Raw genomic sequence first — 128,938 nt, 5'->3', positions numbered from 1 at the left:
CCCGTGTACCTCCCTTCTCTTCTGACTTTGGAACAATTTGTTTTCAGTGAGTTTCATCTCAGAGTGGCCAGGGAGCGCATACACAGGTTACTCCATCTGGTCATTAGCTTTGTTAAATTGGTCTGCACACCTTGGGTGCTTTGCTCACCTGGATATATCCAATGACTAGAGAATCTACAGCTAAACCCTTCAGCATCACTGTCTGCATCTTTAAGCATGTGCAGCAAAAATTCAACACTCTTTTCGGGCCACCAGCCCTGTGTCCTGCCCTGCTGTTTGATCTGGGAGCACGTACTGACTGCACCACCGTACTGCTATACACTACAATGTGTGCAACAACAGCGCACATTGCTTTTGTAGGGCGACTTCTAACACACTTCAGACTTTCGGCGGCTTTTCAAATATGCCTACCCTCAATGGCATGGGCAGTTTCACGGACGTTCTTAAAGTGAACACAAAGATTTGAATCTCTTGATTTGCATGATTTTGTAGGGTTGTCTGGGTCACTAGAGTAGCAAACCATCTTCACAGGTCACCTCAGGGGCTTATGGGAAGGGGACAAAGGTGATAGGGTCCTAAAAGAGAGTACAAAGCAACACGGAAGTGATGTTTGTATCTGGCAATACTTTTTCTTTTCAAGTAGTAAGTGTACAAATAGGGTTTTATTAAGACATTATCAGGCACTGTAATATTCACCCTTCACTGTTGGGAGCAGTGAACCCCTGATCCTGAATTTCTTGTAAACAACTTGTTTTCCCCTGATCTGAGTGCCTACAGCTGGTCTGAGCACGAGACCCTCAGGAGTTCCTGATGGCAGGGGAATGGTTTCTGGTGCGCTTGGCTTGGGCGTGGCTATCCCTATATAAGCTGCCCCTGAACACAATAAAGAGGGTATTCTTGGGGGCATTTCTGTTTCAAGGATGACTCGTGTCTCTCTCTGTCTTTGTGTGTTTCAGTCTCCAGCCCCTTTCCCTGTCCATGAACTGTATGGTGGCACATAGAGCGCAGATGGGCGTGGTGCACTGCACTTCACGATCCTCTCGATCCTCTTGTGCCCCTGGACCACTGGGGCTCGTCCCTGTCTCTTCACAGACACTCCCCTTCTGCTTTCATGTTTTCTCTTCATTTTTTCTAATGCACATTCCACATAGGAGAGAAAATGTGCTATTTATCTTTCTTAGTCTTTATCCTTTTGCTAGACAGGATGATGTCCAGTTCTATCCACTTTCCTGAAAAGGACATAATAGCATTACCCTTTATGTATATGTGCACTGTCTTTACCCATTCATCTGCTAGCGGTCGCTTGACTTGGTTACGTAATTTGGCTATTATAAATAGTGTCTCAATACGACTGCATGCTGACTTGGATTCCTTTGGGTGTACATCCAGGAATGTTAGGGTTGGGTCATTTGGTAGTCAGTACTTCCATTTTTGTTCTTTGAGCAACTTCTCTTCTGATGTCCTTAGTGGCTATTTTAATTTACATTCCCCGGGAGAGCATAAAAGAGTGATTCCCCCCTGTAACCTAACCAGATTTTGTTGTTTTCTTGACGCTAGCTGTTGGGGGAGGCTGCTCGTTCGTTCCCAGCCCCACACAGAAACTGTATTATTTAAATCACTGCTTAACCTAGACGTTAGCACGGGATGAGATATGGGGGTTTGGTTTAGTTTTCTACGTGTAAATACTTTTTAAAGACACATTTGTTGAAGAGATTGTATTTTCTCCAACATGTTTTTGCCACCCTTCAAAAATCAGAAGGCTTGTTTCTGTGCACTACAGCCTGTTCCATTCATCTACTTTTCTGTTTTTGTGCCAGGACCACATGAGTTCATTACTATAGCTATGAGGTACAATTTGAAATTGGCATTGTGATACGCCTAACACTGCTCTTTCTCTTAAAGATTGCTTTGGATGCTTTGGAAAATTGTGTTTCCATATAGATTTATAAGTGGATTTTTTTTTAGTTGTGTTAAAAATGCCATTGATATTTTGGTTAAGATTGTATTGAATCTATAGATCACTCTTTAAATTTCCTTTTGGATTTTTTTCAATGGCTAACCAATCATTTGAACATATATGTTATGTTGTTCAATTTCTGGGTTTGAATAGCTTTTTCTAGTTTCTCTTTTTATTGATCTATAATTTTATTCCATTATGATCTGATAAGATTCAAGAACTTATTGCCTTCTCCTTTTTGTATTTGCTAAAATTTGTTTTATGGATTAAAATGTGGTCTGTTTTAGAGGAAGTCAGAGAGTTGGTGGGAAGAATGTGTATTCCATAGCTACTGAACATGCTGCAAATGTCGACGTGTTTTCTTGTCCATTCAACCTACTGTGCAGGCTTTTATTTTATTTTATTGTTCTAAGTTTCTTGCAAGTATATATTCTGTTTTAAGCATATTCACTCTCAAAATGTCCTAACTACTGTTTAGTTTAACTCAGAAGCTCCTCTGTTGATTTTTTTTTTAATTTGGAAGATTCACTATTGATAACAATGGGTTATTGGATTCACTAGTACAGTATTTTGGATCTCTTTGTTTCTTCATGTCCTGTAGTTTGTGTTTCATAATAATTGTGGTGGTTTGGATGAGAATAGCCCCTGTTGGTTCATATGTTTGAATACATAGTCTCCAGTTAGTGGAACTGTTTAAGAAAGATTAGGAAAAATGACCTTATTAGAAGACGTGTGTCACTGGGGATTTGCTGTGAGGTTTCAGAAGTCCCTGCCTGGTCCAGTAGTCCCATCTTTACCCCCTGTCTGGGGATCAGAATGTAAAGTCCTCAGCTTCTGCTCCAGCACCATGCCTATCTACTTCCTGCCATGGTGATAATACGCTAATGTAGTTGTATATTATTTTATTTTAATAAATAAAGCTTGCCTGAAGGTCGATGCAAAGCAGTCACACCAGTCAGCCATACAGGCCAGACACTGGTGATACACACCTTTAATCCAGCAGCCGCACTAGTTAGCCATAGAGGCTGGCGGTGGTGCACACCTTTAATCCCGGCACTTGAGAGGAATATGAAATGGGAGGAGACAGGTTTCACACTCAGTCTCATTCTGAGGATTCTTGGAGAGAGGATCACCATTTCAATTTGAGGTAGAGGTAAGAGCCAGTGGCTGCTTGCTTTGCTTCTCTGATCTTCAGGTTGAACCCCAATATCTGTCTCTGGGTCTTTATTATTCATGCTACAGACTAATCCTCGGAAACTGTAAGCAAGTCAATTAAATGCTTTCTTTTGTAAGAGTTGCCTTGGTCATGGTGTCTCTTCACAGCAATTAAACGATAACTAAGACAGACGTGTATCTTACAATGATTAAAGAATAAGTTTAAGAAAAAGAAAGATCGACAATGATAATTTTGTATGTGTTCAATAATAGAATCTCAAAATACATGAAATAAAAATGGACAGAATCAAAGGGAATAATTTATAACTCCACAATCACAGTAGGAAATTTACCAATACAAAGAACTAGAATTTCTAAGTCACTTAATGTATAGATGACTTGTGTAACTATTAGATTCTTACTGACTTAAGCTCCATTAAACTATCCTAACTGATACTTACTATGGTATCATTATTGGCTGAGACATGTACATGATCCATGAAGACATCATACATTCCATACATGTTATTCTTGACATATGTAATGGTTGTTGCCTTTTAGGAAGACAGAAGATGAATCCTTATTTGCAGTCATCAGCTGAAGTTAGAATTTGGAGATGGAGTGAAGAGAAGGCTCAGTGGTTAAAACACTTGTTGCTCTTGCAAAGGACTTGGGGTCCATTCCCAGTACCCACATGGCCTTTACAATTCCAATTTCAGTGTTTTTGATGCCCCTTTGGTCTCTGTGGGTATTACATGCAGGTGGCATACATATAAACATGCAGGAAAAACATTCATACACATAGAATAAAAACAATAAATTTTGAGAAAAGAATTTAAAGCTACTAAAGCCTTCTCTAGAAAGAAAAAGAAAATTACTGAATTTTAATATAACTTCTAAGTTCTGATTTTATTTTTTCATCCTAACATTTGTAGGAAGAAGTTAAGGCCAAAAGAAACCAACCTAGAGTCTGTATGGTGATGTCAGAGATCCTGATCATGCCTAGCCAAAAAGGAATGACCAAGTGGTGTTTCCTGAGAGGTCCTGATCATGCCTAGTCAATGAGGGATGAGCATGAAATATCAACTGTCCATGGACCAGAAAGCCTGGGTGCTGGAGAGGGTATGTAAGTTTTCCCCACTGTTAAATAAATGAGTCTGCTGTAAGCCTTCTACCTGACTCCCAGTGTCTGTGTTCCTTGATGTTTCACCTTTTCACCCCCTCACTTGAGGAAGATGTTAGGGTCCAGCAACAAACACTATCTTTACCTCATTGTTCTTTGGCTCTTTTACTGTTAGGGCTTAAGTCAGAAAACAAAACGTTTCGAAACTTAAGAGTACAACAGGCAGGTAAAAATGCTAACTGTAAGGTGGCTGAAAGTATTTCTAGACTTTAAATCTTAAAAATCTTTAAATCTGAAATAGAAGTGGGGAATTTTCTTTGCTTTGGCTGACCCACAATGTAAATCAAATGAAAAAGCAGATAGGTCTCTGCACAACCCCTAGATGTTGAAGAAAACTGAACTCGATCCCATGTAAACAGACCAATTGCTGGACAGATAGTTGAGTAAGTCATTCACTTAACTCTAATGCATATGTATTCTGCCAAGTTTTATTACTTTCAGAATCAACTGCAAGTTCAGATTATTAGATGTAAATCAGAAGGCAACTTTCCAAGTTGAGAGTAGAGAACTGCCTTAGTCTATGAATAAAAACTTTGCACAGGGTTGACTAACAGAAGCTTCAAAGCCTGTGATTAATCAGGAAGGTGTGGATTAAAGAGCAGATGGGGTTGTGTGCTGGGATTGCTCTTGGATGGCTAATGTACAAGCTGTGTCTTAGTCCTTTTCTGCTGCTGTAACTTAAGTCCTTGAGACCATGTGACTTATAATGAATAGAGGTTTACTTAACTAGTAACAAAACAAAAAAATCTGTGGGCATGATGATTTTAGAACTTGATTTGACAGAGGGAATTGCATGGTGAGACTGTGAAATGGGTGTGCTGGGCTCTCCTTTCTTCTTAGTGAGGAACCAGTTCCAACATGGGATTGGAGCACATCCTCATGATCTTAAAACATCCTAAGTATCTACCAAAAGCTCAAGCTACAGACATCACCTTTGTATTAATCGGTGATTAAGTCTCCACTAGAGGAAAGTTGAGTAACACATTCAACTCAAATTACCCAACAAATTTAGACGTAAGAGCCAGAGTCTACGACAAATGGATGCCATTGCTGTGAACGCTGTCTTTATCCTCTGTGTCTTCAATCCCTTTCGGGTAATTTCTAACCATGTGGAGTAGAAGGCAGACAGCAGGGAAGGGCAGAAAGAAGACTACAATGGTGTAGTGAAGAACACATCTTGCCACTTCCAGAAGTAATGGCTAGTTTCTCTGTAAGCTGCCTCCACCGCAGACCACATCAACATCACAGCAAGTGCAGCAAGAATAAATACTGAGAAAGTCCGACTGTGACACTTCAGTCTCCCCCCAGGAATGTCTTATCTTTCATCCATTAACACGGCCTTAGGCCACGGATGTTCTCTATGAACTGCATGCAGATAAGAAATCAAATCTTTAACATTTTGAATGAGCTTTGGTTTTTATAAGTCTTTATAGCTGCTGGCTTCATTTACCTTTCAAAGAAAAACAAATGAGCTGCCTGCATGCATCATTGTAGCTAAGGAATTTAAATTCTTTCAGCACTAAAGGGATAGGGAGGGCAAAAATTGAGATCAACTTTTGGCATGATACTTAGGGCAAGTAAAACATGTACTAATGAAAAATGATTCATTCTGAAATGTTAGTCTACATCATGAATCAGTAGGAGAAAAAAAGCCCTTGAAGGTTAATGGTTTTAGAAATAAGATTCGAAATTGAAAAATAGACGTGATGTAAAATCCTCAATAGGCTATAAGAAATAATTCAATTTATTATTGTATTACTATGGCCATATCATGTCCAGAAAAGGAATTGAAACTGAGAAACCATGTTACTCAGTGTTTTTCCAACCAGATATAACTGAATTTTAACATTGTGTAGTTGTATGTGAATGGCACCTACATAGTGAGTTTTGACATGTTGCAGTCTCCATGTAAAGGACATCTTTATCAACAACTGGCTTAAAAATAAGTAATTTTTCTTATTGTGATGAAACTCTTCATCCTTTCCCCTTTCTTTTTATTATTAAATATAGTGAAACTCAGAGTTGAGCATGATTTGATTGAGATCAAAGATTATAATCCAGTTGATTGATATAATTTTATTAACTAAGCATAAGACTTTTTTATGTAAAGTCAGGATGTCATACATTTTTAGGTAAATAATTACCCCAAATATAGACTTTTTTGTTAGTGTGATAAAAAGATGTTGATAATATAGGTAAGTTGTATTTCTGAAGAATTTATATTAAGACCAATGTAACAGAACAAAGCCAGAAGCATGTTAAATTCAGTGTAAAACCCTTCAAAACGTTCCTTTTGCCAATAGGATAGTGTCTACAATAATACAGATTTAATAAAAATTCAATTTTAAAATTGATCATTTTCATTCTTTGTTTAAAAATAGCTCTTATTCTTAGCGCATAAAAAAGCAAAAAGTGTTTTTCACAAGTGAACTCATGAGGAAAATCTTGAATATCTTCTCTGTAGCCCCAGTTTCAAGTCAAAAGACTAGGTCGGTGTCCATGTGACTTAAGTCCCAGCTGTATAAGTGCTTCAGAGGTGTTTAGAAGATTGCTTATGGCAGGGATAGCACAGCCTGAAACATGGTTTTCTGGACTTGTGGAGATTTTCTAAGCCTCCTTATAGTGATGAAGGCAGCTGAAAGACAGTAGCTGAATCTCTCATTTTTCTCCAATAAAGTACTTTGGGAGGTTCTTCTATGATATCCAGTACAGCCAACAGCTGAGTCTGCATCTCAGACTACTTGCATATATGTATGCAGTTAGGTACCTTAAAATAAAACTTCATAGGTTTTATTTTAAAGGTGGTGCATGCCTTTAATCCCAGCACTTGGGAGGCAGAGGCAGGCAGGTCTCTGTGAGTTCGAGGCCAGCCTGGTCTACTAGAGCTAGTTCCAGGACAGCTAGGACCATTACACAGAGAAACCATGTCTTGAATAGATAGATAGATAGATAGATAGATAGATAAATGAAACTTCATTTGGTGGGCAACTTACAGTTAAACTACTAAAGCAATACACATGTGAATTATCAGCATATAAAAATAAATATGCAAATGACTGTAATATACTTTTCCAAAATAGCATCTTTAATAGGGCACCTTTCATAAGACTCTTTATGAAGTGACATACTTTAGGCTGTTTTATATTTCAGAAGTACTTAGAAGCAGCGGTTCTTATTTTTAAATAGAAAAGTGTCTTTCCAGCCACACCCAAATAAATGGGATGTGTGCACATGAAGAACCAGTGCTTATAAACAAGTTTATTGTAAATTAAAGCATCAATTAAACAAGTTTAATAAGCACTTTACACTCATAAGCAGCTTTTTAAAATACTGAATGCTCTAAGGTACAAAGTCTGATATTGGTTTTCCACTCCAGGAGCAGCAAGTCTACACAGAAACTCAAGTCAATACAATGGGTCCTATCAGGTGTAGTTTGCTTAACGAAGCCCCACTAAAATGTCATGTTCTGCAAATAGCATAAGAAGAGTGAAGAAAGTGTAAAAGTCAATTTTCTTTAATTGGGTAGAGAATTTAGATACTTCAGAAAAATTCTATCAAGGGCAAGCTTAAAGAACAGGACTATTTAAACATACAACGTAGACTATATCCTCATGACTGATTGTATCCACTGTCCTCCCTACCCTTAAAAAACCCAGCAATCTAAGAAACCATTTTGGTATGCTTGCTGCAGATGATGTGGTCTGGGAATTTGGACAGGACACAGGATTTGTTCGTCTCTAGTCTCCTGTTGGATGACTTAAACAACTCAGGGCTAGAACAGCTGAGAACAAAGTTGATTAATGACAGGGCTGGAACGATGGGAAGGCTTGGCTGAGCTATCACTATTGACCACATCTAGATATGGTCTCTGCTTGAGGTTCTGTGTTCTACAGAATTGTTTCTGGGTTCTAAGAGGTTCAAGCTAACAGAATGCGTTCTAAGAACTTATGGCAGCTTTTAACTGCCGCAGTTATTACATTTGTTCCGGGTCCTAGAGAAATCTAGTGGCCGTAGATTTGGATTTGGAAAGTCGAATGCTTTGCTGATGGCACAAATCCCTGAATATATACAGTGGGTACTACAACTGTCCGTCAAAATCTACCTGGCCTTCTTGAGGAAGAGTTATGGGTAGGCCCATGACATTGCCCAGAGACATTCTTCAGCCTCGTCTGAACTAGACACAATCAAGGCACTGCCTTTCCACGGCGAAATGTGAGTGGGAATGTCTATTTTTGAGCCATAGCCTTAAGACATAGGACGTTATCACCCTCCATGATCTCCTTTTCTTCTCAGAAAGTAGGTCATGGAGTTCCCTGACAAGCTTTCAGATATGCAACTGCAAAGATGCCATAATTACTAGTAGAGCAAGAAAGAGAAGGCAAAAGTCCTCTGACGGCCTCAGGCAGAAGAGCCAGCCTGATAGCTTGCTGTTCTGTGCAGTCCTGTACACAAATATTACTGTTTCATTACAATAACAAAAACTTTATGTAGGTTATTTATGAAAAGTGTTTTTTTTAATAATAAAAAAAATCAAAACTGAGCTCACAGTTCTTGAGGCTTTAAGTCTAAATGGCTTCACTTCTGCAAAGACTGTCTCGTGGTAGAGAGAGATGCCAGCAAAGAATGCCAAAGTGTGCAGTTGTGATGCCTGTTTGGGGCTGTCAGCTTGACCACATCTGGAACTGACTTAAACCCCAAGTGGCCAGATTCACCTGTAAGGGGTTTTTCTTAATTAAATCTTTTCAGTGGAAAGATGCACTTTAAATCCAGATCTTTTGAAGGGGCGTGGTCCTTGGAATAAGAATTGCTCCCATTGGCTTTTGGTGAGCTGCTTGGATTAGGAGGTGTGCCCTTGTTGGAGTAGGTGTGGTACTGGGTGTAGACTTTGAGGTTTCAAGTCTGCTCCAGGCCCAGTATCCCTTTCTGTGCCTCTGTAGACCAGGATGTAGCTCTCGGCTACTTCTCTGGCATCTTACCTGCTTGCTACCATGCTCTCTGCCATGATAGTGAACTAAGTAAGCCTCAGAAACTGTAAGCGAGTCTTGCCTCACTTAAATGCTTTCTTTTCTAAGATAAGAGTAGCTTTGCTCATGATGTCTCATCACTCAAAAGAACAGTGACTGAGACAGGTGGGAAGTGCCCCCTTCCATTTGGGAGTCACCTTCTGGTGCCAGGCTAAATAGAGGAAAAGGAAGAAAGGCCTGCTTTCTGCCTTCTTGCCCTTGCTCTCTCTGACATGTTCATTCATTCACTGGTGTAAGAGCCCACTTCTTTACACTTCTTTAGGATTCCAATGGACACTAAAGGACAGCTGAGATATATAGCCTCCAGATGGAACAGTTACTGGACTCTTTGACTTTCTATTGGTAGGCAGCCATTGTTGGGCTAACTGGGTCACAGACTGTAAGTAAACCATGCTAATAAATCCCTTTTACATATGTGTGTGTTGTGTGTATGCTTATAATTATATATGCATATATCATATATAACTTATTATATATGTATATTCCAACACACACACACACAGAGTTCTATTCCTCTAGAGTACCCTAACTCATACACATGTGAAGCCTAGAAGCAGAAAGCAGTGAGTGGGGCAGAAAATGATGAGCGGGATTAGACTTGCTTCTTTTAAAGCAGCCTCAAGAGAGAACAATCACAGGATTACATAGGAACTCTATTCTCAGGTTCTCCCTGCAAGAAGGCCAATCCCTGAAAGGTTTCCACAGCAACTCCCAGTACTGACACTTTAGTGAATGGGTTCCAAACGCAGGAAGCTTTGAGAGGACATAAGGCACCTCCAACCTGCATCAGAAGAGAAACATAACCAGTGTTCCAGAGTCTGTTACAAAGGGCAATTTACCATATACATTGTTACAGTAGCCTGATGCTGAGGAACTGATCGGTTCCGGAGTCTGTTACAAAGTGCAATTTACCAGATACATTGTTGCAGTTCCAGAGTCTGTTACAAAATGCTATTTACCAGATACATTGTTGCGTGTTCCGGAGTCTGTTACAAAGTGCAATTTACCAGATACATTGTTGCGGGTTCTGGAGTCTGTTACAAAGGGCAATTTACCAGATACATTGTTGCGGTTCCAGAGTCTGTTACAAAGGGCAATTTACCGTATACATTGTTACGGTTCCAGAGTCTGTTACAAAGGACAATTTACCATATATATTGTTACAGTAGCCTGATGCTGAGGAACTGAGCCGGGAAAGAAGGTTCCTGCCACACTCTTCCTCCTCAAACCCTCTCAGGCATTCTTCATGGTCAGCAGTTTTGGCATTTATTCATCTGTATTGCCATTGGACAGTTACAGTTTTGCTTTAAAGCAAGCACTAGTTAGTGGTCATAATTTTAATAAGCTGTCTCGTTTTCATGTTCCCTTTTCATTTTGACAAAGACAACTCAAATTTCTCATGTATTAACAACTTCTCACAGGAAAAGCCCATGATGCTTGATATGATTTGAATATGGTATGGACTCACTTTTAACACCTGTGTTGAAATTTGGTTTCCGCTATAGCAGTTTTGAGAGGTGGTGGGTCTTTTACAGGGTGCTGTGGATGTTAAGAGAACGGCTGCTGGGCGTAGTAACACATCCCTATAACTCCAGCTCCACTTGGGAGACTGAAACCAGAGGGTTGAGTTTGAAGTCAGAAAAGGCTGTGTAACAGGAGCCCTATCTCAACAGATTAACTCACAAATAAATAGTGAGTCCGAAGGAAGCAGTGTCTTTCTCATGGGACTGGGTTAATTCTCATGGGACTGGATTAGCTAGTCCCCCAGCAGGCTGTCATTAGTGAGGGTGTGCTGGAGAGGTTATGTCAACTGGAGGAGGGAACCTCAATTAAGATAATACCTTCAAAAGACTGGCCTGTAAGCAAGCCTATAGGGCATTCTCTTAATTAGAAATTGATGGCAGAGGGCTCAGCACATCGTGGGTGCTGCCATTCCTGGGCTGGTGGTCCTAATTTCTATAAGAAAGCAGTCTGAGCAAGCCAGTAAGCAGCACCCCTCCATGGCCTCTGCATCGGCTTCTGCCTGCAGATTCATACCTTGTTGGAGTTCTTGTCCTGATTTCCTTCAAGGATGGCCTGTCATGTGGAAGAATAAGGCAAATAAACCCCTTCCTCCCCAACTTGCATTTCGGTCATGGTGTTTCATCATAGCAATAGAAATCCTAACTCAGACAGAGGGTGTCACTTGTATGTGACACCTTTTCTATCTATGAATGTTTTCCACTCTCTTCTTTGCATGAGACCTTCATCAGGTTCAGCCACCTGGACTTCCCATACAACCTGTCTCTACTTCATATCTCACCTAGTCTCAGGTGTTTCTTTATAGCAACAGAAAATGAACAAAGGCCGTAGTAAGTCAGAAGTTCTGGAAGCACAGAGATCCTGCTTCATCATTGACACAGAGCATTGCTAATCCAGTCACCAGCCGCAGTCCTACACTTTAGCAGCTCTCCTTCGGGGCCTGCAGAAGACGTGTAAGGTCAAATCCATTTCTTTAGCAGTAGTAGGATGCCCGTTTTCTTTTTCACTCTGATGGCATTTTTCGGGGATTGTGTGGGAGAGGATAAGGCCATTACTTTTAAAGATTAATGAGCTGTAAGCCTGTATATTCTTGTGTTTTAAAACTTCTTTGGTTTTAACTTCTAAAGAGTAAACTTCAGAAGATGTAACTCATCAGGTCTTTGATAATGTTAATACAAGAGATCGTCAATGTTTATATTATTTCCAGGTGCTAAAACAAAACACAGAATAGATGGCTTACCAAAACAGAAATTTGTTTCTCACAGTTCGGGTGGCAGGAAGTCCCAGATGAGTGTGCCATGGCAGCTGTGTTTCAGTGAGGGCCATTTTCAAGTTGAAAAGTGCTGGATTCTCCCTGTGCACAGGAACACAGGAGTTCTCCTGAGCCTTTTCTACACGGACACACATCTTGTCCACAAAGGGGTCTGCTGTTGTTTGAATATGAAAAGTCTTCCACAGGCTGACAAGTTTGTCCTGTTTTGAGAAGTGGAACCTTATGGACATGGATAGCTGTTGAAAAAGCCAAGAGCCCAAACAAATCCTTGACTCCCTTGTTTCTTGTCAGGTATTTGGTCACATGTTGACAACAGTAATCTAGTCTCTAATCATGTGACCTAAGTACTATCCTAAGGCCCTCCCTCCTAACATCACAACTATTAGGCTTCCATGATTTTGGGGGGGGGGGGAGGGGGAAGGCATTCAGTTCCAGAGACTGAGGGTTCCTGAGTGTGCAGAATGAGTGGGTCTCTGCATTTATATCTGGGCTGTGTGTGTGTGTGTGTGTGTGTGTGTGTGTGTACCCGTGCGCGCATGCACGCGTTTGTATGCATCTTTTTTTTTTGGTCCTATTCCAGTGTGTTAGATTTTTGCCTTATTTCATTTTTTTACTTTATTATTCTTTAAAAGTTCGTCTTTTTTTTCTAATGAGAGACAGAAAGGGGTGAACCTGAATGGGAGGGGAGGTGGAGAGGAACTGGGAGGAGTAGAAGGAGGGAAAACCATAAACAGGATATATTATTGTAGGGGAATATTATTTTAAGGTGTGTTACTTCTGTTTATCCTTTGGAACATTTGTTTAATGTTTAATGATGTAAAGATGTGTTGCTTTTGTTTATGCTGTATTTCTTTAACTCTGTGAAGCTGTGTTACTTTGCCTGTCTAAAACACCTGATGGTCTAATAAGGAGTTGGACAGCCAATAGCAAGGCAGGAGAAAGGATAGGCAGGGCTGGCAGGCAGAGAGCATAAATAGAAGGAGAACAAGAGGTGCAACAGAGAACAAGAGGAGGAGGAGGTCAGGAGATAGCCATGGAGTAAGAGTGAAAGTAAGAAATACAGAAGTAAGGAGAGGACAAAGCTCAGAGACGAAAGGTAGTCTGGATAACTTAAGAAAAGCTGGCAAGAAACAAGCCAAGCTAAAGCCAGGCATTCATAACTAAGAATAAATATTTGTGTGTAATTTATCTGGGATCTAGGTTGTGAGACCCACAAAAAGCTAAAGAGTAAAAAGAGTTAAGAAATAAAAACAACATATTATATGGCTAAAAAATTTATTTTCAATAGAAAGAAAAAAACGTAAAGACAAAATAAAACTTTACTTTCCAATCGTGGTTTAAAACACCTTTTCAGGACTTCAGTGACTGTACCAAGGGAGAAGGTGGCATTTTCTGATATCTCTTTCAGGAGACCTTTTATACACTTGGAAGAAATTCCCAAATAATTTTATTTGGGATAACAACTGAAATATCAGAATCTGTGAATGATCAAACTATAACAGGAAAAGGAGCAAGGTTAACTTGTTTGTGGAGGGTAAGAAGAGGCATGGACTCAGCACTGACATGAAAGGTACCACAGCCTACTGTGTGGTCTTCTGTGCAAACTTAGTGAAGTCTTGAAACACTAGGGATAGTGGGTGACTATAAGGCTCACTGGTCATAGATTGCATTTCTGGCCCACAGCAATGGAGGCACTCAAGAAATACAAGCAGTGTGGATGCTGTGGAAATATATGTGGGGAAGAAAAGTAACAAGCATTTGAAAATAGCCTACCAGAGATTTCTGGATACTGGATCGGAAGAAAGAGGCCCTTAACTTTAGAGATTGTGCCACTGCGCATCCAGGGCAGAATAGTTCATTCTCTGGTTAGCGAGGCCCTGGCTAAGATTGTTATACCTTCAGAAATGTAGAACATAGTTATTTACTACTTGTGAAATACTATATTGCGCTGTGTAAAACGTGTGCCTTTCTAGTGATTGAAGTCTAATAGAAGAGCTACATTACATACACTGACTCTACAGAGAGGGAATTTAAGTGCCTATAAAATGCAAAAAACAAAGTACTGTGGCAAGATTCCATCAGGCCCAAGATGTAATTATTATTTATAATCTGCCCAGCTGCTGGTGCCGGGATCCTTAGGGAACAAGCACACCAGATATATGACTATATCTATATAGATATCTATCTATCTATATCTATATATATAGATGACTATATATATCTATAGTCATCTCTATCTAAAAATCTTTAAAATATATGTGAAAACATCATTTAAAAGGTGCTGAATAACTAGTGGTATAAACTAGGTATTTTAATGACTTTAATAGAAATTTAAATTTCTTTCCTCCTTTTTTAATATAAATTAAACAATAATAAAGTGAACTTGTGATTCTCTAAAATCATTTATAAGCATATATCTGAACATATCTGAACATACTTTGGAATCAAAATTGATAAACATTTCCATAAAACTTTTCCAAGCATGCATCAGTCTGATAAGCACGATTTCTTTTCTTTTAGCCCCCCCCCAAAAAAGCTGGGTGATAGTTTTTAAGCTTAATTTGCTTTGAAAACTATGATTCTGAAGTTTTTATGCCTGCCTCCACTTTGGGTTGTATTAAATTCCGGAGCAAAATTTATCTCAGAAGTAATTCCTACAATGTAGTGATATTTTATTTGTATTTTAATAAATAAAATTTGCCTGAAGATCAGAGTGCAAAGCTAAGCCACTAGAGGTCAGGGAGTGGTGGCACACACCATTAATCTCAGGACTCAGCAGACAGAGGCAGTTGGATCTCTGAGTTCAAGACTACCCTGGGCTACACAAGATTGATCCGGGAACAGATCAAGGTGGTGGCAGCAACTCACATCTTTAATCTCAGTGGTTGGGAGTCACATACCTTTAACCCCAGCACTAGGAAGGTGGTAGACAGGAGTGATATGGCTGGGCTGATAGAGGACTATAAGAAGGAAGAGACAGGAACTCACTGGAGTGTGGAGACATAGTGTAGTCTACGCAGTCTGAGGATCGCCCCGTCAGTCTGAGCATTGGTAGAGGTTAAAGGTCTCTCGTGGCTTACTGCTCTTTTTCTCTGATCGTTAGATTTAACCCCATATCTGTCTCTGGACTATCATACTTGTTTTCAACACTGGAACTATGAAACATTTGAAGTTTTTCCTGTGGTAACATTCTGAGGGTGCATAATGCTCTCTGAGTTTATATGAGGATTCTATTTTAAAGCACAGTGTAGACTACAACCAGTCAGAGTGGCAAATGGAACACAGGTTCTGAGACTTAGCTCTTTTTTTTTGTCTTGTTTAGTAATAACTTTTTCCTAATTAGTCAAACTAGGACTTATAATTTTCAACTTACTGTTAGATGTAGACTACATAAATTTAAGTGCCACCTAGATCTAAAATTCTGGGCTGCTGAAATGTGAACACTTTCTCTTTAGATCTAAATTTGTTTTTCTAACCATGCTCATTGTATGTGTTTCTATTTTTCTAAGATCTTGCACGAGTTTGTTTACCTATTGAGACATGGTCGCACTATGCAGCCTTTCTGATCTGAACTCATTATGTAGACCAGGTGGGCCACAACCTCAGCGTTCTGTCCACCTCTGCTTCTTAACTGCTGGATTAAAGGGGTGCACCACCACATCTGGGATCTTAGTTTGGGTTTTTATTACTGTAAAAAGACACCACGGCCACAGCAACTCTTATAAAGAAACAGTTCACTGGGGTGACTTGCTTTCAGAGGTTCAGCCCATTATCATCATGGCCGAGAGCAATGACTGTGCGCAGGCAGATGTGGTGCTCGGGCTAAGAGTCCTTCATCTTGACTCAGAGGCAACAAGATGTTGATTAAAAGTCACACTGAGGGAAGCTTGAGCAAAAGAGACCTCAAAGGCTGTCCCCACAGTGACACACTTCCTCCATTAAGGCCACATCTCCTAACAGTGCCACTCACTTTGGGGGCCATTTTCTTCAAACCACCACACCTGGCATTACATGAGTAATTCTTAATTTAACAGTTAAGCACTTACTATGTGTATACTAGATATCACATCTTTCCTGGAGTGAGGCATATATATGTGTGTGTGTGTGTGTGTGTGTGTGTGTATGTGTGCACGCTCACATATTTTAATAAACATCCAGTATCCCTGAATTGACACTTTAAATGTTAAATTTTGTTATGTATCTTTTACAATAAAAATCATACTACTCATATATTAACTCCCCCTAACACTTTGTACCTACCATTTAAAATCACATTATAGTTGTTTTGGACACAACACTGCTTCCCCAAAAGTATCCCCACCCTTCTTAATCCTATGTGTAACTCGAGTCTAACTCCCCCTGGCTGTAGTTTCTAGGGAAGGTAATTAATTATCTATTCTGGCTTTTCCAAGTGCTGTTAGTTCCTTGTTTCTTCCTTGATTAATTAGACTCCATATTACCAGCAAGTGGTAAAAACATTACAGACATTACAGCAAGTATGAAAACAAAGTAATGTATTTCAGATGTACAGATTTGCTTTTCTAGAAGCAAAGGTTATTAAAAGTCGATTCCAAACCTCGCAAACTATTTCAAATTCTACACTATGATTAAGAAAGAAACGATGTCAGGTGGTGGTGGCTTACACCTTTAATTCCAGCACTTCAGAGGCTGAGGCAGGTGGATCTCTGGGTTTGAGATCTTCAAACTGAGTTCCAAAATGGTCAGGGCTACACAGAGAAAGCCTGGCTCGAAAACCAAAACCAATACCAAAAGCAAACCAAACCAAACCAAAAAACCAAAAAAAGAGAGAAACTGGATGTATGTTTACAAATTAATATTTCATTAAAGTTATAATCAATGTTTAGAAGTGAAACAGTATTAGCCACTAAACACATTCTAATAATTATTACATAATTTAATATTTAAGTACTTATTACTTTTATCATTTTCAATCCAGGTAATTCATTAAATATAAATAGTAAAACTTTTGAAGAATGCACCAGACTTTGTCATATATTGTGAGTTGCAGTCACCGAACTCTAAATCATCAATGTTTGTTGTAACATACTTATCCGACTCGGCTCTACCTACCTAAAGCCTGCTTTTTAATTCCTAATCTTTACCTAAATATCCACGACCACCTTGTCCACACAGCTTTAACCAGCACTGTATACTTATGCTTCAGGATATGCCCAAGTGAAGCAAATGCAGAGGATGTCCATTCACTGATTAGACAAAACAAAAGCTACAGTTTTGAGACTCTGTGCATACTTGCGAAACATAGTGTTACTTTTAGAAGACTAAGCTAGTTACTAAGTAGACGATTGAGTTCTCCCTGATCCCTCCCTAAGCACAGTTGGCTTTTTTCCACTCCGGACCTTGATTCTGCCTATCTCTTTCCATTAAATTTAGTTTAAAAAAAAAAAAAGCAACAAATGAGCTAGTCCAACTTTGCGCTCGGTAGTTTCCCAGCCCAAACCACCGTTCAGAGTAGCGCTCGAGGAAAAGGCAGCTTGTAGGGATTGCACTCAAAATTGTGGGCGCTCTAATCCCTCCGACTTTTTTCGAAAAGTGCCTTTTCCAGGCCAGCCCGGCTCGCGGGGCACCTGACTGGTGGCGAAGGGGCACGAGCGAACGGCAGGAGTAGGACAGGTGGGGGAGGCAGCGCGGGGCAAGCCCGGTCTGGGCGCGGCTCCGGAGAAAGGCCGGGGGAGCGTAGGCCCGACCCGCCGCCAGCGCCCAGACCTAGCGTTCACGCAGGGCCGTTAAACGCGGCCGGAGGTGGGTGTGGCCTGCACGCTCTTCCCGCCTCCCGGCGACGCGAGCCCGGGCCTCACGCCCCAGTGTCACCCCGGCCGGCCCGGAGCCGGCCACGCCCAGCCCGTCCGCCCCGCGCCGCTGGCCCTGGGGTCCCCCGCCACCCCCCGCACCTTCCCTTACCCCGCCCAGCCGGGGGCGGGGCCGCGGCCGTCACGTGCGCCGGCGGCCGCCAAGCGAGGCGGCTTTTGCGACGCGGTGACAGCCAAATGGTGCGACAGGGGGAGCTGCCGCCGCGGCCGCTTCGCCCCGCTCCGAGAGCTCCGAGGCGGCTCCCGGCGTCGCCCTGAGGGAGCGGCTGAGGGGACAGAGTCCGGCGGGCGGCGGCGGGCGGCGAGGGGGAGCCGCGCCGAGGGCCCTCGCTCCCCGCCGCTCTCCATGAGCCGGGCCGCCTGAGCCGCGCCTGCAGTCGGGCCGCGCCTCCATGACTCCCTAGCTGCTGCTTTCTCTCCGGTCCTCACCCCCCGCACGGCTCCCGTCCCGCCTTCTCCCTCGGCCGCGCCGCTGGCCGCCTTCAGGTGCGGAGTCCCGAGCGGAGCGCCATGGCGTCCAACCCCGACCGTGGGGAGATCCTCCTCACCGAGCTGCAGGTAAGGGCCGCGGCCCTGCGGGAGCGCCGGCTGGGAAAGCGGGGCGGCGGAGGGGGGGGACCCCAGGGATGGCGGCCGCGGGCTCGGGGACGCTGCGCACCGCGCCCCTGGCCCGCTAAGTGTGGAAACTCGCGTGGAGTCAGTCCGGAGCGGCTGCCCCACGCCCGGGACCGGTCTCCCGCGCGCTCTCGGAGGCCACCGGGCTGAGGGACCCTCCGTCCCCGCGGGCGGGGCCGTGTGCTCGCGCGGGTCCCCCTCCCGGTGTCACCGCCCCCCCCCCCCCCCCCCCCAGTCCTGCTCGCGAACTCCTTTGAATGACTCCCTGGCTGTGGGCGGTTCCCTCCCTTTCCCCTCAGACTGCACAAAGAGCGCCCCCCAGAACTTCAGCCCCCCGGAGGGCTCGCTCGGAAGTGTTGGCCTCGCTCCGCCAGCCCTCTTCAGGTGACCAACGGCCTTTAGCGGACCGGGCCGGCCGTGTCTTTTTCCTGACTTTTCCTTTCTAACTCAGGGAGAGATAGGTGGTCCTCCCGGATGGCTCCCTCTGCTCAGATCCGGAAGTTCAGATGCTGATGGTTTTTTTTTTCCCCCAGACTTTTATTTTCCCTCCCGTTTGGACACAAGAGAAAGAGCTCCAGAAGTTGTTTATAAGCCAGAGAACAGTTCACTAAGTGAAAACGTTAGGCAGCACATGTCCGCAGAAGATAACAAAGTAGATGCCGTAATTAGTGTGGTTGGTGTCGGAACAATATTATTCTTTCCTATTTCCAGCTAAATATTTGATGATGTAAGCATGATTTTTGTTTTGAGATCTCGGTGGTGTCGGAGACTTGAGTTTATACACTGTTGATTGTGTGTCATTACTTTGGAGTATTCAAGAGATGTTTACATCTGGATTTAAATTTTGCCTCTAAACTGATTTTGGTTCATTTTTGGTTTGTTTTAATATACTCATATTTTGGCCACTTAAAGCTTAGAGAGAGGACTGAAGCACTTGCGTTAATTCTGGAAAAGTTGGACAGTTCATTTTTTTAACACGTGACTCTTAGAGGGTTGATTATAACAAAATTATTCATTGCTTCTTCCTGCAAATTTCTTCTTGAAATGCCTTTGTCTTAGGTCCCGGCATAAGCCTACTGTATTGGGCCATCAGGTGTAAGCGTAAGTGCATTGCCATGATGGTGCGTCTTTAAGTTAGAGACCTGAGCAGGGGACAACTGTACATTACTGTGCCTGTGGAATCCTTTGGAGTGCAAAGTGGAATTTCCTGTCATTTGAAAATGTCATTATATAACATTTTAATTACAATTAGCTCTTAGTAAGCAGCTCTACACAGCATACATTTGCTAAGTGAATAGATTCTGTTCTTAATTTGCATGCTTCTAAAAGGAAAATGCCCTGAAGTTTTGGGAAAGAGCATATATTGCCTACTTTGGAAACATGAAAAGCACACTTTGATTTTGATAACATGCCATTAAAATGACATTTTTCTATCAGTGCAGATAGAATTATAAATTTTATGGTGTCCTTGTATTTTCTGGAGGTTGGCATAAATGGCACCTATTTTGGCACTGTAGCAAAAAACATTTTTGTGTTTATTAAATTATATTTAGGGCCTTTTTTGTTAGTAAGGTCAGTTTTGGCAGTAATGAGCACGCTAAAGAGTGAAAAAGAACTTTAAATATGACAATTTAAATAATGGAAACAAAATAAGGAACACCAGATGCAGTTATGCTTTTCACTAAGAAAGTATAACTCAGCCGGGCAGTGGTGGCGCACGCCTGTAATCCCAGCACTCTGGAGGCAGAGGCAGGTGGATCTCTGTAAGTTCGAGACCAGCGTGGTCTACAAGACATAGTTACAGGACAGGCTCCAAAGTTTTAGAGAAACCCTGCCTCTAAACTCTCCCCCCCCCACAAAAAAAAGAAAAAAAGAAAGAAAAACCCCTTCTGAAAAAATAATAGTTCTTATTAAGTGTTACTTTAATCTTTACGTTGTCAATATATATCTAAGACATTTTTCTTGGTTTATTGTAGTCTCAGTTGTAATAAAAGTTACCACATATAAAGTTTATACTGATTATTAAAATATTTATCTACATCACTTAAGATACATGACCATAAAATTTACTTCATTCAAATATTTATTTCATTTGGTCATGAAACAAATGTAATTGATTCAATATCTGTCAAAAGTTTACTTAGTTATATTTTTAAAGCTTCTAAATTGTTTGAAGTTTTTTAGACTGAAAACTAGTTTAATATGAATTTCTCGATGTTTATCTGTCAAACACACTTTTAAGTATTTAAAGATTAAGTTATGTAACCAATTTTAAAACATGTTTAATGACCGAACACTGTTACTTTACCATATCTTGTCTTGGGAATACTGTTTCACTCTAGGCATTGGTTTAACTTTAATGAATTATTTGTGTGTAAACATAATCCAGTTTCTTTTTTAATCATACTGCAGAATTTGGAGTAGTTTGCAGGAGTTGGAATTGTCTTAATATAATGTTTGCTTCTAGACAGGCAAAACTATACATTTGAAACCATTACTTTGTCTTCATACTTACTGTAGTGTTTCTGTGAGTAACACTTTTAACTCTTGCTAGTAACACGGAGACTTAGTAAACAAGGAGGCATTAGTAGAGTGAACAGGAGCTTTGATGGCCAGAGACTGCAAGGTGTATAGAAGGATATTTGTTACAGAAACAACAAAAATAGGCTAGTAGAAAATTTAAACTCCATTGGCAGTTTCCAGCTTTTATATCATAATGTATATTATTTTTTTTTCATTAGAAGCATGGCAGGAAACTTATTTTAGTGAGGCCAAAAACCCTACATTTTATTTTTAAGAAAACTGGGATTAATGAAAAGTATTAAAAACCTCCAAATGGCTATTGCAGTAATTTTAGAGAATCCAGAACCAAATTTGAGTAGAACCAAACAGTTAAATAATCTTACTGATATTGGTGATTCATCACCTTCATCAAAGTTCCTAGTGAAGTGTTGCCTGAGTAAAGGAATTTGCTCAATTGAAAAGTTTTGGTACTTAGCCTTAAATTGCAGATGTTAATGTCAACTGAATATCTACCAAAACTGTAGTGAAGGATCTAAATATGACAAGGATTTTTTACTTTCTAGAATGCACAAATAGCTTTTGTACTAGTGGAGAGTTTTATGAAAGTACAGATAGCATTTATTATTTGCTACATATTGGCCATTGTTCTTAGGTACCTTGTGTACTTTATTTGATATTCACAATACACTAGTAAGGTAAGTTGTTTTACTTCCATTTTATGAATTAGCAAACTAGCCTCAGGAGTGTTAAGTTGGCTGGTATGACAGCACTCGTCATTAATTCCAGCACTCAGGAGGCAGAAGCAGGAGGATTGCTTTGAGTTCAAGGTCAGTCTAACTAGTGAGTTCTGGGCTAGCTAGGACTAAATAGTGAGACCCTGCCTCAAAAACAAAAACCAGAAACCAACCAACCAACAAGAATGTTAAGTAAATTTCCTATGGTTATGCTGTTAACTTTAAATTTGAACTGTGATCTGTGTGTTTTCAATTACATCATTAAGTTGTCTCAGTTCTTTGGATTCATAAATGTTTTGTATTCCAGTGTTGTATGAAAATTTCTAAAAATTGGTCTAAATGTTGTTAATCAGAGTTAGCTTTGTTGTAAATTCTAAGATCCTGCTAGAAACAGGAAAAGTGGTGTTCATATTTCATTTGGTAGTGTATAATTTAACTGTGCTTGATTAATTTCAAATAGGGTACACTATTCCACAAAGAGTAGTCATATAAACAACCTTCTCCAGACTTTCTTCTCTTAACAATGACTGTTTCTGATGAGAGACATTAAAAGCTTGTTGAAAATCTGCCAAAGATTGATTTCTCAAGTTCATAGGTTAAATTTTAAGTTTGTGTATAACCTAGTTCTGTGTTGGCACTTAGAAGGTGTTCGGTATATTGATAAGAGGCTCCATTTCTTACCTACAATGAAGACTGTCCTGATCATTTTATGAGAAGTTCATTATAATTACTGCCCTATGCAGTTACTGTTAACCCTTGTATCCTTGGATTCTTCATCCATGGATTTGACCAAATGCCTCTGTTCCCCAGTGCTTGGATCTCTGAGTTTGAGGTCAGCTTGATCTGCATAAAGTTCAAGGAAAGCCAAAGCTACATAAAGAGACTATCTCAAAACAAGGAGGTGGGGGGTAGACAGATGGCTCAGTGGTTAGGAGCTCTGGCTGCTCTTTCAAGAACACAGGTTCAATTTCCAGCACCCACATGACAGCTCACAACTGTCTGTGATGCAGCTCCAGGTGTTTTGACACCCTCAGACAAACATGTGGACAAAACACCAGTGCACATAAAGTAAAAATAAATAAATCGTTAAAACCAACTCCATCTGTATTGTGCACGCACAAACGTTTTTCATGTCATTCCCCAAACAATATAGCGTTTGCATTGTATTGAAGGATATGTCTAGATGATATTATTACAGTTATTCCTTGAAACCAGTAGGGAATTCATTTCATGACACCTCTAGGTCTCAGAATTCTTGTATGCTTAACTCTTGTGTGTGAAATGGCATGGTATCTGCATGTCTTCAATTACCTGTCAACTGTTTACAATACCCAATTCATATATGCTAAAGTGATACATTATAAAGATGAACTGATATACAAGAAGTATATAGTATTGAGTGTAGATTTGTACACTCAATTTGTAGATAAAAGATTTGCAATGTCTACTTTGCCTAATTAATGGTTTACTGTCTTAGCACATAGGCATTTTAATTTATTGGAAAGTAATTATGACAGACTTTGGAATTTACTTTCCTTGTAGAAGATATGCCACCTAGTATGCAGATATATGTTAAATAGCACGTACTTTATACCTTAGTCTTTCTGTTAGTTACAAAGGGATGGCTATTCTGGCTGTTTGAGAGCTTTCGTTGAACAAATTACACACAATTTTTTTCTTTTATTTAACCTTAGGCATACTGTACTGAATCATTAGTTGTCATAGTAAGTGCTCCTGGACCACCACTATTCCCTCCTCACAATATCTGCGCTGTAGACAGAAGTTTCTGTCCTGCCCGGCCCTGCAGCTGTTCAGTCCCAAAGAAACACACAGAGGCTTATATGAATTACAAACTGTTTGGCCTATTGTTCAGGCTTATTACCAATCACCTCTTACAACCTAAATTAATCCATAATTCTTATCTATGTTTAGCCATGTGGCTTGGTACCTTTTCTCAGTAAGGCATTCAATTGCATTGAATATAATCTTTTTAACTTGGGTTTCCACCTACTTTAGATAAACTTATTCATCTTATTGCTTGTTGATGTAGTGTAACAGCTTTAACTGTAGTTTCATTGAGTAGATATCTCCCATTGTTTGATATTTGAATATTTAACTCTTAATGGTGATTTATTTATTTTTTTTTTTGCTTTTCATAATAGTGAGCAAAGATACTATGGACAGCGTGTTTCCTGTGTTTATGAAGGCTGAAAGTGTATGTGGAGGTTCACTTGATGCTTTACAGAGCAGGCTAATGCTTTTAGCATTAAGATGTGATACTGAACTTCATTGGGGTTATATGAATTTATAGTCATGCCAACAAATATATGAAAATAAAGGTTCTTTTGTTACCTGTCCTTTCAACACCTTATATTATCATTTTTAACTTTACAAATCAAAGGGCCATAATACTTTGTCTGTTGATCTTGATGATGCTTCCTGATTATCATGATATAGAATATTTCTTTTTAAAAAATAGCTTTATTATTTTGAAGTATGTATAGGTGTGTATGTGTTCGATATGGATATTTGCATTTGAGTGCAGGAGCCCACAGAGGCTAGAAAGAAGCTGGAGTTACAGATGGTTGTGCGCTTCCTGACTTGGATGTCAGGAACCAAACTTGTGTCCTCTGGAAGAGAATCAAGTGCTCTTAACTACTGAGCCATCTCTCCAGGCGCCCTGGAAATTTTCTTTTGTTTTTTGACCTTTTATGTTTTTTTCTTCAGCTGAATCTCTTTTCTCTCTTGCCCACTTTTTCTTTTTTTCTGTTTTGATTTGTAAGAGTTTCTTATTTTTTTATTCTAACCCTGTTTATTGTGAATATCTTCTTTCAGTTTCTAAATAGTTACTTTCAGTTCAGGATGTTGTTTAGGAGGAACAGTTATAAATCTTTTACCATTTTGGAATATATTCAGAATCATAATCTACAAGCTTGCAGTTATTATTTGTTGCAGGTTTGGTGTAAAAATAATGAAAGTATAATTTATTTCTATGGATTTGTAAACTTTCCAAATAAAAAGCCCCAGGCAGTTGGTAAAACATGTAAATCTGACACATGCTAGGCATTTAAATGTTAGTTAACATAGTATAAATGTAGAAATAATGAGAAATATTTATGTGAATAGTTGATAAAACTGCTCATTTTTCCATTCCATTTGTCTTAAATTACTTAATACTTTGTTATTAAGTAATTAATATTTAATTCTTATGTTAGTAGACAGTATTGTATGATTTTGAATCAGTTATTTACATATTAGCACAGGTTGTCAGTTTATTTCTGGAGTTGGTTAGATTTAATCTGAGTATAAAACAAAAATAATGTTACTCCTTATCACAATTTACTAATATTTGCAAACCTAGAATCCTATGGGCAATTTTTCTTATTGCTGTGGTATCCTTTGATGATGAAAAATTCTTAATTTTTAACATATTTGTTCATTTTTTTCTTATAATTGTTTTACACTCTTAAGAAATTCCTTCTTAAACCCAGGAACTGTATTTTCTTACCTGTATTTTCTAGTAAGATTATTTTTGAGATAGTCTCCCTAGGAGAGCTGCCAGAGACTCTTAAGTGGCCCAAAAAAACTAGGCGCCAACTGTAGAAGTTAGCTCGATTCGGGAAATAACCAGGCTAGCTTAAAGATAAACAATTATATTTTTACTTATTATAAGGGGAAACTCATGCCACAGGAATGGAAAGTCCAAGTTCCTATGTGTCCTGCGTGAATCACCCAGAGAGAGCAAGCACCTGGTCCATCCCAGTTTTTCCTTCTGGGCTCCAGGAAGCCACGCCTTAACTAGGTTTCACTTCTTAAAGATGATTGGTTAACAAAGCTTCCCCCCCATCACTAGGCAGCCTAGACTGGTCTTAAATTTACAGTACTTCTTTCTACCTCAGCCACAACTGGCTCACACAGATTTGTGCCACTACCTTTGGCTTCTACTAAAATCTGTGATGTTTCATTTTATTTTTTAGGTCATTTGGTAGGCTATTTAAAGGAGCAGCTTTATGTTCACAGCAGACCTGAGGAAGACGCAGATTTCCTAACTACCATAAACACACGTAATGACAGCTTCCCATATCACCATGCTGATCAGAATGATATGTTTATTGACATTGATTAATGTGCATTAGTATAGCATTTTCTTCCAAAATCCATAGTCTGTATTCGGTTCACTTTTGGTATTGTTTATTGGATAGATTTGCTCAAATATATGATAACATATATTTACCGTTGTGTTAGGGTTTCTGTTGCTGCGATGAAACACCATGACCGAAAACAACTTCAGGAGGAAAGGATTTATTTTGCTTATACTTCCATATCACAGTTCATATTAAAAGGAAGTTCACATCAAAAGAAGTCAGGGCAGGAACTCAAACAGGATAGGTACCTGGAGGCAGGAGCTCAAACAGAGGCCGTGGAGGAGTACTTCTTACAGACTGGCATTTCATGGTTTGCTCAGTCTGCTTTCTTATAGCATCCAAGACCATCTTCTTAGGAGTGGCACCATCTCCAATGGGCTAGGCCCTCCCACATCAATCACTAATTAAGTAGGCATGGCTACTAGTCAATCTTATGGAAGCATTTTCTTGGTTGAGTTTCCTCCCTCTTAGATGACTCTGGCTTGTATCGTTGACATAAAATTAGCCAGCACAACCATTATACTATCATTCAGAGTAGTGGAGTGGACTAAGAATCCTCTGTGCTTCATCCCTTCTTTTCTACCTCTGCTCTGTTCCCTGAGAACAGCTGATCTTTTCTTTGTTTTTGTGGCTTTTCTTTTCCATAATGACATGTAGTTGAAGCCATTATGTAGCATTCTAACTTTCACTCTTTCACATAGTAATATGCACTTATGTTTCCTCTATATCCTTTCACGATTTGATAATTTTTTTTTCTGAGGTAGGAGGATCTTATATATCACAGACTGACTTCAGACTTGCTACGTAACCTAGGATGACCTCGAGCTTCTGAGACTTTTGCCTCCATTTCCCAAATGCTAAGATAATAGGCCTGTGTCATCCCACCCAGATTATGTGGTGCTGCGGATCAGTCTCATGGGTACTAGGCATGTAGTCTACCAATGGAACTACATCCCCAGCCCAATATTGTCTTACCTCCTTCTTTAATAATTTGCTGTTTGGATGTACTACGTTTTGTTCACTTGCTTACTAAAGAACACCTTGGTTGCTTCCGAGCTATAAAATAATAAACTATGAATAATGTACTGTTCAAATTTTCGTGGGGGGTACATGTTTTTAATTTCTTTGGGTAAGTACCAAGTAACGTAACTTGGATTGTGTGATAAGAATCTATCTAGTTTTGTTACCACCAAATCACTCTCCAAATTGACTTACTGTGTATACTCACCTACAAGGAATATGAGTTTGTTTCTTCACATCCTTTGCAACATGGAATAGTGTCTGTCTCAATTTTAGCTACTCTAATAAGTATTGGATCACATTTTAATAGTTGATTTTTGAATATTGAGTAAATATCGTGAACTATCAGTTTTAACGCTTAAAACATTTATAATGTATATCAAACAACCTTATAAATTTCAGATAGAGTACTTTTCATCTGTTAAGGTCATATCTGAATTAGCTTTATTTGATCTAGTTTTTCCTGTTAGAATTGAGGCTGTATCATACTAGGTATGTAAGAATCATGCCTGAAGTTATCCTTACTTAATTTGTAACAGACTTCTTCCTTCTAATATTAGTTTGTGTTTGGAATAATTCACTTATTCCCTAAAATCTGTGTCAGTAAAGATCATTCTTTAACCTCTCTATTGACTCCCACAATATTCACCATTTATAACTCGAGTTTGGCATTTTCTCTAAGTCCAACCTACTCCTGCTTCTTTGTAGTCAAGAAATCACTTACCTTGTCATTGCCTCTACTAAGTGGTATACACGGTATGCCAGTGTGAACCTACTTAACTTCCTTTCTCTTTAAACTTTAAGGTTTTAGTCCTTTTTTCCTTACCCCCCACCACATTTTAAGGAGATATTGTTTTGCTTTGCTGTGTCTATACTTTGCTGGTCTTTTCCATTCTATGTAATAGCTACATTTTATTCTTTGCAGTCTAAGGTTTTTATTCTCCCTTAACTGAAAATAAATTCATGTTTCATCTTTTTATTAGACTTTTTAGTATTGTGATCCTTCAGACTTCTTTTATAATCACATTCATTTAAAGAAATTTTTTAGCTACTTTTGTCTTTACTTTCCACTTCTTTAACTTATCTAAATATGACTTTCTATCACTTATACCATTAAAGTTATTCTCTTACTGACATCGGTAGTCTTCTGTTTCTAATCCTAGGGACAACTGATATTACTTCAACTTCCTGTAACTTTCATGTTTAAGCTTTGAAGACCCTGCACAAACCTGGTTTTATATATATGTACGCACACACATGCATGTGTGGGAGCCTGTGGCTAGCTAGCTGACGTGTGTGCACTACAGGAAGATTTCACTTAATACAAGGATAAGGTGGAGACCCTAGTCCCCATAGTACTAAACAGAAAACTGAATGCCTTCTTTCCCTGCCTCCCTTTTCTTCTCTATCATTGATTCTGTGTTCTCTTATCTCTTTAGCCTTACAGATCAAATGCTTGTAAGTCCATTGCTAGTTGAACAGTATACCCTGTGCCACAGTTTCAAATGCTTGTTTGAGAAAATCTGATTGGCCTTATTCACCTTAATCCATTCAACTATGTAACTCAAGGAATGGGATTGTGTTAGGGATGACAATTATTTTCTGAAAAGGGAGTGTAGGGTAGGAAAATGCACATGCGTTTAAACTCTTTCAATAATTTTCTTTTGATTATAGAATGAAGTAGACCTTCCATTTTCTGTCCCTTATAAGTTCTGCTAGACCTTTCTCTGTCTGTCTTAAGCTAGGGCATATTGAACTATTCGAAGATGTACAAACCACATTTCTTTTGTACTTCTGTGTCTAGTTGTAATAACACTAATAATTGTCTCTCTCCATGAATAGTATTTGGCAAATTGGACAATCCTTTAACTCTACGAAGGAACAGTTATATTTGTGTAGAATCCAAAAGTGGTTGCCCCATCCCCCATTTCTCTTTCTTTGAAAGCATCTCATTTTTAGTCTGGGTTGTTCTCAAGGTCACACTCTTACCTCAGCTTCCCCAGTAATGAGATCACAGGCATGTACTACCACATTATTTCTTTTTTAAAATAAGTAAATTTAGTGAATTAATCATTTCACATTTGTGACTATAGTGACATTTTATTTGTGTTTTAATAAATAAAGCTTGCCTGAAGAGCTAAGCCACTAGAGGCCAGGGAGTGGTGGCCACAACTTTTAATTCCAGGATTTAAGGCCACCCTGGGCTCAGATTGAATCTGTCTAAAAGGGCCCGGCACCTTTACATATGAGATCTATAAAGGAGTCACATGCCCCAGCACTAGGGAGGTGGGGATAGGAGTGATACAGCTGGGTGGAGAGAAGTATATTAGGATGGAGGAGACTAAGCGCTCATTGCAGTCTGAGGTTGGTGGAGAGCATTGTAGTCTATGGTCACGCTGAGAACAGGATCACCCCTTTGGGCCTTAGTAGAGCTAAGAATTCTCTAATGGCTTGGCTGCTTTACTTTTTTGATCTTCAACTTGAACCCCAGTATCTGTCTATGGGTTTTTATTATTTGTGCTACATGGACCATTTGCAAAATAGGCTATTTTCCATTTTATAGCTCCTGTCATTGAACGTATCCGTGCAGTGGTTAAATTATGTGTCACTACCATTTTACCCACTTTATGTCCCTAGCGCTTGGCATACTATTTATGCTCAATAAATGCACAAGTCGATAAGTAATGTCGAATTGTTTTAAATCTTCTGGCCAATCTAATACTTCTAAATTTCTGAAATCTCACTGACTATGCTAGAGATCTGGTCATTTTTATTAGTTGCTATCTTAGCCTTTTCAGTTGACTCTTACATTTTGATTATTAAGGAAATAGCTATGCTATTTTTTCCTTTTCTGGTGTATTTTTTTTTAAGATTGTTTCATTTTGCTGAGCATGGTGGCACATTCTATAATTCTAAAACTTGAAGTGTGGCAAGGGCATTAAGATCTAGAGTCAGCCCAGGTTATATAATGAGACCTTGTATTACAGGTTGGCCCAACGTCTAGGTAATTGGTCATGCTTCATAGATTCATTTTATTCCCCTCTTTTTCCTCTTTTGTTCAAATAAGAAGGGGTAGGAAGATAGCTATCTTAACCTACAGATATTTCCATAATCTTAATTTAAAATAACAGCAAGCTGAGTTTGTGTGCCTGCATAGTTGAAGTCTTACACTATGTGATGAATTTCTAGGATTGAGCATTCATTGAAGAATTTATTTGTGCATTGCAAATACTGACTGTAGTACCCATTTGCAGACTGTGGATATGCTTAAATAAATTTATAGCTGTCTTTGTCATTTTCCCAGAGACTTGACATAGTTATCAATTTGAACTAAGATTATATATAGCTACAAAATACAAAAGATCCTGCATATTTTTGTACTAGATAAAAAGGTTTGTGGCAAATATTACTAAATAATATGAACTCTCTAATTGAATACACTCAAGCTTTGATGTACAAATTATACTGAGTGCTCAGCTTACTTATTTATCATAATTGAATTTCTATTTTGTTTCTATATAAACCCTATCTTTATACTTTGAACATCAAGAGAATGTTCATTTTCTTATAAATTTTTGTTTTATTTCGAGTTTTCACTATGTTAAAACCTCATAGAAACTCTACACAAAATTTTATACTTAGTGTTGGACATCTGCATGCTCACACACATATACATAAATAAAAATAAATTTAAGACATTTAAATTACATATCTGAAGAGCAGTAGTTAGTTCAAGAAGGATGGGATGAGAGCCAAATACATGAAAGCAGGAAATTGATATACTTTTCATTCAGAAGGCTTCCCAGAGTCATGTTCTTATAGTTTTTTTTTCCTTTTCTGGCAGACAAATTATTTAATAACTGCGGATGGCCTTGATCTATTTGCTGTATCTAAACCTGGTCAGCAACATGAAAAGAGGGTTTTGTATTGTTTTCTTTCTTTTAGTCAGAGAAGCAACTACAAAGATATAAGGAATATACATTTTAAAAGAACAGCTGTGCTTTGCTTTATGCTCTTGCTTAGTCTTCTGCTTGGTAGACCACTGAGTTTTACCACCTGAAGGTCTTCAGCCAATTTTAATGCTCCTTCCTAGAATGACAGCTTAAGTTGAGCACCTATGTAGGAAGGCAATTGATAATTCAGCACCGTGACCACTGTAGCTCTTAAAAAGAACACATTTAATTGACTTTACAGTTTCTGTCCATTATCATCATGATGGGGAGCATGGCAGCCTGCAGACAGGTATGCTGGTTACATCTTGACCAGGGTGCAGCAGGAAGTCAACTGGACTGTCACACCAAGTGAAAATTGAGAAATGAAACCTCAAAGCCCACCCCCACAGTGACACACTTCTTCCACCAAGACCAGACCTAATCCAACAAGACCACATCTCCTAATAGTACCACTCCCTTGGGGGGGGGGCATTTTCTTTCAAACCACCATAACTGAGGGGAAAATATCTGTTCAGTAATTGTTCGCTTTGTTCTTTGAATTATGTTTAATTCTGTAGCATTGTTTTTGCCTTTGAAACATGTTGTCCTTTTCTTTGGTATAAAAGCTATACTCTTTTACGTACCCCCATCTTTTTAAAAAATCTTGAATAAGGGCTGGGCTATGGTGGCGCATGCCTTTAATCCCAGCACTCAGGAGGCAGAGGCAGGCGGATCTCTGTGAGTTCGAGACCAGCCTGGTCTACAGAGCTAGTTCCAGGACAGGCTCCAAAGCCACAGAGAAACCCTGTCTCGAAAAACCAAAAAAAAAAAAAAAAAAAAAACTTGAATAAGGCCAGGCATGGTAACAAATGTCCTTAAACCAGCACTCAGGAGGCAGAGACAGATCTCTGTGAGTTTGAGGTCAGCTTGGTCTACAAATCAAGTTCCAGGATAGCCAAGGACTGTTAGACATAGAAACCCTGTCTCCAAAAAACCAAAGTAAGGAAGTTAGACTAATGATCTAGTGCTACTCTGTGTAAAAATTGATTCATTAAAGATAACTATATTATTAAATTGTCTGTGGGAGAGCATTTATCTGATCATCTTATATAAAAATAAAATGAGTTACTTTCATGTATTACTACAAAATCTAAGGCATGTAAAAGCTTTGTTATTTAAACCACTACTTTCTTATTAATAGTTATTTTAATTACCACTTACTGAACACCTTTTATGTATCATCCGTATTTTGATTTTAATTTACAATAAAAGTAAGATATTTGTTAATTTCTGTTATTGTTTTTTGTATTGGCTGGAGAGATGGCTCAAGTATTAAAGACTAGGCTTATAAACAAAAATACAAAAATAATTATATAACATTCCTGCCCCCTTTGCTTTGTTGTTGGTTTACTGTGCAGATTAAATGAAATGTAGCATTATTTATCTTATGTAATAGTTCTTAATGAACAGCCTAAGCATTGTTGCTGTCTTAGTTTATTTTTTATTGCTGTGTTAAGACATCATTACCAGCTGGGCGGTAGTGGTGCAGACCTTTAATCCCAACATTCCAGAAGGACACCATGACCAAGGCAACTGATAGTTCTGAGTTTATTGGAGCTTATAGTTTCAGAGGGTGAGGCCATGACCATCATGGCAGGGAGCTGCAGGCAGCCATGGTACTGGAATAGTAGCTAAGAGATTACATCCTGACTCACAAGCACAAGGCAGAGACTAACTGGCAATTGTATGGACTTTTGAAACCACAGAGCTCAACCCCAAATAACATACCTCTTCCAATAAGGCATACCTCCTGATCCTTCCCAAATAGTTCCACTAACTGTGGACCAAGCATTCAAAAGTATGAGCCTATAACTATTTTCATTCAAACCACCACACTTGCCTAACCTTCCTCATCCATACTAGCAGCTGAATGTTTCTTTTTAATGTCAGTAGTTATGTTTTAATTGATGTTATGAGACTTTCATGTAATACTATAAATTCTAAGGCTGTAAAAGTTTCATGATTTAAGGCCTGGCAGTGGTGGTGCACACCTTTATTCAATCCTAGCACTCAAGAGGCAGAGGTAGGCGGATCTCTTTGAGTTTGAGGTCAACCTGGGTTGTTCTGCTCTACAGAGCAAGTTGCAGGACAGCCAAGACTATACTGGAAACCCTGTCCACTTTTATGCTCCTTCCTAGGATGACAGCTTAAGTTGAGCACCTACGGAGGAAGACAATGGATAATTCAGCACCATGACCACTGTAGCTCTTAAAAAGAAAACATTTAATTGACTTTTCAGTTTTGCATTCTGATCTTTAGGCAAACTTTATTTACTAAAACAAAAAACAAACAAAAACCCCAAAACCACAAATGTACTAAAAAAAAAACAACCCCACATTGTGTGTTTGTGTGTGTGTCTGTGTCTGAGTGTGAGTGTCTGTGCTCTGTGTGTGCTGGAGGTTGAACCCAGGGTCATGTTCATGCTAGGTAAACATTCTACCACTGATTTACATCCTTAGCCCTGTTTTTTGGCTCCCATCCCCACACATAATGTCTACTGATATTCTGTACATAGACAACGGTAGCCTTGCTATTATCCTCTGATTTGGTTTGTGTGGTTGAACCTGTTAAACCTGTAATTCTTGTATTATATGAATAAGAATAAGGAAACTAGTTGTGGGTATTAGCAGGTTCTTTATAGATTTTTGTTCAGCTCCACCTACAATGGAATGTGTCACATTAGAAACTTTATTCTGTTTAATGATACAATATACTATAGCTCATGTGAGAATTTTGAGTACTGCTTGTGGAAAAGTTGATGAGCTAGTATGATTTTTTTTCTCTTTCTTGTTACTTTTAAGTATACTAATTTACTGTTAACCATTCTTCCGTTCATTTAATGAACATCTGCTCTATTCAAAATATTATTTTGTGGTTGGCCATATAATAATTAGCAGCATATTTACTAATAGTATATTTTCTTTTCTCATGAAGATTACACATGGCAGAGATAGTTTTTAAGTAATTAAATAACTAGGCAAGGATAGTGGGACTTGAAGGAACCAGGAATCACCCTCTTGAGAACTGCTGAAGATAGAATAGTGAATAGGGATAAAAAGGAAGCATGCAGTCCAAGTTGCTTTTAAGGAAGAAACCATTGATTTATTGTTTCAAAAGCCTATATGTTTTTTTTTTTTTAAACAAAATGAGAATCAATATTGGGAACATATATACTGTTCTAAAAATGTCACTGATAGTAAAAATGATATAGATTTATGAAAACACTTAAGTGTCAACACATGTTGAGACTTAAATTTATGATTTATTAGACTGTGTTTTCCTTTCATGGACTAAAAAAAAAAAATTTAACTTTGTTCGTCAATTGACCAGCGGCAAATTTTAGAAAATATTTTCTCAGCACAATACACCTTTGACTATAATAGTGTATCAAGAATTTTTGCTAAGAGAATGAAAAGTGGTTAATGTAGCTATCTGCCCATCCATTGGCTATGATGAGTGAAGGAAAGACAGCTTGGAAGTTCTCTGTGGGACAGTGGTTTTACCCTGTGAAGATTTGTTTTTTGTACTTGTTTAATAAAATGCCGATTGGCCAGTAGCCAGGCAGGAAGTATAGGCAGAGCAATGAGAACAGAAGAATTCTGGGAAGAGCAAAGAGTCAGTGTGCAGTCGTCACCCACAGAGAGAAGCCAGACACAGAGCAAGCAGGTTGTGACTGCATCGCTGGAAAAGGTACCAAGCCACGTGTCTAACACAGACAAGAATTATAGGCTAATATAAATTATAAGAGTTAATAAGAAGCCTGAGCTTCTATGCCAACTAGTTTATAATTAATATAGACCTCTGTGTGATTTCTTTGGGACTTAACGACTATGAGAACCGGGCAGGACAGAAACCTCAGTCAACAGAAGTTGAAGACTTTGGCATCTGTAACAGAAATAGGGTGATTTGGAAAGACTAAAAAGTATTTATTTTGAGTCATACTGAGTTTAAAATCCATAAAACAGCATACGTAGTGAGGTGGTATGTAAGCAGCTAGAACTGAGAAACTGATTCTAGGAATTAGGGTGTGGGATGTACTCTAGGAAGCCATTGGGTAGTATTGAATCATGCTGTTAGCCTGAGTGGATGAATGTTAAATAACGAGAAACAGTTTGCCTAAGATGACTTCATGAAAGGAGGCTTTCTAGAAGTGGGCTGAGATTCTGCAATGATAGGAAGGAAAATTTTTCTAGGGCTCTCTCTCCATCCTCCACTTTGTTACTGTTTTTTTTGTTTGTTTGTTTTAGAGACAAAGTCTCTCTGTGTAGCCTTGATCTGGCTGTAGACTAGGCTGACCTTGAACTCTCAGAGGTCCCTCTGTCTTTACCTCCCAACTGGTGTGATTAAAGGCCTGTGCCACTAGGCCCAGCTGTGCACTGTGTTTTATACTAACTGTATCAAGGAGGAAATTTTTATAATATCACCTTGAATTCTATGACATTCTTTTCACTTCATCTTGTTCAAATTCTTTGTTTGAAATTGATGTAGCTGAACTTAGCACTGTTTTAGAAAAGAAACAATTGAAACATTTGAAAAAAAATCCTAGTATAAATCAGTGACAGAGCTATAATAGATTTTAGGTTTTCTTATTCAGAATTCTCCTTGTCTTAGTTACTGTTCTTTTGCTGTGAAGAGACAAAATGACCAACGCAACTTTTTGTAAAGGAAATCATTTAATTGGGGACTTGCTTACAATTTCAGAGGCTTAGTCTGCTATCATCATAGTGAGGATATGGAGACATTTATTGCACTGGAGCAGTAGCTGAGAGCTACATCCTGATCTGCAGAGAGGGATTGGGCCTGGCGTGGGCTTTTGAGACCTCAAAGGCTACCCCTACTGACACAACAGGGTCACACTGACTAATCCTTCTATTCCTACTATCAAAGAGATCTACTTTATGGTGACTAAACATTCTATATATGATGCTGTGGGGCTTTTCTTCTTCAAACCACCACACTCCTCCTTAAAATTAAAAAAAAAAAAAAAACAGTGCTGTGGGATAATGCTCTTGTACCCTGTAAAGATTTGTCACTTGTTCTGGTTTAATAAAACACTGATTGGGCAGTAGCCTGGCAGTAAGTATAGGCTAGGACAATTCTGGGAAGAGGAAAGGCTTAGTCTGCAGTTGCCACCCAGACAGAGGAAGCAAGGTGGGAATGTGGTGTAGGAGTTCCTTCTCTGTGTGTGTTGCTTTCTTTGGTTAATGAATAAAGAAACTGCCTTGGCCTAGTTGATAGGGTGGAACTTAGGTAGGCAGAAAAAACAGAACTGAATGCTGGGAGGGAGAAGGGCGGAGTGAGAGAAGCCATGGATCCGCTGCCTGAGATGGACGCTGGTTAGAATATTTCCCAGTAAGCCATTGCCATGTGGTGATATACAGATTTATAGAAATGGGTTAAATCAAGATGTGAGAGTTAGCCAATAAGAGGCTAGAGATAATGGGCCAAGCAGTGATTTAATTAATACAATTTCTGTGTGGTTATTTCTAGGCTAAGCAAGCCTGGGGGCCTGGACGAACAAGCAGGCCCTCCTCCTTGCAACAGGAATGCCTCACTGATGAAAGCTACTAAGCCACGTGGCTAACATAGACAAGAATTATGGGTTAATTTAAGTTATAAGAGCTAGTTAATAATAAGCCTGAGCTAATAGGCCAAACAGTTGATAATTAATATAAGCCTCTGTATGTTTTGTTGGGACTAAATGACTGTAGGGCTGGGCAGAACAGAAACACCATATACAAAACAACTTACATTTTCTGTATATGAATGTTCTGCATGCATGTATGTATACTCACAGTGTATGTGCCTGATGCTGCAGAGAATGACAGGAAATGGCTCTCCAGAAACTGGAGTTACAGATGGTTATAAGCCACAGTGTGAGTGCTGGGAACCAGACCCTGAGTCCTCTGCAAGAGCAACAGGTTTTCTTAACTACTCTCTAGCCAGTTTTCTTTATTACTCTCGTAGCCAGCTCTCTAGCCCTCTCTGACTCTCCAGAATATATTTTCCATTATGATTATGTAACTACTAATAATGTTGTCAAAAATAAAGTAAATCATAGTCTAAGTTATTCAAAATTAATAGTATATGATTTTAAATGACTATTAAATCAAGACGTGTTATAAAGTAATAATAACACAATGTATCATGAAATAGAAAGCTTAAGCTAAGCATTTTAAGTCAGAATCTACTTACAACGCTGACTAGTTATAATTTTCTTTGACTATTTCTGGTATATTTGCTCTTAATAAAGCTCATTTCTCACTTTTTTAATTTTTTTAATAGTGTAAAACTTAGTAACATCAAAGCTTTACAGTCTACTGGGCTATCTTCTCTTATGCATTTCTCTGGCCAAAGAACTGGGCCTTCTTGTTTGTTTGTTTGTTTGTTTGTCTCTTTTCTTTGTATCCATTTAATTTTTCTTCTTTTGGCTTTGGAGGGAGAAATCTACAATAAGGATAAAATGCAGAGAACTCCCTACTGTCTCCTCATGACTAGAATTCTCTTTTTAGTCTGCTTATTTCCGTCCATCTCTCATAGTCTCAGGACTAGTGTTTCACTGTATATACTAGATAAGAGCAAAGATAACTATTCCATCTTCTCAAGAACCAATGATATAATAATTCTGACTTATTTTAGTTCAAGCAGGGGCAACTCTTCTGTCTCTCCTTTTAGATAATTCTTAGTCATTGCTCAAGTCTTAAAATACATATTAGTGTCATGCAAGTCTTTCTTTAACATTTTAACCTAAATTTTGAATGTGTTTTTTATATTTTTCTTTGCCTTGGTCTTTTCCTCTATTGTATATACACAGTTTTTAGTTGTGACTGTCTTTCCATTGGATAACACTCCTTAAGTATAAAGGTTTCTAAAATAGATTTTTATTGGATAAATTTTCAGAAAAATGAACTGCCATGCAACCACTATGCTCTTGTTTAATTCAACAGTTTTTACTGCTATACATTAAAGGTGTGATGGACAGTAAGAGCCAGATTTCTCACTGGAGTAAGAATGTACAAATAAGCAAAGGGAGAAGATTGAAATGATCCATATTTTCATAGAAATGAAATGATTCATGTAGTTGTAGATTGTAACTGTGTCTTTTCACCTTTCTATGTCTAATGTCCAGGAATAGCATCGATTAATAAATATCTAGCCAATATTTCTATGAATTTTTATAAAAGTGTTAAGTATGTATCTTTTATTTGGGGGTAGGATTATATAGTCTATGTTCTCATAAATATGGTGTGTGGAAAGAATTTAAGAATACTAATATTACATTGTTTATTTTTTTTATTATAGTATTATTAATATTTCCTTCCTTAAATTAGATGGTGATGTTTCCATTGAGGGTCCACAAAGAGTAATTGGATGTTATTAAAGAAACTCCTGAGAGCCTGGATTAACCATGACTTTATTCTCTTAGGTCTTTTTCTGCATACAAACATCCTGTGCTTGGGGAAGAACATTAGGTGTTTTTTCTGCTGGTCTGAGCTGGGCTCGCGGATGCAGCTGCAGTCAGCTGGTGACAGTTTGGAATGTCCACTATAGACTCAGTGTCTGCCATCTCAGTAATAATAGCTGGAGCAACTGGAATACTTTATTCTTTTCTAAGTGAACTCTGTGTGGCACCTCCCTTTTTCCAGGGCTCCCTGCTCTTCTTGCTAGCAGAAGAGCCTTTATATAGCATTTGAAATTGCAAGAGTTTAAGCAGAAGCTTTAAGTCCACTTAAGGCCAACCTTGAAAATGTCCTGAACACCTCATTGTTGTTACTTCTACTACATACTGTTAGTAAGAGTAAGTCAAAGGACTACCTCAGAGACAGAATGAAAGAAGTGAGGAGTAATTCATTGCTGTTTGTGCCAGCAATACTATTCCCTTCATAATGGGCTTTTCTTGCCAAATCCTGCCCTGAATTTCCATTTACTCATAGTAAAAATAAAAAACTTAAATCAGTAATGAGGCCTTATATATTTTATTAATCCAAGTCAGCATTTGTGATGCTGAAGAAAAGGAACTATTATAAACTATTTGTGTGGAGGGATGTAAATTAGTATAGTTGCTATGCTAGTCAATATGAATATTGAAAACAGAATTACCAAACCAGGTGGTGGTGGCTCAAGCCTTTAATCCCAGCACTTAGGAGGCAGAGGCAGGCAGATCTCTGTGAATCCCAGGACAGCCAAAGCTACACAGAGAAACCCTGCCCTGAAGAAAGGAAGGAAGGAAGATAAAAAGAAAGTAGAATTAACTATATGATCCAGGTATGTCTCTGCATACATATAACTGAAGGACTCCAGACTGACATACAGCAGAGAACTTAGACATCATATTTATTGCAGCATGCATAACAGTTTGTGGAGTCAACCTAGATGTTTGTCCGTAGATAAATGAGTTAAGAAAATGCATATGCACTGTGGGGCTCTAGAGAAGCTGCACAAAATGAATTGTCATTTGCAAGAAAATGGATAGAAATGGAGATTATCATGTTATATGAAATAAGGCACACTCAGATGAATACTGTATTTTCTCTCATATTAGAATCTGTATAAAAGAGGGACTGGAAGAGGAAGGGGACCAGCAAGAGTAGGGAAAGGGGTGTCAGAATTTATAGGGGGTATAGATGAACAGAGCATATGATAAATGTATGAAAATGTCAAAATGAACCTTATTGTGTGCAATGATTATATGCTGATAATTGTTTTGGAGGCCAAGGGTAGGCAGTGTAGGAGTTGTGTACCAGGCAAATAAGGATATCTAGGAATCAGCCTTTTTTCTCTTCTGTCATTCATGGTGAATTGACTTTTGTCTCATGTGTACTTCATTGTCACAGATGGTTGCTACATTTTCAGGCCTTGGATCTGTATTCCAGCAAAAGAAAATAAGCTATGAATGCCACCCCAAAGAAGGAGCTAGTTCTCTTTAACAGGAGTTGTCTATATGTCTATTTGTAAGTACAAGAAAGGCTGATGAAGTGAGAATTTTATCTGTACACTTGGATGCATCTAACCAAAAGTATTGTCTTAGTGAAGATAATGGGAGGGTTGGTATTATGTAGGAACCCAGTACCCAGCATTGACAGCCTCAGGGCTGTGTGCCAGGAATGGCACTGTTGCTATGAAAACACATTTCTTATATTTTGGTTGTGAGCCTAGCCTTTAATGGCAGAGCCATCTCTCTAGCCCACTACATTTCTAAATTCTGAGCATAACCTCTATAAGACATAGAAATAGTATATTATGGTAGTGGTGATGATAAAAAACAATGAAGAAATTGAAGCTTTAGCGTGATTGGAATATTAGAATTTATAAATGACCATTCTGATTTTGAAGGCATCTCTCTTTATGTTACATTCTAACTTGGCCTTCTGCTAAATACCCATGTAGCCTACATTTGTGTAAATTGAGCTATATATTTTTTTTCCACTGTACTCCCTTCCTCTACCCTCTCCCAAGGTCTCCATGCTCCCAATTTACTCAGGAGATCTTGTCTTTTTCTACTTCCCATGTAAATTACATCCTCTTTGTTGTCTAGGTTCTCTGGGATTGAATTGTAGGCTGGTTTTTCTTTGCTTTATGTCTAAAAGCCACTTATGAGTAAGTACATTTGTGTTTCTGGGTCTGGGTTTCCTCACTCAATATGATGTTTTCTGGATCTATCCATTTGCAGCAAATTAAGATGCTATTTTTCCCTCCAGCTTTATAGTACTCCATTGTGTAAATTTACCACATTATTCTTAACCATCTTCGGTTGAGAGGCATTTAAGTTGTTTCCAGGTTTTGGCTATGACAAACAATGCTGCTATAAACATAGTTGAACACATGTCCTTGTGGTACAAATTGAGCATCCTTTGGGTATATACCCAAAAGTGGTATTGCTGGGTCTTGAAGAAGGTTGTTTCCTAATTTTCTGAGAAATTGCTATACTGATATCCAAAGGGATTCTACCAAGTTGCACTCCTACCAGCAATGGAGGAGTGTTCCTTTTGCCCCACATCCTCTCCAGCATAAGTTGTCATCGGTGTTTTTGATCTTGGCCATTCTTATAGGTGTAAGATAGGATCTCAGAGTTGTTTGATTTGCATTTCTCTGATGGCTAAGGATGTTGAACATTTCCTTAAGTGTCTTTCAGCCATTTTAGATTTGTCTGTTGAGAGTTCTCTGTTTAGGCCTGCATTTCATTTTTTTTGTTGGATTATTTGTTCTTTTGATGATCAATTTCTTAAGTCCTTTGTATATTTTGGAGATCAGTTCTCTTTTTGATGTGGGGTTGGTGAAGATCTTTTCCCATTCTATAGTCTGCCATTTTGTCTTGTTGATCGTGCCCTTTGCCTCACAGAAGCATTTCAGTTTCAGGAGGTCCCATTTATTAGTTGTTTCTCTTAGTGTCTGTGCTACTGGAGTTATATTTAGGAAGTGGTCTCTTGTGCCAATGTGTTCAAGTGTACTTCCCACATTCTCTTCTATGAGATTCAGTGTAGTTTGTTTTATCTTGAGGTATTTGATCCATTTGGACTTGAATTTTGTGCATGGCGATAGATATGAATCATCTGAATCATTAGTGGCTCAAAGAAGAAATAAAGAAAGTAAAGACTTCCTAAAATTCATTGAAAATATCCACACAACATACCCAAATTTAGGGGACACAATGAAAACAGTGTTAAGAGGAAAGTTCATAGTTCCAAATGCCTACACAAAGAAGCTGGCAAAATCCCACACCAGTGCATCAACAGAACACCTGAAAACTCCAGAACAAAAAGAAACAAACTCACTTAGGGGGACTAGACAAAATCAAATTGAGAGCTGAAATCAACAAAATAGAAACAAAGAAAAGAATATGAAATATCAATGAGACAAAGTGTTGGTTGAGAAAAATCAACAAAACAAACTTTTACCCAAACTAACCAAAAGGCAGAGAGAGAATAACAAATTAACAAAATCAGAAATGAAAAGGGGGAACATAACAACAGATACGGAGGAAATCCAGAGAATCATCAGGTTACATTTCAAAAACCTGTACTTCACAAAATTGGAAAACTTAAAGGAAATGAACAATTTTATGGATAAATATCACTTACCAGAATTAAATCAAGACAAGACAAATAAACCTATGACTGCCAAAGAAATAGAAATAGTCATCAGAAGTCTCCCAACTAAAAAAAAAAAAAAAAAGCCCATACAGGATGGTTTCAGCTGAGAATTCTGCAAGATTTTTAAAGAAGAACTAATACCAATACTTCTCAAATTCTTCCACACAATAGAAACATAAGGAATATTGCCAAACTCTTTTTATGAGGCTCCAATTACCCTGATACCCAAGCCACACAAAGACATTACTAAAAATAGAGAAGTACAGACCAATCTCAATTCATGAGCATTGATGCAAAAATACTCAATAAAATACTGACAAACCAAATCCAAGAACACATCAGAATCATCATCCACCATGATCAAGGGCTTCATCCCAGAGATGCCAGGGGTGGCTCAACATATGAAAACCTGTCAATGTAATCCACCATATAAACAAACTGGAAAAAAAAACCCAAACATATGATCTGAAAAAGCCTTTGACAAAGTAAAACATTCCTTCATGATAAAGGTCTTGAAGAGAGCAAGAATACAAGGATTATACCTAAACATAATAAAGGCAATATACAGCATGCCAACAGCCAACATCAAACTAAATGGAGAGAAACTCAAAGTGATCCCACTGAAATCAGGAGCAAGACAAGTTTGTCCACTCTTCATATCTATTCAATATAGTACTTGAGGTTCTAGCTAGAGCAATAACACAACAAAAGGAGATCAAGGGATACAAATCAGAAAAGAAGTCAAACTCTCAATATTTGCTGATAATATAGTTTACATAAATAACCACAAAAATTCTACCAAGGAACTTCTACAACTCAATAACGCCTTTAGTAATGTAGGAGGATACAAGATTAACTCAAGGAAATCAGTAACTCTCCTTTACACAGATGATAAATGGGCTGAGAAAAAAGTCACTTTTTATATTTTCACTACTGTGTATTGTTTCAAATAAGTAGTTAAATACTAAAACAACAGGAAAACCAAAGCCCTATTTTGTATATAAGCAAACTGGGAAGAGGGAAAGTGATGGTATGCCATGTATGTGTTGGAACACTCCTACTAGGGATTGCATTGAACTGCTGTTGGATTAGGCCTCTGAAGTATAAAGGATGGATTAGGGTGAAACAAGAGAGGAAAGACCTGTGTTTGCCAATGCCCCTGACTTGAGAAAGTTGCAATGCAAGTCATTTAGGTCAAGGCTTAGTTCAAATATAGGAAATGAGTATTCTGAAGGGTCCTCATTAAAGAAGGTATAGCAAAAAAGAGCACCAGACCAGGAGTCAGAAGGCTACTGTCCTGAACTAGCCAGGTTACTTTGTGATCTTAGATTATTTGCTTGACTACTTTCAACCTGATTGCCTCAAACTACAGTCAAGGGGGTTAGACCAAATGATTTTTTATTCCTTATAGTCAACAGCATGTGAATTGTGACACCCAAGGTTTTCATGGGTGTTCCAACATTTTTTGGCATCTGTCAAGTCAGACTTTTGTATTTCTGAAATGCAGTAGAAGTAACAGCCTTTGCTCTGGGGACCTTGCCAGTGAGGCATAAACGTCTTTTTTTCCTGTCTCCTCTAAAATGAAGTACTTGGTCACAAGTGGCAGGCTTTATTTTTCAAATCTGGTCCTATTCTTATTTCAATGTTTTCTTAACTATATTGTGAACTTATTGAAGTACAGTAGATTGAAAATGCCAATTTATGTTTTAAACTAAAACCAGAATTTTGTTTCATAAAGTATGCGTTTTGTAAACATAGCTTTACACATAATACATTTCTTCATTTGAAATTCCTGACTGTCAATGATTTGGTATACTTAAAGAAGAATTTGTAGTTCCATTTCTTACAATAGAAATATTGAATTAAAAAGCTTTAATAGCAAATACATGGTGTTAGATACCATTATAAATTTTTTAATTTGACAGAATTGAAATAAAGTGAATGCTGCTTTTGGTTTCTTCTAAAAACTGTCCTTATTATCGGCAAAATAAAAGAATAGAAAAAAATCTTATTTCCAAAGGCTAGAGAAAATATGTAAAATTTGGAAGAATAGAGTAAAATCCCTGTTAATATTTTGTCCTAGGGATAGCTATGACTAGTTTAGTATCTTTTTCCATTTTTATGTTAAGCATAACATTTGGAAAAATTGTGTAGATTAGCAGATATAACTGTTGTGAGTGAGTGGGTTAATTGAAGCTGTAAGAGAAATTTGATTCTGTAAATTTTTTGTTATGACACTTAAGTAGCATCCTGATTATTTATGTTTTCTTCTATTTTATTTTTACAATTATAATTACTAGATCAAAAGGCATCATTGTAAGTTTCTATTTATATTAATAACTATCTATTAAGGCCATTAGTCTTAGAACTACATATAGTCAGCATTATGACGTTTATAAATGTTTATCAAATGGACAAAGAATGGTGTAGTCTTTTTTGTCAAAGCAGCGATTTTCTTTAATGAAAATAATTCAGATGAATTTTTATTTCTTAATTGGGAATTTATTTTCCTCAGTTATCTGTCTGATGTACTAATTATTTTTAGTCTCTTACTCAGTCTATTTATTTAAAAATTTAAATTTATTTGTTTCCTCTGAAATTTCTTGTAATTTTTGTTTTGTCTATTATTAATTTGGTTGTTTTTATTGTCCTGCCAATTGAAGCCTTATTTAATCATTTTAGTTGTAAAGATGATTCTTAGGACATTAATTTCACAAATGGGTTCACATGTGTAAAATTTGAATGTTGCTTTAAAGATAGATGACAGAAAATTTATTATGTATTAAATATTAATAGATGCGATTGATAATGCAAACCTTGTTAAAACAGTTTAAGACGTTTCGGTCAGTCATTTGGTTAATGTTGGACTTAGATTAGTAGTTTTTAAAAAACACTAGAGCCTTTGCAAAGCAAAATAAAATTAGAATGTATGTAAACCGCAGATTTCAGATTATTTTGATCAGAATGTGGAGTAGCTAAGCATGCAGTTAGTTTCAGTGATAAAAGATAGGGGAAATGTGGGTTTTCTTCATGTATATTCAGTGGTTGTGGATAGTCTGTCCAGTTGATAGTTTAGCATTATGTCTAGAAATAGCTCATGTACTCATTTTCCTCTCTTGTTCTTATACTTTCTGATCATATTAATAAATATAACAGTGACTTTGTAACTAGAAGTTCGATCCAACTTTATTTTTGTTGCTGTTTTACAGTGTGGTGGTGGGGATCAAATTGAGGACCTGGGCCATGCTTGACAACTCTGTCAGTTTGTTTTTCCAGATACACTCTCACCATGTAGTTTAAACAGTTCTTGAACTGCTTGCTGATAGGCCAGTTAGTCTCAGCTTTCTTGTTTGCCTCCCAAGTGCTGTGGTAATAGGTGCATGTCTCCACACTACACTTTCTATAGAAAGATGTTCTGAACTAGTAGATAAAAGCATGAAGCTAGTAATTAAGGTAGGTATAGATGTCAGTTCTCACTCAACAGAAAATACTAAGGCAGAAGTTGCCACTAAGGATCTCCCACTGGTTATGAACTATTTTTCTGTAGTTAATTTAGTTTATTCAAGTTAAGAGTATTATTTATTTCATTGCCTAGTAATAGTTCCTGGTGTTATAGACATTTTGTTTCTGGGGATAGAAGCATTACAATTTAGGGGATTAAATGCGTTATTTCAGTTATTGTAAATATAAGAAAATTATGGTTGTTTTAAGTAAACCTTCAGTTTATTCTTACTAAAATTTAAAATTTTTAATTTTTTAAAATGTTTTAAAAGGATAGTGGTGGCTCATGCTGGAGGCAGAAGGAGGAGGATCTTGATGAGGCTAGGCTGGCCTACAAAAGAGTTCCAGGCCAACCATAGCTATGCTGTATGAGGCTACTCGTTCATTCCCGGCTGCTCAGACTCAAACTGTATTAATTAAATCACTGTTTGCCTTATTAGCTCTAGTTTCTTACTGGCTAGCTCTTACATCTAGAATTAACTCATTCCTATTATTTTATGTTTTACCACAAGGTTCCGGCTGACAATTTGCATCTTTCTCTGGAGGTTGCATGGCTTCCTCTGACTATGCCTTCTTTCTCCCAGCATTCAATGTAGTTTTCCCTGCCTAGCTCTACTCTACCCTATCACAAGCAGATTCTTTATTCATTAACCAATTAAAACAACACTTATACAAAAGGACTTCCCACACCATATCTACATACTGAGACTACTATGCCTAAGGAAAGGCTGAGGTAGGGGTGGAGAATATTCTAACCTTTTTGGGATCTGGATCTGGTATCTAGAACAATTGTTTATCCTAACTTAATGGCTATATGTACACCCCTTGTTCCTGTCCTAAAGGTAATTGATTCATGTCACAGAAAAAGGTGGGAGTAATAATATGGTTACTAAAAAGTCAGATTTGTGGAAAAGAAGAGGGAGCCAATCTGTTATCAGTCAAAGTTTGTATCTGACTTCTCAATGGTGGAATCCTAGTTTGCTTCTGAGCTTCAACAAGTATTCTTTTTATCAGAAAGAGGGAAGCATGAGTTTTTAAATTCATGTGTGTGTGTGAATGTTTTAAACATATCTTTTTCTTTTTTAAAAAAGTTTATGTGCCAACTATAATCCTGCCGTCGAACGCTCTTAGTCTTTGGAGTGATCACATAACAAGAGAAATAACCATTTAAACAAGGTCCATGGTACCAGCACACAGGAGAGTCATTTAACTCCTAAGGGAGAACATTGGCAGGAAATTCTTTCCAGGAAGGTTATCATGAACTTTGAAACAAAAAGTTACCCAGGCCAAGAAGGAACTTGGAACAAGTAATTGGAGACAGAGAGGTGGTATATCCCAAAGTTATAACATGCATGGTGATAGAGCCAAGAAACATGGTTTCTCAAAGTAATTTCACACAACTTGATATTGTTGGACTTTGGAGAACAATCTGAAAAGAACAAAGAGTGGAAGTAAGGAAAGGATGTCAAAGAATTCACATCAAATATGTGAGCTATTTTTATCTTTTTATTTTAACAGCCATTAAAAGCTGTTATGTAAATGTTATACTTTTGTTTCAATTTGTATTGTCACTGTATACCATGGCTAAATTGTTAAAAAAATATTAAGGTAGTTGGATCTTACTATTTACTTAACAGAACTGTTAGGTTTTTTTTGGCCTACAAAGAATAAGGAAAGAAGTTACTAAAGTGAAGGATATCATGAACCAAGAAATTTTAAGGACTAGTGACTTACTGCATAATATTAATCCAAGAACTTGTTCATTTCTGTGATATTTTCTGGTGAACTTAAAAGAATTGAAATACCTAGTAGAGTTGGATTAATTTAAAGTCTTATCTAAGCATTTTTTGCTTCAAGCTATTTTCCAAAAGGCTGTACAGTGGGAATTTTTTATTCTTTGGCGTTCATCATATGACTGGTGTTTCCAGTACCTAACCTAAGGTGACTTGGAAATTAAAATGATGAGACTCACTGAATTATAAATGTTGAAGGAACTGGGGATGTAGTTTAGGGTAGGGTGCTTGGCTAATATGTGAAACTTGAGTTTTATCACCAGCACTATGTGAATGAATGTATTTGTGAATGAATGCTGAAAATTTGCAGCAGTATTTTATCCCTGGAAGAATAACACACTTTGATAAAATTAAATTTAAAGTCAATAGGCACATTTCAGGAATTAGTTTAGATAAGATGCATAGAGTACAGTATAGAGATTATATAGAGATGCATTAACATTTTTTTATAGTGTGTTTTGTTTCGTCAGAATGTCAAGGAGATCTTAGCCTTAAGAATATTAGAAACCAGTTNTATGAGGCTACCCTCTGCTCACCTTTCCCCCTACTTTGCATGACATATTTTTATTAGAGATTAAGAATTAGATGTAAAAGGGGCCAGATGGTGGTGGCGTGCACCTTTAACCTCAGTACTCAGGAGGCAAGGCAGGCGGATCTCTATGAGTTTGAGGATAGCCTAGTCTACAAGAGCTAGTTCCAAGACAGGCTCCAAAGCTACAGAGAAGCTCTGTCTTGAATTAGATGTAAAAGGTAATATACCAAAAATTTAAATAGTACTTACTCATATATACACATATACATACGTGTGTGTGTGTGTGTGTGTGTGTGTGTGTGTGTGTGTGATGGGAACTGAAAGGCAGTCTTTTATTTCATTAAGTCTGTATTTCCAGAAGTAGGTAAACATGCTGCACAGAGAAATGTCATCCTCTTTTCCATCCTATCAATAAACTCAGCTCTTCTCACAGGAAACCGATGTATGATTGCCTCTCAGAACTTAAGAATGTTCAAGCAATCCTATTAGACTAATATCCACTATTATTAGTCTAATTGGACAAGTAAAAATAGCTAAAACGTAACTTTGGCTGTTTTAAAAGTATGTTGGATTTACTTAGCTGATGTTCTATATTAAGAAAATTAAGGGGGTTGGAGAGATGGCTCAGAGGTTAAGAGCGTTGCCTGCTCTACCAAAGGTCCTGAGTTCAATTCCCAGCAACCACATAGTGGCTTGCAACCATCTGTAATGGGGTCTGGTGCCCTCTTCTGGCCTGCAGGCATTGACAAAGACAGAATATTGTATACATAAGAAAATTAATTATACAGGCACCATCTTAGTATTTAAAGGCATAATTTAGAGATATTTTCTATTAATAATTTTCTGGTTTTGTATTCCCAACTAAACTTATCAGATGAGATAGCCTTGAAAAATATATATGCAATTCTGAATATCATGTTTACAAGTCTATGTATTGTGATATGATAAAAAGTGACCAGAAAAGTATTTATTTTGTTTTGCTGTTTTTCTGTTTTTTTTTTTTTTAAATAGAAGATAACATTATTCTCCTTTAGAATTTTATTAAGTTATTAGTGAGGCAAAATTATACTTGAAATTTCTCTTAGAATGTCTTGAATTACCAAATAGCTCTGAAAGGCCGCTAATACTGTATTCCAGATGCTATAGATAATTGAATTGAGTTTCTAAAGATGAAATAACTTGCCCAGAGTTTATAATATGAGAGTGACAATTTAACCATCTTTACACAACTCTGTGATGCCTTTGTGTTGTAGATGTGTTATGATCCATGTACTTACCTAGATTATTTGAGATATAACCTTGCTGTATAACCCAGACTGGCCCTTAACCTTGCCATCCTTCTGCCACAGCTTCCTTTTGGGGTTAGAGGTATGAACCACCATGCCTAGCTCATTTCAATGTAAGTGTGTTTGTCAAATAACATTACTTAGTAAGTGGACAGAATATTTAAACTTTTATTCAATGTGGTTTTAATTCAGCAAAATAAGTACACTGTTGCCTATTAAGGAGAAACCTAAATATAATTCAGTTAATAAGTAGTCTTTTCATGATACAAACACTTATCCTTGATGCTACATGTGCTTTTCTAGATTCCAATGTTGGATGTCTGCTTGCTTACTTACTTACTTACTTATTTATTATAGGGAGATTCCCGGAGTCTTTCATTTTCTGAGAACGTGAGTGCTGTTCAAAAATTAGACTTTTCAGATACAATGGTGCAACAGAAATTGGATGACATCAAAGATCGAATCAAGAGAGAAATAAGGAAAGAACTGAAAATCAAAGAAGGAGCTGAAAATCTGAGGAAAGTCACAACAGATAAAAAAAATTTGGCTTATGTAGACAACATTTTGAAAAAGTCAAATAAAAAATTAGAAGAATTACATCACAAACTACAAGAATTGAATGCACACATTGTTGTATCGGATCCAGAAGATGCTGCAGGTATTGTACTTTTTCGATTTTTATATATTTGTAGGATATATGTTCTTCCAGAGAATTCTAAATTTTATGATAGTAGTTTTTAGCTGTTCTAAAGTACAAAGACTTTTTCTTTGTGGTTAATGCCTTGTTTATATCACTGTTCATAAGGTTACTGAGTTGAAACATTTACTGAAAGATAAATAGCTCTTGTATTTTCTTATCCCCAGTCAGTAGGACAGGGCGTGGCATTATTTTCTAGTATTGTCAATCTAGTATTGTCTAGTATGGAGTCAGCCAAATGCTTTTAACCTTAAGATCTGAAGCAAAAGTGTACCAGTTGACTTTTAAAAGTGAAGAATTCATTCCACAGGCTGACAAGACAGCTTAGCCACTAAGGGTGTTTGCTTCTGAGCCTTTGTGCTGGAGCCTGTAACCACATGGTGGGAAGACAAATATTCTTATGACCTCCACTTGCCCCCTTGTAATTGTGAAATAATATGCATTCTGTAAAAGTAGATACTTCAGATTTTTCAGCCATTAATCCAATTTATCACCCTGGTGTTTGGGTACAAAAAAGCTGAATTAAGTACCTACATTATCATGCTCATTGTTTAATTCAAAAAAATAAAAATAAAAATAAAAACAAAGCAAGAACTGAAACTTGCCTTTTACTTCTCTGTAATTATAGAAAATAAGAGGGAACTAACTAACTCATGGTTCGAACCTAAGACCATTATTTTTAAAGAATTAACAGTTAGAAATTTTTTCAGTAGTGCAAAAGGTGAAAATAGCAAAATTACCTCTCCTTCAGACCTCTTCATAAAGGCAGCTTTGCTTTTTTTATTGTATAACTTTTCAAGAAAAATGTCTGTTTATACCATTATCCACTTCCCTATGTATATTCTTTCTATAGCTTTATACAAAACATTTAAGACACTTGTGGTAAAATAGTTTTGTTATTGCAAATATGATCTTTTAAGTGACATAAATTAAGCTGTGTGATCCTTTCATTTGCAATAAGTGAACAGGTAAAGGAAAAGTCATTCATAAAGAGTAAAACCCTAGTAGCAGAGATTTTAGATTACTGTGTGATTAGCTAGTAAGAGTTAATAGGTGTAAAACTAACATTCTAAAAAATTTCTAAAAATAACAGTATTTAGTACTCCTCCTCTACTTTATTACCTTAAACATCTGGGACTTAGGACTTTTATTTGGAGAAGGCTCTGTATATAGACTTCAACCATGTACTAGAACTTAATCTTTAAAATGACATAAATAATAGGAAACCAGTTTTTCCGTTTTATAACTGAAACAGTCCCAAAGGTATGAATTAATTTGCTCAGAATAGTCAGACTGGTTATACACTTTCTACTCCTCGGCTAGTAGTCTCTTACCCACAAATTCCGTAATTATATTATAAATGGAAACATGCATTGTGAAAATTCCGTTTTTAGTAGTAGTATTTTATAAACTAAGATAGTCTGTTGTGTTTGGTTCTCTGCCAAGTTCTACATGTCTTGCCTATTGCGTCTTTGGAAGTCTAAAATAAGAAACTGCTAGAGCTTTAAACTCTATTTAGAGAAAGCATTTTTTTCTTTAGAATACTGAGAACTGCCTTGTGATTCATGAAAATTTGAATGTTTTAGCAACAAAATATAGCTACCCTTTTGTTTTCTTTAGTCCCTGTTTAAAAATGAGCATTAATGGAATAAAATTACATATAAATATATGTGAATGGTTTGCATATATGTTTAAGTATATGATTTGATGGTTTTAAACAAATGTACATAATGTATCTATGGAATTATCATTAGATCTACTTAGAATGTTCCATTACTTCTCAGGTAGTTTCCACTCCCAGAACTGATTCCTGGAAGCCACTAATATTCTGTCCATCACTTAACATTAAATACTTTAGAATATTGACCATCTCTTGAAAGATATTTTTTTTTTTTTTTAGTGACTTCCTTTAAGCCCTACTGTCATATTCTTGGGCTCCCTCAAAAGCTACGTTGTGAAACAGTCCTGGCCAATTTATTCTTATCCTCTCTGGGCTGCTTTGCTCATTCATTATTGTGATGTAATTTATTTCCATTCACGTTTATCCCTCACTGTGTGACCCTTGATGTTTTCTAGGCTTGTTATAGAATATGGAACATGGGAGCATATAACTGTGAATATTAGATGTTTCAAATGCAGCAAATCAAAATTATGCTTCACTTTTGTAATTATTATCAAAGTATAATTTGTCATTTCACTTTAAACATTAAATGAGGTAGAGAATAAGCTTAAAAAAAGTTTCAAGATAAAACCAAAACTGTTGAATATTTACTTTGTAGATAATTGGAAGCTAAATGTATATAATATCACTTTGTGTTCTGATTCCTTAACATATCAGTATGTTGGAGTAAAACTTAGTAATTTTGTTAAATTATGCATTTATTTAGTGTGTGTGTGTAGTACAGGCACATATACACATGCCATGGCACATATATGGAGGCAAGAGGAGACAACTTTGTTTTACCTCACTTGATACAGGATCTTATAGTGTTTACTGCTGTGAACACCAGGCTAACTGGCCGGTTAGCTTCTGAGGTTTCTCCTGTCTGTGCCTCCTATCTCCCTGTGGGAGTACTGAGATTGCAGATGTGTGCATTTCCATGTCTGACTTTTATGTGATTCTGGGGATCTGAACTCTAGTTGTCAGATTTGCACACTGATTCATCTCTGTAATAACTTTCAAATCATTGGTTGCACATGTGCCATAGCACACATATTGGGGCCAGAGGAGAGAGCTATGTGTGCCAACTTTTGCCTTTTAGCTAGCTTCATATAGGGTCTCATATTGTATACTTGCTGTGTACAGTAAACAATTTTACCTATTTTCAAAATAAGGATTTTTATTAGGTGTACTTCTTAATTATAAAATTCTGAAATGTTGTTTATCATAAAGGCCTGGTCAGCTTCTTTCATGATAACAACTCAACAAATTAGATGTAGTTAGAATGTTCCTCAACACACATACATGCACATACCCATATAACAATATATGAGATTTAGCCTCATAGTTCACATTGTAATGCTAAATAGTTGAAAGCTTTTTCTCCAAGATCAGAAGCAAGACAGGATAACCACTCTTACCAGTTCTAGATAGTAAAGTCCCAGAAATGTTAGCCAAAGCAATGAAGGAAGAAAAGAAATAAAATGCATCTAGACAATAACAAAGAGAGGAATTATCTGTTTGCTGACAGGACTATTTTGATAGAGAGACTTCTGTTTAACTCCCTAAAATTCCACTCCAAAACTTTTAGAACTGATAATGAAGTTTAGTAAAGTTGTGTAATACAAAATCAACATACAAAACTAGTAGTATTTTATACATCAATAGTAAAATATCTGAAAAAGAAATTAAGAAAATAGTCCTACTTATAATAGCATATTTCACATATTTAGTACCTCATTTAATCAAGTAGATGAACAAACTGTTTAATTCAAATTGTAAAACATTGCCTATAAAAATTTAAATGTCTTAAATCAGTTGGAAAATGTCTTGTGTTCATCCATAGAATAATTAGTATTGTAAACAAGTCTGGTAGTGCAGGCCTGTAAACTAATTTAGAAGGTAGGAGGGTTGCAACTTCAAGGTCTCCCTGGGCAACAAAGTGAATTTAAGTCCAGTCCAGAGAAGCTAGTTAGGCAATGTCTTAAAATACAAAGTAAATACGGATAAATATAATGTGTTAAAAATACAAAGTAAATACAAAGGATTGTGGATATAGCACAGTGGATATGTTTGAGTCATTGGAAGATGTAAAATAGATTTAATGCAGTCTCTGACAAAAAAAACTCAGTATTTTTTTTATTAGCAGCATGTGGGGTATGCATGTTCATGTATATGTATGTGTTTATGAGCCACATGTGTGGAGATCAGAAGAACTTTCAGGAATTGGTTCTCTCCATACATCCTAGGTTACGGGGCTCAGACTTACGTCATTGTCCTGGATGGTAAACACTTTGACCCCTTGTGGCATTTTGCCAGCCTCCAATATCATTCTTCACAGAGATATTAATAGGCAGTATCCATAAAACTTGTATGGGATCACAGAAGATTGAATGACCAGAGCCATTTAGGAAAAAGGAAAAACTAGAAGTATCAGATTACTGGTTTTCAAAGTATATTTTTAAACTATACTAATTAAAACAGCATGATATTGGCACAAAACAGACATATCAACTAATGAAGTTATCTGGCCCAGAGATAAGCCTACACATTTGTGCAGTTTTGGCAAAGTGCTTGGAATATGCATTAGAGAAGGCCGCTTCAATAAATAGTGTTTAGGAAGCTGGATAGCCACATGTAGAAAAATAAAATGGGCCTTTAACTCACCCTTATAACAGAATAAATTAAAAATGGATTACATGTTTAAGTGTAAGATTTGAAACTATAAGCTACTAGAAGCAAACTACAAAAAAAATTCCATGTCATCAACCTGAGTAAGGCCTTCTTGAAAATAGATAAATAAATAAATGGGATTACAGCAAATTTAAAAGACTTTTTCATGACAAAGGAAATAATAGATTGAAGAGGCAATACAGGTTGCAGAAAATATATGCAAATCATATATTACAGTATTTTTTGAGGAACTCAGACTATCAATAAAGAAAACATTAATTACCTTAGCTTTTTGTTTTGTTTTGTTTTATTTAAAAAAAAAAAAAAAGACCAAAAGCTTGACTAGAACTGTAGGTGTAGTTCACTGAGAGTGTGAGGCTCTGGTTTCTACCCATACCACAAAAATAAGGGGGGGGGTAAAAAAAAAACCCAACAAAACAGAAACTCTAATTGTAGGTACTTCTCAGAGGACATGCAAATAGAAGTGTCTGTTCAATACTTAATTGTTCGAGAAATATAGCTGAAAACCAGAGAGAGACATTTTTCCCCCCATTTAGATGAGTTAATTATTTAGAAGTTGAAGGATCCATACTGACAAGGATGGAGAGAAGGAAATTCTTGTGTATTCTTGGTGCTATTGCAAGTTAGCAAATCTAGTATGGGAAACAGAATGGAGTTTTGTCATAAGTAAAAGAAAAAATACGTCAGTAGTAAGAGTGTGTGCAAGGCCCCCATTCAGTCTCTAGTGCTACAAACACAAAAGAATTGCCATATAGTTCAGTAGTGTGTCTTTCTTCTGGGTTTTTAATCAAAGGAGTCAAAATTATCACATCAAAGAGATGATGGCCACACCCCCGTGTTTCTTGCAATATTTTCCACCATATCTAATCTGTGGGCACAGTTGACGTGTCATCAGTAAACAAATGGATTAAAAGTAAAATTTCAGTCTGAATATAGCTCATTTGACAGTACTCTTAACAAGCACAAGGCTCTATGTTCAAGATCTAGTATCACTGCACCCTCGCATGCTTTTATATACATGGGGAATACCATTAAGCTCTTAAATAGCTGGAAACAGTTACTGAAACATGTGTGAACCTAGTGGGCATTATCACAAGTAGAATAAGCTATATAAAGTGACAAGTATTGTATATCAGTTCATTTGCCTAACCTAAAAACATCCAACTCAGAGATAGAGCACAAAGAGCTGGTTAATTAGCATGATTTGGGTATTTCTGGTGTAGAAATGAAACATCATATTGTATACAATGGTTATTCATCAGTTAAAAGTAAAATAAAACTTTAAAAAGAATAATATCATGGAATGTTCTTTGTTAGCTCACATAGAAATTAATCAGTCTTTAAGTGCCAAGTGTAAACCGAAATGTTGGTTAATAAGTAGTACTTAGCACCTTGTGGACTTGTAGATAGATAGACGCTTAAGGAAATAGATAAGTAGTGCTTCCGTATAGTACTTTTATTAATATAGATTTGGCCTGGTTTGTTTTAACTGTCTTTTCTCTTAACTGTTTTAAATGAAGTAAATAGCTTTGTCTCCTAAGCAGACACTCAGGCTGTACAAGTACACCTTGATGAATTTTGAGCATAGAGTCAATTAGCTATAAATGAAGACCAAAGGTTATATATGATTGAGTAGTCACATAGCTAGATCATTACATTGCTTTATGGTTGGTTACCACTTGGATGACCTTCAGACTTTGTTTTTATTATTTATAAAAAGAAAAAGAAGCTAGACAGTATGTTCTTCACTGGGGTATTTGTGAACAAGCTGTTTGTAATAGCATATGTGTCAAGCATAAGGCACCTAAGCTCAGCTGATCAGAATGTGAAACCTCTGTGGATGTAAGTAAAATCTTAAGAAAAGTTTTCTAGCACAGGGAAGGAAAGTAAATCAGTGGGGACTAGAGAGATGTCTAGGAGCACTTGATGCTCTTGCAGAGGGCCTGAGTTTAGTTCTTAGCACCCACATAGCAGTTCACAGCCACTTGTAACTCCATTTCTAGGTGATCCAGTTCCACTTCCAGCCGACACAAGCACTGCGTGCATGTGATGGACTTACATACATGCAGGCAAAACACATATGCACATGAAATAAAAATAAATGTTTTTTAAAGATCAGGGAAGCATTTGATCTAAAGATATTCCCATGTTCTAAATCGCTAATATTTCTTCAAAGCACTCAGTTGTGGTTTTGTCAAAATATTAAAAATGCCAGAAGCCAGACAGTAAGATGGCTTAGAGGAGTAAAGATTTCTTGCCTTACCTGGTGACCTGAATTCTGTCTCCAGGACTTCCGTGGTGGAAGGCAAGAACTGACTTCTACAATTAGTCCTCTAGCATCTACACCTCCATTATGATACATTTGCATGTGTACACACGCATGTGCATTACAAATGCTACTTTAAAAGGAAAAGCACCAGAAGCAGCATATCAAATGTATTACAAATTTGTGGTGGGGATGGGTGATAACAAATCAGTATGTTCTGGCCTTCTGAAGTTCCATCCCTAGAGATCTTTTAACCATGCTCTATTTTCTGATAACTCAAAAGCTGTATCTCTAGTCAGGATATGTTCTCTGAGCTGTACTGATAGTCTTATATCATGTGACTCAAAGCCCCAACCCCCTATGTTATAATTACTCTTTCTAGAAATGTTATCCCCCATCATAAAACACCTTGTTAACATAAACTCCAGCATGGTCTGACACATCATGAGTACCAGATTTCTATACTGGAGACGGTTCAAAAAGTTTAGGACAGTGGTCCTAATGTTGTAACCCTTTAATACAGTTCGTGTTGTGATGATCCCTCCAACCGTAAAATTATTTTCATTGTTATTTTATAACTGTAAGTTTGCTACTGTTTTGAATTGTAAATATCTGTTTTCTAATGGTCTTAGGCAATCCCCAGAAAAGGGTTATTTGAAGAACCACAAGGGACACAACCCACTTCTAAATTTTTGCCCACATTTTCTATAGTAATGACATCAGTGGCCATAATTAAAACTTGGCTTTTAGGATGGATATCATTTTTATGGCCACCTTCACTTCCCCATTCAGATCACCAAGGCCTGATTCTGTCCTTTTCAGATCTGTATTTTCTTCTTCAGCCAGTTTTTCTTCCAATTTAAACATTGCTGCCAGCATTATTTTTAACAAAGTATGCAGTGGGGAGTTGGTTTGGATAGGTTGCTTGCTTCCTTGTGTTTTTGTTGTTTTGTGAGGCAGGATCTTGTAGCCTAGGCTGGCTTTAACCCTGGTAGTAACTAACAGTGACCTTGGACTCCTTAGTGCTGGGATTATAAGTGCAAAACTCATTCAAGCTTTCTAATAATGTTTTGATCCTGTTGTTTCCTTATTTATGTTTTCAGGTGGTCCTCCATTCTCTATAAAAAAAATATAGCACAGATTTGTAACATGTCAGAGATTCCCTTTATGACGAGGCATCTACATATTACTTTGGGGCTAGAGAGATGGCTCAGCGGTTAAGGGCACTCCCTGCTCTTCCATATGTCCTAAGTTCAATTCCTAGCAACCACATAGTGGCTCACAACCATCTGTGTAATGAGATCTGGTATCCTCTTGAGGAAGAGACCTGCTTAGTCGTCCTCATCAACTTAGACTATGAAACCCAATAAACAGAAACTTGTTTCTGTTGAAACAAATTCAACAGAACCACCATATTCAGTCTGCCCATGCATGCTTCAGCAGTGCCATAGAATAAATTTCACTTTTCATTTCTACATATTACTTCAGTTTCTGCCATTAATCACAACTCCCAATTTTTCCCCTTGTGGTTATGTTTGCCTTGTCTCTTTTCTCTCCCTATTCTTGCACACACGTTTGTGTGTAGGGGTTTGTATACCAGTGAGACTCCCTTGGGGAAGGTAATTTTCCTTTGCAGGTGGTTAGAGACTGCTGGGATTAAAGGCATGTGTCACCACCACCTGGTCATATTACATCCCTTTATGTCATTTGTATACACATGAAGGAGGGTGCATGTGTGGAGATTAGAGGATAACTTTCAGGAGTCAGGGTCCTCGGCCTTGAACATACAGGTCAGTAGGCTTGATGCGAGCTCCCTTCCATTGAACCATCTCACCAACCCAAATTTTCTTTATTATGTGCAATGAACATTAGTGAAGGCTTTTTGTTACCACGGTTTTGAAATACTAGCAAGTACACTGGAAATGATTTATTTCTAAAGCTGCCAGTTACCAGTAACCAAGGACAAAATGAGAAACAAGCAGACAGGAAGCTTGCAGAGTTTGCATCCCCCTCACTCCCATTTTCAGTAAGGTCTTACTCTCTAGCCCATGCTGACCTCAGCGTCACAGTGATCCTCCTGCCTCAGCTGCCTGAGTGCTGGAAGTCAGGCATGACAGATCACATAACTAGCTATAATTTCTCTAATTTCTAAATGAAAAGATGAGAGAGAGAGAGAGAGAGAGAGAGAGAACACAGCAGCAGCATCTCATTTAAAAAACACATACCAAAAATTGGTGCTTGCATTTGTGACCTTAGAATTACTTATGTAAAGATTAAGTGAAGAGGACTGTCCACTGCTTAGATGAGCCTTGATTTAATTTATTTTACCTTTAGTGTGCTTTAAGCTCCTTATAATAGCTGCAGTACAGATATGTTAAGTATGTAGTTATAACCACACTGATTATTAACAGCTACAAGGTTAGCCATGCAATACAGACTAGAGCTCTGGCTCACCTGTTCTTTTCCTTTGCTCCTGTGGTTCTTCAGACTGAAGTCAGTGTATACTACTTCGTTAACTTTACACACAGTAAGTAGTTCAGTGTCAGAGTCAACCTGCAGTAATATACAGGAATTCAGTATACACCGTCTCTACCAAAACATATAAAATTTTGTATATATGGCCAGGCAGTGGTGGTGTAATCCCAGTACTCGAGAGATAGAGGCAAGCAGATCTCTATGAGTTCAAGACCAGCCTGGTCTACAAGAGCTAGTTCCAGGACAATCTCCAAAGGTACAGAGAAACCCTGTCCGGAAAAACCAAAAGGAAAAAAGAAAAAAATGTATATATGTTTCTAGAGACAGAGAACTTTGTTACATCTTCAGGCAAGCCATACTGTTGTTAAACAACCCTAACTACAAGGAATTCATCTTACGGTACAACTTGTGTCCCCACCACCTTTTACCCACTGATTCTCTGACCCATATGGAAACATCAAGAGGACAGTTTTCATTTCATTTACAGGCAAATGTTTAGACAGGGATCATTTCTCCCCTCGTCCCAGGCTAAACACCATCCACAGTTTTACAAACAACACATTCCTGTTCTTTCCTCGGCAGAGGGCTTTGTACTCTCCATAGACTTTAGTTCTTCTAATTTAAATATGCTTTTATGGTAATTGTGTCCCAGATTCTGTGTGATTTGAGTATTTTATACAACCTTTATATCATTTATACAAAAAGGGAAAAGGAAAAAATGTTTTCAGAACTATATTATGGATTGTATTATAATCTCAGCAGAGATTTTTTCTACAGTTAATATGGGGATATTTATTATATATTTACTATGCACCATACCCTTTTCTCAAGTCTTTATACATAACCCATTTAATCTTCACAATAATCTTGTGAGGCACGTGGTGTTTTCATCCTAGAAAAACATGTGTCACAGCCATTCAGTAACTTTACTGTGTTACAAGGTTTGAGTTGGATCCCAGTGTCTAATTTAAATGCAAGTGCTTTTCTTTTTTCCCCCTTTGAGGCCAGGTTTCTCTGTGTAACCCTAACTGTCCTGGAACTTTCTCCATAGATCATCCTGTCCTCAAACTTAGAGATCCACCTGCCTCTGCCTCCAGAATGCTGGGATTAAAGGCGTGCTCCCCACAGCCAGCTAGATCTAAGCACTTTTATCCCCTGTACTGCATATGGTCAATAGTTCCTGTGTGCTAATTTGAAAGCATAGGTACATTTATGTCATTTTCTATAAGAATGTGTTGTATTTTTTCTTTCTTTTTTTGGTTTTTCGAGACAGGGTTTCTCTGTGGCTTTGGTTCCTGTCCTGGAACTAGCTGTGTAGACCAGGCTGGTCTCGAACTCACAGAGATCCACCTGCCTTTGCCTCCCGAGTGCTGGGATTAAAGGCGTGTGCCACCATCTAATTCACTTAAAATAGAACTATTTCTTAAAGTGAATTCTAGCTGTGGCTTTGTTTGAGTCTTGAAGCAGGTAATATCTGTCTCAAAGGGTTACTTAAGGATTAGTAGCATACATACTCATGTGATTCATGGTTATACTGTTGTTTTCATAAATATGCATACATATACAGAGTGTGTTGTAGTTGCTTATAGGCCTTTAAATGCATAAAAGAATACATGCTAAACATGACATAGCACAGCAATCAATAGGGTAGAGGTCAAAATAGAATTGATTAAATTCAAATCTGTTTTTTCTACTTTAATAGCTATATGGCATGGAACATGTTTCTTAACTAATTTTGTACCCTAGTTTTCTTAATGGAATATGAATGTGATAGTTTAGGGCTTCTTATGAAGATTGATACTTGTGTATTCATTTATATTTGCTACACTTATTATTTGAGTGTGTTTTGGGTGTGTGTATGGATTTTGGCATGCATATCACAGTGGAAGTCAAAGGACAACTTGGAGTTGGTTCTATCTTCCATCGTGTAACTCTTAGGGATCAAACTCAGGTCATCAGCCATGATAGTAATTGCTCGTACCTGTTGAACAATCTTGTTTCTGTATATGCTCATATTTTAAAAACATTTTGATTAGTAATTGTATTTAGTAAGTTGTACATAAATGTTTTGTTTTTTATTTTTTTCTGAGGCAGGATCTTGCTCTGTAGTACAAGCAGGCCTTGAAGTTAAAGTATTCCTCTTCCTCCTGACAAGATTACAGGTGTAATGTTCTATGTCTGGCCTAATTGTTTGTCCTGCCTATTGTTTTTAAATTACAAGAACAAGTGTGGATATGAAAGAAACCAGTTACCGTCAATATGAACATTTAGAGACATAGTCAAATTATCAGAAGTCAGTTGTCAAACAGTCATTTTTGAAGTCAATATACTTTTTTAATGTAAATGTAAACAGCACAATATTCAGTACATTTGATCTCTTTACTCCTACCTATTACAAAATTTGATGTAATTTTGTACATCTTGAACAGCTTCCATTGTAGTTGAACATTATCACAGTATAAAACAAAATGTGCACATTTTATGCTTAATTCATTAGCACTTAATGTCAGTTCTGTTTATAGAGAATCACCAGGGTGGAATTTGTGTAATATTTGGATATTTTATTCTCTTATCAATAATGTGACAAAGGGGAATTTTATTATTGAATAGAGTATTCAAATTGCTGTGATTTAATTTAAAAGTAGTAATATTAAGAAAAAAGCCTTGGACAGGTATCATTCAGCTTTAGACTGATTTTAAGGTCACTTTGTACCCCACAGTGGCCTCAACGTCCTATAGGGGTTATACCATGCCAGGCCCCGAATGGTTAGATCTATAGGGTATAATACTGAACTAGCAGGTAGTTCTGTCACTCAGGTAGTTCCTTTGCTTAAATTATTTAAATTTTTATTATTTATAAACAAAAATTCCATTTAAGTGGCTTGAAAATTATTTCAAACTCTTATTCTTTGAATATATTAACTTGCAGATTTTATTTCCAATGATAATTTTTATTAATGTGTATCACTTTATAATGGGTTTTATTGTGCCATGTTCACACTTGCAGATAATGTATTTTGGTCAGATTCATCCTGACATCCAGTTTCAGTAAGCAGTTGGTCCTAGTAACATTAGCATAATATTTTATGCACAGATTGTCCAAGGACTCCAGATACTCCAAATAGTGATTCTCGTAGTTCTACTAGCAACAATAGATTGATGGCCTTGCAGAAACAACTGGATATAGAGCTTAAAGTAAAGCAAGGTGCAGAGAACATGATACAGATGTACTCAAATGGCTCTTCAAAGGTAAGTAAAGTCCCTAGTATTTGTAGATTCCATATTTATGAGTTTACCTACTCCCTAAAATTCATTTGTTACCCCGGTGTCAATAAGAGTCTTTTGACTGTCATTGGCACATCTTCACAGAGTGATGGACCTGCTTCTTCTGGCAATGTGAGATCCCTGCTGAGGTCAACAGGTGATTACCACCTTCTAAAGCTCTCCCACTGCAAATAAGCATCTTTTTCATTCCATTTAGTGACACATTTTTCATATAGTTTTGGTTTGGGTTGATAATTTTGGAGTTTAAACAGTATATAATGGTCCTGAGACAATTTTAGCCTCAAAGTTAGAAAATACAGAAAAAAATTTTTTAAAAGCAATAGTATAAAAATTGTGTATTTTCTCAAAACCTAGTTTTCTGTATTTGTGACATTTCTGTGAACCTAAAATCACATCAGAATAAACAAAAAAAAAAAATCTACTCCCCCAAAAGAATCAAGACGATAATGAATTTTCCAGCCACTAACAGACGTTGGGAAAGGGGGTCCTAGAATTACCAATTACATGACTTACTGTTGAATATTCTTGCGATTCTAATATTGTAACTACCATTTGAAAATCTGTGTTGAGGGAGCATATGTTTTTAAATATACTGTGGCAGGAAAAAGAAATGTTGGGAACATCTGACTCATATTATACTAATGATTCTTCCCAACATAAAATTTCATAGATTTTATGATTCTGAAAATCTGGGGTACATTTATTATAAATTCTACCTATCTAATCTCAGTTATTTTAAAGATTCTTATCTCTGGATATCAGTGTTTCTTTGTATTCTAAAGCTTACACGTATGTGTTATTTTTTTGGTGTGGTATGTATGTGTTTGGGCCCACAGCATGTATAGAAGTCAGAGGACAGCCGTGGGATTTAGTTCCCACATATTATCATGTGAGTCCCAGGGGTCAGGCTTAGGTCATCAGGTTTGGGAGCAGGTATCCTATTGTAGGAGGCCACTTTTTTGTTCCTGGCTGTTCCACCCCGAAATAATCACACAGAAACTATTTAAAACACTGCTTGGCCAATGACTCTAGCATATTCCTGGCAAGCTCTTACATATTAAATTAACCCATTTCTAATATTTTATATTTTACCATGAAGGTTGAGGCCTACTGGCAAGGTTCCAGCTAGCATCTTTCATCCTTCTCCTCTTGTGGCTCCTTTGCTTCTCCTGACTCTACCTTCTTTCTCCCAGCATTCAGTTTAGTTTTCCTCCCCTACCTCTATTCTGCCCTGCCAGGTCCAAGACAGATTCTTAGTTAACCAATGGTATTCAAAGCATACAGAAGGGAATCCCACATCAATATTCTTCACTCTAAGCCTTTTCACTTGCCTCAGTGTCTGTGTGTGTGTGTGTGTGTTTGTGTAGAGCTGTTTGGTATTTCAGCTTGGAAAGAATGTGAAATGAGAACGGAGAGGATCATTTCTTAATGTCTTGTATCCCAGTCTTCCACTGAACAAAGATATGTATAATAAGCAGGATTTTAAGGTTAATTATGAAAATTAGCTAGATGATATTAAAAATTTTAGTGGAATATGTTTTTATTTGATAGACTATTGCTTCACTAACCTTTAACTAACCTTGGAGATAAAATTATAATAATAATTATAAATTTCTGTTTTTAATCTCCCTATCAATACCCTCCGTTATAGTTCCTTTCAGATATTCATGTCAGTTTTGCTTTACTTTTTGACCCAGTGAATTTAGCCAGAGTCATTTATGCAATCACTGGGTGAAACTATCCACTGAAGGTTGCTTGTCTCACTCAACAGTGAGCATACAACTAAAGGTGCTAACTCTTCCTCTTCCAAAATCTCTCAGTAGCCAGTGGCTCATTAGGGAGAGGGCCCTATGAACACTTTATTTGTGCATCTCTGTTGACAGGCCTACACTTGTGTGAGCCACCAAAACTGCCGTGGGTTTATGTTTACAGTGGCAGTGTCTTGCCTCAAAGGTGGCAGTTAACATCTCTCTGTTGTCCACATACTACAGTCTTTCCACTCCCTCTTCTATGGTGTTCCTTGGTGGTATGGATCTTGGTTAGCAATGCACACTCAGCTGTCACTTGAAGAACCACAAATCTCTGAATTCACCAAGTCATCTCCAATTAATGCTTTTTTGAGACAGTGTCTCCCTATATAGCCCACGCTGGCCTCACCCTACAATCCGCCCTGCCTTGGCCTCCCAAATACTAGGAATACAGATATTTGCTAATGTGCCCAGTTTTATTGGCTTTTAGTGGTTTTACTATTGGCCTTTAGTATAGGAAATTTTTATATTTATGAAAAGTTATGAAACGTTCTGCTACACGATGCCAAGCATTTTAAAATTAAATTAAGCCAGTTAGTGCTGTCTGTCTGTCATAAGATTTTTTAAATCCTAGGTTTATGGATTAATTTGAAGGTTTTAAGAGATCCCTTTAAAGTGTGGATAAAAGGACCATAGATTCCATTGTATTCTCCTAGAGTTCTTGGAGAATAGTAAGACTAAGAACCATAATATATCAGTTGAACAGTGTTATGAACATACTAAAATCAAAGAAGTACGTGGATAAATTACAAAAACCACAGGTCGAAACTAAACAGACCTGTAAGCATAGTATTAGAACAGATATTTACATTCCTGTAGCTTTTGAATTATAATTAGGAAATCTCTTAATTAATTATACTTAATTAGAAGACCAAAGCCTATTAGCAGCTGCTTGCTGTATTCACCAACACAGTCTTAACATCTCTCTTCTGTCTAGACGTGATTTTAACTGGTAACTTCTCAAAGGATCAACGTACATTTTTATAAGATTAGAGATAAAATTGAATTAGAATTCTCTAGAGTATTGAAAGGATCTAGTTTAATATGCATGGTAGGTACTTGGATATAAGCTTTTAGAAGACTTATCTTAAAAAGGCAATTGCAAATAATAGTAGTGGCTTGAGCAAATGACTCTGGAAATCTGGAGAAGGACCACTGAAGTTCTATAACAAATTATTTAAATCTTAACTGTGGAATATGAAAGACAATTTGATACTTAAAAACTAAATTCAGCAGGACTTAATGGCTCATACCTATAATCCCAACACTTAGGATGCTGAGGCAGTAGAATCATAACTATAAGGCCAGCATGGACTATGTAATGTAATGAAACTGTCTCCACAAACAAAAGGCAACTACTTTCTAGGGATGGTGGTATGAGTTGCCTGGTTAAGACAGTGAGGTTATTGATAGAGTTATAACACAAATTTGTAGTACCATTTTTAACCTTAGTTGAGAGTAAGTAAAGTTTACTTTTTGTGTGTATGATATACACATATCTACAAGTACATATGCAAGTGGGTGGCATCTTTGGGGAGGATCGAAGTTTGAGTAGTTTGTTTTTATAGGAGTTAAATGACTTCATGTGTCTTGAAGTAGCAGTAAAAATAAAGGACATAGAATCAAGCTATTGGTATCTGAATGAGGAAGAACACAGTCAAAACTGACCCTTAGATGGCATGTAGGCAGATTGAATTGAATGTGCTATTCATAAGAAATTCACAAGAGGGAATAAGAAGTTTTGGAACAGGCAATAATTACTCTCAGTTTGGCAATCAAGTCCTCTTCAGCAGTCTAGTTACTGGTTTCTATATGATAGTAACCACTATGTATGTGGTAGTCAGAGTTGCCCTTTCAAATATTAGGTCAGATATTCTCAACCTCCTACTCAAACCCCAATACTTTCTATCTTAGCTTAAACAAAATCCTAAGTCCTGATTCTGATTTGGTAAACCCAGAAAATTTATCCCTGGGTATCTTATCTTTTAAAAACAGCTTTTCCACCTTGTCCTGTATCATCACTGGCCTTTTCCTGCCCTTTGAATATAGCAAGCACATTCTACTCAGGGCCTTTGTCTTAAGTATTTTCTTCTCCTAAATATTTTCATGACTTTTTTTTTAAGTTCTTAGATGCAATCATGTCACAGCAAGCTCTTTATTACTGTCCCAAGTGAAATAGCAACAATTCTCCTCTTCATAACACTGCCGCTAATTGGTTCACACAGGGTATGGATGTCTTCTTCACATTCACAGTGCTGTTCTTTTACAGCGCTGTCTGACCAGACTGGCTTTGAAATCATTATGTGCTTAAGGTGGCTTTGAATTTGTGATGCTCCTGCCTCCTGCCTTCTAAGTGGTGAGATTCTTCTAGGTTTGTGCAGCCATGCCTGCGACATGATCAATTCCGTCATCCTGTGTTTAACATTAAAATGCAAATTTTATGTAAGCCAAGGACATTGCTTTGCTTTTTACTGTCTGTACTATTTAGAAGAATTCCTTCCTAGTATTCTGACATACTTTACTTGCCACAAGACTGAACGCCGCACTGTCACTCATTGGTTACCACTGTCCTCCATTGGCCCCTGTTGCACACTGTTCTTTTCTGATTTCATATCTGTATACTCTAATTATTTCTACTTTATAGTTTACACGACTAACATTTTTATTATTATTAATACAGAGACCTGGGCAGTGCGATATATCTATCTTACCTTATTGTCTAAGGAGTAGTATTTATTAGCACTTTCTCGGTTGTGAAGCTTTTGATAAGATTTGTTGAAGAATCTTATGCTTATGTTCAGATAATACACAAAACTATTAAAATCTAGGGCTTTTTCCAATGTTTTCTTCCTTTCCTTCTGTTCTCAACCCTTGTCATACTTTTTTCTAATTGGGAAATACCCCTTTGTCTGTCTTTCTTTCTCAATGTCTATCAAACTAAAAGCTTGGGTTAGGATTCTGACGAGCCAAACCTTGTATTTTAATGAGTATGGTAATATTTAATGTATGAAAAATAAGCTACAAGTATGATAGAAAAGTTTATAATGGGCTTATTTATTTGATAGCTGTGTATTTGTGAAATGTATGTTATACCTGCATGGTTTTACAAAGCAGTACATTTTAAAATTTCTTTCATTTTTTTGAGACAGTGTCTCACTATGTAGCTCTGGCTGGCTGGAACTTGTTATGTAGTGCAGGCTGACGTTGAACTCACAGAAATCTCTTTGTCTCACTTCCTGAGTGTTGGGATTAAAGGCATGCGCTGTCATGACTGATCAGCTGTTTTCTATTAGGTCAAGAGCAGCGCATACTTAGAAGACTTTTGCATTGTCTTATTGTATCTTGTCATTTTTGGTTGTTGTCTCTTGGAGGCCTGTTCTTTTCTGAAGGGAAACAGAGGGAGAGTGAATCTGGGGGTGAGTTAGGAGAAGTGGAGAGAGGGGAAACTATGGTCAGGATGTATTGTATGAGACAAAGAATCTACTTTCAATAATTAAAAATGATACATAAGTTGAAAATAAGAAATTTATAGTTATTTTTACTTATAATTATAAAATATCCAATGCACTTATAATTATCAAGCATTGTAAAGTGCTTATTATTAGTATTCACTTTAATTATTCTATTTGGTGGAACCCTAAGAAATTATTTTTAGTCCAAAGTTAGTTAAATATTGGCCTAAAACTGGTATAGTAACTATACACTGCTGAAGATGGTAGGTGGTATCCTAAGTCAGTTTTAAAAACCTTCATCACACTGTTGACATTTGAGCAGCTCTTCTGAAAAAGATCTGTGTGGGGAAAGTCCATTTAGTTTTTTCCTTTCATGTTATACTAAAATAGTTAAAAGAACTTCTGGGATAAGGACATAGTTTGGCTGATGCAAGTGCTTGCCTGTTCTGCACACTATCCTGCTTTCTGCTCTTATCAGTACTTAGACCAGGCAAGTCAGAGACAAGACTAGAAATTCAAGGCCATCCTTAGTGACACAATGAGTTTGATATCAGCCTTGGATAATAAGAAGCTTTTTCATGGGGGTGTTAGGGGAGAAGGGAGGGAGAGAGAAAAAACAAATCATCATAGTGATAAGATAAAAAAAAATGGCTTTACTAAAAAAACATAGCATTGCATAATTGCCTTACTAATTATAATTTCACATTAAAGATGAGGTACTGTACCATTCTTTTCTTGCCCTAAAAGATTTTAACCATAATTATGCCCTAGCAGTATAATTTTAGTATTATGTAACACAGAAACTCTGTATTCAGAGAGCTGTATCTCCTTTTACAGTTTCTGATAGAAACCAACAGCTTTACGAAAGTAGTCATTTTCACACGCGAGACAATTTGATTCATGTCTGATTAAATTATGAGTTTCAGAGCAAACATTTCTCTTATTTCAGATCTTTGATTTGTCTGATGTTCCCTCCCTCCCTCCCTCCCTCCCTCCCTCCCTCCCTCCCTCCCTCCCTCCCTTCTTTATTTATTTTCCAAGACAGGGTTTTTCTGTCCTGCAAATCGCTTTGTAGACCTGACTAACCTCGAATTTACAGAGCTTCGCCTGCCTCTGCTTCCTGGTAATGGGATTAAAGGTGTGCGTCACCACCACTCTGCTTTGTCTGATGTTCTTAACACTCCAGAAGCAGAAGAAAAGGAAAAATGCTTTCCTTTTAAAATTGAAAAGTTAAGAGTTGTATTCATAACAGTGTATATGCTGTGCCTCAGACAGATACCAAATTCAAACAGATTCCTCACTGGTAAAGGGTAATTAACAAATGTATATGGGGTATATGTTTCTGCCTTATATCAAAGGGATTTAGTAATGTGTCTGAGCCTGACTTCTTTACTTGGCATGAAATCAAAATATTTTATTAAAGAGTTAAAACCAGGGCTGGAGAGATGGCTCAGAGGTTAAGATAGCATTGCCTGCTCTTCCAAAGGTCCTGAGTTCAATTCCCAGCAACCACATGGTGGCTCACAACCATCTGTAATGGCATCTGGTGCCCTCTTCTGGCCTGCCAGCATACACACAGACAGAATATTGTATATATAATAAATTAAAAAAAAAAGAGTAAAAACTAGGTAGAAGTTCCTAAAATTATTGCGTTGGGAGCAGAAAAAAAGTAAAGAAAAACTGCACAAATATGCCACTCATTTCCCCAATTATATACTAATTCTGTTAAATACATCAAACGTAAATTAAGAACTCAACCTTTTCTCTTTGTAAAACATCACACCATACATACCCATTTTTCTCTTTCTGCAGTGTTCCATTCTATGTGGTTGTTTAACTGAAATGGTACTGCTAAATTATGCCTGTTTCTTGAATTCTGGCCCTACGTATCACGGACAATGGAGCTTATTGTAGTCAATTTTATTCCCAAGTTAAAGGTTTTGCATCAATAATAAGTGAAGATTAGCCTACCATGTAAACAACTACTTACCAATTTGATTCGTTAATCAAGTGTTGTGAATACCTATTCTTTAAAAAATTGTTTATTTAGTTATTAATTAATTAATTTAGTTTTTCAAGACAGGGTTTCTCTGTGTAGCCCTGGCTGTCCTAGAACTAGCTTTGTAGACCAGACTGGCCTTCAACTCAGAGACTCAGATATCTACCTGCCTCTGCCTCCCAAGCACTGAGATTTGAAGAGTCCACCACCACTGTTCAGCTAAATTACAACTCTTATAGTAGTTCTATTAATATCTGATAGTTTTTTAAATTCCTTGTTGCGTTTCTGTGATTACTGTATGGAACAAATTGTATTACTTACTTTTTTATTGTTATGATTCCATGATCAAGGCAACTTATAAAAGAGTTTAATTGGGTTTATGGGTCCAGAGGTTAGCGTTTATAATAGTGGAACGAAAGCATGGAGGCAGAAAAGCCCAGAGCTCATATCTCAAACCACAGGCTAGAGCCAGAGAGCAAACTGGTACATGTCTTTTGAAACTTCAGTGTCTGACCCCAGTGACATACAACTTCCAGCAAGGCCACACCACCTAAACCTTCCCAGCAGCAACTAACTGGGATCAAGTAAAGCCTTAGACTTATGAGGAACAGCTCATTCTAAACATCATACCAATTAGAGATTTAAAACAATGTAGACTTTTTTGTGTGTGACAGTTTTATAGTTATTTTGTCAGAAATAGACCTCACTAAGCTGCAGTTCAGGTGTTGGCAGATCAGTGTTTCCTCTCAGAGACTGCAGGGAAGATTCCATTCTGAGCCTTTTCATCTTCTGGAAGCTGTGCACTGGGACTCCCCATCTGTGTGTCCACTGTTTATCACAGTCTGTCTCATCACTCTAGCCTGTTCTCTCTTCCAGTTTTACATTTCAGGGCCTTTCTATTCATGTTGCGTTTACTTGGATGATCCGGGATACTCTCTGTAATTTAAGGTCAGATGATTAACAATCTCAAATCCATCTTCCACAAAAATCCCTTTGCTGAGTATGGTAACTTAGAAGATTCTCCCATTAAACATGGACATCTTTGGGTGGGTGTTTGTTTAATGTCCTTCTATGTCATTTACCATCAGTGATTCTAGAATTAAACAGAATTACAGCAATTTTGCTTAGTTCAGAATCTTGTTTGAAGTCTTAAAAGATGACTAACTCCTCAATTTGCAAAGAACTCATTCATGACTATCAAGATTTTCTAGACTTTTCCTCTCATCACCGGTGCAAATCAGTCCTGTCCTTAATCTTTTTGCCTAATTTAAGGGAACACAAATATTTTCTAGGATTAAAATTTGCCCATGTATGTTACATTCCCTGAATTTTAACTCAAATTTAAAGACTTAATTTTTTAGTTATATGGTTATGTATGTGGGTATATATATGTGAGTGCAGGTGCCCACAGAAGCCAGAGGAAGGCAGAGGATGCTCTAGAACTGTAGTTACAGGTTGTAGGTTGTGGCTGCCCAACATGGGTGCTGGGTATTGAACTCTGGTCCTCTGCAATGTCAATGTACTCTTAACTGCTTAGCCGCCTCTCCAACTAACTGACTGAAATATAGTAAGATAGGAAGACATCTTGGAACATTTTTAAGTTACATTATTGAAGTAAACATCAGATACCGTGCTTCAGATTTTGGGTATTACTGATGATGATAAAGGGACATTCATCCTATTTTGTATAAAACAAAGATGGAAGAAAATTGCGATTTTGAATTTTTAAAAATATTACTAGGGTTCAAGGAGTGTCCATTAACTGATGAATAGAGAAATTGTATGATATACATATAACATTCAATAAAATACTGTGCTACTTTTCAAAGGAAGATTCTGGAGCAGGCAAGATGACTCAGCAGATAAACACACTTGCTGTGCACACCTGATCTGAGTACAAGTCTGAGGATCCCATGATAGAAAGAGAACCAACTCCCCAAAGTTGTTTTCAAGCTACCACATGCATGTCTACATTCAAACACAGACATGTGCATGCACACACCACCACAACAATAATAAATTTTAATTTTTCACTGGGTGTGGGGGGTTGCACGCTTGTAATCCCAGCAGTTGGGAAATAGAGGCAGGTGAACTCTTGAGTTTCAGGACAGCCTAGTCTACAGAATGATTCCAGGATAGCCAGATCTACACAAAGAAACCATGTTTTGAAAAATCTAAATAAATAAATAAATTTTAATTTTTTAAAATATTTATTTATTTATTCATTATGGATACAATATTCTGTCTGTGTGTATGTCTGCAGGCCAGAAGAGGGCACCAAACTCCATTACAGATGGTTGTGAGCCACCATGTGGTTGCCGGGAATTGAACTCAGGACCTTTGGAAAAGCAGGCAATGCTCTTAACCACTGAGCCATCTCTCCAGCCCCAATAAATTTTAATTTTAAAGACTGGTGTTCTTATATTTGTAATGATATAGCTAAACCTAGAGGACATCATGCCAAGTGGAATTTGCTAAGCAAAGAAAGAAAAATGCTTTATGATCTTATTTGTATGTAGACCTTTGATAATAAAGTTGAATCAATATAACACTAGAACCCTTGTTCTAGGACAAGGTGAGGGAAGAAATGGGAAGAGGTAGGTCTTGCAGGCTACAAGTTTTTAGGGCAGATGAATAAGTCTAGAGATCTTAGGTATAGGTTGAAAACTGTAGTTAATATTATGTATTGAGAGACTAAAGGTTTAGTTCAGTGCTATGTAAGGCTCAGCATCACGAATTAATATTGTGTATTGAGAAATATATTAAAGATACAGACTGTAGGTGCCTTTAGCACACATACACACTATAAGGGTAACTAGAAGTTCATGGCTGTATTAACACTTTGTACTTTTCAGATACATAGGTGGAGATGTAACTGAGTGTGTGGTAGAGCACACACCTATTATGGATAAAACCCTGGGCAATGTAAGCAGTCAGGCTAACGTAAGATTCACTTGTTTTCTCTCATTGTCTAAACCAATAATGTTTCTCTTTAAAGTCTTGATGGCTCGTGTCTGTGTGTCTATGTGTCTGTATATGTTTAAGATTATTAGAAGCTGGACATGATGGCATACATCTTTAATTTCACCACTGCAATAAGGAGGCCTGGTCTACATATTGAGTTCCAGGCCATCCAAGGCTTCACAGGAGGACTTTGTCTCAAAAGACCAAGACCAAACTTTATTATTAGAATGTGCACATTCTTTTAGCCCTTTTAATTGCTAGGTTATCAGTTGATCTTTTAAAAAGATAAAGATTTATCTTTTTCTCCACTTACCTTTTCTAATTCATTTTTGATAGGATCGGAAACTCCATGGTACAGCTCAGCAACTGCTCCAGGATAGCAAGACAAAAATAGAAGTCATTCGAATGCAGATTCTTCAGGCTGTCCAGACCAATGAGCTGGCTTTTGACAATGGTGATGGAGTACACTTAAGTTTTGTTGTCTTTTACAAGTTTAGAGTGCTTATTAAAATCATTAAGAACGAGGCATATGGGCTCGAAAGTTGGCTCATCAGCTAAGATTACTTATTGCTTTTGAAAAAGACCTGGGTTTAACTCTCAGCACCCACATTGTAGCTCACAACCATCTGTAACTCCAGTTCCAGGGGATTCAACACCTTCCCTGACTTATGTGGGCACCAGGCATGTACATGGTTTTCATGCATACATACAACAAAAGCATGCATGTCCATAAAGTAGTAAAATAAATCTTTAAAAAAAAAAAGACCTTTCAAAAAAGGAAAAGAAAGAAACATTCAGAGTTTAGGGAAAAAGTTTTGGCTTAGGGATTTTGATTTGTTTATCTTGAGTTTTACATAGGATGGTCGCGTTCAGATATTTGCCCATTGTTTTTCACATGTAGAACAGAATTCTTCATTTTAATAAGCAGATTTTTTTGATTAATGCTTTAAGAAGCATGTTACTATTTAATAGTATTCCTTTGTTTAGCATTTTTCTTACTTTATTTAGATTTTTTTGTTCCAGTAGTAGTCTTGAGCTAGTTATTAGAGAGCCAGAAACTACAATTGTTCAGTATCTACAGATTGGTTTCATGTCCTCAGTGGATCCAAAAATCTATGGATATTCAAGTTCTAAGTGGAGCATGTCATAGTATCTGCAACGAGTATTTGTGCTTCCTCTCACATACTTTATCTCTGGATTGCTTATCATACCTAGTCCAATGTAACCACAATATAAATAGTTCTATTGCTTAAGAAATATTTACAGCCGGGCGGTGGTGGCGCACGCCTTTAATCCCAGCACTCGGGAGGCAGAGGCAGGCGGATCTCTGTGAGTTCGAGACCAGCCTGGTCTACAGAGCTAGTTCCAGGACAGGCTCCAAAACCACATATAAACCCTGTCTCAAAAAACCAAAAAAAAAAAAAAAAAAAAAAAAATTACAATAACAAAAAGTTTTTATATTATCAGTACAGATTCAGTTTTCCTTCAAACATTTTTGTTTTGGAGGTGGTTGAATTCTTAATATGGAACTTAGTAGTGTGAAGAACCACTGTGTTTCCATCTCATCAAATTATATATATATCAGTGTCTTCAGGTGTAGAACCTTTTCAGATGTGATTTGTATGTATAATGGCTTAAAATACCATTTTGTATTTCAGCCTTTTATCTCTTATTACTGTAGTGTTTATTGATTTAAGAATGAGCCCAATGTCAGTAATTCATTTATTTTTCATGGATTTTAATCACTAGATGTTAGAAAATGAAATGATTCAATTAATAAATTTTTGTTTCTTTTTTCTTCTAGCAAAACCTGTGATTAGTCCTCTTGAGCTTCGAATGGAAGAATTAAGGCATCATTTTAGGATAGAGTTTGCAGTAGCAGAAGGTGCAAAGAATGTCATGAAATTACTTGGCTCAGGAAAAGTAACAGACAGAAAAGCACTTTCAGAAGTAATTTTAAAAACAATTTTTAGCTGTTTAATATGTTATTTGAAGAATATCATGGCTTAGATGACAACAATATCTCTTTTCCTTGCAAGGCTCAAGCAAGATTTAATGAATCAAGTCAGAAATTGGACCTTTTAAAATATTCGTTAGAGCAAAGGTTAAATGAACTCCCCAAGAACCATCCCAAAAGCAGTGTTGTCATTGAGGAGCTTTCACTTGTTGCATCACCAACCCTAAGTCCGCGACAGAGCATGATATCCACGCAGAACCAGTACAGCACACTGTCCAAACCAGCAGCGCTAACCGGTGCGTAGTATGTGCCTCTTTATGTATGTGTGTGTTTTTGTTAACATTAGATTATGGATTAGTAGTTGGAGTCAAGGACATTTGTACAGATATTTTCTTGAATTATAGTTTAGGTTCCTATAGTAAAATTTATTGCTTTTGCTGGGGCTGATGGCACCGCCTTTAAACCTAGCTACTTGAAATGCTGAAACTGGAGGAGCACAAGTTTAAGGCTTGCCTGGAGAACTTAGTAAAACCCTGGCTCAAAATAAAAATTAAATAAATGATGAGAATGTAGCTCAGTGGAAGAGTGCTTGCCTAGCATGTATGAAGATTCACTCCCCAGCCTTGAAAGTTTATTTTAAAACTGTTCATAAGAGTATAAAATTCAGACTTATAATGTAATATCCAACCATCACCACTGTCAAATTCTAGAGCACTTCATCATCCCTAAAGAAAACTAGTACTCATTCAGTACCCCATTCTTCTTCCTAGGCACCTTCCTATGGCACCATTAATTGGCTTTTTGTCTCAGCGCATTTGTCTCCTAGTTCATTTCAGTGAGGTTATATGCTCTATTGCCTTCTGTATCTGGCTTATTTCACATAGCACACTTAATCATCTTTTGACTGAATGGTGCCCATGTTATAGTTTTATACTACATTTTGGTTGTTCATTTGTTAGAATATTTGGCTTCTTTTTACCATTTGGATATTGTGAATAATACCTACATGAACATTTGTGTACATGTTTTTGTTTGAACACCCGTTTTCAGTCTAGATGAACACATATCTAGGAATGCACATACCAGGTCATATGACTCCATTTTATTTAAAATTTGAACAGCTATCTGTTGTTGGATTTTCTTTTACTATAGTGTCACATTGGGTGTCAATGTTGTTTCTGGTGTTTCTTTTCCTCTTAGCCCATGTTGGAACACCAAAACGTTGTTGTTGGTTGTTGGATTGTTTTTCCCCTTTAATCTTCTAGATTTTGGGGGGCCCCGCAACCCAACTCCCAAATAAATCACACAAAGAAACCTATTATTACTTATAAATGCCTGGCCTTATCTTGGCTTGTTTCTTGTCAGCTTTTCTTAACTTAAATTATCCTGACTACCTATTGCCTCTGGGCTTTTTCCTTTTCTTCTGTATATCTATCTTTTTTTTTTCTTTTTCTTTTTCTTTTTTTTTATTGAGAATAAGAAAAAAAAGTTTCCGCCTCCTCCCAGCCTCCCATTTCCCTCCCCCTCCCCCCAATCTTCTCCCCCTCCCCCCTCTCTTCTCCCTCTCCTATCCAAAGAGCAGTCATGGTTCCCTGCCCTGTGGAAAGTCCAAGGTCCTCCCCCCTACGTCCATGTCTAGGAAGGTGAACGTCCAAACTGGCTAGGCTCCCACCAAGCCAGAACATGAAGTAGGATCAAAACCCCTTGTCATTGACCTTGGCTTCTCATCAGTCCTCATTGTTCGCTGTGATCAGAGAGTCCGGTTTTATCCCATGCTGTTTCAGTCACAGTCCAGCTGGCTTTGGTGAGTTCCCAATAGATCAGCCCCACTGTCTCAGTGGGTGGGTGCACCCCCCGTGGTCCTGACATCCTTGCTCGTGTTCTCCCTCCATCTGCTTCTCATTGGGACCTTGGGAGCTCAGTCCAGTGCTCCAGTGTGGGTCTCTGTCTCTATCTCCATCCATCACCAGATGAAGGTTCTATGGTGATATGAAAGATATTCGTCAGTAATGCTATAGGATAGGGTCAGTTCAGGTTCCCTATCCTCAGTTTCCCAAGGGACTAACTGGGGACATCGCCTTGGGCTCCTGGGAGCCACTCTAGGTTCAAGTCTCTTGCCAACACTAAGGTGGCTCTTTTAACTAAGATATGTGCTTCCCTGCTCCCCTATCCGACCTTCCTTTATCCCAATCTTCCTGTTTCCCCAAGTTCCCCCAATCCTCCCCTTCTTACTTTTCTCTCCCAAGAAAAAACATATAGTTATCCTCTTGGCTAAGGGAAGTAGATAAAATTGCTGTATATCTATCTTACTTTCCTTCTTACTCCATGATTGGTTGGGTGACTGGCTCCTAGCATCTTCTTTTCCTTGTTCTCTCATTTCTTCTTCCTTTATCCACCTTTGATGTGGGATGTCCTTCTGTATATGTATTGCTTTTATTGGCTAATAAATAAAGCTGTTTTGACTAACAGCTTAGCAGAGTAAAGCCAGGTGGGAAATCTGAAAAGAGAAGAGATAAAGAGAATAGGCGGAATCAAAGGAGTAACATGCTTCTCCAGTAAGCCACAGCCTCTTGGCAGTACACAGATTAATAGAAATGGGTTAATTTAAGATGTAAGAGCTAACTAGGAATATGTCTGACCCATCGGCCAAACAGTGTTGTGATTAATATAATTCCTGTGTGATTATTTGGGTCTGGGCGGCTGGAGAACAAAAGTGTAGTCTCCATCTACACTCCTTTTTACCCTCTCTGCCTGCCAGCTCCGCCTATGCTTTCTCCTGCCTTGCTATTGGCTGTTCAGCTCTTTATTAGGCCATCAGGTGTTTTAGACAGGCAAAGGATCACAGCTTCACAGTTAAGCAAATGCAGCATAAACAAAGGCAACACATCTTTACATTATTAAACAAATGTTCCAGAGCATAAACAAATGTAACACACCTTAAAAAAATATTCTACAACAGCTATCAAATTCGACAGCTATTGCTCAGTTTAACATTCCCCAAAACAAGTGCATGAGGGTTCTCTACATTTCACCAGTGCTTGTTATTTTCTTTTTGTTCAGTGTTGTTATTTCCTTTGTTGTTGTTGGTTTTGAAATTATTATAGCTATCCTAGTAGGATCATTATTGAAAGTAGGGTATAGGTCCTTGGCTGTTTGTGTATAGCTGTCTTTATTTCTTTCAGTTGTGTGTGTGTTTCACATTTTTTTGTCTCTGTTAGATGCTTCTATTTATATAATTATTATATCTTCCTCATGAATTGACTTCTGTCAATATATAGTGTCCTTTTTTGTCATAACAATTTGATGTAAAGTCTGTTTTGTCTGACAATTATATCATCTTTAATGCTTTCTGTTAGTATTTTTTAACTACATTGTTTCATGCATCTATATTTATAATAAAAGCCAGTGATATTTAATAAATTCTAATGCTAACTACTGGAAGTTAGTTTAAATTTTATAGGGTTATTCTATATGCTTGCCTTCACTTCAGACATGTAATTATAAGCTTGGAGGTCCAGTCATCTGTACTTCTGTACTTCTTTAGAACCTCAGGCTCCATTCCCTGGGACAGACTGCTGAACTCATAAAGGACTGTATTTAACGTTACAGTTTTATTATAAAGGATATGAATTAGACTCAGAAAAATACATCTTTTCTTTTATATGTAGAACCTAGATGTATATGTAATAAAGCAGAAGAGGGTAAAATAAAGGGAGCCAGTCAAGCAAGGGCAGGAAGCATGGGGAGGGAAGTGAATGGGAATAAGTAAAATGACACATATGTATGAAAATGCCAAAATAAAACTCATTACTTCATATGCTAACCAATAAAATTAATTTAAAGTAGAGTTGGAGATAGTAGGCTGAGCCACAAGCGAAATGCAAGAACTGGGAGGGTCTTTGGGTTCTTAGGATTTGTTGCCCTGCGTAACATATCCATGTCTATCACCAACTAGGCTGTTCACTTTAGCTTTGGGGGTTCTGAATTTTTATTGAACTTTACTATGTGGTTGTGATTGAGTGAATCATTGCTGTGTGAGTGAAGTCAATTCCAGCTAGTTGCCCTGTTCAGGAGGTCAGGGCATCAATCTTATATCACATGACTCAAAGCCCCAACCCCCTATGTTATAATTACCTTTTCTAGAAATGTTATTCCCCATCATGAAACTGTTTAGGGACCTACAATGAAACACCTTGTTAACATAAACTCCAGCATGGTCTGACACACCGTGAGTACCAGATTTCTGTACTGGAGACGGTTCCAAAAGTTTAGGACAGTGGTCCTAATGTTGTAACCCTTTAATACAGTTCATGTTGTGATGACCCCCCCCAAACTGTAAAATTATTTTCATTGTTATTTTATAACTAAGTTTGCTACTGTTTTGAATTGTAAATATCTGTTTTCTGATGGTCTTAGGCAATCCCCAGGAAAAGGTCATTTGAAGAACCCCAAGGGACACAACCCACACACGTTGAGAACTCCTGGCTTAGGGTCTCCTTACCATAAACTAATAGTAAAATTCTTTTTAATATAACAAAAGTACCTACTAAAGAATGAGTTCAGCCCGGGCAAATTTGAGACCTCTGTCTCAGAACACAATAGAGCCTGGGAGATGACTCAGCAAGTAAAGGTATTTGCTAACAAGCCTAACTCCCATAGTTTCCTCTGATCACATGCATGCTATGGTATGCACATACATACATAATCAGTCAAGTAATGTAATTTGTAAATTTTTAAACAAAAGATTTTTTGCTACTTTTCCATAAATGGTACTTTTTCCTAGAGCCTTATGATATGACCTTTTTATAGATTTTTCTAGTCTCTTATTCTCTCATTTTTTTACTATTTAATTAATTAATTTTAAATTAGTGAATTATTTTTAAAAAGGTTATAATAGGCACATGCAGAATTTGAACAAGAAATAGAAGATTTCATAAGCCAAATTTCTATGTATTCATCATCTCCCCTGCTATCAACATCTTAAACCAGACTGGCATGAGTGTGTTTTAGTTTGAGGTTGGGTTTTTTACACACACACCCTTTCTCATTTGTGTTTTAGGGGTGTGCTATTTTGATGCAGTCTCACTCTGTATCCCATGCTGGCCTTGAACTCATCCTCCTGAATTACAGGCACGAGTCACAAATTTTTATAATTGGTGAGTCTACACTGATACATCATTGCCATCTGAAGTCCATAGTTTATATTAGCTTCTCTTTGTGTGGACATTGCCCAGGTGTTAGCCAGTAATGTAATAATGTAATATAGTGTAATGTATGGTACATTGTAATGATGGGTGTCTGCCATTATATTTCTCTTTTGCTTTCTGCCAGTCTGAGTTCCAGACTACAAGCCTGGTAGCCCTTTGCCTTTATATTTTTTAATATTGAATTTGTTCCTTTCCCTTCTCCCAAATTCTGGAATTATAGGCATTTACCCCACACCTAGCTCAAGGATTCTTTTTCCTGGATATCATAGCTTGAGTTGAAATGTGTAGCTATTTCAAGGCTTCGTGTGTGTGTGTGTGTGTGTGTGTGTGTGTGTGTGTGAGAGAGAGAGAGAGAGAGAGAGAGAGAGAGAGAGAGAGACAGACAGACAGAGAGAGAGAGAGAGAGAGAGAGAGAGAGAGACAGACAGACAGACAGACAGACAGACAGAGACAGAGACAGAGGGGGCGTGTGGGGTGGGGCGAGGGAAGGGCCAGCATTGTATGTGTGAGATGCCAGAATTTCAGCATTTTTTTAGTACTCTACAAAAACTGTTACATACAGGTGTTCCTTCCCCTTCTGCTGTTAAAGATTGTCTTTGTACATGATTTGCTCATTAACAGGGCAAGCAAGTTTGGGTTTTACCGCTCTGGAGCTACAAAGGTATAATTGGGAAGCCAGACCGTATAACCACAATAGGGTTTTATCTGGGAGAAAATTTTCTGCCCAGGGATTGGTTAGTTTTTCTGCTCAGGGATTCGTTAGTTTAGTTGTTCAGGGGCAGAGTTGGGGTTTCAGGGCCAAACTATGTTTCTTTCACTGGTCTTTTTCAGCTATTTTACTCTGTTTTCAGGGCTAAGGCTAATTTTGCTGGCTCTGGTTCTAGGGCCAAAATATGTTTCTTTGGCTCTAGGTTCAGGGATAAAGTTTCTTTCACTGGCTCTGGGTTCAGAGTCAGGGTATTCAGGAATTGGTTGGTTTTGTGTTTCAGTTTATCAAGGGGAGAAGTTGACTCTGGTTTCAGGACTAAACTGTGTTTCTTTCACTGATCTTTTTTTTAATTTTTTAATTTTTTTTAATAGCTTTCTGGCTCTAGTTTTGGGAACAGGGCATATTTCTTTCACTGGCTATGGTTCCAGGGTCAAAGTGTGTTTCTTTGGCTCTGGTTTCAGAGTTAGGGTATGTTAAAAATAATTACAAACCCAAAATCATGGTATTTGCTTTAGTATATACTAATGTCATTTGTGTTATAAGTGTTCATTATATTTTCTTTGGTTTCAAATCTTTGGTTACTAACTAGTGTCTTTTCACTTAAATGTAAGCCATTTTTAACGTCACTTCTGAGTAGGTAATGCGGGGAAGGACTGCCTTGGAATTTGTTTTTCTAGAGGAATATAATTATTCTTTCATTTGCATCACAATTTTGTTATATATTGTTGGCGGAGGCTGCTTGTTTGTTCCTGCTTGCCCAGACCCAAAATTACCACACAGAAACTATATTAAGTAAATCACTGCTTGGCCTATTAGCTCTAGCTTCTTATTGGCTATCTCTCTTTTTTTTTTAAATTTATTATGTATATAGTGTTCTGGGCACCAGATCTCATTATAGATGAGTGTCTGTCATCATGTGGTTGCTGGGAATCGAACTCAGGTCCTCTGGAACAGCAGTCAGTTCTCCCAACCTCTGAGCCATCACTCTTCCATGGCTTATGCTTTGCTTCCTGCATCCAGGTTTCAACCCTGTTTGAGTTTTTTCTGTCCTGACTTTCTTCAGTGATGGACTATGCTGTGGAACTCTAACCTGAAATATAAACCCTTTCATCATCCCAAAGTTGCTTTTGGTTATGGACTTTCACCACAGCAGCAGTAGCCCTAACTAAGACATGTTTTTTTTTTTTTTCATAATTTGTTTTAAAATGTATTACTCAATTATGCCAAGAGTATGTAACTGTAACATAGTGGTGCATGTTGGCAATCCCAACCCTGGGAAGCTGAGATGGGAAGATCCATCAGGGTTCTAAGTTAGGTGGGGCTACACAGAAGGCCTCATCTCAAAACAGCCATAGCAGTTAATAACATAATTTTGTAGATCACAATACTGAGTTAGTAAAAAAGCTTATGAATGTATTTAGTTCTTAGATTCATGTGCTTTAAATTTTTTGTATTATGGTTTATGAAGGTGAAGAATGTAGTTTTACCCTATTTCTAATGTGGTTACAAGCAATTGTAAATATGCCATGTCATAAAAGAATGGAACCTCTAGATGTTTAATAAAGATCCTAAGGTTTTTTTTTTTTTTTGCTCTAAATGAAAGCAGGTGGTAAGCATTGTCATGTCCTAATATTTTGAGATTACTGAAATATTTAATAAGCCACCAGGATTTGAAGTCGTAACCAGATGTTTTCAGTTTCCCCAGGATAACTTTTACAACTTAGTATTTACACTGGAAATGAGAAAAGTTTGCCATTGTTTTCAACAAAACAAGTAAAATACAAGCACAACAAATTTCTTTTTGAACAACAGTAAAAGGATAGCTACCCTGCTTAAACTGTCTTGTTGCTCCATAGCCTAACAAGCTTGAACAAAAAGATAATTGTTCTTCTTCCTACCTTAACAAGTTTGCTACTGCAAAGTGATTCAGTAGGATTCACCCATTTTAAGAATACCATTTGGCTGGACAGTGGTGGCGCACGCCTTTACTCCCAGCACTCGGGAGGCAGAGGCAGGCGGATCTCTGTGAGTTCGAGGTCAGCCTGGTCTACAGAGCAAGTTCCAGGACAGGCTCCAAAGCTACAAAGAAAACCTGTCAGAGAGAGAGAGGGGGGGTTGGGGGGGGGAAGGGGGGAGGACTGTTTAATAAGTTTTAAAATAAATACATATCATCTTTTGAAAGTATTGAAAAGTAGTTCTGCCCTGTTTTCCAGTGAGAAAACTACTGTTATTTTAATCTCTGTTCTTCTGTATGTAGTGTTATTTTCTTCTTGTTGCCCATGGTGTTTTCTGTTTATCAAAAAAAAAAAAAAACACTATGATATACTTTATGATTCTTTGATTTAGTGATCATTGAGCTTCTTGAACTTATCATTTTCATAAAATTTTGAGAGCTTTTAGCCACTTCTTAAAATATATATATATATATATATATTTCTGTTTCCCATTCTGTCTGTTTTTTTTTTTTAAATCAGGAACTTTATTTAAACTTGCATGGTTCTAAGTATAATTCATAGTTCACATATGTGTAATTCATTTCATTGGTGTATTAATCTTGTCTGATGCTATTGTCTTTAACTCAGACAACCTTTTTTTTGTACTGCCTAAAATTTCGACATGAAGGCAACATTTTAAAAAAAGATTTATTTATTTGTATTTTTTTTATGTGTTTTGGTGTTGTCTTTTTATATGTCTGTCTGTGCACCACATCCAGGCTGTTCACTTAGACGGCAGAACAGGATGTCAGATACTCTGGAACTATAGTTACAGACAGTTGTTAGCTGCCAATGGGTACTGGGAACTGAACCTTGGTCTTCTGAAAAAAGCAGTAAGTCTCTTCACTCCTGGGCCGTCTCTCCAGCCCTGAGACAATACTTTTAATTAAAAGTTTAGTCCGCATGGTGACAAATCCATGTATCCAGATAGCTTTAGTCACAGTTCTTTGTTTTCATTTTGAACACCTTTATTTGTCTAAGAAAAATATATAGTTGTACTTAATTATAACGCATAATTACTTAACTTTCCTGATACAGAAAATAAAATGTTAACTTTACATTTCAAATAGAACAGGAGCTGTTTGTTTATGCAGACAGCGAGGCAAACTATTAAGCATAGCTGTTATTTCACTCAGAATTCTTTGTATCTAATCTGAATGCTAATATTTAGCTTTATTTTTCCCCTCATGTTTTCTAGCCACATAATTCTAAAATCGTTATGATTATCAAAGAATTATTTGTATGTGTGTTTTTTTTGTCTCCCCCCCCCCACAAAATAAATATTGGTAAATATTGTTCTTCTAAAGTTGTTACTTATTTGTGTTAGTTTGTTAAGACGGGTTCTCTTATGTAGCCCAGGCTGAACTTGCACTGTCTATCTAGTTACAGGCTGTCCTAAAGGCCTCTTCTGCCTCAGCCATATGTTCTGGCATAATAGGTGTAGCCTACCCTTCTGGTTGGTAATGTTCCTTGATATAAAAACTATTGCAGTTATCATGATTAAGAGTTCTCAGTTGTTTCTTTGAGTGGATGAAGGAGGATGGCAGATTCCTCACAGATTGTTGAAGAAATTTTGTTATTTCAGCAAATCATCTTTTTTTTCCGCTTTCTAAATAGATAAGACTTGGCTTTGTATATTACAATTGTTCTTACTTCATATTTATTTATTAACAGGTACTTTGGAAGTCCGTCTCATGGGGTGCCAAGATATCCTAGAGAACGTCCCTGGACGGTCAAAAGCAACATCGGTTGCACTGCCTGGATGGAGTCCCAGTGAAAACAGATCATCTTTTATGAGCAGAACTAGTAAAAGTAAAAGTGGAAGTAGTCGCAATCTCCTGAAAACCGATGACTTATCCAGTTCAGTAACCATGCTTTTTAAAATCATGTCACAGATTAAAGGGCCTTATCAATGGAGACAGACAAAAATGGGAAGTGTCCAAATAGGACCAAAAGATTTAATTGCCATAATTTAATTTTTTTTAATTTAAAATAAGAAATAGAAAAGCAATACATTTTGCTCTATTAAAAATGAATGACAATACATGACAAATAACAAAATCATTTGAAAGAATGAAATGTTGAACATCATTCATTATACCAAAATGAAGGGCTATGGACACTTGAGATTTTTCTTCCTATTATCCTCTATCTTGGTTCTTTTAATGGTTTGGTGACCATTATAAATTGAACTTTTAGTAAATAGCTAATGGACGAGATTGTGCTAGAATAGTGACTGTAATCAGCTTTGGAAGGGGATGCATTCAGGGTTGTAAAAGCAAAAATAAGAGATTTAGGAGCACATTGAGGATATCCTAGTATATAACATATAGCTGAGAAGGAAGGCAAATGACAGTTTAACATTCTAGAGAATACGGAAGTAGCTTTCTTATGTTTAGAGGGTACTGGGAGAGGAAAATAAAATTTAAGGCAATGAATGAGCCCTTTATCCAGCAAATGTAGTGGGAGATGATCAGATGGCTAATATGGATGCACATATAAGCAGGGTAGTTGAATTACATTATTACATATGAAAAACAGCTTTTAGTGTTTGTGTTTTATCAGAAATGATAATGTAGGAGGAGCTGATAGGAATGTTTATATATCCAAAAGAACCCAATTAAAATTTTGACAGTTCGATATTCATTATACAAAGAATCCTCAGACTGTTGTTACTGTAAAATAGTGATGATTATATTATTTTAACATTTTACAGTTTTTAACCAGACTTTCAAATTCTAATTACAGATGATGTCTGTGCTGTTTTGAAGCTAGATAATACTGTGGTTGGCCAAACTAGCTGGAAGCCTATTTCCAATCAGTCATGGGACCAGAAGTTTACACTGGAACTAGACAGGGTAAGATGAGAAATTTTTACTTGAAAATAGTATAAAAATTTTACTTATTGGAAGCCTTTAAGTTTTATTATATTACATTGTTTTGTATTTTGAGATAGGGTCTTACTATATGTCCAAGCTGGGCTCTAACTCACAGAGCTTCTCCTGCCTCAGGGATTGAAGGATCACCGCACCAGGTCCAAGAAGTTTGTAAAAGAAGAACTTACATATTTCTGAGGTTTCTCATCTGAGGGATCTGTATACGTTTGTCTTAAGACATAGGTATATATCTGAATGCTGCAGTAGCTTTAGTTTGCAATAATCTGAAAATGTGTAGTTTATATCAACTAAAAAAGTCTGTAATGGTAAAGTCTAGTACCAGAGTATGTGTATGTTCCTACAGAGTATATTAGCATTGGGGTTATTTTGTATTGTTTTTCAGTGTAGCTCCATTTGGCTCAATTGCCAGTTTTCTTTCCTCAATCTGTGCTTGGATTACAGCCCTCTGCCACTGCCATGGTCAGCTATTTGTATTTAATAACATACAATCTATTTACTGCAGTGATTCTTCTGTACCAAGATTTGCAAAATTGACTCTGAAAGGAGTTCTTATTCTCTGTTTTCCCAGCTGTCAGTGTGTCAGAATGGTGTTGATAGCTAGGGTCTAGTCTGTGTCTGTATAACAACAGAGGTCAACACAGTACATTTAAATCTGCAAGATACTTTTAGATTTTAATCCATCCATTAGTCTAGAAGAAAAGTAATCAGCCTTTATCGTATTTTGGTCTAAAAGTAATAGATTTTACTGTTTAGTGATCAATACATCTATACTATTTTAATTACATGTAACAGTTAGTGAGAGCTTATATTTGTTGTCTGGGGAGATTATAGGCTTTGGAAGTGCAGCCATTTACACCTCTAACTTCTGCCTGTAAAATGTTTTTCTAATTTTTTTGATGTTATCGTCAAAGTAAACATCCTGTTTCAGACTTAAATGTTGCTTTTATTGTCTCGTAACTATATCTGCCAGATAACTTTTACAGATATCTAAACTTTTCTGTATTCCTCTTCAGTGATATGTGAGATATTTGAGAACTAAGTCCATATAATTTTTTAAAGAAGTGGTGAGAATTTAGTGTTCACTATTTCACTAAAGGAATCTAACTAATCTCTCTACCTAAGCACCAGACTGATTTTCAACAAATGCTACTTTCATCTCAGTTTGGAAACATTCATTCATTAGACGCTCCTATTTAATCAAATATTTATTGATTACTGTAGCATCCCAGTACTTCCAGGTGCAGATTAAAAATGAACAATATAAACAAGTCTCTCAGGTTCTGTTAAAAATTTTATACTTCACTGGCTTTTCAGTATATATCTTCTTAGTTACAGGCTTTACTATTACAACAGAATTATCTATGTAGTCTATTACTTAGTTTTGAAGTCATATCTTTATTCTAATGACTTCATCTTAAAAGATAATGACTTTGCTATTCACACTTTATGGTAGTGTGCTTAGAAAATTCATACAAGAAATCTTGACCTTAGGGAATTTATGTGAAGAATAACTATGAGGGCGAAGAGATGAAAGGCATATAGATTGATAGATATCTGTCACTGAGGTATAACTATAAATATACTTTAGTAATGAGAGGTAAACTAAATTGTGTTGGTAGGAATAGAAAGAATATGTGAAAGATGAAAGGCAAGTTAGTAAAGCTATAACAGAGTCGACTCATATCTACAGGAAGAAAATGCTATCACAGAGTTGACTCAGATCTACAGGAAGAAAATGCTATCACAAAGGTCTGAAAATAATTATACTGTAGAAGGAGAACTTCTAGAGTTCTTCGAGTTAGAGATCATAAGTGAATTAATCCCATCCATCTGTAAGACCATTCTTTGTGGTCTTACTCATCAGCTTATATGTGCCAGGCATTTTATAGGATATAGGTTCACAGAGATACATAGTTACAGTGTAACTCACAGGCTTACTAGTCACTGAATTTCCATGCCAAGTATTATATCATTGCTGGCTGTAATTGGTCAAAACAGTCAAAGTCCTATAGAAAAAGAAGATAGCAAATAAACAGATTAAAATATGCACAGGATCAGAAGTGAGGGACTACCTTAGACAGTGGAAATTATACTTAACCTGAGACCTGGTGTGGGAAGACGTAGACAGATTGCTAGGATCCAAAGAGTATTTCTAAAAGAGAAACAACTCCCTAACACAGATGGGAACTTGATTTGTGACCAACAAAAAAACCTGAGAGAGAGGTGTGGTATGATGTAAAACAGCAGAGGCGGAGGGGTGCCACATTATAACTTAGTTATAGGCTATGAGGTAGAAGAGAGTAAAAGATCTTTTTATTGTGACTCTTGTCTTTGTTTTGTCTTGTGGATTTTTTTTTCTTTTAAGCTCATTTTGATCTCAAACGCGCTCTTCTTGTCTCAGATTCCCACATGTTCTACCATGCCTGTAGACTTTTAATAGGGTGCTTGATCTCTGGTTTACTACAGTAAATGATCTGACAGAAAGAAATACCATCTATTAGAGAAGCTACCACTAATCTACAATGAAAAAAGTCTTTCATAAGCAATATTCCAGAAGTAGAAAGGGGGTAGTAAGGGATGTTAAATGTTTGATTGTTTCTAGAGCACTGTATTTACTTACTCTTATCCAGTGGAGAATTTCCAGGATGGTAAGATGGTTTAAGTTAAAGGAGAAAGTTTGACTAGGAGTATCAGTGAGGTTCGAGTATGAGTCTTAACTCACTGGAGCGAGCTCATAAGGATCTTTCCTGGGCAGGTCTTGGTTTTAAGAGATAATCTAATCAGTGTTTGCCAGATGCTTGGAGAAGAGATTGACTATGCTTCGTGACTTTGAAGGACAGGGCACAAACCAGTAGACAGATTCAAGTCTTTGAGTCCATTTGCTATCTTTTAATTGTCTGATAATATGACAAGTTTTTTAAGTTTACTTTCATCTATTTGGCTCACTATCTCTAAGATGGGTGTTAAAGATGAAATACAGTAATGTTAGGTAGAAAGGCAGGCACAGTGTATATACAATGCCTTTTATTATCCTGGCACACTTTAGCCATTCAGTGATACACTAATAAGCATGCACTGCTGCTTCCACAAGTCCATGCTCAGAGACCAGGGTAGAACATCCTGTGTCATCTATATTCCCTTGAGATAATATTACTATAAGAGAAATGGAAAAGAATTAGAAATGTTTCTTCCATTAAAGGTCCTAAGATTGGCAGGTTAAAAAACAAATTATGACAAAATAAAAAGTTAAATAGTTTGGAATCAGAAAGTTGGATTTTACTCAATATGAGCTTGTATCCAAAATTTGAAAATATGATGTTTAAGGAGAAATAGTTCATGGGATTGAGATAGAGAATTTGAAGTTAATGTTTAAATGTTTAAAGAGAAGTGTTTTGAAAACTTGGGCGAATAATGAATGATAAACCAAAATGAGTAGGCAGAGTTTTAAAAAATGGAATGAAATTAAAGATGTGTAGATTTCATTTTGATACAATTGATGGGAAGTAGAAAATAAAATGTGGTTTGGCCATTAGTTGATGAATTATTTGTTCATATACATGGGAAGGAGAACTGATAGAACTTACAAAAGTGGCAAATGTTATATTTGAAATTAAGGATGAGTTAAATGGCTCTGAGATATAGCTAAAGAAGTTGTAGGAAGAATAAAATAAGGTTTTATAAAATTATAATAAAGAGGCCAAGACACATGAAGGATAGAACAAGAAGGCCAACACACTAAGTAGAGTTCAAAATGAAGGAATAGAGGGTAGCCATTTATATGAACTTTCCAGAGGCAGTTATAATTATGAGCTGCAGATTTGAGAATCCAAGTTTCTAGAAGAATAAGATACCCACATATGAAAAGTAAAGAGAGAGGATTGTGGATGTTTAATCTAACTTTAATGCATGGAGGGAGTTGTACTGCCATAAGAAAAACCAGAAGGAAAATCAGCTGTTTTCGTTTGGGAAATAGATTCAAATTTCGAAGTAGGAACAATAAGTGTACAGAGACAGAAGAATATATAAGTTTAGAATAGAAAGAAGGCTGTGGAAGAGTATGGACTGACATAGGAAAGAGTTATAAGTAACATAATTTTATAAGACAATAATTCATTCAGTTCTAATTGGTTGCCTGCCTCTTTCCCTGTAATGACGTAAGAGTGCTTCTGTGACAGACTGACTTTTCAAGCATAAATCATGACCTTAAATTGTTTCTTGTCCCTGTGTCCTGTCCTTTATTCCTTCTTGTCACATTTTTTTTTTCCAGCTATAGAATCTCCTCATTGGATTTCCAGAATGAACCAGATATTACTGTTTCCTCAAGTGATTGATTTGTCTTTGCCCCCAGGATCTTCTAGTCTTCTAACTTTCCTGTTCTATCCTTTGTCCTAATAGGCACATAGTGAAGTGCCCGAATTACTGAATAGTGTCCTAGAATAAGAGATACTGGTAGATGAGGGCAGGAGCATTGGAAAGTTAGTATGCACTCCCCCTCTCCTTCACTTCTTGGCCTTGCTTTTTACAGCAGTGTTCTGTAGTTACTGCTCCTTCTGGGTGGTTGTCTTGTCACGATCCATCTTCACTGGATTCTGATAATTATTGGATCTTGTTTGTTTATCCTAAGAGTGATCAATCATGACTCTGCTCTAGCTAAGTACTCAGGTTTTTATTCTTTGTTCTTTAATCACATCGTAATAAATTTTTATTTAACTCTTTAAAGTTTTTAGTATGTCATCTGCTTGCTTGCTGCAAAACCCCACGTTTTCCTCAGAAGCTCACTAAAGACCAATAATCATTACATACATTATTATAAACATGTTACCATTCCTTAGCTCATTGATTTTTAAAACTTAACTTTAGGACAAACAAAAAGTTTACTTTCTGTGTTGTCGTTTTTGCAGTAGAATTTCATTCTCCTTTACTTTAGCAGAGCTCTCAAACTTTTTCAGTTTACTGCTCCAGTAAATTTTTCATGGTGTCTCTATAAGACAAAATATAAGAGTAAATACATATTCCATGGTTGTCTTCATTATGAAGTAAGTGCCAGATGAGGCATAATCTCAGCACTTACGAGGTTGAGGCAGGAAAGTTTAAGGGCAGCCTGGGATATGTACAGTAAGAGCCTTTCTCAAAAACAAAACATTAAACTAATTATTAATTGGAATTTGCATTTATGTCCTTAAAAGTCAGTTTCGGAGGAACAAGTGTTAAATGCGTTTATGTAGTCCTCATTTAATTACAAATAATAAGTAGTATGCATGTATGTTGTCCAAAATATAGTTTTCCAAAATTTGGGATCAAATGGACTCTATTTCTTTTTGCACTTTTTTTTGTTGTTATTGCCGAAAAGGAATCTTAGTAAAGATTTGATGGCATCAAGATAGATATAGCTCTATATCTATATTATAGTGAAATTATATATAAACCTCAGCTGGTAGTTCTCATTGTGCACCATAGATACTACTGTGTTCCCTCTGAAAAGTAAAGGTATTCCCAAGCACCCTGGGCTCCTCAGCAAATCACTTCAAAATTCATCCTTCCTCATGCCTCTTTGTGCTAAATGTACATCTTTTTTCTTAAGTTGCAATACAGTATTGTATTTGTTATACTTCTACTATAGCTACATGTAAAGCTGACTAGGTGGGGTACCTCTTGTCTTTTTCTGTTTATATTCCAGCCCTAGAGTGATGATAAGCCACACAGATTCCTTGTTCATACCCTAAATTCAAATTCACAATGAAGCAAAATGAAGCAGGAGCTGTATAGTCAACCAGTATTGCCAGCTATTACTTAACTCAGATCCAACTGCCCAGCCTTTTTGAATTGCACTTTTACCCTATCTAAATTGTATTTCTCCTGTCCTTTGAAATTACTTGTAAAGCCCTTGCCCTTTAGAACTAACCTATAGTTTCCATTCAAGACAGTGGTGGTATCTCTTTATATAGAAGCCTTAGCTAGTCTGTATGCTTTGTGCCTCAGATTCTGTATCTCTAGCCAACTTTCCTAAATTACTTTGGGTATTAGGGATTTAAAGAAAACTGACAGTTTGTTGTATAAATTATAGAGTACTGATAATATCTCTAGGTCATAATACTGCTCAGTTTGGGAAGAGTGTTCATAGGGAACAGTGCAAGGGACAAAAAGTAAAGGTTATTGACCCTGAAATCTTTTTGAACTCCAAGAATACTCATCTTAGCTCTGTGAATTCACATTCCATACCAAATCTCAGAGCTTTAATTTATTGCAGATTGACACAGACTAGAGATAGGGAAAAGGGAAATCAGTTAGTAAGTTTTAGACTCACTAGAGTGGATAGCAGAAGTGAAGTGACTGGGACAACTCCTCACATTTTCCCACACTTGAGCAGTGCAAACAGTAGTAATTCCTCCACCACTAGCATTTGTGCTTCCTCAGGCTGCTTAATCTATAAGCCTTTTGTAGGAGGAGGTGCTTGTTTGTCCCGGCTTCCAGAACCAAAATAACCACACAGAAACTGTATTAATTAAGTCACTGCTTGGCCCATTAGCTCTAGCTTCTTATTGGCTAACTCTTACATATTAATTTAACCCATCTCCATTAATCTGTATATCACCATGAGGTTGTGGCCTACCAGCAAAATTTCAGCGCCTCTATCTCCGGCAGTGGATCTATGGTGCCTTGTCTCCACCTCCTTCTCCCAGCATTCAGTCCAGTTTTCCCCGCCTACCTAAGTTCTGCCCTATCAACAGGCCAAGGCAGATTTTTATTCATTAATAGTAATCCCAGCACACAGAGGAGACTCCCACATCAACCTTTGCCTCATATCTTCTTGATCTTTAGTAAGTCTTTCTGTTCAAAACAGTGGCCGAAGATAGGAGCCAGTAAACCTCCATTCTCCTGACTTAAAAAGGAAAAAAAAAAAAGAAAAGAAAGAAAAACCCAAAATCTAAATTACCAATCCTTAGTTTATTCTTCCAGTTTATTTCTAAAAATAATTCTAAAATATTTAAACCTTGTGTATACTTGTGATTTGCGTGTATGTGTACACGTGCCTGTGAGTATCCTCCCAGGTGTGTGCACCAGTGCCGACACCAGAAGAGGAGGTCTATGTTCTATTACTCTTTACCTTATTCTCTTGAGACTCCTCTTGTTAACCCTTTTCACCCTCAGCACTGGGGTTACTGATTCCCATAGCCACACTGGACAGCTCTTCATGTCTGTAGAGCAAGGGCTCTTACCCACTGAGCCATCTCTCCAGTTTCTAAAGTTTTTAAACTTCTAATAGAATATAAGTATTAATGCTTGTGTGTATGTGCCTGTCTGTCTGTATGTATGTGCCACTTGCTAATCCTAAAATACATATATTCTCATACTTTTAATTCCAATATATTTTTGTCATATTACTTATGAGTCAGAAATGAGATGAAATCCTGGAATCACATCAAAAATTCTATTTTCTGATTTTTTCTTTTGCTAGTAATTAGTCTGTATTAACCAGACATTGTCATTGTTACAAAACCCATGAGAAAATCGTCTCAAACAAGCAGACTTTTTACTGTAGCTTTCAGTTTCAGACTTTGGAGTTCATAGTCATTTGTCCCAGTTGTTTTTAGACTCAGAGTAAAGCAGACATAATGAAAGCACTTAAAGGAGAAAGACTTCTCACCTCCTGACAGCCAGAAAGCAAGGAAAGAAAAAGGATAGAATACCAGTAGTCCAGTCCTTCAGCTGTACTCTCCCAGTGTGCTCCTTCCCCCCTAAAGCCCCACCTCCTCGGGTTCCACCATTCCCCAGAAGCACTGCTGTCACCTTGGATACACCTTCAGCAGGGTTCTGGGGAGACTGACACTTCAGACCAGATGATAACAGAAAACCTCTGACATGTTCTGTTTTGACTCGTGTATGTTTCATGTTTCTTTTTTATAAATGTTTTAATTTTCATCAACTAGTTTTATAAAGTAAAGTATTATGTGTGTATACTAGGAACTTATATAATAAGCAAAATTTCACATATTAAAAATTGTTATATAAAAGAAGTAATTTCTTATAGAACCTAAAGGGAAATACATTTATATCTTGTTGTGGGTAATCTGCATAATTCCTAAAAATGAAACAGTGGAACAGTTTGGTACTTTCTAATTAAAATGTGCATAAATTGTAACATACTGCAGAAATCAGCCATGATTTGATCCCAACATACAAACTATTTAGGAGTAAGTTGACAAAACCTTAAGTATGTTTTCCCAAATAAACATTATTTCTAATGACCACACTATACTATCTTGTTGGTCGTGAAATCATATATACTTAACTTGTCCTCATGTTCTGGATATTCAAGTCATTACCAATTTTTTATATGTCTTTTTTAGATTATAGTAAAAGGACATTTTTCATAAAAGGCATAAGTTAAACATCACCCTGCTTCCATCTGACACAGACTGTCATGCTCACCAGCCTTATTGCCTTGTGGTAATCTTTTGAAAATTGAATGGCCTGATATTCTCATAGTACTTACAGTATATGGCACACAAAAGTGCGGAAGAGAAGCCATTCCAGACCTCTGTGGCCCAATAGTGGGTCAAAGAACTGGGTTTTCTGAGGGAAGTCCTGTGACATTTTAGTGGCAGGACAGTAGCAATGATGATCTTTGGAGACCCAAAAGATTGAGGTTCTTAGTGGGAGGGAGGTTTCTGTAGTTATTGATTGTTGTCGGCGTGTTCTTTGGGTCTTGAATCTTAGAAATGCATTAGCAGAGATGGTGGGAATATAAGTCTGTTTATTATTTGAGTTAAAATTTGTTAGTTTGATAAAAGTGATATACAATTGAAAAAAATAGTTATTCAAAATACTTGATTGTAATGTGTACTTTGTTTATTGTATTTGCATTTCATATATTTTGTGATATTTTATTCAAGTGTGTGTCCAATGATGTCTTTTCTGTTTGTTTGTTTTCTTTTTGTTTGTTTTTTTTAATTACTTAGTCACGTGAACTGGAAATTTCAGTTTATTGGCGTGATTGGCGATCTCTGTGTGCTGTAAAATTTCTGAGGTTAGAAGATTTTTTAGACAACCAGCGGCATGGCATGTGTCTCTATTTGGAACCACAGGGTACTTTGTTTGCAGAGGTAATAAATGTATTTTATTCAATGTGCATAACTACAGTAGAAATTGTATATGTCGGCAGTATGACAGAAGTGTCAAGAACGTTATGTCAAAAGACAGATACCTTGAACTCTTGACTGCTCTGCTGCATATTAGGGGTGTGACTTGGAGAAAAATCATTTATCCTCTCTAGGTCCATGTTCTCATCTGGAAAATGACGGGGTTGGACTCAGTTATAGATCAGATTCTATTAAATTCTCAAAAGTTAGGAGCCTAGTAAATTTCATGAAACATAATCCTTAAAGTTTTCATGTTGACTTAAATTTTCTTTACCACAGGTTACTTTTTTTAATCCAGTTATTGAAAGAAGACCAAAACTCCAAAGACAAAAGAAAATTTTTTCAAAACAACAAGGTAATTACTAAGAATCAAGTATAGTATTTAATTTTTAGAAAATCCAACTGTCATCTTAAAAGTAATTGTATTTTCTTTTTTTGTAAGTTGATTTCTAACATTTTTAAGTAGTACTTAAACATATTCTTAATAATAGCCTGTGTGATCTCAAATTATCTGTCTGACCTCAAAGTGATCCCCCTGCCTTTGTCCCTCGGTGCTTGGACTATAGGCATGCACCACCATGCCTGGCTTAGTCACTGAGTTCAGCGATAATCAACTCATGATTGTCTTACCATTTACCACCCACTGCCTGCCCTGCTTTCTGAGCTTATTTGAAGCGAATTCAGGTATCACTGAGTCCTGTTGTTCATTATCATAAATGTCTTAAACTTTAGTCGCACCTAACTACTAGAATTAGGAAATAATCCAAATTTTTTATCTATTTTTAAAAATTATGTGTGTGATTTACAATAGTTTTAATAAAAAACAAAATAGTTAACTAGAGAACTAGTTTTTAAGTTACAAATTTTATTTGTTGTTCATAAATTATAAACTGATGAATATGGATTTTTAAATTTTTTATGGCTTTTGGTAATATATAAAGAAATTACTTATCCTACTTTTGTTATCTATTATATCTGCAGGCAAAACATTTCTCAGAGCTCCTCAAATGAATATTAATATTGCCACTTGGGGAAGGCTAGTGAGACGAGCTATTCCCACAGTAAATCATTCTGGCACATTCAGCCCTCAGACTCCTGTGCCCGCAACAGTACCAGTGGTTGATGCACACATCCCTGAACTCGCTCCTCCAGCCAGGTATGTCTTAGAAGACTTAAGTATGTCTTACACAGCCATTACCGTGACATCATAGTATGGATTACAGTAGTTGTACTTAGCCCTAGTCTTTTCCAATTACAATTGTGAAACTACTGCACTCCTTATTTAAAAGAAGTTAGTTTCCTTTTATTTTGCAGCTACTTAAAAATAAAGACCTTGATTGCTGTTTCGGTAAATTGCTTTGTCTTCTGTAAGTGATTCTACAGTAACCAAATTGGACTTTGATCTTGAACCTGAACCTCCTCCAGCCCCGCCACGTGCTTCTTCCCTTGGAGAGATAGATGAATCTTCCGAATTGAGAGTTTTGGATATACCTGGACAGGCAAGGCATTCTAACCCTTCCTTCTACAATTCCTTCTTCAGTAAAGTTATTATAGTGACTAAAGTGTATATTTCAATTAAAATTACCAGCATGAACTATGAGTTTGCATTTTGTTTTGGGGGTTTTTATTGTTTTGTTTGGGTTTTTTTGAATGAGTAAATTTTCTCAAGGAGATGAAATTGAAGGGATATAGCTGCTTTCTTACTGTTGAACAGTTGCCCTTGACCTCTGTCTTCTCACAGGCCAAAAGGAATACAATGGGCTGCATAAATTAGAGGAGGATAATATGTTACTTTTTCATATTGGTGTTTGTTTTTCCATGGGAACCTAAGTAATCAAATCTGAATTTTTTTTTCTAATGCCTTTGGAATTGTTTCTCCAACTTTATGATTATCAAATAATTTTTTTTTACTATAAGTTCCTCTAGTTTATTGAGCACTTAATATTTTGCAGGGCTCAGAAACTGTTTTTGATATTGAGAATGACAGAAATAACATGCGTCCAAAATCCTATTCTGAATATGAGCTTGACATTCCTGACTCAGGTCGAAGCTGTTGGAGTGTTGGAGAGCTTGAGGAAAATAGGTGAGGAGCAAGTAGATGAAATGTGTTACTACTGTCTTCTTGGTTCTGTAGTTGCCTTATTTTAATTATTACTGTTTTAGATCTCAACAAAGGTTTCAGTTCAATCTACAAGACTTCAGGTGCTGTGCTGTCTTGGGGAGAGGACATTTTGGAAAGGTAATCTATCAGCTCTTTAAGAATACTTACAAAAGCAGTAATTCAAAAGGATATGAACTGTTTCAATCTTATTTCAGGTGCTGTTGGCTGAATATAAACACACAAATGAAATGTTTGCTATAAAAGCCTTAAAGAAAGGAGACATTGTGGCTCGAGACGAAGTAGACAGGTCAGTTTTTTAAAATGGAAGTTTTTCTTTGAGGCAAGAGCTTGAGTGGATAGCATTAAATCTGAGGTCCCAGAAATATCTGATGAAGCTAAATATTTCTATATGGCAAATAGCAGACATTAATTAAATGCTGTTTTTCTTTCCAGTCACTTCTCTCCCTTACTCAGTGTTTGTGGATACCAAGTAAAGACAGTGGAGTGTTTAAACTAGTTCCGTTACATTTTCATAAGTTGAGACCTTTATAAAGTTTTAGCATGGAACTGTTTCTCATTGTGATTTAGTAAAACTAGTCACATTTTAGCCTTTGAAGCAGATAAAATGTCACTTACTGATAACCCACAAGTAACTCAAATGGTTAATGACATCAATTTTTGAAATACATCTTTATGAATTGTCCCTTCTATGTGTTTATAGGAAGAGGCCGCTTAGCCCCACACAGAAACTGTATTAATTAAATCACTGCTTGGCCCATTAGCTCTAGCTTATTTTTGGCTAACTCTTACATATTAATTCAACCCATTTTTATTCATCTATGTATCGCAACCTAGCTGTGGCTTACCAGCTAAAGTTCTGGCGTCTGTCTCCTGCAAAGCTACATGGCTTCTCTCTGACTATGCCTCCTTTCTCCCAGCATTCGTTTTAGTTTTCCCCACTGAGCTCTGTTCTCCTATAGCTCTGCTATAGGCCCCAAACAGTTCCTTTATTAACCAGTGATATTTACAGCATAGGAATCCCACATCATGTGTTTTTTAAAATTATACTCTTTATGTATGTACACATACATACATAAAGTGGCATACAGCATACATGTTGAGATAAAATTTTTTTTGCCTGTATGTATGTCTGTGTACCATGTGCATACAATACTTATTGAGGCCAGTAGTAGTAGAGGGTATTGAATCCCTTGGGCTTTGAGTTACAGTCAGTTGTGAGCTGTCATGTGGATAGCAAAAATTGCACCTGAGTCCTTTAGAAGAAAACCAGTGCTCTTAACCACTGAGCCAATTTTTCAGTTCTCTTCTTTGTGCTTTTTTAAATCATATTTTTAGTATAGTACCTTACCTTTCAAAGAGTTTAATAATGATAAATGCTAAGGATACATCTTTATATGGTTATAAAATGCATGGACTTTAGGAATATATTTTAATATAATTAGAATTCAAGAATATATTTTAATATGATTCATACACCCACATATGTGGAATTATTTTATAAAAATGATACATTTATCAGAAAAGCTTTTATATGATATGTAGTAGTGTTTTTCTTATACCACTAAGAATCTTAATAGAGAGTAGTCCTGCAGATACTGAACAGATAGCTCATCTGTGAAGACCATTTGCTGTTTTTCTAGAGGACAAGGTTTGGTTGCCAACTCCCACATATAGATAGTTTTGTTTTTTTTGTTTTGCTTTAATTCCGTGTTTTCATGACTAGAGATTGAATTTGGGGCCTTGTGCATGAATTTGTAAGGACACTACCATCGAAACATGTAGCTCAAACAGGTTTTGAATTTGTGGTCCTCTTGCCCCCGCCTCCCAAAATGTCTGAGATTACAAGCCTGTGTCCCAGACCTGGCCATGCACATTTATTTGTATATGACATATATGTATATGTGTATTTAACTATATTTGCCTTCCTCATTAAATTGATACCTATAATCTATAATGTTTTTTGTTTCTTCATATGAGTAGTTCTTAGAATTAAAATAGGTTTTTGGTCATAGGGACACACTTTTAATCTCAGCAGTCAGGAGACTGAGGTAGAAAGATTGCTGCGATTTAGGGCCAGCCTGGGCTACGTACTGAGATTCTGACTTATATCCCTCCAAAAAAATTAGAATTTGAACCATTGTTTACAAATTGACATTTAAAATCACTTGGAATTTGCCTATTTGAGTTTTGCCTCTTTCCCTCTCTTTTTCTCATTTTTATCAAATCATATCAAATCAGATGTCTCTCTGATAGCCAAACTACCAACAAATGGAATTTTCTGGACCTTAAATAGTTGCTAACCATTTTAGATACTTAGAACTGTATTTATGTTATAAAACAGATAAGTGAAGCTAATCTTTTTTATCCATTTGTACTTGAAATATCAGAAGTTTCAAATATTTTTATTCCAGGTTTGTAATGTTGGTAGTGTTGAACCCAACCCAGGTATGGTGGCACTGGCTATAATCCCAGCACTCAGGTGTCTTATGCAGCCATATGGACTCTCAGAGTTTGGGGCCACCCTCCCTCATGTTGAGAGTTCTGGCTACTCAGAGCTACAGAGTGAGACGTACCTTGAATTCATTTGTTTTCTGTAATAATAAAAATCTAGTTCAGATTGAGCATCTATAATCTAAAAATCTGAAACTTGAAATGCACAAATTCTCAATGTTTTGACTAAAAAGATGTGATGCTAAAATCTGTCATTGATTGTTCACAAATGTTTCATGTACAATTATTTAAAATGTTATAAAATTACTTTTAGATTTTGAATATAAGGTACATATGAAACAAATGAATTTCATGTTTAGACTTGCTGTTTTTCTAAAAAATAGACATTGTTTTGCTGTATCTTATTACTGTGATGAGAAATAGTTCTGTCTTTAAACACTTCAGATAAGGTATCTATAACCTTGACTACTCTCTTATCCTGGTTGCTCATATATGTTTTTGCTACATTGTTATTACTTTGAATCAGATCTTTTTAGGAAGATGCTTTCTAATTAAGGCAATTAGAATAATTCTAATATTATCATAAAGAAAAAGTTGTAGATCAGAGACTAGAGCCAAACCCAGACCCAAAGACATTACCTCTGGTGAAATGGAGCTTAGCCTTGGATAAAAACTGAGAAATGACTAAAATAGTTTTAGTTTTAAACTTTTCTAGTTTTGGGTAATTTAGATGGAGCTTCTTTGTGTCTCAGCAGCCACTTGCCAAATAATTATAATTCTTGGCTGATAGCTCAGACTTATTATTAACTAGCCCTTAGAACTTAAATTAACCCATTTGTATTAATCTATGTACTACCCTGAGACTCATAGCTTTAACCTCTCTTGCAAATCCTGCTTCCTTTCCATCTGGCTGGCAACTTCTCTGACTCTGCCCTTCTTCCCAGAATTATCCTAGTCTGTTTCTCTCACCCAGTCTCTCCTGCCCAGCTATAGGCCATTCAGCTCTTTAATAACCAATGAGAGTAATACATACTGACAGTGTACAAAGATTGTTCCATATCAGGGTAACATGGAAACAGATCTCAAATATGAACGCCAAAAAGGAAAATGTTTCAGGAATGGTAAAGCTCACTCTTGAAGAAATCCTGGGAAGGTAGTTTTTTAAAAACACAATTTAAAATGTTATCTTTTTGTGAGGGGTGGGTTGGGGTTTGAGGTTGATTGTTGGTTGGTTTGTTGTGTGGGTGGTTAGTTGGTTGGTTGGTTTATTTGAGTCAGGTCTCTCTGCATAGGCCTGGCTGTCCTGGATCAACTGGCTGTGTAGACCAGGCTGTCCTAAAGCTCACAGGTATCTAGCACCCTCTGAGTCACCCTCTGAGTCATGAGTGCTCTGATTGAAGACAAGTGCCACCATGCCTGACTACTGTATCAGTTTTAAAAAGATCCAAAAAGAAATAATAGTGTTACCTATCTCTAACATCTGTGGTTTACCTCGACTTTTCGAATGCCACAGTGTTATTTGAAACAACAAAGATCAAAGTCTAAGCATTTGAAGATATTTCAGGATAATGATGATTGTAATCATGTGTGGTTTGCCCATGGAGGTCAAAGACACAGTGTAATTCTTATACTCCAACTTTATGAGTTACAGACATTGAACTCAAATAGCTAATTACACACTCAGACGTCTCACTGGCCTTGATCCTCTTAATTTAAAGCATTAAAGCTTTAAGAAATTTTTTAATTCTAAGTTACAATATAAACAGAAATGAAGTTTGCTTAGTATTAGAAATATTTATTATTTCTTAATAAGGTTTATCTGTTGATCATTATTTTGCCTCAGTACTAAAAATTAGTATGTGAATTCAAGCTCCACTTAAATAACATTATTACTAATATTTGACATCAATTTGTCAAGTGTTAATACTTAATATCAATAATACTTGACATAATTTTCTTTGAATTTCACTAACTCTTTTCTGAAGGAAGAATTCTTTTGCTTTTGCTGTTTAGCAACATCATTCCATATTCAGGGAGTTTTGCCATATTCCTTTCAAGAATTTGTCTTGTTCTCATGGGGATTGCTACAGGTATTTGTATAGTATCTCAGAAAATCGTGTTGTTCTCAAAGAATTCCCTTTTGAAACATGTAGAATTCTCTTAGCTTTCTAGTCAGTCTTCTAGATTAAATTTTTATCAGCCTATCTGTATCTTTCAGCATCATAGTTTATATGATAAAAATTTGAATATTCAAGCTAATGAATTATAAATGCTGTCCTTGGAATTACCATGTTCACAAACTTTATTTACTTTTTGGGTCTCTCTATGTAAATTAACTATAATTACAAGCTTCATTTGTGCCAGGCTGATATTATCCTGTAAGTTATATAATCTTTATGTCTGCTACTCATTAACATATTTTCAATTACCATTATATATCAAGTAGAACTTTTCTCATAGTATTGCAAAATAAATTTTTATGATTTTTAAATTCATAAAAGTTAGAAATTTTATTTCAAGTTTTGGTAATGTTTTTCTCTTACAGCCTGATGTGTGAAAAAAGAATTTTTGAGACTGTGAATAGCGTCAGGCACCCCTTTCTGGTGAACCTTTTTGCATGTTTCCAAACAAAAGAGCATGTTTGCTTTGTGATGGAGTACGCTGCAGGTGGGGACCTGATGATGCACATCCATACTGATGTCTTCTCTGAACCCAGAGCTGTGTGAGTATACCTTAGACATATGCCTCTCTCTCCGTGACTCATGGCTTTCTGGGACTAAAAAGAGCTGTGACTTTTACATCCTTGCTTTTTCCCTAATGAATGTAGACCCTATAAGAAATAGTAGAATTTCTTACTTTTTGTGTTTATAAACTCTGTTGTCCATGGTGAAGATTTCATGAGTTACCATTATTTCATACTTGATCATTTAGATTCAATTTAGGTTATATTTAGATCATTTTTATTTTAGTTATTAGTTTTATCCCTACAGAATGACATTCTGGAGTCCTAAGTTTAAAGGTAAATTATACTCAAAATATTATATATATTTATATGAATGTTGGTATCTCATTTAAAATATTTATATTTGTGTTTTAAAGGGTAAATCTATGTTTATAATATTTCTCAAACAGTGCTTTAAAAAAATTGGTATAGGTTGATTGCCATTACAAAAAAAATTGGTATAGGTTGATTGCCATTACACAAAAAGCCAGAAGTGTTTTAAACTTTTGTTGCTTCATTGTTTGAACTTTTGCCTAGTATTCCAGAACCTTAATCACAACATTCTCCAAGTTCTGTACCTTCCCCCCCCCCATACCAGATAAGGACTCCCCATATTACACAAAGTAACCTAAAATTTGGTGTGTATTCTAGTCTGGCCTCAAAACTCATAGCCATCCTCTTTCATCTCCCAAGTTTTATGATTGTAGGTATGTACTGCCATGCCCAGCTCTGAAACTATCTGAATGAGAGGCCGTGCTTTTGCATCGGTTACGGTCTCATGGTGATGTGTTGGGGATCCAGACTTTGGACATAACACAGAATATTGTGTTAGAGCCTTTCATATTTCATTTTGGAGGATTAGGGATGTTCAACCTGTATTCTTATAGCCTTCAAGAAAAGGGATGGAAAAGAGACATCAGGATAAACCATTTTTGTAGTTCAACTAAATTGTATATTAAAGTTAACTTATTCAATACTTAAAAGTCAAGAGTAGTAAGCATTTTAGATTATTGGCCATATCCAGTGTATTATTTGTTATCCTAATTTTACAGCTTTTGCATAGTAGAGACCTAGAAGGTACTCTATTAGCTATATTTTATGAGACCCACAAGTTTACATCTCTAGCTCCAGTCTCTTCACTAATGATCCAGCTATTTATATACCTAGCTTAGGACCAGCTTTTCCATTTGTAAGGCCCATAAAAATCTCACTTAGCATCTCAAGTTGTTTTCCTGCCTATTTTTTTTTCTACTGCTTCTCAGACCTGCTACTATTACAGTCTTCCTCATCTTATTAAAAACAATATTATCTTTTATGTTGTCCAAGCCAAAATGCTGAGTGTCAGTCATGGTCCCCTTTTCCCCTCACCTGTAACATCCATGGAATTAGCAAATACAGTCAACTCTCTTCAGAATATTCACACATCATTAGACTGAAAGAAAATCCAGTAGTACCTTTTTGATTTTACTTTTGAATTGTCTTAGTTCTATTTTCTGATGAAACATCAACTAACGTTCATGTAGCAATTTCTTTCACACTTTTGATTGCTGTGTAACTGTTAGAGGTGTGTCCTTATAGATAGTGCCACAGCTTTCAGTTTTCAGATAGGAAAACAGGAATTAATTCTGATGCATAGTAAAGTAGTTTAAAATTAGGCTGAGTAGTAAAAAGTCACTAAGAATCAATTTTCCAAAAGTTTAAAACTTAAATTTTTTCTTATGTTATGTGTGAGGGTCTGCGTGTATTTTTATGTACTACATGTGTGCAGTGCCCATAGAAGGCAGAAGATGGAATAGGAGCCCTCTAGGTACATTAAAAATTTTAAGGTGGTAGTGCAAAGTAGAACCTCCATTCATTATGTGGTCCCAGGAGGATCCTGAATTTAGGTCAACCTGACCTACATAGGTGGTACCTTGGTCCACAAAAGAAGAAAAAAAGCTTAAAAATATATTAGGCAGATATTTACTATGCATGGGAATTTGTTTTGTTAGTTTGGTTTTGATTTTAAACAAATATAAAAAGTGTTGATTATTTCCTTCTATTAATAACAGAGGAACAGATTATATAGCCTGCTGAGTAGTATGACACGTGGAAGAGGGCCTGGCACATAAGGCAGTGTGGGCCTGTGCCACCTTAGACTGCGCGATCAAAGTGCTTTAATGTTTCTAGCTGTGCTGTTTTTCAGTTGTGTGGCTCTAAACAAAGGAATTCCTCTGTCTGAACTTCATGCTCTGTGTTTGTAAAATAGAGACTTTAAGAAAAGCTACTAATAAAATACCTGACTATACCAGACTTAGTGTTTTCCTATTTGTTTTGTAAATTGAGGATAATCAGTGCAATCTGTTTTAAAAGCAGAAAAGGAGACACTTTTAAATTGTTGCAGTATTGTTTTGCTAACAATGTTTGCTTTAAAGAGATCTTGAAAAAACTATTTTGATTAGTGTATCAAGTTTAACAAATTGCACACAGATACCTGTTACATAAGATTTAGTATACAATTAAATACATACTTGTAAGTAGTTGTATTTTTAAAATTCTTCTAAATTACAATCCTATTTTTATGAAAATGAGTAAACTTTAAATCTGAGTGTAATACCTATATGTAATATTAATGTATTCACTTCACTTAAAAGAATATAATTATCTCTGGATGGCAGTTGAGTTTCAGTGATAGGAATAGATTGCTGAGTAGAAAATTATACTTTTGCAAAAGGGTAGGTAATAATGCATATTTTATAGAGGAAAATAATTATATTTTATATAATTAAGAACGTAGTTTTTCTAGATATCTCTAGATCTGCATTTGTAATTCACTCGTTTGTTTATTCTCACCCTCACTCAGCAAATCTTCTGTGAGTCAGGATTGTGCTATGCCTTAAGAATCAATATTTCAACTGTTTTTCTTGGAACCCAAGGCCATGTGTCCATGCTAGGCTCTGTTTCCTGCCCCACATACAATCCTAAGTGCCTACGTCCAAAGCCAAACATTTTTTCCAGTAATACTTTATTTTTTAAATTGTTATCTATTTATTTCTATTCTTTACTATCTTGGATAACTGTTAAGTTCTTTGCAAGCACCCTTCTGAAAGTCCTCATCATCTTTCTTCTGTTCTATTGTAAAACCTTGTTTGTTCATTTTCTCTCTTCACCACATAATTCTATTCCAGTACTTACAATGTCCCTAATATAAAATGTGCTTCCTCATTAAGGGAAGAAATTCCTGATAAGAGGTAATTTTCATATCTGTTGCTTGGCATTCATGATTCTACTTGGGTCCTTTCTGCTTGATCTCCTGCTATGCTCCCCATGGACTCTAATCCTGTGCTTTATCCACAACTGTGATGAGTATTTTTCTCTCCTGCTGGCCAGACTCCCAAATAATGACAATGAGACTTATTACTTATGAAAGCTTGGCCTATAGCTTAGGCTTATAACCTGCTCTTATAATGTAAATTAACCCATTTATATTAATCCACATTCTTTCATGAGGCTTTACCTCTCTTCTGCCTCGTATCTCCTGTTTTCTTTTTGTGTCTGCCCACATCTCTGCTCACCTAGATTCATCTCCTACTCTTTTTTCTTTCCTCTGGAAGTTCCACCTATACCCCCTGCCTAGTGATTGGACATTGAGCTTTTTATTACACCAGTCACAATGTACAAATATCCCACAACATACAGCAAATTCCATACTAGTTGTCAAACTGGCAGTTTCCATGCCTCTGTTCTTTTTCTGTCTTAAGGGAATGGCTTGCATTTTCTAACAAAACTTTTGCTTTGGCACGATGTCCTTCCATACTTACAGCACATTGCAATTCCTCCCTACAGAACCAAACCAAAAGTCCTCTCTGAGGACCCTCAATGACTACTATGCAAGTGAAAGCTGTCCATTGCTATAATTATATTCTCTCCGTTTTTAAATTCATTTTGAATAGCACAATATATTGTATGCGATAAGAATAAATAAATATTTGAGTAACTACAAAGTGTCCATTTAACTATAAAAGGGTTCAAGAGCAATGAAATTTATTAAACATTTGATTTAATTTTTCTAACAGATTTTATGCAGCATGTGTAGTTCTCGGGTTACAATATTTACATGAGCACAAAATTGTTTATAGGTAAGTACATTTTCCTTGTTTCTAGTAGCTTACTTCCGTGTGAATTGGAATTCAGGATAATTAACAAGGATATTTTGTGCTTAACCAATTTTTTAGTTTTCTTTTTGTTAATTAGCCTGAATTCCAATTCACACGTGAGTCCTACCCCAACTTGGAAAACTAGCTCACCAGCATGAGCGTTGTGTGATGGACTTCTTGGTTGTTGGTCCTCTGCTTATTTCCTAATTAAAATAGTGAGAGAGTGAGTTGGCCTGTGGTGACACAGTTCACCAGTAGCTTTTAGAAAGAGGAAAACAACTATGCCAGAGTGTAAACCACCATGCCGTCCCTCATTAGGATGTCTTCAGTAGGACTGAGAATAGTGGTAGAGAGGTTATGATATGTGATGCCTCGGGTGTGATCTCCCACACAAGAGTGAGTGAATGAATGAATGAGACAATGTTGCCATTGTCTGAACTACAAGGGTATTGGTGGTATAGCCCATTCATATTCTGGCACTGGCTCCTTGTCAAACTGCAGAACAGCTTGTGGCCAGCCTCTGATCCCTGGCTACATTGAGTAGTGCTGCTCTTCCTTCCCATTAATGCACTGCATGGTACTGGAAAGCAAGCTCACTGTGGGAAAGCCAGTCAGAATTTGGAATCTTAATGGTTTAGTCAAGCTTCTAACAATGTTTTTAAGGTTTGCTCATGATTCCGTTTACTTAATAAAGTATTTAAAACTAGCTTCATTTGTAATCGCTTAGCCTTCTCTTTATGTTAAACTATATTCTTAAAAGTTAAATCTTACACTTTACTTATATTGTTAGCTTAAATTATTTCATAATGCATGTGAACAAAGTTCAAATTGTGACTAAGTCAGATTACCCTAAATAAAAATTTAAACTTCAATAAAAGGTATTTAAACTGATTCTGTATCTTAATATAAACAATTAAAAAGATAGAATGTTTATTTTGTAAATATATTCTCATGTATATAACAAGAAAAAATTATGTAAAAGCTTTATTACTATGCAAAAGGAAGAAAAATGAGAGCATACTATGCTATAACTTGGAAGAAACTTCCCAGAAGACAAAATTGGGCTCCTTGAAAATAAAAATTCTATCTTGTACTATGTGGTTTACTGACTTATTTTCATGTTTCCACCTTGAACAGAGATTTGAAGTTGGATAATTTGTTGCTAGATACAGAAGGCTTTGTAAAAATTGCTGACTTTGGTCTTTGCAAAGAAGGTAATTGGACTTTTTCAGTAGTTTTCATTTGTGTAAGAAAAACATTTTTTATTTTAATTTATTCAATTAAAACATTTGGATTGCTCATATAACCCAGTAACCACATCAAGACATTGATCGGTGGATATAGATAGTTGGTATTGTCAGAAACTGTTGTGAGACTCAGCTTCTCTGTATGGTTGATATTCTTACCAGTATTTTAACATGGTGCTAAGCGCTGGTTTGTTGGATTGGGACTGAGCCAAATGAAGTACATGCCAGCTTCTTAGAACTATTAACATTTTAATGGAAAAATAGAATTATGTAAATATCTCAAGATTTTATATATATTTAGGGATTAAATAAAGCAGTTAAGCTGAGGCCATTCAAAGGAAAGGTCATGTGAGAAATTGTAATGATGATGGTGGTAAGCAGTAGATACTGCTAGGTTAGGTTTGACTCCTTATAAGATAAGATATTCACTCTTCATACGTAATGTTATAACTGATGTTATATGCTTCCTCCTTCGTACACTAGTAGCTTTATTTTATTACTTAACTTTGTTTCCATTGTAAGTAAACACAGTTCTTGGATATCTTAGAATTAGTGAATGTTTACTGAATCAATGAATTTGTTGGTTGAAACGTTTGTGAAGTCTTGGTATGTTTGAGTTACAAACATATATGTACAGCAATGTTAGTTTTCTTTCCTAAGCACACCTTCTAATTTTTATGCCATTTTTTCTTTGCCAATAAATACTTGAATTTATCATCTCCAGGAATGGGGTATGGAGATAGAACAAGCACATTTTGTGGTACTCCTGAATTTCTTGCCCCAGAAGTATTGACAGAAACATCGTACACAAGGGCTGTAGATTGGTGGGGCCTTGGCGTACTTATATATGAAATGCTCGTTGGAGAGGTAAGCTATAGGAAGTAGGTAGATGAAGAGAGGGAGGATGGATGATTGGAAGGAAAAAGTACATCATTTTTATAAAGACACTTCCATTTGTCTCCTATATAACTAGAAAATCAGTTTTATGCTAATAATTGGCTGTATTTCTATAATATCTTTACTAGCCTAGTAGTTTAGATTTTTATATAGTGGGTGGACTGTATTATGTATGTTTTCAAATAGCCTCTTATATTTAAGTGTTTTAAGATGGTTATGTTTTGTGATTTTAATAGGACTGAATTTCATAGGGAATAGAACGATGGGAGAGTAATAAAAATATATTCTACAGGCAGGTGTAGTGGTACATACTTGTCATCTGAGCACTTGGGGGGGTGGGCAGAGAGACAGGGAGATTATGAATTTGAGACCAATCTGGGCTATATAATTGAAATTGAATTAAAATGTAAAAAGAAAAAATATCTGTCATCTATAAAAATAAATGTGACCTTCAAAAACAATAGCAGGGTTGGAGAGTTAGCTCAGCAGTTAAGAGTGCATATTACTGTTGCAGAGGAAGAACTCCAGTTTAATTCCCAACACCCTCTTCTGAGCGCTCACAACCACCTGTGACTCCCGCTTCTGGGAATTGGACACCTCTGTACTCTACAAGTGCCTGCACTCAAGTACATGTCCCCACACAGATAGACACACATACACATATTTAAAAATATTTATAAACCCCCTTTTAAAAAATAAACAGAATTGAAGCAGTTGACACTTTACTCATTTTCTTATTAACAATATTAATCTTTGAGGATAACTGAGTTTAATACTGAAATCCTTATAATTTATGAAACTTACAAAATAAATGAAAATGATAAGGTCCTGCCGGGCGATGGTGGCGCACGCCTTTAATCCCAGCACTCGGGAGGCAGAGGCAGGTGGATCTCTGTGAGTTCGAAACCAGCCTGGTCTACAGAGCTAGTGCCAGGACAGGCTCCAAAGCCACAGAGAAACCCTGTCTCGAAAAACCAAAAAAAAAAAAAAAAAAAAAAAGATAAGGTCCTAATGGATTTATGGATTGCTAAGAACGGTAATGGGAATGGAATTCAGAATGAGTATCTTTTTTTGTCAAGGCAGTTGAAACCTTTCTCAAGAGGGGTTTTTCTATAGATACAAGTCAACTTGTTGGAAATGAATCACTATTCTGGAGTTTCCCATTGCCAGCCACCTTCCTTGTATATCCAAGTCATGAATCATTTCTGGCTGAATAAATGAACAGATGCCTTCTTATTTGTTGATGGTTCTGAAGTTTTAGTCTGTGTGTTGTTTACTAACACTTAACCATAATGAACAGATTTGTACAATAGATGACAGTCCTTTCAGTGAGTCAAATTGGAACAGATTCTCTGGAAAAAGAAGAAAGAAATGGCTTATTAAGAGAGCTATGAACTTTATAAATATTAGCTCTGTTCATTTTGCATCCATCAACATTTAATAAACTCCAAACTAGTAGTATTACCGTTTTCAGATATGTGAGTAACACAAGTGGTTAATAACTTGTCACACAGCACTTGTGAGTTAGGGTTGCAGTTTTTTTGTCCTCTACATTTTCAGAACCTGTTTCTAAACCCTGTACTTCGTGCATTAGGATCAGGTATCAATTCCATCTGGTCTCATTTATTTTCCCAAGACCTGTGTCCCAGATTAAATCTCCCTCCTCTGTTTAGAAAAGCGACTTTAGGTATTTGGAATGGAATTAATTTTAAGCTCAGTATTTGCTATTCGCAGTAGTCTTTCTAACTAAGGTGATGGAAATACTGTTGTTGGTGACTGTGGCATACTTAAACTCTGTCACCTCTCTATGTTTCTATTGCCATATTTTTAAATGTATCATTTAAGTAAGTCCAAGATTTATTTCTGAGCCAAAATTGTATTCTTTCTTATAATTTACTTTCAGGAAGCAGAGGCTTCTCTGAGTTTGAGGCTGTTCTGGTCTACATAGTGAGTTCCAGGACAGCCAGGGCTCTACAGTGAGACCTTGATTTAAACTCCATCCTCCCAAAAATAGTTTTATGTTAGAAATAACATGTGAAAATTAGTTGTATAAATCTTGCAGAATTAATATGCTATATTGATTTTGCCTTCTTGTGTTCAAGCCACTGGTTAACAAACAAGTGAGGAGGTCCCTGCTTTCTGGTTTTGGGAAAGGGTTTCTAAATGGCTGAGTTTTAAACACACCCAGAAGGCACTGATACTCCATTTTAGTTGCCTTTCAACTCCATTTATCTTTAGTGCCTCCACAGGAAGGTAATTAGGAAAGGAATTAAACTTAAAACCTATTTATTGGTTTGCATTATATTTTATAGCACTATTGAAGCTTCAGTTATAATGGTTTTTGGAGGGGTTTTTATTTTGGTTGTTTTTAACTGTTAAAGTGTGGTTTGGCTAAACTGTTCATTTGTTTGGGTTTTTGTTTTTATTTTTGTGTTTATTTGTTTGTTTTTGTCCCATTGGGACATCCTCTCCATTTTTTGTGGGGAGGTTTGAAATAGGGTCACAGTCAGAACTTCATAGAGTATTTGTTTTTCTTTAAATGTGGTTTCATGTAGCCCAGAGATAGCACAAGCCACTTACATTCACTGTGCACAGTGGGCTAGCCTTGAACTTCTTATCCTCCAGCCTCACCATTTCTGGTTTTATGCAGTTCTGGGATTGATCCCAGGACTTCTTACATGTTAGGCAGGCTTTCCAACTAAGCTTCGGGTCCTGTTTTTGTTCTCTCCCTCTCCCTCTCCCTCTCCCTCTCCCTCTCCCTCTCCCTCTCCCTCTCCCTCTGTATTTCGAGACAGGGTTTCTCTGTGTAACATATAACAGCCCTAGCTTCCCTGAAACTAGCTCTTGTAGACTAGGGTGACCTTGAACTCACACAGATTCGCCTGCCTCTGCCTCCCAAGTGCTGGTATCAAAGGCGTGCGCCACTACCACCCAGCTTCATTTCATTTTCATTGCCTGAATTTTGGTTCTGCTTTGAATATATGGGTTTTTGAATATATGGAACTTCATCTTACTAAAAAATATTTCTTCCAGTCTCCCTTTCCTGGTGATGATGAAGAAGAGGTATTTGACAGTATTGTAAATGACGAAGTAAGGTATCCAAGGTTCTTATCTACAGAAGCCATTTCCATAATGAGAAGGGTAAGAAATTAGGATTAAGAATTCTTTTTTTAAAATTAAGCTTAATCTTTTAAGTTGAAAAAATTTTCCCAGTTGAATTTTAGAAGTTGTTTTTAATTCATAGAAGACACATACTTTAGACAAATCTTTAAAAAAAAAAAAAAAAAAAAACTAACTAAATCTCCGAAAAGTTGTGAGAGTCTCTGTCAGTGAACTATGTTCTGTTGCTTTCATCGTAATTTCCTTGTTTTGTTTGCTAGCTGTTGAGAAGAAATCCTGAGCGGCGCCTGGGAGCTGGTGAGAAAGATGCAGAAGATGTAAAGAAGCACCCATTTTTCCGGGTAAGTGCAGAAGTTCAAAGCTTTGTTATGACACTTAAGTGATTAAAACAGGAAACTAAACTGGTTGTTTTATATTTTGTGACCCAGCTAACTGACTGGAGTGCTCTGATGGACAAAAAAGTAAAGCCGCCATTTGTACCTACCATCAGAGGACGGGAAGATGTTAGTAATTTTGATGATGAATTTACCTCAGAAGCACCTATTCTGACTCCACCTCGAGAGCCAAGGATACTTTCGGAAGAGGAACAGGAAATGTTCCGAGATTTTGACTACATTGCTGATTGGTGTTAAATTACTAGACACTGTGAAACCAAGCAAACTGACTAAAAAGAAGACCTCTTGAAAACAGCACCCTTCATTTGCCTTCTGTGCCACGAGGAGCTTCCAAGGTTTTTAACGCACATGAAGATGTGGTTAAAATACTCTTTTAATACCTTCTCAATGTTTTTAACGTAAATCTGAACACTGGAAGCTGTTTCATGGAGTTTAGGCTGAGTGAACATTGGCCATGGAAATCCATTACAAATAAATACTTTTACATCGATACTCTATTTTTAAAAAGAAGAAGTACCACTCTTTCATAGTCCTCATCTTTGCCCTAGGCCTGCCTTAAGTGGAAGAAAGATTAATCACTTTACTGTGTTTTACAAAAGAAAAAAATAAGGCTTTGGAAGCTATTACTGTTCACAAAGTGTGATTCTGTTTGAAAAAGGCAGTTTGTTTTTTAAGAAATCACTATAATATGAAAAATGTGGCAGTTTATACACCGTTGGTGGCTTGATTTAAAGGAAAAAACGAGAATGTATTAATGTCTAGTTTTATAAATTTTCTATATTTATCAGGAGAACACTCTTTAAAGCCTTAACTCCCCCAGCCATGCAGCAGAGCCTCATACATAGCTTTCCAACAGAGCTACCCGCCAAATGAGCTTTTCTTTAGTAAAAAATGCTGCAAAAATTAGCAACATCGGCGTTTACTTAACATTAAGAGTGAGGACTTCTGATCAGCTGGAACCAAGATACTGTGCTAACTATATGCATTCCCAAAGTCAAGACACCTGGAGGCTGTTCAGTCAGGTCTTCCAAAGTCAGTGCGCCCGATTAACCCTTTATTGGTATGCATTCTACACTTTTATCAACATAGTCATCTTGTTCTTGTGTCTGCTGTAGAAGGGAACTCTATCATTGTTAAACCATAGAGATTATCATGGTATACATGCTGTGAACATGTATATGTACAAGTTGTAATGTATTCTGTGTTGTAGGCATATTATTTAATTTCACCACTTCCTCACTTTTGTACAGTGGCCAAGCAGACACCTCAAACTCCAGCATTTACATTAAGTGCATTTGTACATTTTAGGCCACTGGATCCAGATTTTATATTGGCAGTTATTGAGGGCAAAAGCAATATATTATAATAGAATGTATAAATATTTTTGATAAAACAGTCTATATTTTATAAAAAGTTATTATAACACTAAAGCTGTACCTCAAAAGTCTCACAAATAATTGATCAAATACTCTACATATCTTCAGAGGATCCGTTTGTGGCTTTTTATCTTTCTTATGGTATGCCTTTTTACAAATCATGACCTTCACTTGGCTGGAACTCTTTTAGGTGTTTTTGTTTGTTTTTACTTTTTCCTTCTAGCCTGTCACATCATTGTTTTTCTTCAATTTGATATCATTGATGATCCTGTGCTTAGCATGTTAGGGCCATTATACCTCAGGAATAGCAAGTTGGTAACTAACCACACTTGACTTAACCATGCAATCATAGTAAGCTCATCTCTTAAAATTATCAAAATTTGAGTCTAATGAGGAACATAAAAGCACACTGATACATGAAGAGTTGAGCTTAAAACAGCCTTGCTAAGATATGTTGGCATGTTTGTATTGTACTCTAAGAACAATTAAAATTGTACAGAGATACTTTATATTACCTTCCAATTCATTATTATTTTAATCCCAAGATCCTTTGGAACAAAATTTTATAAGAAAAAGGAACAATATGTTGTTTTAAGTTGCTTTACCTTAATTAATTAATTAATTAATTACCTTGGAAAATAACAATAGAAAAAATAGCCTAATTTTCTAGCTTTAATCTGAACAGTATTAACAGAATATTAAAATCAAACACTTTTGAGGTACAGTCTGCATACCTTTGTTGGTTCTGAATTATGCATAGAAAGCAACGTTTTAAATGGGCTTGTTGCATTAAAAACTGACATAGAGTTATATTCACATTGTACAGAAATCTTTTAAATTGAAGTCAATCACTAAAAAATTTAGAGGTCAAGGCATAGTCACACAATTATGCTGAAAAAGCACTAATTTTTCTGTAGTTTAAATATATATATATATTTAGCCAGATTTTAAATTTTAAGAGTGTAAATAGATTTTGCTTTTACTGTATGTGTATGTGACTGCTCAAGCACTTTGTAAGGAAACTGGATACTTTAAATGGTACCCTATGCATCCAAATGAATTGTGCCTTTTCATCATTCTAAGAAAAAAGGTGTTTTGCAGTCATAAATTACCACAAATGCACAAATTAAAGTTTAAAATAGATTAAAATTTGTAACTTTGGTTTTAAGTATTCATTCCTTTTAGAATTTTTCTTGTGTTAAAATAATATTGGCTCTACTATGTTCAAGATCTGGAGAAAATTATTTTTAGTTAGCTTACCAGTAAGTCATTTTTATTCTGGGAAAGGCATTTTGTCCACTTTACTTGGAATAATGGAGAAAACTTATATTGTATTCTGTATTCAGCAGTCTTTCGTCCATGCATAAAATGCCCACTGTCACTATGCACTGAGGCTAGGAAAGCTGAGTGGAGGAGAGAAACAAGAAAGTTCTCAAGACCAAAGAAACAATGTGTACGTGTTGAAATGTTAAAATGTAAGCAATGGCAGCATGTACACTTTTCTCATCAGAGGATAGCATTTTAATTTAGATCTGACATTTGAGAAAATAGGCAGATTAGTAAAGCAGATTGCTAGCCATTTTGTAGTAATCACACTAACAAGGTATATTTTAGAAATGTACAATGATACGTAGTATTGATGGGACATAATGAACATTGTTATTATGTGCTGGTCTGGTCAAAACTGACTTCCAAGCTCAAATCTGACAAAATTGTGGAAGTTATGCCCATCTTCCCAGAGAAGCTGATAAGGAAAAACCAAAGTAGAAGAAAAAAATTACATATGTTTATGTACAAGAGTACAGGTAAGTACCTAGATAATTTGGAAATCTATCTGTCAAAATCCCTGCTTGATGTCACTCACTACTAGGATCACACTAGAAACACTAAAGCATCACTGGTCTCATTAAAGGTAAAATGAACTTTGGCAGCGCTTCATACGAAATAAGGAAATAGTCTTGAGCAGGAGTGTGGAAAGACTAGTGTTTAGCACCCAAAGTTAGAGTTGGTGTAACCAAAACTACAAGTGGCGTGTGCCTATAAATCCTCGTACTCAGGAGGTATAGGCAGAGAAACTATGCAAGCTTGAGGCAACTTTGGTGTCCATGCCAGCCAAGGCTACATTGTGTAATTCGCCCCTAAAATACACAAAACATTGACGTAACAGTGAATGAAAAAATATTCATCCAGACATTCCAAAAAGAGATTTTAACCTCACAGGAGTTTTTAATAATGAAAAAAAAAATCACTTTGTACTGTGAAATCAACATAATCTAGATAAATTAAGCAGGGATACTTTATTACTAGCAAATGTATTAGATCAAATATGACCATGCCGGAGTCAGCAGCATCTGAAATAGATATGCTTTATTAGCAAATTGGGCTCATTCTAGGATTGCAAGTGTGATTTATTACTACAAAGTCCCAAAGGCTACTTGCTGTATTAATAAAGAAAAAAAGTGATAGATTAATGGTGATATCATTCCTGCTTTTTAAACAAAGGAAGTATTTTTCTTAACCTGATAGATGTTAAAAATGAAGAAATGTACCGATGTCGTCATCCTCTATCGTCTGAGGGTACACTAAGTTGGGACTCTGTCATTACCTGTTTTTGACATTGTACTGTACAACATGTTTATAACAGTGCAAGATTCAGAAAGGGGACAAAATAGCCATTTGTGGATAGATGTGATTGTCTACTTGTAATATAGTAAGGAAACGGTGTGAAAATTGTTCTGTGGAGAAAAGCAGTTTTGTCATCTCTGAGACACTGCTGTCTCTGACATGGTTTCTTACATATGCACCCTAAAACTACTGTTTCCCAGCAATAGGAGAGAATCTTGTTCTTTATCCCAGCTCCTAAGATGTTGGTAATTCCTAGGTGATAAGAGTTTCTGAGATGATTCTTGCCAGGAGGATCGACCATATGATTAGAAGGTAGAACTCTGAACACTTATACCCCATACCCCTAATGCCTGGCAAGGGAAGATGGGCTGGGGGATATTGATACCAACGGCCGGTAATGTAACATCAATTAGATCACATAAAAAAGCTGCCATAAACACCTAAAGGGGATGGAATGACTCATTTCTATCATCCAACCACTTGGAAGACTGAAGTAGAAGGGTTTCAAATTTCAGGCTCCATTGAGGTGCTTTTCAAAACGCCAGATTATATACACACAGCTCAAAGAGCAGTTAAGAGCTTCCTAATAGCTGACTGTGTGATGGTTCCTGGACGATGGAGTGCCCAAGGAAGAGCCAAAGTTCTGCCCTTGGCACATGCCTTGGTCATCAGGCTGTTGACTTGTGTCCTTTTATTATAAGCAACAAGCTGGTAAACATGTTTCCTTGGACCCTGCTGTAGCAAATTAATGAAATTAAAGTGAGAGCTTCAATTATCAGTCAGCTGACAGGGATAGCAAACTACTGTCTGCACTTTGCATCTAAAGTGGGGCTCAGTTTTGAACCTGTTGGAATAAGACACTATCTCTAGGTAAGTGGTGTTGGAAATTATTCCTAAGTAATGTCTGTTTAGGTATTACTTGGTTTATAAGAAAACTCCCTCACACATAGCCTGCAGACATACATGCACACAAGGAAGAAAATTCTTTTCCTCTCAGAATTGTACTTTGATTTTCTCTCAAAGGCCTCTTGAATCTAAAGGCCACTGCTCCCCGACCTCAGATCATGAAAAGGTAATAAGGGAAGTATGTGAAAGATGCCAGGGTCTCTCTGACCTGGAGATGAACTGAGAATGCCTTTATTGTGATACCATGCAATCCTGATACCCTGAGGCATCTGTGTGAGTATCTGGGGGGTGGGGAGAGCATAAGAATGTCTTGCGGGGTCAGGCAGTCTTTGAGTAGCTCAACAATTGGTAGATGAGATGAAAATCCAGCATCACAGAAAGTCAGGGCCACTGACATTTGGAAATATTAGCATGGGGCATAGAAGCTTTTTGCCTGGATAAGGAGCAGATGGGTAGTAGGCTGACCCTTTCAACTGTTCATCTTCATAATTAAAGTAAATCTCACACCTGTGGTAGAAAATTACCTCAGGACCCAAAGACAGCCATGGGTAGAATATATTTACTGCAGTAAACACAAAGGCTTACTATCAAGAGATAATAACTGTGTTACAGGAATTTTTAGTTTGGAAGAATAGCTAAAGGGCAATTTCTAGTTAACTCCTTGTTACCAGGCAGATTTAAAAGTTACTTTATTTGCATGTCTCTGTTGTGCACATACACATTTATGTAGAGACTCAAGGTTGACCTCAGGTGACTCTTGACCGCTTTCTACCTTACATATTGAGGCACAGTCTCTTGACATCCCAGAGCTTATCTGTTTCGCTACTCTGCCTAGCCAACTTGTTCTTGGGAGTTCCAGTTGGGCCCTCACACACACCCAGTTTTCAAGTGGGTTCTACCCCTTTTCTCCACTCCCCCAAAAGAATTTACTTCTCTCTTTTTCTCTTTTCAAAGCAGGGTTTCTCTATGTAGCTCTGGCTGTACTGGAATGCACTGTTTAAGCCAGGCTGGCCTCCAACTCAAAGAGATTCACCTGCCTCTACCTCCATAGTGCTGGAATTAAAGGCATGTGCCACCACTACTTGGCTAGAATTCACTCTTAAAAGCTTTTTTGTAAGAAGCTATATGTACGTTTTGCTTCTAAACACTCTTTAATAGAATTCTACTTGAGCAATACAGCTTATCTCAGTACTGAGACAAACTTCTTGTAAAATCATCCCCTGGTCTGGTTTCATGGAAAGAACGGTTTCTATCAAGAGACCTCAGTCCCACCTCAGCTACTAAGTGAATATAAATATAGGTCTAGAGACTTCTCTGACCTGTGTGACAGGGAAGACAGGGCAAAGGATCCTCCGTCTTGTATTATTGCTCATACTGTTTCAGGTTTAACTAGAATTTGTTGATCTTGATGGAGAATCCCATGGAAAATTACCAAACTATTCTAGGAACCGAAGATACCCTTGTGAACTTAATTTCTATTAAACTGCCTGCTTGTGCAGTTAAGCCCTTAGCTTCTGTCAAATGCTTGCATACTCTAATCTGCCTCCTCACCACTGCAGCTGCCGAGCGAGGTGCCAAGAACATGGTTTCTGCCTTCAAAACCTCATGCTCTGGTCACTTCAGGCTACAACTATCTCCCTAATACCTGAGTGTAGTCTTAGCCAGGTGGAACAAAGACTTCGATTTGGTGTAGAGGATTCCCTGGAACAACAGTCTGAAAGAGTATGAAACTGACAACCAAGACTTGAATTCAGAAATAAAAGACTATCAACCAAGGTAGTTTCCAGTGAGTGACTTCAGGTGACCTTAGTGTTTTAAGGCATCACATGCTAACATGCACAGAATGGATTTGCATGGAAAGTAGCCTGTGCTAAGCTCAATAATTACCAACTTGCAAGATAGCTATCTGTTCCTCATTAAAGCCCAAGGAACATACAAGTGTACTGTTGTTCTCCTTCTGCATGAGATGTGAGATACTGAGGATTAAGAATGGCACCCATGAGGGAAGCATGGAAGAGAGACTCCTTCCATGTTTAGGCTTGACCTCTGTTGCTCTGGGACAATGGTCTTGTGCCCTGTAAAGATTTGTCACTTGTATTGCTTTAATAAAATGCTGATTGGCCAGTAGCCAGGCAGGATGACCAGAATAGAATTCTGGGAAGAGGAAAGGCTCAGCCTGCAGTCATCACTCTGACACAGGAAACAAGATGAGAATGCCTCATTGATAAAAACGTACCAAGCCATGTGGCTAACACAGGTAAGAATTATGGGTTAATATAAGAGTAAATAAGAAGCCTGAGCTAATAGGACAACCAGTTTATAATTAATGTAGGCCTCTGTGTGTTTCTTTGAAACTAAATGGCTGCAGGACCCAGCAGTACAGAAACCTCTGTCAACACTTATGTAGAGGATAAACTTCACCAGGTGTGCTGTCCTGCACTTGGATTGCAGTCTCCAAGCATCTGTTTCTACCTATCTTTGTGCAATACCACTTAATGCAAGCAAGTACTCTTGTTTCACTTAAGGAAAAAATAATGGTCATGTTCCTATGCCCATCCTCCTTCCAAGAGCAGTAGAATGACAGGGGTCAAAGTCCTCTATTGACCAAGATCTGAATGTACCCCCAGAGCTAATGACTGTAGAGAACCAGCAGTCTATATTAGTGATGTCTAACAGAGTCAAGTGACCCGTTCAAACTAAAGGGCAAAATTTTTAGTTTTCTCTTCTAGTGCCTAAGTTAAGATACCTTCAACACTGACATGCAAAATATTTAGATTATAAATGGTATGAACTAAAACAATTCCTAGACATTCCTAGGATCCAGTAATTGCCATACAAAGTAGAGTACCCTTGGCATATCCCAATAAATATAAGAACCTTAGACAAGCCGGTTCTGTAAAATGATTTATTAACATTCTAAATTTTAATCAGTTGGTCTGCCTTTATTTCATCATCCTTTCTGCTTACAAGCTCATTGAGAACAAGCTTCCACTGCCTCACGGTTTGATGCTTTTCAAGACCTAGCTCATTACTTCTCTCACACAACCTCTTATGTGTGCCTGTGGTTTGGATACTCAAGGCTACAAAATGTGTTATAGATGTTAACAATGGTTCTCAAGCTTTTGCTATTTCTATGACTTAATTAAGAACATAAATATAAAAATGATGGGAAACAAAGCTTTCTCAGCTCTATTACCTGTAATAATATACAGAATTTATAATTATAAATTTTATGTTATAACAAAAACTTTAGTTTTAAAAAATGTTTTATTTGAGAATTACATAGTTTAATATCTTCGAAAATACTGTTTCCTAATCACTAAAAAAGAAAGCAGATTCAGTAAGAAATTTAAATCATTAAATATGTTGCACTAATATATACATACAGAATGCTAAGTAATAATATTTAGCTCTGGAATGCGTACCATCTTTTTCCTCATTAAAGGCTCAACCAGCACAATGTATGCTATGTATAAAGTTCCATGTACATGAGAGTATGACACTTAATTCCTTCAACTTATAGCTGAGGTAACTTGTCCACTGGGGTGTCAAACTTGAAGTCTGAAGGGAAGAGATCTGGAGCCCGAGGGTAGATCAGTCTGTAGGACTGTCTGATTGTAACATCAGCAACACCAGCAATATCTCCAATTTCTAAAGGACAAAAAACCAAGCCATTCAGTTGATCTGCTCTTACTACCAAAGGGCAAAACAAAACAAAACAAAAACTCTCAATTTCACTTTTTAAAACTGATAATGAAAAATCCATTTTAATAGGCATGACAAGAGTCAAAGTCAATATAAATAGTGATATTGGCAGGCCTCTTTAAAGGTATCTTAGTAATACTAAAAGACATAATATATGCAAAGCAACCCAGAGCATGGCACTATGAGTGACAGGCACTGTGTTGCTTTTGCCAGATATTATTGAAAGCTTGAGACAATATATACTTTTCATGTGCAAAGCTAGGTTTACCCCTAGGGTGGCATAAAGATCATCCTCAGCTACACAGCAGGTTTGAGGCCATTGGGGGATACATGAGACCTTGCCTCAAAACAAACAAACAAACAAACAAAAACACGGTGAAGGGCCATAAGGTACAATCCCTCCCCGAGGGACCACTGACAACTATTAGTAACATTTTCTTCAGTGATATATAACCACTAGTAAGCTGCTCATGTTCCAATAAATAAACCTCCCATAAAAGATACAAATTAAAATTAAATTCAAACAGGAAAAGGAGACTTGTATACAAGAAAGACTATGCCTCTAATCACTTAAAAGCAAAATTCTATATTCTCTAAAGGTGTTTTATGTCTGTTTTGTTTTGAGGTGCTGGGCCAGGCCCTCGGGCACACTCAGCAGATACTCTCAATGAACAGAACTATATTTCAACCTACTTCCTTCTGTGTTAATGCTTCTGAGGGGTTCTGAATCACTGGCCTTCTTAACCGTCAACTCCCAACCCTGCCATCTGTCCGGCACACTTCCTAATAAAGATCCTACCTTTCTGTGTCCGCTTCTCAGCTGATGCCTGGGAAGCCATGTAAATAGCTGCCGCTGCCACAGATATGGGGCTCCTGCCAGGAACCAAGTCCAGCTCCACAGCCTTGCGGGCTATATGTGTTGCTGCCATCTGTACTTGCTTGGGGAGGCAAAGGTTTGAGCAAAACCTGGACATGAAGTCCCCAGTTGTGATCAGATCCACACTGGTTTCCAAAGCTTTCAAAATCAGTTTAAAACAGCGGCCAATTTCTTTTTTAGAAATTCGAGATACGGCACATATTTCTAAAAGAGAAATAAAATTGAAAAAATGCATAAGTTACAAGGTTCATTTTGTAATTTATCATTTTTTACAAAAATAAAATATTCTAGTTGTTAAAAATTTAATCATGACTTATTTATTTAAAAATAAATTCTCAGTTTATATTTTTGTCATACCTTAAATTGAAGCTGTATTCTTTCAAAATAAAAATTTTATCTATTTCAATTTATTATTATTAAGATACAAGTTTCTCTAAGTAGTCAAAAACCTCTCAGATATTTATATGTTAATCTTTGTAAGGAATGTTTTTATCTATTTCAATTTATTATTATTAAGATACAAGTTTCTCTAAGTAATCAAAAACCTCTCAGATACTTATATGTTAATCTTTGTAAGGAATGTTCCAAGGAGAATGAAAGTACTCAAGCTGAAGAATGCCAAGTGCATGTATACTCTTTATCTACATGCTATATCTCTAAATAAGCTAAAATGTTAGTCACCGCTTGAGTTACAGTCCAAAAGATGTGCGGTAAGCCTTGACTCTTCACTTTGACACAGGAAAACTTGAAAGATACTCATTGGATATATGGTGAATGTAGTGTCCAACCTGGACCCAGACAATGGAAGTCAGTTATGGATCACAGTGAAACTCTGGGAGTAGGCTGTCCTGTACTCCTGAGTAAACACAAGCTCGACAAAACCCAGCAGTCATCAGGGATCTCAAAGTCTTTGCCTTGCACAAAACTGTTATCACTAGGCCTCAAAAAGAAAAAATTACATTGAGACCTTTCTTCCAAGACTTGACACGCACCGGAAGCTAGCTAGTAGTTGTTTTCTTCACAGTTACAGATGTCACCCCAGTGTAAAGCCCCTGTAGCATGTCAGGCCTTCTAGCCCACAAAGCAGAGTCAGGTGGACAGTGGACTTAGAGTAGCTATTAAAATGGTGTCACCTGCGGAAAGCAGCTTGCAAAGAAGACTGTCTTTTCTGTCAAAGAACAAAATAAAGATCCACTGGCAAATGTCGTTGTTTAAAGGTTCCCACTGCTGTGAAGACACCATGCCCAAGGCAAGTCGTACAAAGAAAAATTGGGGTGGTGGCTTACATTTCAAAAGTTTAGTTCATTGTCATTATGGTGCAACATGGGGGCGTGTAGATTGTCATGGTGCGGGCTACATCTTAATTAGAGGGAAACAGGGAATGGATTAAGACACTGGGTGTGGGCTGGAGAGATGGCTCAGAGGTTAAGAGCATTGCCTGCTCTTCCAAAGGTCCTGAGTTCAATTCCCAGCAACCACATGGTGGCTCACAACCATCTGTAATGGGGTCTGGTGCCCTCTTCTGGCCTGCAGGAATACACACAGACAAAATATTGTAGGCATAATAAAGAAATAAATATAAAAAAAAAAAAGACACTGGGTGTATCTTGAACATATATGAGACCTCAAAGCCTGCCTCCATAAAGACACACTTCCGCCAACAAGAACACACTCACACCTCCTAATAGTTCCATTTCCTTTGGGGGCCATTTAATTTTAAAACATCACAGCCATGTACATGGATTACTGCATGCTATGCTGAAGACAAGCACTATCTGTTAAGTGACTCTACTTAGGGCAGCTGAAGCCTTACCTTTAAATGTCCTCGGAACTCCTTCTTGTCTACAGGCAATGTACAGACAAGCAGAAGCTATCGCATCATTAGCTCTTCCCTTCAGGCTCTTCTGCTCATATACTTGCTTGAATAAATTATTTGTTCGATCCTTCAAAGCAAAGAAACTAAGTTTAATTAAATATAGGCCATTTAATTACTTACAATATCAAATTTTTATGTGTTCATTAAATTATGCAGAGTAAATGTCAGAATAGCTTAAAGCACATGGACAAGAACTTACAACTATATTTCGAGGGAGGTTGATTCTGTCTGCCATGGTTGTGATTTCCTTGAAAGCATTCATCATTGCTCTATCAGAGCTACTCATTGTTCTCCGATTCTGATACTTAGAATTGCCAAACTCATCAAAACTTGCAGCTCCTGTACCCTATAAGACAAAGAGTTAACCTTGCTAAAACATTTTGGGAAATTTTGAACAGACAATTTCTATGAAAATGTAATTTATACAATCTGACTACGTGTATCCAGTGAAGCCTGTGCCTCAAACAGAAACTTCCAGGTGAAGATGCTTTAAAGAAGTTTGTTCACAGACAAACTAAACAATTGTTCCAGAACACAGAAAATAGAAAGGGAAAGTCCAATTGAATTTATAGATGACACAAAATATGTCAGAAAACAGAAAGCAAAAGCATATTAAATATACATACAAGATCAAGTAGAGATTAGTCAATACAAGAAAGACACCTACTAGAGAATAGTTAATATAAAATGTCATAATCACATGTCTAAGAAAAATCACATGATCTTTAAAGGTACCATATAAAGCTATGTGAACAAAACTCAAAATGCAGTTTTGATAAAGACTCATAATATTAGAAACAGGCAGTTCTCTGTGTATAAAAACCATTCTTCCAGGCCTAAGTAAACAATCTGGTTAGTAGGAAAAGGCTCCAGGCGCACTAAGTAAAGATCACAGCCAGGTAGCTTTGATGCTTAACAGCAATGCTTGTTAACTGATGGTAAAGGTCAAACTCATTCCAGGAGTGCACACTAAAGCATCCATGCTGTAACATGCAAAGGCCAGATAAAGAATGTGTAATTGAAGCTCTGTGAAGGAGACCACAAGCTATTTGTAGGCCCTATGTCTATGAGTTCAAAATGCCCAACAAAATCATTAAAAAAAAAATGCTACTGCTATAAACAGCAAGAGAGTTTGTTTGTTAAAAGAAAAGCACTGATGAAATCTGAAGTCTCATAATACATATAATTCCTCTACCCCAGTGATTACAGGAATAGAATTATGTGTATGTAAATTTCTGCATTGAGTTTCTCAAAAGGAGCAAATACAGAACATGCTGGTGTATGCCTTTAATCCCAGCAGTTGGGAGGTAGAAACAAGGCAGATCTTTGAGTTCAAGATAGACCTGGTCTATATTGTGAGTACTAGGACAGCCAGGGATACACAGAGAAACCCTATCTTGAAAAACAAAACAACAACAAAAAAAACAGACAACACTTACATCTTCCTGTCTACTCAGTCTTGTTTTGTTTAACATGACTTTAAGAGAATAATGTAACAACCAAACTTATGTGCCATGGATTTCCCATGCATTCAATTTGTACAGTCTAAACTAATGTGTAGCTATGATCTTAAATTATGACTCTTTGGCCATGCACACTGCCTTTAACCCCAGCAGTCAGGAGGCAGAGTCAGGTGGATTCCTGTAAGCTACAGGTCAGCCTAGTCTACAACAGCCAGGACTGTTACACAGAAAAACCCTATCTGAAAAAAACAGAAAAAAGAAGACTCTCCATGCCCCTGCCCCAGACTACAATGTGTATCTGTTTAAAAGTGTTATGACAATAATTTGCTGAAAACAGCAAATACAGGTTGAAAGCAGTAGTATAAAAATTAATATCTGTTAGTATTAAATAACAGCATACAGATCTCCTTGATAAAAGGGCATCTAATCCCCTGGAACTGAAGTTACAATGATTGTGAGCCACCATGTGGGTGCTGGGAATCAAATCCAGGTCCTCCACAAGAGTACCAATTGAATCTCTCTGGCCCCAATAATGATTTTTTTTATATAATGATCTTTTTTTTTAAATATTTATTTATTATGTATACAATATTCTGTCTGTGTGTATGCCTGCTGGGCAGAAGAGGGCACCAGACCTCATTGCAGATGGTTGTGAGCCACCATGTGGTTGCTAGGAATTGAACTCAGGACCTTTGGAAGAGCAGGCAATGCTCTTAACCTCTGAGCCATCTCTCCAGCCCTATAATGATCTTTTTAAAAAGTCATATTGAGCATGTTGGCACTATGCCTCTAATCCTAGCACTCGGGAGGCAGCAGCAAGTGCATCTGTTAGTTCAAGGTTATCCAGTCTACATACATAGCTAGTTACAGGGCTGTATAGTGATAACCCTCACTCAAAGAAACAAACAAAAACAGACTGTGCAGTAGTGAAGTTCTAAACTAGCATACACTTCCATGATTAGTCTTTCAGGGACAGTCATCAGCACTGATCAGCAGTGTAGCCATCCTGGCTTGCTGCCTGCAGGTGGTGCAAATGCTCAAGGTTGCAGTTCTGTGAGTTCATACCTATGCTGGGTCTGAGACAGTGATTCCAAATTTTAGGGAAACAGATATTCGTGTTGCATCTTCCCAGAAAAAGGCTTATACAACAACTGTTTTTGTAATTGTATGTAATTTGCCTGCATGTGTGCCTGTGCACCAGTGCCTGACTATTGCCAGTAGAGGCCATTCTGAAAGTGGAGTCAACAGTTTGTGAGTCACAGTGTGGATCCTGGGAATTAAATCCACATCTTCCAGAATAGTAGCTCTTAATCCCAGCCCAAGATTATTACACTGATTCCATGTTCTTCCCTCCATGATAGGAAAAACACCCAGATCAGTAGAGTTCCACAGTGCTAACACTGGCAAATCTTATTCCCAAGTCAAGAGTCTCCTTTGGGTTAATGATTGATACTTTTGCAAAAAATCCTAACTTTCCAGATCTTTATCTCACCCCCACCTTGGCATTTTCTATTAAATGGAATTATTACCTTGCCAATCATGGTGGACAAATCTCCATCACTCAGAAGAGGATTTTGAGAATCTCCAACTCGAGAAGGGTCTTTTGTTGCTTTATCATTGCTAAAAGTTCTCCATTCGGATCCCACATCGATAACCCGGTCCCCTAAGGAGGTAAGCACACAGTTACTTAGACAGGAACAGAAGTGCCCTCCCCATGCTGGCTAATCGCTAGCATCTCAACTTGGCCACCTGGGCTCCAGCTTAGTCTTACATGTCTGCTCTGCTAGTCCAGTAATAAACTATGTAAATAGTATGCTATCATTATTCATATCCCAACTGTTAGAAGAAAAAATTGGTTAAAAATAATACAAAGAAAAAGCTGGTGTGGTAGTATGTGCCTATAATCCTAGTATTTGGGAGGCTGAGGCATAATAGAGAAAAATCAAGGCTATACTGACTACATATACATAGCAAGACCTTACCTCAATGACCAAAGCAAAATAATAAAACTATTCTTATGTGATACAAAGAAAAACATTGAAGCCAGGTACAGTGGAGCAAGCCTCTTATCTCAGGACTCAGATGATAGAGGCAGATAGATATCTGACCCCCATGAATTCCAGACCATCCAGGACTACACAGTGAGACCTTATCTCAGAGAGAGAGAGAAAGGTGACTCAGAATAAAATTTTAAAAGGCAGCAGGCACACTTTTCAAGCAAAGAGGTTATGATTAGGTGTGTGATATCAAAACACCTGGTCACTACTTTAGTGGGAGGAGCTCAGTGTCTGGAAATATCTTTAAAGTAGACAGAGATAACACTGAATATTAAAACACATGTTGGTCAGTGTGTCCACTGTAAATATTACCAACTAATCCCCACAGCTACATAAACACAGGTACCCCTTTCACTGTTCCTCACAACTCATGTTATTTGGCCAAAGATCCCACAGCTACAAGTGAAATGTGTATAAGCTTCCAACCAATTCCATTGAACTCTTTCAATGAACTGTACCTTGTTCATTTTTGCCAGCAATTACAATGCCTTTCAGTATGGACAGTCAACAAATATAATTACAGATGTTGTACCAAGATGCTGCTTAGCTTTGGAAAAGTTATTAAATTAAAAAAATTAAATGGAAGGCTGAGGAGGTAGCTCAGTAGTTGAGAGCATATGTGATTTCACCAGAGAACCCAAACCTGGTTCTCAGCACCCACATCAGGTGGCTCCCAACCACCTAAAACCAGCTCCAGAGGATCCATGCTCTCTCCATGGGAACTTTATTCCTGTGCACATATCCACACACAGATGCAGACGTATGCAAATTTAAAATAAAAATCTTAAGTTTTAATTACATTTACTTATTGTGTGTGTTGGAAGGCACATACACCATACACGTGTAGAGGTCAGAGGATAATTCTCTCCTTCTGCCATGTGGGTTCAGACTGATGACTCAGTATGACAGGCTTGGTAGGAAGCACTAATCTGTTGAGCCATCTTTATGACACCATTTTATTTCATTTCTATGCCTTATTTCTTCAGATTTCCTTAATAACGGCACATTTTAAAAACTGTAAGGTTAAATGAATTAATGCACTTGTATAAGCATGTACGTTCTCAATGTCTAAACACTGGCAGATGTTCTCACTCTCCATTTTGGGGGAGGGGGCGGGGGTGATGACAGAGGCATTCATCTGACCCTTAGTTTTAAAGGACTCCAGAGCTCTGCAGCTCCTTAGTGACAAAGGAATATGGGGTGAAATGATCATTTCAATGTAGAGCATATCAAAACTTTTAAAGAACACATTAATTAAAATGCAATATGCAAAATAGCAATTATAATCTAAACCCAGTAATGTGCTTTAAGAAAGTAGGTTACTATATAACAGAATGATTTGTTAATGAAGGCTTCTGATAAATTTAGTTTTCGTTGAACTTCAAGAGCACCTCGAGTAGCTAGAGTATTTCCTAGACAATCATGTTTGGGTGAAGAAAGACAAGCATGAGAGTTGTGTCCTCACCTGCCGTCTCCGTATGGACTGAGAAAAAGCAGGGAGAAAGGAACAAAGACCCACATTAGAAGGCATTTTAACATGCCAGCCTGACTGTGACTCCAAGGAAGGACAAGGTTAAGTGAAAATGATACTGTGTGGTTCCCATGCACTTGTGTTTTCAGAAACAGTCAATGAGGCCAACTTTCCTAGTCAGCAAGATAAAAACAAAACACACACAAACATAAATTACTGTGGTCTTCAAAGCAGTTACCAAATTTGAAAAGTTAAACAGATCAAATGTCATTAACTTATATATAGCTGTATATACATGAAGCAAATATAATTTTTTTTCAAGCACTTAGGGCCTTGAGCATGCTAGTCAAGTGTTCTCTGAACTTCACTGTCAGCCTTATCTTTGCTTTTATTTGAGGCAGGGTCTCAGGAAATTGTACAGGCCAGCCTGGGACTCATTCCAGCCGAGGCAGGTATTTAACTTGAATTCTGTCTATAATTCCTAGTAGCTGGAATATTACTGTTCCACTAGGCCCAGCTAACTGTTACGTTTTCAAGGGACAAAAATGAATGTATCAAGAAAACCGTACAGGTGGAAACGCATACAGGTGTGTCCACATGCTGTAATTCTATCTGCATATTTAGAGATAAAGCACCAGCAAGCTAAAATACTTCATTTCATAACATTTTCCTTTTGGCATCGAAGTACCTTATAGAGATTGCTTTATACTGTTTTTAAAAAGACAAAATGGACTTTAAAAATAATAATTACAAGGTGGCCTAGTATATAGTATAAACAGAAAGCCCAGCAATGGACAATGAAGTTTTCCAAATATGTGGAATGATCTAAATGACTCACTCTAGACATAACTGCTCAAAATAGCATTTATAAGAATCAAATTTCCGCTGGGTGGTTGTGGCACACAACTTTAATCTCAGCACTAAGGAGGCAGAGGCATGTGGATCTCTGTGAATTCGAGGCCAGCCTGGTCTAGAAGAACTAGTTCCAGGACAGCTAGGACTGTTAAACAGAGAAACCCTGTCTTGGGGGGCGGGGGGAGAATCAGAACCAAGGCAACTCAAAGAGCACAGCATTATTAGAGAAAAAAAATTATT

At 37.0% G+C, this 128,938-nt stretch overlaps 2 protein-coding genes and 1 long non-coding RNA gene across 4 annotated transcripts in view; 2 read left to right on the top strand and 1 right to left on the bottom strand.

Annotated features, from left to right (window-relative positions):
• LOC126512413 (uncharacterized) overlaps positions 1-4,259 on the top strand; it is a 42,948-nt gene extending 38,689 nt beyond the window's left edge. For both annotated transcript variants that reach the window (XR_007595033.1, XR_007595032.1), the window contains one exon: positions 4,048-4,259. This is a non-coding gene — a long non-coding RNA (uncharacterized lncRNA). The remainder of the gene's footprint in view (positions 1-4,047) is intronic.
• Positions 4,260-18,157: 13,898 nt separating this feature from the next.
• Positions 18,158-114,019, top strand: Pkn2 (protein kinase N2). The gene is made up of 22 exons (XM_050160205.1): positions 18,158-18,520; positions 49,551-49,851; positions 62,080-62,234; positions 72,830-72,947; positions 74,298-74,443; positions 74,533-74,746; positions 84,035-84,220; positions 85,109-85,218; positions 94,218-94,361; positions 94,677-94,752; positions 95,379-95,553; positions 95,770-95,896; positions 96,350-96,480; positions 96,561-96,636; positions 96,714-96,805; positions 101,516-101,692; positions 105,748-105,810; positions 106,966-107,042; positions 107,800-107,942; positions 111,006-111,113; positions 111,353-111,433; positions 111,521-114,019. The coding sequence occupies exons 1-22, from the start codon at positions 18,473-18,475 to the stop codon at positions 111,722-111,724; spliced, it is 2,952 nt and encodes a 983-aa protein (XP_050016162.1). The 5' UTR covers positions 18,158-18,472; the 3' UTR covers positions 111,725-114,019.
• Positions 114,020-119,285: 5,266 nt separating this feature from the next.
• Gtf2b (general transcription factor IIB) overlaps positions 119,286-128,938 on the bottom strand; it is a 19,307-nt gene continuing 9,654 nt past the window's right edge. Inside the window, exons 3-7 of the mRNA XM_050160208.1 lie at positions 125,845-125,978; positions 123,052-123,198; positions 122,790-122,919; positions 120,899-121,180; positions 119,286-120,045 (exon numbers count right to left, since the gene is read on the bottom strand). Coding sequence (XP_050016165.1) covers positions 119,912-120,045; positions 120,899-121,180; positions 122,790-122,919; positions 123,052-123,198; positions 125,845-125,978 — 827 coding nt within the window. The 3' untranslated portion in view covers positions 119,286-119,911. The remainder of the gene's footprint in view (positions 120,046-120,898; positions 121,181-122,789; positions 122,920-123,051; positions 123,199-125,844; positions 125,979-128,938) is intronic.

This window comes from Alexandromys fortis, unplaced genomic scaffold (genome assembly GCF_014885135.2).
Source record: "Alexandromys fortis isolate MF-2015 unplaced genomic scaffold, M_Fortis_MF-2015_v1.1 scaffold_124, whole genome shotgun sequence".
NCBI classification, from domain to species: Eukaryota; Metazoa; Chordata; class Mammalia; order Rodentia; family Cricetidae; genus Alexandromys; species Alexandromys fortis.
Note: the sequence above shows the minus strand (reverse complement) of the source record. Positions and strands in the feature narration are given on the sequence as shown.

Excerpts from the sequence above, each read along its gene's own strand:
- Pkn2 (XM_050160205.1), top strand. The coding sequence starts at position 18,473 with ATGGCGTCCAACCCCGACCGTGGGGAGATCCTCCTCACCGAGCTGCAG. Across the intron at positions 105,811-106,965 it reads GAGCACAAAATTGTTTATAG|AGATTTGAAGTTGGATAATT; the intron begins GTAAGTACATTT and ends CACCTTGAACAG. Across the intron at positions 111,114-111,352 it reads CCATTTCCATAATGAGAAGG|CTGTTGAGAAGAAATCCTGA; the intron begins GTAAGAAATTAG and ends TTTGTTTGCTAG.